Source organism: Peromyscus californicus, unplaced genomic scaffold, assembly GCF_007827085.1.
Source record: "Peromyscus californicus insignis strain IS unplaced genomic scaffold, ASM782708v3 Scaffold_4__1_contigs__length_199733344, whole genome shotgun sequence".
Classification (NCBI taxonomy): domain Eukaryota; kingdom Metazoa; phylum Chordata; class Mammalia; order Rodentia; family Cricetidae; genus Peromyscus; species Peromyscus californicus.
The window spans coordinates 78,074,026-78,215,957 of NW_026294562.1; the positions used below are offsets into that span (position 1 = coordinate 78,074,026).

Sequence of the window (141,932 nt, forward strand, 5' to 3'; positions counted from 1 at the left end):
GATTGAATTCAGGACCTTTGGAAAAGCAGGCAGTACTCTTAACCATGGAGCCAGCTCCCCAGGCCCCTCCACATCTTTTGTTACACCAGTCTATTAGTCAGCGTTCTCTAGAGGAACAGAACTGATAGACTATATATTCACACACACACACACACACACACACACACACACACACACACACACAACACACAACACACACACACACATATATATTCATATATATGGGATTTATTAGAGTGCCTTACGGGCTGTGGTCCAGCTAGTCCAACAAAAAGTCCAAGAATGCAATAGTTGTTCAGTCCAGAAGGCTGGGTGACTCAGCTGGTCTTCAGTATACCTTAGAATCCTGAGGAAGCAGGCTCTAATGACGGTAAGTTGAGAGCAAGAGCAAGCGACAAATAGCAGAAGCTTCCTTCTTCCACGTCCTTCCATGTCCTTCTGCCACCAGAAGGTATGGTCAAGATTAGAGGTGGATCTTCCCACCTTGAAAAAATCTGGATGAAAGGTGTGGGTCTTCCCACTTCAAATAATTTAAGAAAAATCCTTCACAGGTGAATCCAGGTACTTGGGTTTTAGTTAATTCCAGATACAGTCAAGTTGGCAACCTGTGTCATGATATGGCTGTCCTGGAGTTGGAGAGATGCTCAGTGGTCGGGAGCACGTTCAGCTCTTGCAGAGGACCCTTATAGAACGTATTGTATAATTGTTTCTATCTTTATACTCTTGTGCAACTTGCATAATACAGTCCCCATCTCTTCTCCCCTCCCTGCTTCTTCTCCCTCCCCTGTCCTCTCCCCTTCCCCACCTTCTCCTCTCCTCTTCCATCCCCTCTCTCTTCTCCCTGCCCCCCTCAGTTCTCCTCATTTCTTTCTTGGTGGCTGAGTCTTCAGACCTTGGCCTGGGTGTTCTGGGAGCTGGAGCAAATCCATTCTTATTGTTTCAATGTCATTAATAATTACCGCTCTACTTTTCTTCTTTAGCCGAGTTTTAGAATTTGTGTTCTTATCAAGAAGGTATCTCTTTTAACTTTTCAAAAATTTTTGCCACAAAGTTGTTCACCACAAAGTTCATGCTGAGCCAGGTATGGTGGTGCAAGCCTGTATCCCAGCCCCAGGAGGTGGAAGGCAGATGGATCCCAAGCAGCATGATGTGGTTACAGCAAGTCCGGGCCCAGGAAAAGTCTAGCCTTCCTTAGCCAAGTCCTCCATCTGCCTCTCACCTCTCTCGGGGTGTCACTGCATCTGCTGTGTCCCCTTTGCCACTTAGAATATTTTTGTCCCATTTTTTTGATCAACCTTAGAAGAAGTTTATTTCACGGGTCCGTAGCAGAGCACCAGCTTTTGCTTTTTATAACTTCATTTTGTACTCATTTCTGCTTAAAAAAAAATTATTGGGGTTGGGGATTTAGCTCAGTGGTAGAGCACTTGCCTAGCAAGCGCAAGGCCTTGGGTTTGGTCCTCAGCTCTGGAAAAAAAAAATTATTATTATACCCTTCCTTCTGCTTCCTCTGTGTTTATTCAGCTGACATTTTCCTGCTACTTAACTGAGTCACTGACCCCTGTGATACTGCCATTAACAAGAGTTCCCTCCTAATGTCTGTTGGATGCATCAGGGAATGATGGCTTTTGTTCCTAGTCTGTAGGCTGTTTTGCCATGCTAGCTGTGGACACTCACTTCTGAGTGCTTTGCAATTACCAGACTGCTTTTCTCGTTAACCTGCATGTAATTTTCAGTTTCCGAATAGGTTATTTTTCTTTTAAAAAAATGTATAACAAAAATATTTTATCATTCAGAAGGGTCATAAAGACAAATATAACGAACACCTGTAGGTACATTTGCCATGAGCATCACCTAGCTTCGGAAAGAAAACTCAGATGTATACTTACAATTTTCAATTTTATTGTTTTGCAAATAGGTGCTTACAGTAAAAAAGAAAAAAGAAAAAAGTCGCCTGACTTCCTGGCCCCTTCCTCAGAAGCAGCGGCAGTAACTGATTTCAGGCTCAGTTTGCTCACGGGCTTCTGGCCTGGCATGTTGTTGACTTCTAGTCTCACAGCTCTGTGGTTCATTGAGTGTGATCTGAAGATTCTCTGGAAGCTGCCAAAGCTTTGAGGCCCAACACACAGCTTCTGTACCTGTTCCAGGAATAACTGAAAAGAACACATCAAAGCTCTTTCTCTGCACTACAAAGTTAAGCTCATGATTTCTCTGATCCCTTCCATGGCATTCAGGCAAATGACCCACCCGCTCAGTGTGACCCCTGACCTGAAGCTTCTTCTTCAGCTCAGGCCTTAACCACCCCCTCAATGTCCTCTGTCTTGCACGGCACTTTGTGTGAGCAAAACTCTCTGACATTTTAGACTCAACTTTCCTGGGAGCGTCTGAGCAGCAACATTGTCATGGAGCGGATAGTCCAGTGCTTGGTATATCAAAACAGTAAACACAGAGCCAAAAAGAGACTTTGAGTCTTCATTATTGGGGTAACAGGCCTGTTCTCCCTGGTGACCTCAGTTATTCCTCAATACTTGTTCCTACTGAAAGGTCTTGGATGTGGGTTCAAGAGGGACATTAAAACAAAATGTCAGGAGTATGAAGTTTATTAGAAGAGTTATTGATGCCATAGACAGACAGACAGACAACAGCATGGAGGGGGATCTGAAGAGCCTACATAGCAGAAGCAGGAGTAATGCTTTTCTGAGGATGGGGGTGGTCTCACAGCACAAGCCTGTAGTTTCTGATTCCAAGACCAACACTCTCTCTGATGTAAAGTCACTTCCCTAGCTGAGAAATTCCGGCACCGGAAAGGGTGTTAGAGATTCACAGACCATGTCTCAGAAGGTGCCCATCTCTTTGAGAGTGAAGGACTGCTGCAGACATTGTTTGTAGAATATTATTTTAAGGTATGTTACTCTTGTTTGTGCTGCATTTGTTTAACTCTGTGAAGCTGTGTTACTGTGCCTGTCTAAAACACCCGACTGGTCTAATAAAGAACTGAAAGGCCAATAGCAAGGCAGGAGAGAGAGATAGGTGGGGCTGGCAGGCAGAGAGAATATATAGAAGGAGAAATCTGGGAGAAAGGGAAAAAAGAAGTAGCCCAAGAAGGAGGAGGACTCCAGGGGCCAGCCACCCAGCTACACAGCAAGACACAGAGTAAGAATAAAATTTACAGAAGAGACCAGAAAAAGCCCCAGGCAAAAGGTAGACAGGCTAATTTAAAGTTAAGGAAAGATAGTAAGAAACAAGCCAAGCTAAGGCCAGGCATTCATAATTAAGAATAAGTCTGTGCGTGATTTATTTGGGACCTGGGTGGTGGGCCCCCCAAAAGAGTAAAAAACAAACAACATTGTGACTGGATTTCAATACCACATTCTTGGGCCTATGGTACCAGTTCACCTCGCTGAACCCTCAGACTGACTTATCCTTCTCATTCTCATTTGCTGGAACCTTTCTACATCATGGGTTGAATGTGAATATCCAGCATCCTTCTGTTTTCTGCCATCACTGTGGAGCATCACTTCAAAGCAGCCCCCTACAGGGGCTTTACATCCTGGAGTCAGCTGTACAAGCCCAACCAAAGGCCACTTTAAGATGAATCCGTATTAGAGTTTCCTCTGAGGTGGAGCAGGGCTCAGATAACCATCACATCTGCAGTCTGGGTGCCAACCTTAGCCTCTCTTCTGCACTCATCTTGACGTGTGTTCCAAATCTTTTGGCTCCATCCTCTCACCCTCCCCTCCCAAGCACTCCCTCAGCTACTACTAGGCAGAATAGAGAAGACAGAAAGCCAACATTGTGGTGCCAGCTGTATTTAGCCGTTCACCTCCCATGACATATCTCTTATCTGTTTTCTCTTATCCTTTATTCCAGCAGGCTTCTGCGTTTTTAAGGCTTCCCTTTCTTCATTATACTTCCTAAGAGAATGCTCAGCTGCTTGCACTTCTCTGTTTCACTTCTTTTGGAGTCTGTTCTGGATTCCTGGCCGCTCTATGGAGACTTCCATTGTCTAAATTGTAAACCTATGGCCCATCTTTCTGGAACTCCTCAGACTACCCTGACCATCCTGACCACAGCCTACTCCTTCTCAAGAGTCTCTCCAGTCTTGGCCGCCCTGCATATTGCTCCCTTTTGAACCTTTTGTTCTTGCACCCTCCTTCCTTGGTCCTTGGACCCTAAGAATGCTGCGGTTCCAGAGTCTTAGCTTTCCTCCCCGGCTTTTCTGTCTTGCACAAGAGGAAAATGGAGCTTCACGACAAAAGAGGGGAGTCTCTCTCCCCAGCTCCAACTAGACACCGCCAAGGCAAAATGCTGTCCTGTGGTGGCCAGGTGTCTCACTTTCCAGATTGGCTGGATATGCCACAGCCTTCTGTGAGATACCTTGACTTTGACTACATTTGTGTGTGTGTGTGTGTGTGTGTGTGTGTGTGTGTGTGTGTGTGTGTGCTGCATGTGTAGGTCAGAGGACAACTTTTAGAAATCAATTCTTTCTACCGTGTGGGTCTAGTTGATAAATTAATATTTTGGTGTCACACAAAGAAACGACCAAATCAAAAGTTACCCAGCAAGGCAGTCTTTTTTGTCAAAAGGGTGTGCCAGGCTTGATTAGAAGGTCACACATGGCCAAAATGCCCTCTGTCCTATCCTCAGTTCATGGGGATCTTGGCCTTTCCTCATTGGTTGATGTCCAACCTTGCAATCTATCCCTGATTGGCTAAGCTAGAAAACAGCCTGAAAAGGGGCAGAGACCTGAGGGAGAATGTGGGGTATCTTATGCTTTTAAGCATCTCAGGGATTCTAGATAGCAAATTACACCTGGTCCGACAAGCCTATCTGACAAATGACTAACAAAGGGGGCTTTTCAGGAGCCAGGAGCATTAGGGGGAAGCGGGCACACAGCTTTTAAACCTGTTGGGAAGAAATGACTGCTTCTCTCACTTCAGACTTGGTGGCAAGTGCCTTTACCCACCGAGCCATCCCCCTGGCCCACACCTTGACTTTGAATACCGAGAATGGTTTGATTTTCAAGACTGCAGGGGAAACCAATTGTGCAAGCTTTCCACTGGGGGCTGTTTTCTCCTCTCACTGTGATGTCCACAGTTTATATAAGTTCTTTGGTAGTAATGATAGTTCACAGTTACCAGGGTTTTACCCCATTCCCAGTGGTTCACAGTTCATTTGCACAACAATGTCCACAGTCCGATACTATTATTCTTCCTTTACAGGTGGGCAGGCTGAGGCCAGCGGTTGAATGAGTGTGTTGTCCTAGAGCTCAGAGATTTGGGGTTCAAGAACCAGGGTTTGACCCTGGCCTTCCACCTCCAGAGATCAAGCTTTTAGCTACTGCTAGTCTCCCTACTCAGATGAAGACCTCTCCAGAGGTAAGGAGCTGTCCAAGACTCCAGCGTTGACGAGAAGCAGAGTAAGAATGTGTTTTCAGAGATTACACTATGCACTTTGTGCAGTTGGATTATTAGACACTTTTCCTGGGCAAGGGTGCATTTCCAGCTCTGAGAGTCGAACCTGGAATGTATGCAAAGGAAATGCCTTCAGAAGTCACTCCTTTGGGTAATTTCATCACATCTCACAGTTCTTAGGGGAGCGGGGCTAAGGCTTAACCAGCACTACCATGCCACACTTCCCAGCTGCTATCCTCGCCCTTGCTGCACATTAGCTCTTTAAATCCTGTGAACACTTCAGTATTCAGGACTTTTTGTGTGTGTTCGTGTGCGTGATGTGGAGGTCAGAAGTCAGCTTCAGATGTGGTTCCTCAGATGCCCTCCACCTTGCTTTTTGAGACACATTGCCTGCCCAGCAAGCTTTTTACGGACTGAACTATGTAACCATCCCAGAACCGACTTTATTAATTCCATTTAGTAGCTCCACGAATGGCCAACGCTCTACTAGTAACGGCAGAGCCAGGATTCTAGCTCAGGCTACAGGAAAACAAAACCCACATTCTTCCTTTTCCGGTCTAAAGCTCGTATTTTTAACACACAAGACACAACGTGGGCTCTCCTCCACCGAGCGGGCAGCGGGGGCGACGGAAACCGTTCCGGGAAGTACTAAAGCCGCGCGGGAAACTCGGCCCACAGCTGCTGAGGCGCCATAGCAACGGCACGGGCGGGGAACCGGAAGTACCCTCCTGATGAACATGCGTAGCTCACCAATAGGCGCTCCATATTGGAGCTCTCCCCGCCTCGGAGGCGGGCCCCGAGAGCCGCTTCCGGCGTGACCGCTGCTGGTCGGCTTCCGGGCGTGCGGTGCGTATGAAGGCCGCGGGGCGCTGCGGGGACCAAAGTGGGCGTCCGTGGGGCGACGGGAGGAGAGCGGTGGGGTCTGCACAGCGTACGAGAGCGTTGTCCGGCGCTGACGGGGATATTGAGGCCCGCAGAGGGCACGGATTGAGACCTAGCTCCGTAACAAGTTATTGCTAATTTAAATGTTTGTCTTTTTGAGACATAGCCTCACCATGTAGCCCAGGCTGACCCGGAACTTGTGTAGCTCCTGCCTCTCTATCTTATAATAGGCCAGGCGGAGAAAGTGCGCCTGACACTGTCACCGTTAGGTGATAGCCGCTTGTACCACTGTGTCCAAAACGACCACCTCCGCCTTGTGCCTCTCCCCCAGGGCCTCCTTTGTTTTGTTTATGGAGCCCGTGTTTGAAAGCCCGAGACTAAATGTGTTCAGAATCATCCGTTCGTCCGATTTGGGAAAGGTCTAGGATTCCTGTGCTCCGTTTTATGTTGCACTTGGTACTGATAACCCCAGATAACACCGCTAACCCAGGCCAAGTTCTCAAAGGGAAGAGTGGAGAAGTGTAGATAAGGAACCTAGACCGTGGTTTTATTTATTTATGATTATGTGTGTGATCATGTTTTTCGATACACAGTTTCTTTACTGAAATTCCTTGTAGACCAGGATAGCCTCGAACTCAAGAGATCCGCCTGCCTCTGCCTCCTGAGTGCCCGGGTTAAAGAACCGACACTGCTTTTGTAGTACCACCCCCTTCACCGTCATTCACCTGGGTGCCTTTTAGCTTCAGTTCCCTCCTCTGTGAAAGTGCCCCTCAGGAGGTTCTGGTGAGTTCCAAACCAGGCTTGTGTGGTCAGAGAACTAACACTGCCTAGCACAGGCTGCCCATTCAGTGCCCAAGGTTTGCTTCTTGTGCAAACACTTGGCGTTTTAAAGTCCTTTGGGTAAGCAGCAAGTATCTCTGGTTCATCCACTCTCTAGTCTCTTAGATGGTTGTCATAGCCGTAAGCAAGCATCGCTCCTGTGCATCTTTTCCACTCCTACTTCTGACCCCCTCTCCCTACCTCACTTCTCTCTTTGATACTTAAGCTGGCTTTATTTGTGTATTTTTATTACGTTACATGCCTATAAAAGTATATGAAGAACAAAAAGTGAACACCTACATGGGTACCACCACCAAATTAAGTACATTATCCCATCCCCCACACCACCACTGAATCCTCTCTCCTCCTCAGAGTACTCACTGCTCTGAAGCCTGTGTTTCCTTGCTGTTGGTAGGTCTCACTGACTTTGTGTGGTCCTGTGATGAATACCATGTACAGTAAGTTCTTTCAGTGTTTGACCTCCCGTGTGAATGTGTGACTTGCTCTTTGCATATGGTATGATTTTGTGTTCATTTATGTGTGTATGTATTTATCTATCTATCTATTTATTTATCTTTTGAGACAGGGTCTCTCTGTATCCATGGCTGCCTGGAACTGGCAATGTAGCCCAGGCTGGCCTTGAACTCAGAAAGATCCATCTGTCTGCCTCAGAGTGCTGGGATGAAAGGTGTGCGCCACTATGCCCAGCTTGCATGCGGTATGTTTTGAGCAGCATCCATGTTGATGTGAGTAACCCTGCTTCCTTCTTCACTGTCCTAGATTCCAGATGTGATTAGAATTCCTCTCATGACTCTTCCTTGGTTGATGGACATTCATAGTGTTGGCAGAGTTCCATTACAGGAGGCCTCTATGGACATGTTTCCCGGGGCCAGTGTGGACACTTATGTAAGGAATGTATATAATAATGGTGTTTCCGGGGCCATGCAAGCTTGCTGAAATCTGTACTCCACCAGAAGTGGAGGGAAGTCACAGCCCAGGCATTCCTCCACTCTTACTCACTGAAGATCGCTGCTTTTCCCTCCTGCCCCTCCCTCTCTCCCCACTCCTCTCCCTTCCCCTCCTGTTGTCTTCTCTCTTTTCAGATTTATTTTATTACATGTATGTACAAGTGTGTCTGAGTGTGGGTATGTGCATGATGCCCTCAGAGGCCAGAGGCCTTGGGTCCCCTGAGCTGGACTTACAGGTGGTTGTGAGTGGCCTGTTGAGAGTGCTGGGAGCAGAACGCTGGTCCCCAGCAGGAGCAGCATGCTTTGACCCCTGAGCTGTCTCTCTTTTCTTTTTGAAAGACAGAGTCTCTCCCTATAGCCCACACTGGCCTGAAACTCACTGGGTATGGGGTCGAGACTGACCTCGAAGTGGTTCTTCCTCCTGCCAAAGCCTTCTGAGTCCTGGGATTCTGGTGTGTGTCACTGACAGTGTCAGTGTGGCTTTTTATTCACCTGCCTGATCACATTTAGGTTGATCAGCTTTTGAATGTACTCTTGCTTATACATCAGCCTCTTACTGTTCTGTGTTCATTCTCTTTATTTTTCCCTCTGGGTCTGTAGGGGTTCTTCATGCCTTCTGAAGAAAGATGCTTGTGGTTATGTGTATTTTAAACACCTTCCAGCTTGTAGCCTCCTCCCCTTCCTTCCTCTGCTTTGGTATTTTTGGTGAGGTTCTTTAATGAATTCAGTAGTGTATTTTATGCTTTGTCCTTTGTGGCTTTTGTATCTTCTAAGGACATCTTTTTCTACTCTTGGATTTTATACTCTCCTATGGTGTCATTTAAAGTTGTAAAGTCTTTCCTTTTTTAAAACCATGACCCTGTAGGCCTCAGCACCGTGTGTGTGTGTGTGTGTGTGTGTGTGTGTGTGTGTGTGTGTGTGTGTGTGTGTGTGTGTTGGGTGCATACCACTGCATGCAGGTGAAGTCAGAGGCCTACTTTCAGGATTGGTTCTCTCCTGTGTGTGTGTGTGGGGGCGCGGTTGGGGGTGTATCCCACTGCATGCCTTTCTTTCAGGATAGGTTCTGCTTTCACCATGTGGGCCTGGGGATCAAACTCAGGTTGTCAGACTTGAGCTTGGCAGCAAGCATCACTACCACTGACAGTCATCTTGTGAGCCTACCATGGCATCTTTCACAGAAGGTTTGCTTTGGCCTGAGCCCCGTTCTGCAGCATGCCACGTCTCCACACACACTCGTACCTTTTCCTGAGCTCTCCATTCTGTTCCATTGGTCCACTTGTCAATTTCTGTACCGTTGCCACAGTTTGTTCACTAATCCTGTTTTTGATATCTGGTAGGACAAGTCTTCCCACCTTTTGTTCAAAAATATTTGATGCTCTGTCTGTAGTGAGTTTTAGAATCAGCTCGTCAGTCACATTCAGGTAATTCACAAAGCCTGCTTAAATTTCGATTGGCTTTGCATTGATTCCAATTGCATTTTGAAGTGGCTGCTTTCATCTGTGTTTGCTGCAGTTATTTTTATGTGCCATTTCGTAGATAAGAGGCAATTCTTTCAGCACAAGAGCGTAGCTCAGTGGTGGAGAGCCTGTCTAGCATGGGTTCAGCCAGGGTTGGACCCCCAGCATCACACATACTCGTGCATGCACACAATTCCCTCCATTCCATGTTTGTTGGTTTTTTTAGTGTGAGTACATTTTATCAACTTGTTTTCTGTGTGTACTGACTCCATATCTGCTTTTCCCATTTATTCTGTCTCCCACTGCGTTGAGTGAATGATGTCATTACTGGAATGGATTATTTATGTCTTTCCTTTCTTTCCTTCTCTCTTGCCTTCACCCTACCAAGGACTGGGATCCTGGGGCCCCTACATCACCAGAACTGGCTAAAAGGGATTATTTGTAACTACATTCATTGAATTCTGAACAAATGGACTTTTTTTAAAGTCATTTCTTTGGTATTGGCTTCAGACTTCATTGCCTTGTAGTCAGTAGCCTGTAGCCTGGCTCTCTGGCTGCCTCGGCTCATCCTGCTCTGCAGCCAGCATGGTGGGCACAGTCAACCCCCTCAGCTTTTGCTGTCATGCACATCACCTCTCCCTGTGCTCTGCTGTGTCCACCTTGTGAGTCAGAGGACCGAACTCTCCCACTCTAGTGTGGACTAGTGTGTGCTGCCGTGATCCCAGTGAACTGACCTTGAGGTTCGTGAGGCCTCATGATAAAGGCCTAAACATTTTAAGTAGTTGTGTATTCTTGTGTGACCTTTTGCCACTCTGTGATGATCTTTATTTCTGCTAATCCTTTATTTATTTATTTTACCATAAAGTCTATTTTGATTCAGTAAAACCACATTAGCTCTCAGTTTGCAGGATAGATTGGTTTCTAGCATTTAGAAGTAATGTACATACTTTTAAAATCTGGTCTAAGAGTTTTTAATCTTTAAATCGGTTTCCTTCCTTCCCTTCCCTTCTCCTCTCCTTTTTCCCCCTCCTGTATCCCAGGGTTGAACCTAGGGCCTGGTGCATTTTAGGTAAGCTCTCTATTATTGAGCTATTTTTCTTCATTGTTATTATTAATCTAATTGTGTAACCAGAATTCATGTTGCCTGTCACGCAAAGGCAGAAATTGAATCCTTAAGCTATGCTTATTCATTGAGCCGGCAATCTGGGAAGACAGAATTAAATTTAAGAAAGAAAAATCTGAGCCAGGCATGGTAGTGCATGCTTTTTATCTCAGCATGCTCAGGAGACAGGCAGGTAGAGGCAGGAGGATTTCTATGAGCTTGAGGCTAGCATAGTCTACATAGTGCGTTTTAAGACAACCAGGGCTACCTAGTGAGACTCTTTCTCAAAAACAAATAAACACAAGTCCGACTCCTCTCATTTTCAGAAACCTAGTTGACGGGGTGGGAAACAGGCTGTTGGTTACTCCAGAGTGCAGTACTGGCCCTCTGCTCAGGGGGTCAGCATAGCCTCCAAGTCTCGTGGCATTTTCCTGGGTATCCTCTGCAGGGTTTTCCTTTTTCTAGTCTCTCCTTGTGTTTAGAGAGAGGAGGACCAGAGTGGGGTGCTGGTGTGTGTGACTGCCTGGCCTGCATGGACAAGAGTGGATGAAGGAGAGGGGCAGGCCTAGGGCTTGTTGAAGTGTCTATGCTGTTGAGGTGTTCTTCAAGATGACTGGCAGGCAGGCAGAGAAAGTGGCCATTGGGCAGTGTGCCTTTCTAGCTCAGAGGGCCAGCCCATGAAGCTGTGACTACAGTGGCATATTTTTATGTGTCTTTTTTTCTCTGAGTTCTTGGTAAGCCTTTGGTAGTCTTATCTCACTTTTAATACTTTTTTTTGCCTTAAAGATACGTTTTCTTATTGCTTTATAGACAAACAGACTGAACATAATAGCTAAATGTGTGTCCACATTCTGTTGGCCTAACATCTTGGCAATATGCTTGTTGGAACACAGGATCACCTCAGGTGAATGGCAACTGCTTCAGGATGCTGAGCTGTGCCACAAGCAACAGTCAGGCAAAGGGGCTCAGTTGTAGTCCAGTTCAGATGTGTGTGAGGACCAGGCAGGCCTGGTCAGCATGGCTCTCAGTGCCTCCATCCAGCTTCAAACCCATGTGCTTAGTGCTTACAGGGCCCCGCCTGCCTGGTAGGAGCAGGTGTTTTGATCGCCTTGTGGTGTGTGTTTGTCAGCTCTGATCTGTGTGGTTTGTAGAAAGATACGTTTTTATTACCTTTATTTTTGTATGTATGTGTGTCTCTATGTGGGTGTGGACCGACACATGCCATATCGCATTCGTGTGGAGGTCAGAGGACAGCTTGCAGGAGTTGGTTCTCTTCTTCCACCACGTGAATCCCGGGGATTGAACTCAGGATGTGAGCCTTAGTGGCAAATGTCTTTACCTGCTAAGCCATTTTGCTGGACCCAAAAGATACCTTTTTGAGAGAATGCAAAGGACTGTAGAAATAGCCCACAGTCCTCCTGTGACAGATGTTTTATTGGCAGCTGGGGAGAGGGGAAGGAAAGTAGAGTCTACTAAGTGATTCTCAGGTGTGTTCTCAGCAGTGGGCATCGTACTTTATAGGGAGAACTCAAAGCCTTGGCTTAGTTTCTCCAAGGCTGTTGAGCTGGTGAGTGATCCCACGAGGGGCCAGACTCAGAACTGTCCAGTAGTAATTGGCACAGGCTGGGTGCTTGCTGTGGCACTGTTAGCTGGGTTAACTCACCTCAGTTATAGGAGTTCTTAGGAGAACATTTCTGTCCTTGTTCCCACTATGGAGACTTTAGTTGCCCGCTTACCACTTCATAAGTAGTTAGTCCAGGAGGGCTGTGAACCACTTGTGGCTCCAGAAGCTCTCAGTTCACACTGCTCAAAGCCAGTGGAACGAGCTTGAGCCCTGACCCCTGTTCTTTCCACTCTGGAGCCATCAGCACCAGGAGCTGAACTTTGAGAACCACAAGCAGTGTCTGCTTGTCAACATAAACTAGTGCAAACCCACCACCATTGCTCTTGTGTGCATGGACATGACTGTGACACTTCTTTTTCAGCTCCCTCCGACATGCAGGGCAGCACGAGAAGAGCGGGTGCCATGACGGATGTCCATCGGCGCTTCCTCCAGCTGCTGATGACTCATGGTGTGCTGGAGGAGTGGGAGGTTAAGCGCCTGCAGAACCACTGCTACAAGGTCCATGACCGTAAGTGTCGCGTCCCTGTGCCCAGCAGCCCCGGTACTGTACTGATCAGAGACTAGATGTTGGGATAACAATATGAGAAAAGTCATCTGGCAGTCCTGACCTGACCATTCAAGACCCTGATCTCATCTTTCTCCACCTCCCTGAAGTGACTCTGACATTTAGTCTGATAGGCAGATGCTGGACTCTGAAGGTGTGAAATTACAGTTTACACAGCAAGGCTCCAGTGTGTGCTCCAGCTTTGGTGTCTGTCTTAGTTAGGGTTCCAGCTGCTGTGAGAGACACCATGACCACAGCAACTCTTATAAAGGAGAACATTTAATTGAGGTAGCTTACATTTTCAGAGGTTTAGTTCATGATCATCATGGTGTGACATGGTGGTGTGCAGGCAGACATGGTGCTGGAAGAGTATCCAAGTGTCCTACATCTTGACTTGTAGGCAACAGGAAGTGGTCTGTCTTACTAAGTTTGGCTCGAGCATATATGAGACCTCAAAGCCCACCTCCACAGTGACACACTTCCTCCAACAAGACTATACCTACTCTAAAAAGACCACACCTTCTAATAGTGCCACTCCCTTTGGGGGCTATTTTCTTTGAAACTACCACATTCTACTCCCTGGCCCCCAAAGGCTTGTAGCCATATCATAATGCAAAAATAAATTCAGTCCAACTTCAAAAGTCCCCATAGTTTATAATAATCTCAAACTTATGCAAAAGTTCAAAAATCAAAGTCTCTTCTGAGATTCATGCAATCTCTTAACTGTAATTCCCTATAAAATCAAAATAAAAAAAACAGATCATTTACTTCCAACATATAATGGCACAGGAAATACATTACCATTCCAAAACATAGGGAAGGGAGCATAGTGAGGAAATACTGGACAAAAGCAAGACAGAAAACCAGTTGGGCAAACTCCAAACTCTGCATCTGCATGTCTGATGTCAAAGCACTCTTCAGATCTCCAACTCTGTTGACTGTAACACACTTCTTTCTCTTGGGCTGGTTCTACTCCTTGTTAGCAGCTTTCCTCGGCAGGTATCCCACGACCCTGGCATCTCTAACATCTTGGGGTCTCCAAGGCAATCCAGGCTTCAATTTCACAGCTTCACGCAGTGGCCTCTCTTGGCCTCCATTCAGGGTACCCCTGACATGAGCCTGGCCTTGGTGGCTTTCCTTAGTCTCAGAGGCATATTCCATAGCCCTTTTCTTCTATCCTTAACTCCAGAACCATGTGGCCAAAGTTGCCAAGTTCTGCTGTTTATTAGGGCTGGAACATGGCCCCCTTGTTCACCAGCTTTCTGTTTTCCATGGTTTCCTTTACTGCCTAAGCTTGGCTGTCCTGGAACTTGCTCAGTAAACCAGGCTGGCCTCAGATCTTCACTTATTCCAACAAGATCATACCTCCTTGTAGTACCATTCACTCCCTTTGGGGGCTGTTGTCTTTTAAACCACCACAGTGTCCATGTCTTGAAGGTGGGGGGAGTGAGTGTAACTCATGGGATCTTGAGAGTTGAGGAGAGATTCAAGCAGAATGCCTGGCATTGGAGGAGTGCTGAGGTGGATATTGTTAGGAAGAGGGCAGCCCAATGGCTGGGCACAGCCTTAGACCCAGCCATCCTTGAAACATGTGCCAGCTGTGCCCTGTGCTAGCCTTATACATTTGGAACATCTTCTCTGCAGGTCACTGGGAGGTGTAAGATGGTACGTGGGGATGCGGGTTGGCACACACTGAGGAGACCTCCAGTCATTGGGGACAGTAGAAGCAATGAGGTCAGTAATGAAAGATCCCTGGAACCAGAAAACCGACTGTTGAGCGTCTGTATGGGCAGAGTTGGTGACCTTTTGAAAAGGAAGGTTGACACTACGATATTACTGTGTTAGTTCTGGGAGAGTGCAAACTTACTTTCCTTGCTCAGGAAAGTACCAGACTGGACTGGAAGGCTTGCTGTGTGCTCCATAGGTGCTAGCATTTGCATGGGAGGGTGCAGAAGAGGATGGTCAGTGGGAATCAGAGATACTTCATCTTATGCTGTGTTCCTCTATGAAAAAAGAAAACTGGAAGTGAATGTGTTATGGTAGTGCACTCTTGATGGCCTCTTTTAACTCGTGGCAATAAAGGTGTTTGGTTTTGTTCTGCATTTTTGTTGCCCTCCCTGTATTTCTAATTGTCAAGGGAAAAAATGGCTTTAAAAGAGTGAGGGAAGGCAGGAGGAGTGAGGGAAGGAGTGGGGCTGAGGGTTTGCCGGAGAGGATGGAGGAAAGCGTGTGCAGTTGGAGCTCTAGAGAGGGGAGGTAGAGCCCACAGAGAGGAGGGTAAGTGGACTGAGAGGGAGGGAGGCAGAACCCAGAAATGGGGTTCCTTCAAGATGTGCCATGGAAAGAGTGAAGGAAGGCAGCATGGAGCCTGCTGTCCCAAGCAGTGGGTCTTGAAACACTCTGGGAAGTGTGCCAGGGACTGGCTGACTGCACAGGGCAAGCAGAGGCTGGAGGAGGCCTTGAGCAGGGCCGTCCCCTGAAGACACCTCTGCTCTGGAGCTAAGTTTCACTGGCTGGCCTAGACAGGACCGAGTTATTCCCAGATGATGAAGAGCCCTGTGCACAGTGCAGGCACAGTGCAGACCTCTGGGAGGATTTGAAGCAGGGAAGTGTGATTAGTGCCTGCTTGGGAGCTGTCCTCTACGAACTCTGTGAGCTGTAGTTGTCTGAACAGCAGTGGGAGGGAAAATTGGTTGAGAGACTCTTTTATTGAGAGGGAGTCTTCTACCTGTCCTCCCTCCTTCAAGCCCCACAGGACTTCACATCTTCCCCTCAGCATCCTCCAAAGATGGCCTGGCCGTGAGATCGTCTCTTATGCCTCTGTCTCTCTCGTGAGATCATCTGTTATTCCTTTCTCTCTCTCTCTCTCTCTCTCTCTCACACACACACACACACACACACACACACACAAACACACGTACACACACACACACGGGGGGGAGAGAGAGAGAGAGACAGACAGACAGACAGACTATGAATGCAGCTGTGCTTGTGGAAGCCAGAAGACAACTCCTGGTCTTAGTCTTCACCTTCCACCTTGTTTGAGACAGGGTGTCCTGCCCAAGCTTCCAGGGGTTCTTCCGTCTGCCCCATCTCCCCACACAAGCCCTGGGATTACAGATGTGCACTACTGCACCTGGCTTTACACACCTGCTGGGGATTTCAGCCCAGGCCTCATGCTTGCACAGCTAACGTTTTCCCAGCTGAGACACGTCTTCTTAGCACAAGACCATCTCTTAGCTGCAGGGCAGTCTTGCTTCTTCCTTTTGGTTTCTTGTTGACAGGACAGTTTTGTGGTACTGTGCTGGAGCTGTATGGTTTGTTAGTGCTCGATATGAAAGTGTTCTTGCCTTTATTTGACTTCTAAGTTGCTCTGACATAATTTAGGAAAGTCCTGTAGAATGTGTCTAGGAATTGATTTATAGCAGTACCCCTTATATGCTGGGATATGTTCCTAGACCCCTGAGAGCATGCCTTAATGAGGGCTAGTACTAAACCCTGAATGTCCTGTGCTTTTCCTGTCTGTACATGCCTGCAATAAAGACTAATGTATGAAGTCAGCGCAGCAGGAGACTACCACAGTGATGAAAGTCAAGTGAATGTGTGCTCTGTCCTCATGCCACTCTACTGTCCTGACATCTGGTGAGAGAAGCACCAGAGTGGCACCTTGGCTAGGGGAGGCTTCTGCCACTGTCACACTGCGTGCACACCCTTTCTTTTTCTTTCTTTTGAGACAGGGTCTCTCTGTGGTCCTGGAACTCACTCTGTAGGCCAGGCTGGCCTTGAACTCAGAGTTCCACCTGCTAGTGTTGGGATTAAAGGTGTGTGCCACCACGCCTGGCCACGTGCACCAGTTAAACGGTATAGCCAGTCTGTTATCTCCTGTCCACTATTAACGAAATAAAAGGGCCGCTTTCCAAGAATTCATGTTACTAGAGATTTTAAAACAAGTGATGATGGAGATAAATGATGTGAAATAAAAAATGCTTACAAGCTGGGCAGTGGTGGCCCACGCCTTAATCCCGGCACCTGGGAGGCAGAGGCAGGTGGGTCTCTATTAGTTCAAGGTCAGCCTGGTCTACAGAGTGAGTTCCAGGACAGCTAGGACTACACAGAGAAACTGTCTCAAAAAACCAAAAAAAAAACAAAAAATACTTTCAAGCAGTGCCCAGGAAAGTCCCTAGTACAGTGGGGAAAACATCGGAAGAGAAGTGTGGTACAAAGTAGCGATTGACCTGTAGGCCCTGCCACTGCCACTGCCGCATTCATGGACACCCAAAGCCCTGCTTGTCCTGGCCTCCCCTTTTACTGCCCTTAGGGGAATGTTTATTCCTGGTTCTCCGTGCCAGGGCAGCGTGTGGACTTTGTCCTGCAGTCCTGGTGCGGAGCCTTCTGGCTCCTCAGAAAGAATCTGGAGACTTGTCTGTGTTGTTAGAGGACCTTGGATTCTATCCAGGGTTTCTATCCATGTGCATATACGCTGTTCCAGCAATATGGCCTGAGACTGTCAGCTCAGTTCTGTGCTAGGAACTGGTGACCTGAGTCCCATAAGTCACATCATGTCTGTAGACACCCTTTGGTGACCACAGGCATGGGAAGTTTAGAGAGCAGAGGTTAGGACCTAAGTGGAGGATTTCCACATTGGATCTAGGTGGAGTTTTGGGGACATTTCCTGCCCCAAACAGTCCAGAGATGGACAAGATGCCAGTGAGGCCAATGAGCTGAGAGACATACTGTGGGGTCCCCTGCCCCACACTAGACACATGCTGCTTTGTCCATTCTCTAGAGAGTGACTGGTTCACTTAAGTTCACTTAAGTTTGACACTGTCTTTGTGAAATTAGCATCAGATTCCACAAGTTAAAGGGAGACAGTCCCATACACTGTCCCAGTTCCACAGGCAAGTTGCAAGTCTCAGTCACTTGCGCTTCTGAGTGTAAATCAAGGACTTTTATGACCCCAGCCTCCAGTTAGATAATTTGCTAGAATGACTCAGCACTCAGGAAAGTACTCTATGTACATTTGCTGGGTGATTAGGAGTGGAGTCTCTGGCCTTTTGACGTTGTGATATGATGTTATCATCTGTAGCTGTCCTGAGATGCATGTGGCGTGTTGGCAGTGTTAGAATTGCTAGCCACTCCTCCATGACCACACATGTGCTGGCAAGATGCTTAGTCATCCCAGGGCCTTATGTCCTACATAATGTAATCTATGCGCATGCATGGCCTAGCTAAGTAAGCCCATATGCACATGTTGGGGGGGGGGAATCTATAAAAGTGGCTTTCACAGCCAGGTGGTGGTGGCGCATACCTTTAATCCCAGCACTCGGGAGGCAAAAGCCAGGAGGATCTCTGTGAGTTCGAAGCCAGCATGGTCTACAGAGAGAGATCCAGGACAGGCACCAAAACTATACAGAGAAACCCTGTCTCAAACAAACCAGAAAAAAAGTGGGTTTCACATATTCTTTCTCCTCTTCCTACACGATCTTTCCATAGGCCTAAGTACCCCCTTCTATTTCCTCCCCTTAATAAACTCTTAGAGTGGGCTTTGTTGTCCTCCTGGCTTTTCTCACACGGTAAACAGCGCTGCTTAATGAATAACATTGGTGTTGTGACTTGCATTCATGAAGGTGCTGGGAATTGAACCTGGGTCCTCCGGGATATCAGTCAGTGCTCTTAACCACTGAGCCATCTCTCTCCTCTTAGCAGTGGACATGCCTGCTATCAATTGTATATAGGCAGGTAGAGGAAATGTGTAGGGTGGGGTTTGGGAAGTAAGATGGTGTGGTGCTTTTGAGTCTTTTAAATGTACTACCTTCCTGAAACCTGAAGTTCCTGGGGTCCCACTACTGTTCACAGGTTTTATGAGGTTCTTATTACATAGGCCTGATTGATTAGACCATACCTATCTATGACTAACTCAATCTCTAGTCCTTCTTCTCCCTGTAGTTTGGGGGATTTTGATGCTGACATCATTTTTCTGGTGACCAGCCCCTACCTTGAAGCTACCTAGAGTTTCCTCATTAGAACAAAAAGTGCCCCCATAACCTTTGTTACCCTGGAAATTCCAGGGCTTTTAGGAGTTCTGTGCCAGAAACTGGGGGCAGAGGCTGGGTGGCATTTCTTGTATAATAGGCAGCAATGGGGTAATACTGTAGCTGTCCCGACTCTCAGCTGTGTAGGGGTTTCAGCCATGGCAGCCTGCCCAAGCTGAGCTGGCAGTATATCTAGAGCACCTCAGAGATTCTCAGTGTGTCAGGAGAGTCCCTTCTCACCAGAGAAATGACCACTTGAAGGCCAGAGAGTCAGGCGACTTCTGGGAAGACTGGAAGAGTTGCCACTTCTAAGCCCAAGAAAACTCTGCCTCTATTTAAGTAAAAAACAGAGGTTGACAGCTGGTCAGTGAGATGACTTAGTGGGTAAAGGTGCTTTCCACCAAGCCTGACTACCTGAATTCAATCCCCAGGACCTACCTAGTGGAAAGAGAAAACCAACTCTCTGACTCTTGCAAAAATAAACAAATGTAAAGGGAAAAATAAAATTAAAAGTACAGATTAAGCATTTCTAAACCAAATGCTCCACAATCTGGAACCTTTTGAGCACCAGCCTGACCCAAATAGAAGGTTCTACACGGAGTCTTTCATACACAGCCTTCTTTAAGCTGTTATATAGAATTATCTTTAGCTTGTCGTCAGGTATACGGGAATCCTGAGTGAATTTCATGTTTAGACTGGGGTCTTATCCCAAGATGTCTTGTTATGTATGTCAGGTATTCTAAAGTCTGATAAAGGTCCAGAATGCTCTACTGTAATGCCAAGTCTGCCCTAACTCTTAGGGAATTGGGATGGAGAGAAGGTCGTGCTGATTCCCTTACTTGATGAGGCCTGTGTCATTGTGATGTCAAAAGGCATTGAAAGGAAGGAAATCACAGACCGGTTTACCATAGCATTCTAAACCTAATATTGCTGAGTCTAACCCAACAGTGTGTAAAAAGGATGATACAGCATGATCAAACGGGCTTATTCTAAGAGTGTTGGGTTAGTTTAGTATTTGAGAAGTCAACCAGTAAGGTCATGTTGCTCAGTTGGTAGAGTGTTTACCTGGTATGCATGGAGTCGTGGGTTCTAGCCCTGCCCCACATAAACTGGGCATGGTGGTGCATGCTTGTAATCCTAGCACTTAGGAGGTGGATGCTGGAAGACAGAAGTTCATCCTTGGCTACAGAGATAGTTCAAGACAGGCCTGGGGTACATGATGGAAGAAAAGAAAGTCAACCCATGTAATTATGTCAGTCAGCCTATTAACAAACTGGGTTCCCGGCCCAGCACCACACACTCATACACGGTTACTTAAGAAACATTTTACATATTTAAAAATGCTGTAGCTGTGGAGTTCAGTGTGTATTTTACACTTAGAGCATATCTTAATTTGGAGTGGCCACAGCTGAAGTGCTCAGTAGCTACATGAGATAACTGTAGAAAGTCCCTCAGCTTCTGCTGTCTGAAGCCTCCCCGGCTTAGCTCCAGGTTGCCTTCAGGCTGTGTCCTCGCTGCCCTGTCAGATGAGCTGCAGCGTGGAGGAGATACTAGGCCAGACTTCTGCTCACTAATGTGACCAGTATGCGTTATGTGAGGAGATGCTTTAAGAAATACTTTTTACTGTTGTGTGTGTATGTGGGTGTAGGGGTTGCCTACCAAGGTGAGCTTGTGGAGGTCAGAGATCAGCTTCTGTGCAGTCTGTCCTTCCACCTTCACCTGGGGTCTGGGGCTTGAACTCGGGCTCTACTGCCTTCGTAGTGAGCACTTTACCAAATAAACATTTCCGAAGCGCTTTGAATCAAGGTAAATGTCCACTTTGATCCACTGGTTCATCATCCACTAGCGTTTCTTCCTAAATTCTTCCTCCTCCGCTGCTAGTGCCACTGACGCTTTGCTATTTAATTTACTGTTAAGTTTATGTTAATTTTTAGTCAAGTTTATAAAGTACCATTCTGAGGATAAATAAAATATCTAAAATTTTAGATATAAAAAAATTAAAGGTTGGGCTTGGTGACAAATGTCTTTAATCCCAGTACTCGGGAGGCAGAGACAGGTGGATCTCTCAGTTTTAGGCCAGCCTGGTCTACAGAGTGAGTTCCAAGACAGCCAGGCCTATGTAGAGAGATCCTGTCTCAAACAAACAAACAAACAAACAAACAAAAATATTGGTGGCTAATGTAGCATGAATCTTAGAGAGTCTTATTAATAAAATCAAACCCGGGGCCAGTTGTTGGGGTGAAATGCTGGATGGTTAGAGACAGAACAAGCCACAGCTATCTCACCTTGCCAATTCCTCAGCTGGTCCTGTTTCCTCAGACTGGAAGCCTCTGAGTCCTCATCCAGAATGAATCTCAGCTGAACTGTGTTGCTCCAAAGCCTAAAAGCTTAACCAGCCAAATTCTTAACCAGTCAAATGCTGCTAGTTTCTGGTCCTCACGCCTTATAAACCTTTCTCTTTCTACCCCCACTCCCTGGGATTAAAGGCTGCTTTCTGGGATTAAAGGCGTGAGTCACCATGCCTGGCTGTTTCCAATGTAGCCTTGAACTCACAGAGATCCAGAGGGATTTCTGTCTCTGGAATGCTAGGATTAAAGGCGTGTGCTAACATTTTCTAGCCTAAGTATCTTGTGGCTTTTCTGTTCTTTGACCCCAGATAAGTTTATTAAGGTGCACAATATTTTGGGGAACACAATACCACCACAGGCTAAAGAGATGGCTTAGGAGTTAAGAACTCAGGAGTGGCTTTTCTTTCTTTTTCTTCTCTCTCTCTCTCTCTCTCTCTCTCTCTCTCTCTCTCTCTCTCTCTCTCTCTCTCTCTCTTTGGTTTTTTGAGACAGGGTCTCTATGTAGCCTAAGCTGTTTTCGAACTCACTATGTCAGCCAGCCTGGCCTCAAACAGATCCACCTGCTTCTGCCTCCAAAACTGCCAGGCATATGGGGTGGCTACTCTTGCAGCGGACCCAGGCACTCAGTTCCCAGCACCCACATTGTGGCTCACGAACATCTGTAACTCAAGTTCCGTGGAGTCCAATGCCCTTTCCTGGCTTCTAGTATATGTAGTGCATAGACATACATGCAGGCAAAACACCCATAGACACTAAATAGATAAATAAATACCTCTAAAAAAGTTAAGATTTGAAAACTTTGCAGTAAGCCTAACAAACCACAAGCACCTGACATCTGCTGTGTAAACAGCTCAGTGAGTTCAGTATGCACTGAACATGGGAGTCTTTCCAGTGTTTGCAAACCTTTCCCTGCCTCACCCGGTGTGACTGTCGCAGGCCGCTGACATGCCCACATCTCTGTCCTTGTTCTGCTGGTGAGTCACATTAATGCTGACCTTTTAGCTGTGCTCCATTCTGTCATACTATAAACACCTCTTCCCAGAGTGGACTTAGTAGTAATTAGAAGCTGGCTCCAAATAAAACGATCTTGTATTTTTAATGAATTCATTGTACATCTGTCTTCCTTGGCTGTGATGAACATTTAATAAGTGCCCCTGGTCCAGGTGTGCTTCTAGACTGGAAGGAGTGCTAAGATGGGGTGGATCTCCCTGGGTGAGCCATGGAAGGGTCGCTGTTGCTGGAGTTCATCTGGAGAGGGCTTGTGCAGGGAGAGGGGGTGTGGTTAAGAGTAAAGAGATCACCCTGAAGGGGGAACATGGCATCTGGCTCCACTCGGGCAACATATAGAGCAGGGCAGTCCACTGTCAGAGTGCAAGGTGCAGGGTTCAAATGCAGGTGAACGAGTGGCCTGTGCAGGGTGCAAGGTGCAGGGTTAAATGCAGGTGAACGAGTGGCCTGTGCAGGATGCAAGGTGCAGGGTTCAAATGCAGGTGAACGAGTGGCCTGTGCAGGGTGCAAGGTGCAGGGTTCAAATGCAGGTGAACGAGTGGCCTGTGCGGGGTGCAAGGTGCAGGGTTCAAATGCAGGTGAACGAGTGGCCTGTGCGGGGTGCAAGGTGCAGGGTTCAAATGCAGGTGAACGAGTGGCCTGTGCGGGGTGCAAGGTGCAGGGTTCAAATGCAGGTGAACGAGTGGCCTGTGCAGGGTGCAAGGTGCAGGGTTCAAATGCAGGTGAACGAGTGGCCTGTGCAGGGTGCAAGGTGCAGGGTTCAAATGCAGGTGAATGAGTGGCCTGTGCAGGGTTTAAATGTAGGTGAACGGCAGGGTGCAAGCCCGGAGTCATTGTGGCAATGTGTGCCTGCATGCACATCTAGACCCCAGGGATGGTGCTCTGCCTCAGACTATAGGTAAAGTATTGGAGGGCTACACTTGGGCTGCAGAGTGGCTGTCTTTGCCCTGCTTGAGAGGAGGAGTGTGGAGGCCTGGGATGGGCCATTGCAGGCTGCTGGCCTGGGGAAGCTGGAAGCAGGCAGATCCAGGGGATGATACTTGGCCTGAGTTCAAGCAGGGAAGCTTTCAGTTGTTAACATGTCCTGGCCATTATGAGCCTGTTAGCTCTGAGTAGGTGGTTTGTTTCCTGGGCTGGTCATTAGGGCTATGCTGACTTACCACAAGTCTAGCTGGAACTTTAGAAGCTGTCTGAGCTAGCCCTGTATCTGCCAGCTCACAGTTAGGCTTTATGTATGGTTGGTCACTGCCTGTCTTCCAGTTTCTTCCAGCTCACCCCCCTGCCTCAGTCGGAAACTATAGCTTTATCGGATGGCCAGGGAACAGGGAGGATCCTGTAAGTCTCCTGACAGGAGGGTTCCAGCCCACATTGGAGTTTGAAAACTGGTAGAGCGCTGTGATGCACAGTGCCCTATAGCACTCTAAGTCAGTTACCATGCAAAAAAGAACAATCAGGTTTGTGTGTGTGTGTGTGTGTGTGTGTGTGTGTGTGTGTGTGTGTGCGCGCGCGCACACGCGCGCACTTGTTTTTGATAAAAACCTGGCCAAGTGCACAGCTGTCGGAGCCTGCCCTCTTGGTGGGATGCTGCTCTCGCAGTGGTACTTCCTGCTGCCAGCTGCCAGTGTCAGCCAGCATTGCTCTCAAGAAACCTGAGAAGACACTTGCACATCAGGGGTACAGCAAGGTGGGGTGCTCTGGTTTCAGCTGGCCCTCTCCTGTCCCCTGAAGCACCCCCTATCAGACACTCCACCTGGGCACCAGGACGCAGGTGGGAGACCGGTGGCACAAGCTGTCAGTTGCTGCTTCTGTAAAGGGTAGGAGGACTCCCGCTCGCAGCAAGAGTCGTTACAGTGGAATCTATACTAAGAGAGTCACAGGAAAATTCTGCTGAGAGGAGTGTGCATAGTCTGACGATTCATGTTGACATTCAGAACTCAACCACGATGGAAAAACGTGCTTGCATGGATATACTGTGTACATGGGATGCCAGTGCTTGTGGCATTCAGCCCAGAGGCAGGACAGTTAGGTGCTCTGTAGTGAGCATGCCGTCCTGTCTTATTTTGAATAGACTTGCTTGCTAGAATGTCTTCGCTTGTTAAACGGTGGTTGCAGCATGTTTGGAAATGGGCCTCTGAACAAAGCGTCTACAATCCAAACTGGTAAGCTGGGTCTGATGACCCATGCAGAGACTGAGGCAGGAGGACCATGAGTCTATTGAGGCCAGCCAAAGAGAGCCTGTCTGAAAACCAAACAAAAATACCCGCATTCATTTGCTACTGCACTGGTTAGTTTTATGTCAACTTGACGCAAGCTGGAGTCATTTGGGAAGAGGGCCCATCAACTGAGAAAATGCCCAGACCAGACTGCCCCGTGGACAAGTCTGTGATGCTTTTCTACTCCTGATTGATGTGGGGAGGCTCAGCTCGTTGTGGGAGGTGCCACCTTGGGTGCAATAGGAAAGCAGGCCGTGGGAGTCAGGAGGAACAAGCCAGTAGACACTCCTCCACACCCTCTGCTTCAGCTCCTGCTCTCGGGCTCCTGCCTTGCCTTCCTGTGAAACTGTAAGCTGAAATAAACCCTTTCTTCCCCAGGTTGCTTTGGTCATGGTGTTTTATCATAGCAATAGAACCCCAACTAAGACAGGAAAGTCCATCTTCTCATCCCAGCCTAGAGTCAATCTGCCAGGTGCCGGGCAGGCCACGCTTCTCTTTCTTGACTTGACTGCTGAAAATGGAGGAGTCAAGTTAGGCAGTTGTGAGCCCACGGGCTTTTTTTTAAATGTTGTTTCATGGAAGAAGAAGCACAGGAGGTGGCCACCAATGCAGGAGGCCCATCATTCCTGCTGAACCAAAGGATGCCCGTGTGATTTTGATTCTCTGACACAGCACTGCGTATCCGTCCTGGGTGGTGGTTCCTGAGAGTCTGCTCAGAAGAACGAACAGTGCTGTGGTGAGCTGATGTGCTAGTGCTGAGAACTGTCAGATGTAGTCTATGCTTCTTCATGAGAGATGCTTCACCCCTCACCCTGCCCCTCCCAGCACGGCACACGCCGTCCTCTGATGGTTCTCATTTTTGCACCCACATGTCTAAAGGTCAAGATGGTCTTTTCCCAGGACTGATGAGTGATACACGATGAAGGGGGAAAACCCAGAGCCCGCATGCATCCCTTCTGTCCTTGCCAGCTTTTCCTTTGTTCCAGCTCAGTGGTTCTCAGTCTGTGGGTCGAGACCCCCTTGGGGGTCGAATGTCCTTTTTACAGAATTGCATATCAGATATCCTTCTCATGAGATATTTACAGTAGCAAAATTACAGTTACAAAGTAGCAATGAAATAATTTTATGGCTGGGGGAGTCACCACAACATGAGGCACTGTATTAAAGGGTCGCAGCATTAGGAAGGTTGAGAACCACTGTTCCAGCTGAAGAGTCTGAACTCTGGGAGACAGCTCTGCCCAGCACTTGGGTCTGTGGCAGGGCCTGACTTGCTGGTAAAGTTAGCAGGGCTGCCTTCTTGCTCTCAGAGGACAAGTTGGCTCACAATGGTTTGGTCCCCAGGGGCTGATTTTTTACCCTTATTTTCTCTGCCTAAAAATAGCGTTTTCTATCTTTGGTGCCTCATTTAAAACAAAAATACTTGTTGGCTAGAGGTTAGGGCAGCAGACTTCCTGGCCGCTGGCTGTTAGAGTACGGTGTGCAGTGAACTGTCCCCACAGCCTGTAGAAGCAGGGTCTGATTTAGCAGGATGTTCATCAGGAAAGGCAGACTAAACTCAGTTATAAAAAAGGGAGAAAGTACATCTAAGCCAGAGGAAAGTGGTCTCAGTGGATTCAACTCTCGAGTCAGAGAGGCCTGCTTGTTCAATGCGATACCCCCTGTAAAGCTGGGCCCCAGGTGCTGATTGCTTCTCTGTCAGGCATCCCCTGACAGAGGAGCAGCAGAGCTGACTCCTCGTGGGTCTTTGCCTTTCTGCAGCCCATCCTAGGGTGGGACCAGACTAGGACTGTACCAAAGGAGTGGGGCTGGACCCGGCATGCTCGTATCAGCCACTTCGCTTCCAGCACATCATCTCTGACTTAGTAGCCTCTCTGGTGACTTCATCGGGGTACTATGGTTTTTGTGCTCCTTTCTTCTGGCAGAGCCCAATTTTTGTGACTGAAGTGATGTGATGGTGCTGGGTTTTGGTGTGGGAAGGCCCTCAGATTTTCTCTACTGAAGGTGTATGGCTTAGTGCCCAGGGCTGAGGATCTGGAGTCTGGCAGGCCAGCTCCATGTCCAAGTTAGGGAAACTCTGAGCAAGTTGTTTACTTTCTTTAGGCAACCAGTGTATAAAGAGGACATTAATAGTGCACCTGGCAGGGTGGTTGTAATGATGAATGCACCACACCATGCCCATTGCCCAGCAGGCCATAAGGTGCATTACAGTCACATGATCACAGCCTAGAAGAAAAGCAGGTACCTCCATGACAAGTGAGGAGATATATCCTGGTTAGGCCAGAGCCTGCTCTTCTTGGAGCTGGGCACTCCACACCCCCAGCTGCAGGTTGCTGCCCCTGATTAAGCTTGTGTGTTTGAAGTATGTGCTATTTTTTCAGTAGGTTCGAGATTCTGAAGAGAGGTTTGGTGGGAGTAGTAGTAATTAACTCTCCTAAATCCTTCACAGTGGGATTTCATGACTGGAAGTAGGTGCCTTAGAGTCACATGGTACCGTCTGTTTTCTTCCTGTGGCTCAGAATATGGGGCCACATGCTTTATCCTTGTGACTTTGCAGGTTTGCAGACTGTAGCTTCTTGACCAAGACTTCTTGGAGCAATAGAGGCAGAGCAGTGACCACTCACTGTTCAAGACTACAGGGTGGGAAGCACCACCCTGTGTAACCTTGACACCGAGTGGCAGCATCCTCAATTTTGGTAGAACAGGAGATACCTCAGTGCTGGCCAGATTAGAATGGAGTATGCTGTGAGGCTTCTGGGAAGACACGAGGCTGCTTGACATCTGGGGCCAGGCTTGGGGCCAGGCTTGGGACCAGGCGCAAAACACATGCCAGAGGGCTCCTCCCTTTCCTAGTGGCTGCTGGGCTGGCAGCATTGCCAGCTGGCCTTTGTCCTAGTACATCCATGGCTTTCGGATGGGCTAGCCTGGGTTCTGGGTCCCCTTCCAGTTGACTTGAGCTCTTGGCTTCTCAGGGGCTTCCTGTATCTGCTTTTCTGAATAGAAGTCCCTAGAATTGCTCCCACCCAAGCCACTGTGAGAGGGAAAGACAGCTTGAGAAGAGAGGAGGCTGTGGTCTTGACTGGCTGTGAGGTAGCCAGACATTATCAGGTGACTTCCGGATGGGTGGCCAGATGTGGTAAGTGGTGACCATGCTGAGGTACTGCTTGAGAATCATGGAGGGCAGAGCTGGGAACCCCAGCTAGTCTTGTCAGGGATGAGCCTAGCCAGGAGGTTGTGGTGGAGGGTGCTGCTGAGAGCTGTGTAGGCCAGCTGGAGTGGTTGAGGGTCAGAGGTCAAAGGATGTATTGGCCTTCAGAGATGAAAGGGAAGACAAGCTCAGAGAAGCAGGTTTCTCTGTTTTTGGCCCTGTTGCCACCAAATAGCAAAGCCAGTTTGGAGACAATGAGGGTGTGGGGACCTGTGGAACACAAGATCAAGTGGAGGCAACCACATGGATGTGGCCCTTCTGGAGGATTGTGTGAAAAGAGGGCTGGATCTCATCTCGCCCCCAGGGTACTTGGAAAGTACAGTTTGTTAGAGTGCCTTTGATCTGCCCACAGAGTACATTTTTTTCTGAATGACACCTTGAGGTACTTCTTTGGTGGAAAATGTGAATTGTCCCTTTCAGAGGGAGGTGATATTTGTCCCTTATGGCACATTGGATGGACAGGGCTGATCCTGTTTACAAGGGATATTGTACCTACCCAGTGAGAAGTGGTGATGTAGAAGAAATTCAAAGTAATAGAGCTGATGTTATAAAGGACTTACTAACAGATTTGCTTAGGAGACCTTAAGTCACACAAGTGGAATTTAGCTGAAGGAGCTCTGCCTCCAGAATACCCCAAAGGTGAGCGGTCTGCTAACCAGACCTGTTGGAGAGGAGAGCAATTTAGGATGCTAGGGTATAAATGTTATTTCACCAGGATTGACCAACCTTTAGGCTGCATTCCCATAACAAAGGGCACATCACTGACAAACCAACCATTGGGCCCATCCCCAAAGATGGTCTTCTAATAGCAGCTCAAGGGGGCAGTGCAGGGTCACATCCATTAATAGTCCTGGTCGCCATCAAGTCACTGTGCTCTCAGCAGGAAAAGCACTATTCTGCCAGGTGGGCAAGATGGACCTGGGCAACAACTATTGGAAAAGACAACACTGGTGTACTTAAGAGATATTTCTGGCAATATCTTTTATGTGTAAATCTCCCATCTGCCCGGGTGGACAGACTTGCAGTCTCCTCTCTCTCTCTCTCTTTAAATTGTTCAAAGTGTGACTTGGGGCTGGAACCCGAAAGAGACTTAAGGATGACAGGGTATGTAAAGTGCATAAGCCTACTGTGTATATAAGCTAGTGAAACTTTCTCTTCAAGGCCGGCTCTTCCTTGGGCGTCAGCCAGAGCTGGACACGGTCTTCCTTCATCTCTATGTGTGTGGACTTATCCCTCCCTGGGAAGGCGTGCTGTTTCTATTGCAGTGGCTCTTGAGCACCTGACTCCCTCACCAGAGTCAGTGTCAGTCTTCCAAAGCTGGTGCTCGGGGGTCAGAAAGGTCCCCAGCCTGCACTGGACATGGGCTTTGCGGACAGCCATCTCACATGCCCAGGAAGGTGCTTCAAGGAAGGGCCCTTTGCATTGGCTCTTGTGACTAGAGGCAGCAGTGGGAGGTGAGAGTGTCAGTTCTGCATCCTGGCTTCCTTCCGCATCACTGTTTCCACCTATTAGCTACGTCTGGTTTTTCATTTAACTTGTCTTAATTAAAAAGAAAGCCAAGCAAACATGTATGTATGTTACTATGACGGTGGTGATCTGTCATTAGCCCCACAGCCTGTTCCTTTGGTGACCCCAGTGAGCCTGGGTCCTCATATGTCCTTCATGTAGCACGTCCTCTGCTACCAATATGACCTTTTGCTTTCTAAACTGTCTTCATTTCGTTACACAAGGTTGGAAATGCCTACTTTCTGTAGGAGGTCAAATGGCCACAGCTTAGGTCCCTGTGATGACTCCTTTAGATGAGTCTCCTTTCTAGAGCTAGCCTTAGTCGTCTGTGAAGAGCAGGGAAGTAACCTAGCCTTTCCTTGTGTATGATTTTGTTGTTTTTGTTACGGTTTTAAACTTAAATGGTGGCATGTTTTCTGTTTCTGTTTTGTTTTGTTTTGATTTTTTTTCCCACAGAGTGATTTTTTTTTTAATTTTTAAATTTTGTTTTGGTTTGGTTTTTTGAGACAGGATTTCTCTCTGTAGCCCTGGCTGTCCTGAAACTTACTCTGTAGACCAAGCTGGCCTTGAACTCAGATCCACCTGCCTCTGCCTCCCAAGTTGGGATTAAAGGTGTGTGCCACCACTGCCTGGCTTCCCAGAGTGATTTCTCTGGCTGTGGCCTCCTGCTGGTGGTAGCATGAGCTTCTGCGAGAGCCAGGCTCCCACAGCTCACACTAGCCCTGTCTGTGCTCAGAGGGGTGCTAGGGCCTGAGCAGGGTCAGTGGGAGGAGGTTTGGGCAACAGTTGGAAGGAATATGCTCAGAACAGGGTCTCTTATGCCACGGTGCATCTGTGAGTCTCTCCTACCTTGCTGTGGCTTTTAACTTAGGCCTGGGCTGGCCCAGGTCTGCAGGTGTGCCATGATGGCTTCCTTGAAGGAGGGAGCTGTGGAGGGCCACTGGCTGGGGACGAAGACTGGGGACAGAGGAAGGAAGGCCATAGTCTCAGTGGTCTGAGATAGCAATCTCTGGGGCCTTTTTGCCTCTTTACACCCTCTCTGTCTCAGCTTATCTCTGAGCACTCCGGGAAGAAAGAAACCACACAGTACTGGCATTGGCCCAAGAGAGCCCAAACATTTCTGGCTGGGCTGCCAGTGAGGTCAGGTGCCAGAGTGATTGAAACAGGCTGTGTGTGCTTTTCTGATGAACCCATCTCCCCTCCCCCTGCTTATTTCCAGGAAATGCTACTGTAGATAAGCTGGAGGACTTCATCAACAATATCAACAGTGTCTTGGAGTCCTTGTATATTGAGATAAAAAAAGGAATCACGGAAGATGACGGGAGACCCATTTATGCTCTGGTATGTGTGAGAAAGTGCCCTCTAGTGGCATTTTGGGGAACTGGAGCAGAGGGCTCTACAGGTAGCCCATTCCTGACCTCTCCTGAGGTGGACGGAGAAAGGGCCACTGGTGATCAACTTCGAGGTGGAGACACAGCCTGATCCTTATGTGATTTATTTTTAGGTGAATCTTGCTACAACTTCAGTTTCCAAAATGGCCACGGATTTTGCCGAGAACGAATTGGACCTGTTTAGGAAGGCTGTGAGTGCAGTAGCTCTCTTTGCTACCCTGGCTGTACTTGTAATGGGAGGAAATGGAAGCTGCAGTTGTGGAGGAGTGACAGGCTTTAATCCACCTGCCAAACAAATCACCTGCGAGCTTGTTGGAATGCAGGGTCGCAGTCCTACCCAAGAATGCTGAACCCAGATCCGCACTTTAATGAGGAGCTCCCTGAATGTTGATGTGCTAGGGTCCCGTTCTTTGGTTCTGTAGCTTTGGAGCAGTTTGGTCAGTCTGTCTGTCACACACTGGCTAAGACAGTGGTTCTCAGTCTGGAAGCATATAGCAGTTATTGGAAAGGTAAGAAAGGTGCCCCTCTCTGGCCCCACCTGGACTGAGCCCTTCAGGACAGGTGGATTTTCTAGTTTTATGGTTTCATGATGATCCTGGGCTGCAGCAACGGCATGGAGAACGAGGCTGGGACACACCTGTGCATACATAGGACACCTGGCACCTGTCCTGCCATAGATAGAAGTTGTAGGGAATGTGCCTAACCCACCCGAGTCCATGCCGCCCTCTCCTCCTGACCTACACTGGCTCTGCTCCTCCACCTCTGAGTGAGGAGAGGTGCTACCTCATGCGCCCGGTCATTCTTTCTTCTCCTTCAGGGAGATGGAGGCAGGGCAAGAGCCCTACTCTGGGATGGTGTGACAGGAGCGGCCATCTCAGCAGTTGGACTGGACATGTCTACTGATGTCTGTTATAAATTATGCTCCTGAAGGGCTGTCTGTGGGCCAGTGTGTCTACGTGGGGGCCGTTTTAGCCCCTTCCTACCAGGGCGGGCCGGTGGCTTAGGTGCTGAGTTTGCTGTCCCAACAGATGAATGAGGCACCTCTTTCTCTTGCAGTTGGAACTGATCGTTGACTCAGAAACTGGCTTTGCTTCTTCTACAAACATTTTGAACCTGGTCGATCAACTCAAAGGCAAAAAGATGAGGAAGAAGGAAGCGGAGCAGGTGCTGCAGAAGTTCGTGCAGAGCAAGTGGCTGATTGAGGTACCTGATGGTCTTCGGCCTGGTTCACTTGAAAGTGCACAACAGTTTTTCTTTCAAATCCACATTCATATCCAACCAGTGTCAGTTGAGCCAGGCCCAGCTGTGGCGGTTCCTTCTCTGCTTTAAGCTTTCAGTGACCTATGAGGAGTGCCTGTGTTCCCTGACACTCAATGGTCTGTCTTGGGTGCTGCAGCCACAGGTAGAAGAGGCTGGAATCACTAAAGGGTTCACCTGAGCCCTGGTGCAGGCAGAGGCGTTGTGTGATGGTTGGGATGAGAATGGCCTCCACCGGTTCATATGTTTGAGTGCTTGGTCCCCAGTTAGTGGAACCATTTGGAAAAGATTGGGAGGTGTGGTCTTGGTGGAGAAAGTGTGTCACTGGGGGGTGGGCTTTGAGGTTTCAAAGACTCCCATCATCACCAGTGTGCTCTCTGCCTCCTGCTTGTGGATCAGGATGTGAGCTGTCAGCTACTGCTCTAGTACCATGCCTGTCTGCCGTGATGGCGTGGTCTCTAACCCTCAGAACTGTGAGCTCCAAATTCAATGCTTCCTTCTATAAGTTACCTCGGTCCCAGCAGTGAAAAAGTAAGTAAGATAAAGGGCAAGTTGCTGGGATGGGCATGGCCCTACCACCTGCCTAGGTCTGCTTCCTGGTGCAGGTGACTGCTCTTTCATTCCTGTACCTGGGCAGAAAGGAATCCTGGCATGGAAGGGGCAGGAGTGAGGGTGTGAAGTGCCTTGCTAAGCCCCTGCCATAGGCGGCTTTTCCAGTGCCTGTTCTGGTGGCATTGTCGGTTGGCATGATGTTGCTGAGGGCCGGTGCTCTCGGTCCCTCCACTATGACACTGACCCTAGAGGTGCAAAGAGGACATGCAAACAGTGGGTCTGGGAGAGAAGCAGGCTTTGTGATGAAGCCTCCTGGCTGGTGTAAAGCAAATGCCCCAAGTTTTGTCCCATAAAAGGCACTGCTGTTCGCATAAGCCCAGGCCTGGACTCAGGTTGGCCTGTTGATCACAGCTCCGCCCCCACAAGAGCCCCAGCATATATCTGCTGGCAGTGCTGTGTTGTCCTCCACTTCTTAGGGAAGTCAGACCCATAGCCTGAAGCCACCATCTGTGGCCTCAGTTGCCCTTAACTTCCTCTCTAGGAACCTTGCTACAGTTCTAATCCTGGGTATCGGCTGGGAAGAGAGGTACGAGTGGCCATCGGGAGTGAGGACGAGCTTGGGGACATCCTGTGTGATGGTGTGTGTTGAGCACAGCGTGGTGGTTGGCTCATGTTGACACTCTGTAGTTGTGAAGCCCAGGTAGCAGCCTGGTTAGGTGCCTGTAGCACACACCCGTGACTCTCAGTCTCTTGTCCTCTGGGCTGGGTTTGTCCATGTGGAATGTTCTTGGAGTGCTCTCTTTGAGGCAAATTTTTTGAGAGCAGGGCTTCTGACTTCATTGCCCTGACAGACTGTGCCTGACACCTGTAGTGCTCGATAAATGCTTCCTGAATGGGGGACTGGGCTAGCAGATGAAGTTCCAGAGACAGTGTACTTACAACTTACAGATGGTAGTAGAAACGTTTGCTCACTGTGGACAGATCTTTTTGCCCAGCTCTTTGCTGCTGAGAGGAAGGTTCCCACCCCCAGTGTCTTGAGGCCTACCTACCATGGTGTCCATGGCATCCAGGTCCTTCTGGTACCCTCCTTTCAGAATGGAGATGCTGGCTCTGCCTTCTGCAGGGAAAGCTGAGCTGTTACCTGGGCTTGATGCGAGTTCTGAAGAATTCTGTGAGCTATTGTGGAGGGGAGTGCTACAGAAACCAGTGTGCCAGCTGCCTCTGCCTTGGCACCCATCAGCCCCTCAATCTCCTCAGTCCTGCCACTGGGCACCTCTGGAGTTCTTGTTTACCGTGTACCTGGTGAAGGAAGGCATAGGTTCAGGCAGTAGAGGGTGTGGTTGGGAGAGCACTTCCTGGCTCCTCCACTGTCTCTGGCTGTGTTTTCTGGCCTAGACAGCCTGGGCAGGGCGGCTGTGAGTTCTGTGGGGGACCTACTGAAGGACTGATGACTGGGTTGCTGGCTGGTCCCTGACCAGCCTTCCTGGGCAGCCAGTTCCTTGATCAGAGGGACTGAGTTTTACAGTCACCTTTAGCCTCAGAAATGCAGCCTGCATCTGCTAAGAAGGCTTCCCACATGTATCGCTCAAGGGCACTTTTCCGTCCTGGGGCCCTGGCTTGGCTCTGAGGTACTCTCAGCTGGGTGGTCCACTGGGAGGCTCTGGACTGGAGGGTGGTAAGTGCAGGCAGGCATCAGACCCTGGTCCACCAGGGACTAGCCACATCTCCCCACATGCTAGGCTGGCTCCCTCTAGTGGGGTCTGGCCTCAAGAGCAGGGGAAGGTGGGTCATGGAGCTGGCTAAGTAGTGGGTTGCCCCTATGGATCTGAGATCTTTGGGAGGTAACAGGCACTGGACTGAGAGTCAGCCATGCTCCCACCACACCCGAGGAGGCTCCAAGTCTCTGTCTACCTAGCAATATCTACTGCTCAGGACTAGTCTCTGTGTACAAAGGCCTTCCTAGTTTTGAACTCCCTTCCCCTGCCCCCCTTCTCCTAGCCCACCTCCACTCACTTCTTTGGTTACCAGGCCCCTTCATAGATGGATCCCCGAGCTTCTGCCTTGGAAAGGAGCCCAGCATCCACAAGCACCCTCCCCACCATGTGGTGGGGTGGGAGGGAACTGAGGTGTGTAACTGTCCCACACTCAAGTCGGCTCTGGCTGTGAGAGACAGTGAGAGCAGGAGGACCACTGGGGCTGTCTCCTCAGCCTCCCTCTACTTGGGTGCCATTAGCTTCCCTCGGGCCACCTCACATGCCCAGGACCCCCAAGACTCTACGCTGGCTCTTCCAGCTTCTCATCAAAGAAGCAGGGATAGCCGTGAGTGTGGCTGAGTCCACATTGCTGATTGTTGACTGTGATGAAACTCTTCCAGCAGACTTGCCTCTGCCTGATAGGTGGCGGTGTTTGCTACCTGGTTATGTAACTGTACAGTTCCTGGGGAGTGGATTGTACACAGACACAGAGACCAGGAGGCCTGACTTCCTTTGGAGGCTCTGCCACTCACACCAATATGGGGGTTCCTTTCAGCTTCATTTGTAAAGTGACAGGGCTGGCAGTGATGTGGGAGCACCGGTGGGAAGGGGTAGTAGAAGTAGGCATCTGGCTGGGGTTGTCTTGGGTCACCCATTGGGAGAATGCCTCTCTTACTTGGCCTCAGTCTTCCCTTGCTGAAGACACTGACTGTGACTCACTTGTGAGGCAGCTGTGAAGATGGGGTCATCACATCTGTAAAGGTGAAGGGAACGTCTGAGGTCTAAGGGTAACAGGATCCTCACCTCCACTGTCTCTTTGATGTCTACCTTAGTTTCCCTTTCGTGAGGTTTGGCTGAGGGGGCGTTGCTGACATTGGCTGGGATTGGTGACAGCCTGCAGTAACTAGAGCATCCAGACCGTGTCCTCCTGTACTCTGAGCCATAGGATCGGGGGAGTCAGCACTGAGCCAGTGTGTGGGTGTGTTGTGTCCCCGCAGAAGGAAGGGGAGTTCACTTTGCATGGCCGGGCCATCTTGGAGATGGAGCAGTTCATCCGAGAGACCTACCCGGATGCTGTGAAGATATGCAACATCTGCCACAGCCTCCTCATCCAGGTACTGATGATACAGTGGGAGCGGGGTCCTGATGCTCAGCCCACTGGGCCTCTACTGTTGTATCCCCCAGGAGCAGGCACCTTCTGGACAGGCCATGACACACTCACCTGCTGGTGCATCCCTAGTTCTCTCCCTGGGCATTCCATTCTAGCCCAAGGTGCTTGTGGGTGTTGGCTGATAACTTTTCAGGAGAAAGAGTCTCTTAAGTCTTGGTAGCTCTGTGACAAATGTCTCTCCGTACCCACCATTCTGCTTCTCACTGCAGCTTTGCAGGCTTTCCCACCATTCAACCAGGCTGGGTGATTATGTTTGCTTTTTTTAAATCTTGGGCAACCAAGCTTCATGCTGATCTTCTGTGATGGTATCCACAGGTGCCTGTCATCTTTCCATGGTCAGACTCTTGGAGGTGGAGTCTGTGACTTACTGCATGCTTGTGTTGATCTAAAGCATGTGATACATGTTGCCACTCAACCTACTGCAAAGCTCTATGTCTATACCTCCCACCTGGGGATCTCTGAGCAGCGAGCTTGAGTCTGGAGCTACAGGGACTTGGAGAAAGTGAGGTTTTCAGCTTCTCCCACCTGTGTCCACTTGTTCAAAATTCTGTAGTACAGGCCCTACAGTAGGCCTTGGGGTCTGGAAGTTTAAATCCTCTAGCCTGCTAGCTATTTTCTTGCAGCTTTTTGAAGGTTTGTGAAGTTGAGGGATGTCCTGGCTCCATGATTATTGGCCTTTCTTGTTTCAGGGTCAAAGCTGCGAGACGTGTGGTATTAGGATGCATTTGCCTTGTGTGGCCAAGTACTTCCAGTCCACCTCTGAACCACGCTGCCCGCACTGTAATGACTATTGGCCCCATGACATACCAGGTACATGGCCCCCAGAGTGCCCAGGGGACAGGGGGGCCTTGTGATGGCCTCAGTTCTGAGGCTGGGCACCAAGAGCACCTTTGGAAGGAGGGCTGAGGAAGACTCCAAGCATGAAGGTCAGTGTTGGTGGCCTGCTGAAGCACAGGTGAAAGCTGACTTCCTGCCTTCTTCGAAAGGGCTCTAGAATCCACTAGAGACCTCAAGGCTTGTGAGAGTCCCAAACAAGGCTTTCCTCATAGCCCTCCAGGAAGTGGGATGGGAAAGCTACTTCCCAGCTCCCTCAGTGAACTTTGCTGCCTGGCTCACGTGCTGGGGGAGGAGGGTTAGCAGTGAATATTACAGATAGGACAGGTCCTCTCCATGAGAAATAGCTATGGACATCAGCTGTGTTCTGTGTGGTCAGTCCATTCATCATGCTACTCACTGTGTCTCCCTCCTGTTCTGTACACAGAAGTCTTCGACCCTGAGAAGGAGAGGGAGGCTGGCGTCTCCAAGTCGAGCAGAAAGTCCTTGCGGACTCGTCAGCACTAGCTGCGTCCTGCGTGGCTCCGGCTGTTGGTGGGCTGACCCTCATGGCCCAGTTATCACAGGGGCCTGGCCATCCACATGGCACATGAACTGCCTCCATTGTTAACTTTGCTCTTAACACATTTTTAGTAAATGTTTCCTGATGGTTGCTGTGCTCTGCAATCTAGAGCTTGTGTGGGGCTGGGTTCCCCATGGCGAGGAGTGAACAGAACGGCAGCCCTGGGCAGGTGTCTCTGTGTCTGGCTCTGGGAGGTTTTGCTTTTGTTGTGGTTTTGGTCCATAATCTTGGCCTTGGTGTCCACAGCTACAATAGCACCTTACTCTGGTCCCAAATGCAGTAGCCCCTTGCAGGCTGGGCTGGACTTGATTTGTGCTGTTCCCATGGGGCCTTTTGTCTCCCATCTGCCCACCAGTTATTTCAGCAAGTAGCCTGAGAGTCAGTCCAGCCTCCTTGTCCCTGGCATCTACATCAGGGACATGGCATCTACGTGGTCCTCAAATCCTGTCCAGCCCTTGCTGTTTGGTGTCCAAACCAGAGCACACCCCTCAGCTTAGCAGCTGTATGGCGAGAAATCCATGGCTTGGGAGGCAGCCAGGGTCTGAGCCAGCGGGAGTAAGAGGCTAGCTCTCCTGGCGATTTATCTACATGGATAAGGGCCAGGGAGGACCCACCCAACCCATGTTGGGCGCCAGGTATGGTGAGAAATCCATGGAGTCTGTTTAAAGGACGAGGAATTTATTAGGGGATAAGAACTCACTACAGCACGAGAGATTTATTGTAGGATCCTGGAAAGCTGAGCTGTGGTCCATGCTATTCTTCTGCCTGGTCCATCTCAGCATCTAAAACCACGAGTGAGAGAACAGCGCGCGTGCATCTCAGGTCTTAAGCGTCCCAAAAGGCCATGCCCCAGGGCATGTACTTTAAGGTCATAGACAGATAGAGCAGTTACCTGCTACATCTCTAGGGGCAGTGCTTCAAGATCACAGCCAGAATAGCTACCTACTACACAGCTGCTCTGTCTTTGGCTCCATTTCCCTTGACAGTCACATGCCACACCCTGCTGAGGCCCTGTTTTGATTTCGGATGACTGGGTTGAATTAGGACTCACAGTGATGGTTCTCACCCGCTCACCTCAGCCTGCCTTCCTTCCTTCCTCAGCTCCTCCCCTTTGGTCCCTGGGCTCACCACTGCAGTACCCAGTACCCTTCCTTGATCTGCCACACTGTGGTTCCCTGCCTGCTTCTATTCTGCCCCAACATGTCAGAACCCATACTGGCTCAGATGAGGAAGGATCTGGCCATAGGTTCCTTCTAGAGGGGCTAGGCTGGTGGTTCCAGTGATGTCACACAGGTCACCCCATTTTTTGCCTCTGCTGAACTCGGGCAGAAAAGCAGAACCTGTCTAGAAAAGCCAGGGCTTGGAGTTGGGGCCTGTGGGTGGGGAGCGTGAGTCCCCAGTCCCAGGATGCCCTGCACCCTCAGAGCCTTCAAGGTGTAGCTCAGGGGTAGTCCCTGCAGCCCTGCCCTCAGGACTGCACTGGGCAGGGTGGCTCTTCAGTCCCTGCTTTGGGATGACCAGTGCCTGCCTGTCCTGTGTTGCAGTGTTACAGTTCAGGTGACCGAGGAGCTCTGGAGATAGTGCCTGTCCTGCCACCTGTCTCCCTGTCTCCAGCATTTTACCATGGTCTCAACCAGTCAGTGTAAGCATCCCGCATGGACCAACACTCCCCACCCAAGACCCTCACCATCCCAGAGCCTGGTCTGATGTCCATCTAGGCCTTTGCAGTCTGTCCTGCCCCCTCTGCCACTGCCCTCTGGTCCCGGTGCCACTGGGTGGAAATCACTGACTGGACCAGGTTCCTCTTGCTTTCTTCAGCTCCCAGCCTTCCCACTTGCAGGTCTTTGTCTACACTGTGGCATCTCAAACCAGTTGGCCTCACCCGACTCCCAGCCCTGACCCTGTTCCAGCTCCGCTGTTCCTTCCTTTTCCTTTCCCAGGCCTGGTTGTCCCTCTTGGGGCTTGTCCCAGTTTACTTTTATTGATGTGATAAATACCATGACCAAAAGGAACTTGGGGAGGAGAGACTATTTCTCCTTACAGTTCGCAGTCCATCACGAAGGGGCAAAGAGCTCAAGGTACGAGAAAACTGGAGGCAGGAACTGAAGCAGAGGCGTGGAGTGCTGTTTGCTGGCTTGTTCTCCGTGGCTTGCTCAGCCTGCTCTCTCATACCACCCAGGATCACCTGCCCAGGGGTAACACTGCTCCTAGTGGGCTGGGCCCTCACATAGCAATCATAAATCAAGACCATGCCCCACAGACTTGCCTCAGGGCAGTCTGAAGACGTTTTCTCAATTGAGATTCCTCTTTCCAGATGACTAGCTTGTTGTCTACTTGACAACAAAAATCTCAAACAAAACTCAATCTGGACAGGGCTGCTGTCCCTGCTGTTGGGAGTGGGTCCTAAAGCCAGCCGTCTGAGGTCCTGTTCTGTCCCTCATCATTTTCTCTTCCACTGTCAGCCACACAGACATGTCCCACCAGCCCCCCTTGCTGCCCTGTCCTAGCCTCTCACCCTGTCTGCTGCATTAGCTTGGTTCAGGTTTATCGTATTTTGGTCTTGCTGACCCCTACTCCATGGTGTGTTCAACACCAGGACAAGAAGCCCACACAGCTGAGTGCCATGTCTCCAGTCCTGGCCCAGGACCATGGGTGGGGAGCAGATCCCATGTGTGAGTGACAGGCTGATGGGTCTTCACACTTGTTCTTTTCTTCACTTTGAAGGGCCTGTTGGCTCTGTGGTTCCAAGCCAGCTTGAGAGTCCACACTCCCCAGTGAGCACAAGGCAGCCCTAAGGCGGGTTTCAGCAACCTTGGAACCTGCCCATAGGTAGAGCCATTCCGTCCTCCTTGCCTCCCACCTGGTGATGGCCATCTGCTGCTCAGCAGTGACCAGGATAGTACTGAGCCTGCTGGTTGTCATAGGTGGTACTGTAAAGGCCAGGCCGCTGCAGGAAGCTGAAGCCACTTAGCCAACCCACATCTAGCGAAGTGTGCCAGTGCTTGAGCCACTGGGGATGTGTGGCTCTTCATTAGGTTACGTGGGCTGGAATGCTGGCCTTCCTACTGTATACCTTCACTGTTCCAAGCAGCACTGCTGTTGTAGTAACTGTCCAGGTAAGATTACATAAGCAACTGTCAGTGCCAGACAGGATGCCAGCCTCTAAGGTCCCTGTTACCTATTCCCTGGGCTTCTGGCTGCCTCAGCCTGCTGTAATCCCTCCCTGCCAAAGCTAACTGTCTAAAAAGCCATACTGTGGTGGTCTAGATTCCCAAACCCTGTGTGACCAAGCTCAGATTCCTTGGCCTGGTCACCTTGTCATGTGGGGTTGTGTGGGGCTGGGAGCTAGGCTGGTCCTGTCAATCATCAGCCATCCATGAAGCCAAAGGGATTGCCCGAGGCCTAGCCACCAGCATCCTTACTGGTGATCCTTGGTTTGAACTGAAGGGACCAGCATTGATACCGGGGGTCAAGACGTGGGGAGGAGATGAAGTCAGAGCTGCCCTCTTCTGCCTTCCAGAAAAGGGAAAACTGAAACCACATGGAGACCAGAGAGGTGGAGGAGGGGAAGTCGGGAACAGTCCAGACCTGTTCTGAGCCACCCAGGAGTGCTGTAGGAACCCCCAGGTTTACATAAACTAGTTCAGGATGGGTTTTATCACCAACAAGCCCGGCCAGTCCATTCAGAGCTAAATCTAGCCCATCTAAACTACCTTTAGTTACAGCCTGAACTGCCAGCCTCCCAAGGCTCCAGTCACCACCCACTGTGCAGGCCCCTTGGCCTTAACCACTCCTGCCTGGCCACCCTTTCATTGTCCTGACTGCTCTGGTCTCTGCTTCTCTGAGCCAGCCACCTTTGTGGGACACATGTGGCTCCCCCTCCTTCAGTACTTCCCACCAAGAGAGCCCATGGGCGGGGGTGTCTCCCTTCTAGGCCCCATTCTCCCTACTGTTCCTTTCCCAGTGCCTCTTTGGTTGCCTGCCTTGCTACAGGCAGCCGGGGAATTTGGTTGAAGAAATGTTCTTTTAAATTTAGAAAATATTTTTATTTATGTTATTGAAAAATTTTAAGTTACAATGAAAAGAAATGAAGCATCCCTAATCTGGAGGGCCTAGGTACACATAGCAGCCCTGCCACATGTGGCTTACAGAGAGTGGCTGGGGGAGCAGGACTGGGGGAGTCCAGCAGCAGCCAGGGCCTACACCTTCCCACTGGGCTCACTGCCTTTGGGTGAGGTGTCTGCTCTGTGGGTCCTTTCAACGCTGGCCCTGGCTATGACCACCAGAAGCTGACCGAGAAGCTCAGGTCCAGGGAACGCACGTAATGCCAATACTTAGCAGGTATAAAGAGGGTCTCTCCTGGGGACAGGACGCAGGACAGGAATGGGGCCTCAGCGAACTTGGGGAACTTTTCTAGGTTGGGGTTCTCCACATCAACCTGCAGAAAGCAAGAGAAGTCACCTGCTGGTCTCTAGGGACAGCAGGCCCCATGTCACCGATTCCCCGTGTGCCCACCTGGCTGGTGTTATGAAGAAGGTGTGTCTCATGAGGGTACACAGCCTCAGACTCCTGCGGAGAATACAGCCGGATGTACTTCCTTCCTAATACCTGGGAGAGAAGAGGCCCATCAGCCCCAGGACAGCAAGGCTGGCCTGCTGACTACAGGCCTGTGGACCTGTCCTTGCAGGCCTTCTGGTGGTTTGTGGCCTGCTGCCTCATCCCACACATGCTCTGACATCCTGAGAATGCTCACCTTCGGGTACCTTATAGATCAGTGCTCTGCATGCAGCTAAGCTCAGCCAAGCACTGAGTGTGAACCTGGCTTAATCTCAGGGGAGTTTCCTCTTCACTTGTGAGGAAACAGAGGCAAAGTGAATTGCCCAAGTTTACTAAGGCGACAGCTGGTGGCCATGGTGGGCTCCTGGGCCCTGGCTCTTAGCTGTTCCTGAGCTGCCTTGCAGGGCTGGCCCAATGCTCTTTTTAGCAACTTAGCCTGTGACAAGTTCTTACAGCAGTGGATGTGTGCTGCTTCCCTGTGACAGACCTTTGACGAATCTCTGGAAACATCTGTCAGTGGCTGAGAGACCTGTTCCATCAGCCCTTATCCACAGGTGCAAGCTAGCAGTGGGAGAAAGGGTGGCTGGCAGGTGATAGAGCATGGGGCTGCTAGAATGTGCCAGGCCCTCTTCCCAAGAGCTTTCCTAGCTGGCCCAAGAGAAATCCCACTTGGGTGCAGACTTGATCAGGGAGAGCTCTACCCTAGGGCCTCAGGACTATTTTTTTTTCCTGTCTACATCCCTTTCACTCCCCTTTCCTCCTCCAATCCCCTTTGAGACTAGGTCTCACATAGCTCAGACTGCCCTTGAACCTCCCAAGTGCTGGGATTATGGGTATTTACCACAACAAGCTCCTTACTAATTCCTGTCTGGCAACTCCTACCTGGACCAGGAAGTTCTGCTGGGGGTCATGATGCAGTGGGGAGATGGTTCCTTGGGGACCAAACCAGGCATTGATAGTGATCTCTTCCTCTTCCCCATCACCCAGGCAACAGTAATCAGGGATGCTGATGTCCTGCTTCAACTCTGGGATCTGAGGGTAGTGCAGAAAGCAGAAGCCAGGGGTAGGGATGCCAGCCAGGCCCCAGCTGATACCCGACTCCCTGACAGCCAAATACACTCCTTGATTCAGTTTTTGTTTTGTTTTTGAGACAGTCTCTCTCTTTCTCATCCTCTTCCCTCAGCCTCCCAAGTACAGGTGTTAGAGGTATGTGTCATCCTACCCAGCTTAGGATCATATTCTAATGAATAAAACCTTAAGATATAAATAATAGGTAAGAATTATAATCTTACTTCATATTTGTTTCTATATTACGTAGATATTTTTCTTTTTAGAAACCTGGTATTGCTCTATACCCCAAAATGGAAGAAAAACGCATCCTGCTTTTTGTTTTGTTTTGCTTTTGAGACAGGCTCACTTTGTAGCCCTGGCTGGCCTGCACTCACCATGTAGATTAGAATGACCTTGAACTCACAGAACTCCACTTGCCTCTGCTGGCATTAAGGCATGAGTCACCACACCAGTTAGAAAACAACCATAGGTATTGTACTTGTTGGTGCATACCTGTAATTCCAGCATTTGCAATGCTGAGGCAGGAGCATGACAAGTTGGAAGTCAGCCTGGGTGACATAGTGAGACCTTGTTTCAGAAATAAAAAAAACAGTCCCCAGAAGTCAAATGCACTGGATATTTATCAGATCTCTGGAGGGGATGGTTTTCAAAAAGTTACTACCTGTTAAGAAATCACAATTGGTATATTTTAAATAAATTACTCCAAAGAGAGCAAAGTAGGCGCTTACTAAACTCACTCTGGGAAGGGAGGAGTTATTGAACAGTGTTCAGAAGTCAGAAAAGAAAGCTTTAGGGCCAAGTACATACACTTCTCAGTTACCAGGGGGCCAAGGCAGGCACTCGGAAGCAAATTAGTGGTAAGGAAGGGTTTGGGTCTTATTAGCGAGTGAGCAGAACTGACCCAGCAGTCAACATTCTCCACTAATGACATTAGCAAAGGCTGAAGACTTGGCCTGTGCAATGGGGGATATGACAGGCTGCTGGACCTTGATCCAGACAGCAACCAGATAACCAGTGCAAGACTTCAAGAGCCTCGTGGGAACTGGGTTCCTTCAAGGAGGCTGTGGTCTCAGCCACTCTCAGGAGTAGCAGTGAGTAGCCTACCACCAGGTGGCATTGGAAAATGCCTCCAAGATGCCCCTTTACTTCTGCCCCTACTTCCCTCCCTGGCCACCTACACCCTCTGAACAGTTTACATTCTTATCTCCCTGGAACAGTGGCATGGATTTTTCTTGGCCTCTGGCTTTTCACAGGCTTGTGCTACCTAATGAGACATGTTTGAGAGGTACACAATGTGGTGATACATAAGGGGTGGTTTCTGTCAGGGAATAATGCCACTGTCAGGTTCAGTGTGGGGCTCAATGTGCTGGCCTGACCTCTGGGAAGAGCTGTGGCCTTGGCATGAAAAAGCTACTTATTGGAAAGTCCCTACCCACAGTGGGCCCTTTGCAACTTGGACCTGAGCCCAAGGGTGCAGGCTCAGCCCCTAGCACCAGGCAGCCTGATACCTCTGGTCCTGGGGGTACTTTTCAACCTTGAGGTGAATGGAAACAGATGAAACTCAAGAGCCTTTCAGAGAGCAAGTCTTCCTTGCTATTCCTTCGCTGATCTTACTACAACCTCTTGCAAGTCAGAAAACCAAAGACCATTCTCCGCCCCTCTGGGTGGGAAACCAGAATGTTCTAGCAGGGAGGTTGTACCAGCTACTTCTCTGTCTCGAGTGGTCAGTGTAAAAATCGCTGCCTTATAGGCTGGTTGTTGGAGGGCTTAGTGTTGCAGGGTGTCCTTGGATAGTTCCACAATCCACAACATGGCTAGACCCCCAGGCTCCTCACATACCACATTAGTGTTTTGATTGAATGGCACCAGGTCTTGCCACCAGATGCTGAGCATAACTCTGGTTGGTTCCTGATGATGCCATCAGGATCTCTGAAGGGTGATTGGTTGGCTGAATCTCATCAAAATCACTGGTTAAGGATTTAGAGACTCTCAGAGAATACATGCTCTGGAGATGTGACTATTGACAAGCCCAAGGCAGTGGCCAGAGGCTTCCAAGACTTGTCAATAGCTTAAGCTTCCTATAGACACAGAGGTCCTAGAAAACAGCCTGTGCCCTGTCCCCAGGATTCATGGCTGTTCAGACTCCTCTTTGAGGTGATATGAGCAGCAGAGGAAAACTAGGGACCTGAGGGACAGATCTAAGAAGCATGATCTGGCTGAAGCAGCCTTACACAGTTCTAACTCATCTTAAAGTTAATAGCAGCTTTGCCTTCTAGCCCTGGGTTTAGAGTTAGACACCTCTGAGTATATGTATTGAAGGTTTTTCCAGAGAGCTTTAATTAAGGTGGAAGGATTCACCTTGAATGTGGGTAGTGCCATTATATAGGCTGAAGTCCCAGACTGAAAAAAAAAGGATAAAGGCAGCTGGGCACCAGAATTCATCTCCACCTTATGATACAGTGTGACCAGCCTGCTGCCATGCCTTTGTGTCCCCTCAAGTCAGGAGCCTAAGTAAACCTTTAAGTAGCTTTTGCTAATGCACTGGCCGAGCCCCGGGCCAAGCTGAGGCCACCCCAGCCAGTCACTCCTGGACTTCCTGGTTCATCTGCTGTGGTTTGATTCAGAGTGAATAGGCTCCCTCCTCTGCTCCTTTCCTTTGCCCTGCGGGTCTGCCATGCCCAGGTGTCCACAGATCCCACACAGCCTAAGCTGTTCCTCCTCTGGCTCACCTGTTTTCTGGTTCTAGTAGCAGCTGCCTCCTGCCTCCACTTATCTGCCGTCAGCATCAATGCATCTCTGATGGTGGCCCTGGTCACTTAGAGCCCTCCCGAAGGTCCCAGCCCTTCACTGGTGCTTCACCATGCCATCCGAGAGCCTTTCCCAGCTGTGTGCCTAGTGGAAGGCCTCCCTTTGCTTCCTTTGAAGCTCATGGTATCAGAATCCTGAGGCTGAGAAGTGCTCTTTCCTGTCCCCAAATCCCCATTGACTGGCTCAGGGGTGGGAACAGGGAGGGGCTCCCAGAGAGTCCCCCACTGACATGGAGTTCCCACTGTGCACCTTAGTCAAGGCCCCAGAGAAGCAGGAAGGGCTAGGGCAGGAAAGAAGCCGGAGTCTAATTTCCCCAGGATGAGCCCTCTGCTGCTGTTCCAGTATCTTAACCAGATAGCTTGCAAGGATTCCCTATGCAGCTCAGGCTGGCCTTGAACTTAAGATCCTCTTGTTGCAGCCTTCTAAGTGCTGAGATTCCAGAGGTGTGCACCACATCCAGCTACAAGCAGCTCTGAAAATGGAGGGCAGTCTGGCTGCTGGTGCACACAGAATCTGTTTTCCCACAGTGATGGTCATACATGCAGATGATGTGGGGGCTGCAGGCAGGAGAGGGGAAACCCCACTGGCTTCTGGTGTCTGTGTGCTCTGCTGAAGTTAAATTCTGGTTGAAAACTAAGAGGTGACTTAATTATGAAGGCTCTGCCTCATGGACCGACAGATGCTGTTATGGTGTGCAACACAGGAACAGGCTCGCTATAAAAGCAAGCAGGTCCCACCCTGCCTATTCTCTTGTTACATGGTGTCCTTTGTTAGGCCACTGGTGTGCTAGATAGCCCTCATCAGATGCGGTCCTTCGAACATCCCAGACTCCAGAACTAGATAAACTCCCGTTGTTTATAACGTATCCTGCCTGTAGTATTTGTTACCCAGCACTCAGACAAGTGTGTACCCTGATTTTCTTTCTTTACCCCCAACCGGGCAGCTATCTGCCCTCTCTCCTCAGCTCCAGCTCATGACATCACACACCTGCTGTGGCCAGCCACCAGCTAGCCTTGATCCTGCTTTCTAGAGGCTCCTGGGCTGCCAGTGCTGGGTGGCCGTGGGCTACTCCAGGAGGGGCAGGCCTAGTGATCTGCTCTGGAGAGGGAGCAGCAGCACTGACTGCCCCTGCAGAAACACGCATCGTTTCACGGTGCCAGGATCTCCAGGGAGCCTTCGTGCTCATCACGGGCCTCCAAGGACTCCACCATATCCAGATTAAATCTTGGTCTGGCCTTCAAGGCCTCTACCACCTGGCTCTCTGGCTCTTGCGAATAACCCCCTGGCTGGTGGCCTCTGCACTCTCCTGGTGCTTTGGTGTGGGGGCACTTCTCAATTCTCCTACCTGGTCCCACTCCAGCTCAGCCAAGCTCTACCTTCAGTCTTTGGCAGGTCATCCTGGGGCTCCAAACTGGGCCCCCAGACTCAGCACACTCAATTTCTCAAACCTGGCCATTCAACTTGCCCCACTGCTGCCAAGATAATAAGGGAGACCCCTTGCTCCAGAGAACAGAACCAGAAGGTAGCCATGTGTGCTCCCTGGGAGGAAAGGAACAGATGAGGGGTACAGGGCAGGAACATGGTCTCAGACTTACCTGGTCAAATAGCTGGTGCTGAGCAAGATACCCAATGTCCTTTGCCTGAACCAGAGGAAGAAAGTAGAGGTGACCATTGGTTAGTTTGTGTCAGGTAACTCTGGATGGCCCTATTGCTTAGTTGGTTGCTGAGCCCCAGCCCTGGGCCTACCCACCACTGCTCTGTGTGGCCCTTTCCCCAACCTGGAGCCTGATGTGATCAGTGACCTCCCATGCAGACATCTCCTGCAGCTTCTCCCTTAAGTAAACAATGCAGGTGTGGTGCATAGGCTACAGCTTTTCATTAGAAGTTGTTTTAAAAATCGTGGTGAGATGTCCAAGACATAAATTTTGCCTTTAAGTTCAGTCACACTGTCCATCTGTTAAATAGTAACTCCCATATACCTCACTCAGGATGTATTTGTGGATGAACTCATTGATGGTCATGAGGGTCTGGGACCAGTCTTCATCTGTGTACCTTGAACCCACTTCCACCGGGACAGTGCGATAGCCAGCAATCTCCTGGATGTACTGCAGACTGCAAGAGCAGGCATCAGCACCGTCACCACAGTCATCAGCATGCATCACTGCTACTGACATCTAGGAATGGATTTCTTTGGTTCTCATACTCACAAAACCTCATAAGGTGGAGACCACTATTGCCCTCACTCTCTTGACAGAGGTCTTACCATAGAGTGGTGACGCTACTTGCCCAAGACCACACAGCTTATGTGGCTTTGTGTATGAATCTAGATGGTTACCCACACCATGCCCAACCCTCAGGTTCAACCTTAGTCACATCAGTCACATACACAGTACGCTGACTACCTTTGCTGTCCAGGATTCTAACTTCACTTTTCTTACCCTGTCATCGAGCTGAGAAACCTTGGGACAGATGGAAAGCAGTGTGTGTGTGTGTGTGTGTGTGTGTGTGTGTGTGTGTGTGTGTGTGTGTTAAGTGCTGGCTCTGAACTCTTATAGCCTGGGGTGGGGCAGGAACCGTTTAGTGAATTACTTAACCTTCCTGAGTCCCTGCTCCCCATCTGTTAAAGGAGGTGATGCCAGTACCTGCCTCATTTGGAACATGACTGCTATGCTGTGCTCCTACAGAATTCCTCACTGGAGTCTCGGGCCACTTCCTCCACACACTCACAACTGGCCAACTCAACTCAAACCACTCCCTGGAGCTACAGTTGTCTTGCAGAATGCCCAGAGTACTGCTTACATGACCTCTGTGGATGCTGAACTCTCAGGATTCTCCATTCCTTATAGGAAACATCACAGTGTTTGTGAAGGACCTAAGAGCTTCTTCCCCTGTGTCTGAAGTCATCTCAATGACTACTTAGGCTCCCCACTGTAATGCCAATGCCATAGAATACAAGAGAAAACAAGGTTGTGCCCAGGCAGCCCACATGCTCACTCACAGCCCCCACTGTGTTTCTGATTTATAATGGGCTGCATCTGAGGACAAGACCCATGAACAGGGAAGGAGGAGGCAAGTGTACCCCCTCATTCCAAAACCTATTCTCAACTGCAGCCTCACACTTCTCTCAGGCAGCAGCTCTCAGGCATCCAGATACTCTGAATCCCAGGAGGAGCCATCTCCTGGGTGATTCCAGTCATGGCCTCAGGGCCTGGAGAAGGAAGACCTGTGGATTTCTGAGATGTGGCATCATTAACACCTAACATTTTTTTTGTTTGTTTGTTTTTTTGAGACAGGGTTTCTCTGTGTAGCTTTGCGCCTGTCCTGGATCTCGCTCTGTAGACCAGGCTAGCCTCAAACTCACAGAGGTCCACCTGCCTCTGCCTCCCGAGTGCTGGGATTAAAGGCATGCACCACCACCGCCTGGCTAACACCTAACATTTCTGAGCCTGCTGCTCCAGCACTCTTAAGGATTTGCTCAGGGTAAGCACATGTCAGCAAGCAACTTAGACCCCTGCAGAACTCTGGATAACTCACATTTTTAGGTAATTTTGAAAAATTCATTATTCCATGTGGTGGGAAGCATGCATGCCACTGTGTCACGTGTGGAGGTCAGAAGACAACTTTGTGGTTCTCTCCTTCCACCTGTGTGGGTCCCCGGGCTTGAATTCAGGCCACTAGGCTTTTGTAGTCATCTTGCCAGCCCCAGAGTATCCCACTTCATTGATCCTCGGCGATCAATCAAGGGGCTTTTGAAGGGTGGTCTGGGGCGGTGACTTATGAGTGGCCAGAAGAGGTCATCAGAGAGTCCTGGGGACACTCAGGAGGAAGGCCCTCAGTTCCCTACAGTGGCTACTCACCTCCACTTCTTCATGCACGGCCAGTGGTCAGCCACACCCTCCAAGATCACAGGCCTCCCAGGAACGAGAAAGTGCTTCCTGAAGTGCTGCAGGGTTGGGCATCGAAGTCTGGGTACTGCCCGCTCTAATGCCACATCCGGAGCTGAGTTGGAGTCACACCTCGCCTTCTGTTTAGAATCCAAACAAAGCAAGATGGCAGCTGTCTCTGGAGTCTGTACCACTGTCTCTGGAGTCTGTACCACTGTCTCTGGAGTCTGTACCACTGTCTCTGGAGTCTGTACCACTGTCTCTGGAGTCTGTACCACTGTCTCTGGAGTCTGTATCACTGGCAGGATGTCTTAGGTGTCATTACAAACAGCAGACAGCTTTTCTTTTTTTGTGTTGATCTGTGTGTGCTTGTGTGTGCACATGTGTGTGGCAGAGGACAACCTCAGGTGTTACTCTTTCTCATGCACTGTCTACCTTATTGAGATGAGTCTTCTCGCTGGCCTGGGGCTCATTGATTCAGTTAGGCTGGCTGGCTTGCAAGTGCCTGGATCCACGTGTCTCCACTTCCCCAGTTCTGAGATGACAAGTACATGCCACCATGCCAAGATTTTTATGTGGTTCTAGGGATCAAACTCTGGTGCTCCTCTATGTGTGGTAAGTTCCTCACTGAGCTATCTCCCCAGTCCCATGTTTTGTTTTAGACAGGGGCTCAACATGTAGCCCTGGCAGGCTTCAAAACCACAGACATCACCTGCCTCTGCCTCCAAAGTGTGAGGGGTAAAGGAGTTCACCACTACACTGAGCTATGTTTTGTGTTTTTGAGACAGGGTCTCACTAGGAAGCCCAACTTGACCTTGAACCCAGAATCCCCTTGCCTCAGATTCCAGAGTGCCCACCACACCTGGCAGTAGATGGCATTTCTATACTATTTGCTTTCACCAGCTCAAGGTCCCTTTTTCCTCAGCCATCTCATGATCTTAGAGCATTGCTGGCGGCAGTAGTCCTGAGTAGCTCTGCCTTGCATCCAGGCACTATCCTAGGAGTTTCCACACTGCCACCCAGTGGCTGCACCATACTTTCCTTATCCATTTCCCTCAGGTAAGCTGGGCGGGTCACTGACCATTCCTGGGCCTCCGTTTCCTCGTCTGTAAACTGGTGGTGACAACAGCACCCACGTGTGGCACCCAGGACCACTGGCCGGCCTGAACTGACCCTGCTTCCTTTGCACTGTCCCCACACTCAGCATGGGCCCCTTGTACAGCCCCCCATAGAGGCCTCCTCTGCCCTCCTCTAGCAACAGAAGATTCTTCTACAGCCTCACGGGAACATCAGCTCTGGGGTGGAGGTGCTGATATTCTGTGTACATGCTCAGCCAGTTCATCCAGGCCACTGGGGGAGCCCAGTGAGGTTGGTAAGTGGATGCCCTCTTCCAGTAAGGGACTGTGAGGCATAGAGAGGAAGGGACCCTGTCTGATCAGACGGGGTGCAGCATGGGAACTGAGCCCAGGCAGGCTGACTTAAGAGCCTGTGCCCTCTCCTCTTTGGCTATGCATCCTGCACCCCACTCCAAAGAGGACTGCTTTGGGCAGGATTCCACCATTATATCCCCTTGGGACACACTTGGTGGGAAGATGGGGGAGCGCACCCTTAGGTCAAAGGGAGCATTTGTCTCTTGAACTGTAGACTGTCCTGCTCTCTAAAGAGTGAAGCAGCGCACTACCCTATGGCCCCACAGAAGGCACCGGGCACCACATAAACACTGGCTGCTGTTAGTCCCTGAGGCTGGCTGCTTCCCTCTTAATTTGTAACTTCATGTTGTTATTATTTATTCACTTTTTTTTTTTTTCCAGGTGAAATCTCACTGAAGACATGGCTGGCCTCAAGCTCTCCATCCTGTGCCTCTGCCTCCCAGGTGCTCAGATTACAGACGTGTGCCACTATGCCTAGCTTCTCTTCATTTGGTAAACAGAGGCCAGTGGCTTCAGCTTTTCCCTACCGAGCCATTCAACTCCTCGGGTGAAAGGTTCAACCCTGCCTCTCTTCCTGGCTTGTGGATCTCTTTCCACTGTGGTCATATTCATGTGCTAATGACATCCATCACATCTTGCTTATACAGAAATCACACTCAACAGGACATTCTGGACCTGCAGGAAAGTACTGAGAAATACATGAGAAACAGTGCAGAATTCCATGGCTGGTATCCCACACAGCCCTGGCTTTCCTCTCTGGGGCTCAGGACCTATCTGACAATCTAGAGAAGAGGACACTGTAGCTGAAGCCGGCTGAGGTCTGTGTGTAAGCTGTGCTCCAGGTTTAGAATAACTCTGGGACGCTGAAACACCAGGCCAGCCTCCATGAGGCCTGCAGGGGCAGAACACACTGGCCTCCTGACCCTCGGTCTGCTGGCTGAAGGATCTCTCCCAGACTAGGTGGTGAGAAGGCATGTTGGGTTTCCTTCAGAGCTGCCTGGAAGCAATTTGCAGGAGGCTGCAGCAGGCTGGCTCTGCCTAGTTCCTGTGAGCTGCCTCTCTTAGATTAATGAAGCTGCCACCACCCCCTTTAAAGACACTGCCTTTGCAGAGACTTCTGGGTCCAGCTGCCCATTCCCCAAATCAACACAATGCTCTTTTCAGCAGAGAGGCTGCCTGGGTGAGACTGTACTCAGGGAGAGGACTGGATTCTTCTAGGAGATGGGTTGGGATGCTGGACGGTTCAGAATGGACAGAGACCCATACCTTGGTGGCAGGCAGGTCCTGGTGGGGGCCACAGGCAGGCTGCTTTCCTGGGAGAAGGTATGCCTGGAGGACTGAGACGACTTTGAGAAGGATGTCGTCAAGGATTGCTGCCCCCATCAACAGGCCCATGTCACACACCCGCAGTGCTTCGGCCACTGCAGTGGCCTTCTGTGGTGCCTGACACAGGCACAGGGTCTTCAGGAGGCAGCCGAAGGAGTATACGCGGCGCCATTCCTTGTCTACATCTCGCCAGGGCCCAGTGTTGAGCTTCTCCCAGGAGTAGTCCAGGATGGCCTCGTTGGCCTGCAGGCACTCCTGCCAATGTCCTGCATAGAACAGCCCCACAGCCTGCTGTAGCAGCATAGTCATGCTCCTGTCCACCTTCTCACTGAGGTCCAGCTTCAGCTCCCCCTCTGTATCAGGCAGGAGTACCCTGAGGTCCTTCCAGAGGGTGCTGGACCCCACCAGGGGCTCTGTAGGACCCTTAGTGTCCTCTGACATGATCCGCACCTGAGAGGAACAAGACAGGCGTCAGAGACCACACACACCTCCTACAGCTCAGACCAGCACTTTTAACAAGGTCTTCGCTGCCGGCTGCCCCACGAGTGCAGGGCCATCTTCGGGGTTCTCGGCTCTATTTTCAGGACCTTGCACAATGCCTGGCACTCTGCACACTGGACAGATGTCCATTCAGGGATGTGTGCTGTCCTCATCTGGAATGACTCCACCATGCCGCCTCTGCCTGATGGACTCCTGCCCAGTCTTTCAGGCCCATCCTAAATGATCGATGTGAAGTCTGAGGTTCCACAGGAGGGCTCTTTTTACAACACTTGTCACAAACTACATCCACAGGCATGTTCGTGTGGTTTGCCTCTCAAGGCTGGGCTGTGGCACATCCCATTTGGGTTTCCCCAGAGCCTAAAGCTAAGTCTCAATATAGGTGCAGAAGGAAGTGCTCTGTTTAAGTGTCCCCAAAGCCTGTGTGTGGAAGACTTGGTCCCCAGCCTGTCGCATTACTGGGAGTGGTGTAGCCTTTTAAGAGCCGGAACCTAGGGTGAGAAACTAAGATCATGGAGATGTGCCTGTAAAGTTGGACGCATTAAGACCCCAGCCTTGTTTCTTGGTCACCATAAAGCGAAGAGGCATCCGCTACCTCATACTCCCACAGTGATGGATTGAGTTGCCACAGGTCCAAAGCAACAGGGCCATGCAGCCCTGGACTGAAACCTCTAAAACCACAAGCCAACACAAACTTTTCTTCTTTTTAATTTATCCTAGGTATTTGTTACAGAGACAGAAAGCTAACAACACAAAAACCTAAGCAGAAAGAAAATGCTCAGCACTGGCAGTTTGGTGGCTTAGCCTGGGTGTTGTGTGTGCATGACAGTTGCTATTCTAACACTAAGAGGACCTGCAGCTCACGGACAACACGGCTCTCTATCTGTCCCCTCTATGTTCTCAGCACTATCCTAACAGCTGTGTCATCTGCTATGGGTCAGATGTGACTTATCCCTAAACTTTCATGGGCTTGGAGTTTGGTCCTCAGAAGGGGGACATTTAAGAGATGGGGCCCAGAAGGAGCTAATTAGGTCATTGAGGGCACCATTGCGGGAGGGGATCAATACCCGAATTACAAGAGTGGGCTAGTTCCTACAAGGGGGTTGTTGTAAAGTGATGTCACCCTCATTTGGCCTCCTTACACATGTATGTGCCCCCTTTCACTTCTCTGCCTGACGTGGTGATACAGCTTGGTGGCCGGTGGCCCTCATCAAATGTCTGTACCAAGCTGTTGGGACTCTGCAGCCATCAGAATTGTGAGCCAAGGAAACCTCTTCTCTTTATGCATCCCCCAACGTGTGTCAGGCAGTCTGTTACAGCATCCCTAGATAGAGCAGGACATCCTCTGCCTCCGATGATGTTGAGTGATGGGGACCATCATGATTTTGGCAGAGATTGTAAATGGTCAAATATGAAACATTAGGCTTTTTTGTCCACACAGCCAGAGTTGCCACTACTCTACCATTCATGAACCAGAATAAACAATTAAGGGTGGCTATGTTCCAATAAAACTTTATTTATAAAAAAACAGAGGGTGCCAAATGCAGTCTGCCAACCCCTGCTCTTTGTGTATTGGAGTTTTACCCCTGGGTTTCATCCCTGGCATGGGGTAAAAGAAAAGAATGAAAAGGAAAAGATTCTCCCCTCCCCCTTTTTGCAACAGGGTCTGTCTGTGTAGTCCTGGCTGTTGTGGAACTCACTATGTAGACCAGGCTGGTCAGATCTCTGAATTCAGAGATCTACTTGCCCCTGCCTCAGGAGTGCTGGGATTAAAGGCCTGTGCCCCCCCCCCCCCCCCCCGACAGACAGAAAAGATACCCTTTAACTTCTTCTTGGCTTAGTCAGACAAGCTTCCCATGTAATTTACTGTGACAGAAGCAAGTGTTACAGGAATACATGCAGTGACTGATGTCTGGCCACAGACACCTCCCACAGGTACCCTAGAAGGTGGAAGTGGAGTGCTCTAGGGCTCCAGGGAATAAAAGTCTCAGGTAGCAGGAAGCTGCCACATGGAAAAGGGATTGTGGGAAGGCCCGTAAACCTGGACAATCCACACAGGAATGGCCTGAGCAAAAGATAAGCACACTTGGCTGGTTAGCAGACTACTGCTGGTAATTCTAACGAGTGAGTCTGCACTGATGGACAGATAACAGCCCCTACAGACGTTCATATCCTACCTTTAAATGGTGATTATGTCACCTAATAGGGCAAAAAGGACTCTGCAGGTGTGACTGAGAATGGGACCTGAGATGGAAGATCATCCTGGATTATCTGGATGGGCTCCTGTATTACATTAAAAGGACTGCTTTGGGCTAGAGTCAGAGTTGCAAGGACATGTGACTTCAGAAGAATGGTCAAGGAAAGGTGAAGTGGCTGGCTTTGGTGACTAGTTAATGGGCCACAAGCTGAGAGGAATTCAGAGCAACTTCCAGTAGCTGAGAAAAATCAAAGAAATTGATTCTTCCCTGGGGCTTTTGGAAAGAAAGTCAGTCCTGCTGAGCTGTTGATTTCAGCCCAGCAAGACTGGTCAGATCCCAGCCCACAAGCCTGCTGTTTACAGCCAGTGCTTGTGGTAGCATACTTCAGCAGCCAGATAAAAAGAAACCCGTGGTACTGGAAAGTGACAGACACACGAGCCTGGAGCTAGCATCCTTAGCGACTCTCTACTGACCAGTCAGCTAGTATGTGTTGGCTCATGCCAACATGTTGGAAAGGCCACAGGCAAAGAGATGAAGAGAGCCTATAGCTAACAGAGAGCAGGGAGCAAGAGGCCCCATGTCCAGTAGCTGCCCAGCCCATGTGGAACTCTGACAGCAGAACCTGGGGAGCATTGGTCCCTGTCCAGCTGAGTCATTGCATGAGAGCTCAGCCCAGAACAGAGCCTTGTAAGGGATTCTGACACAGAGGACCTGGCCAAGCCATGCACCCACACCCAGCTCAGAAAAACAGTCCTAAGTGTGCATTGTTTGAGCCACTGAATTTACAGTCCACCATGCAGTGTCACATCTAACTCACACTCCATCTTAACTTCAGGGGCACCCAGGGTCCTATTATTCCCAACAAGGGGATCTCTGTTGCTCAAGCTGAGTTCCACAGGCTGAGTAATTTGGAAAGAATAAAGTTTAACTAGCTCATGGTTCTGGAGGCTGAGAAACTGATTTCACACATATGCTTCCAGTTCTAACTTATACTTCAGGGGTGGGTGGAGGCTTTTCCTACCTCCAACAAAAGAGCCTCAACCATCACCTAGCTCCATCTCTGAAATCATTCCCTTCTTTGGCCTCTCAACTTCCATTCAGTTGGACAATGGTCCAGAAATCACTTGAGTTATCACCCAATGCCGAGTTTTTTGCTGTTATGAATCGTATATAAATATCTGATATATAGGATATCTGATGTGACCCCCAAAGGAGTGAGGACCCATAGGATGGGGACCCCTAGTCTAACTTCACCCTTAGGGAAACTGACCAAACTCTCCATAGAACTAAAATCAAGGCTAGGAAAAGCTTCTTCCTCTAGACCTTTTGAGAACCTGCTCTCTCCCCCCAATCTCACACACCTCAGCCCCTTCGAGGTCCCGTATGGTAGACCTATTCTCCCCGCCCCTGGGCATTTATTCTTCAGACACTTCTTTGCTCCCACAGGTAGCATCTTGGTCAATGGCTATGGCAATGAACTCGCCTCCTCTCCCCAGCCCCTGTCCCCACTGAGGAGAGACACAGCCCTCCAGATGCTAGAGGACTTACCTGTTTTACCTGGCAGAGGCATACCACCCCATCCTGGGCTCCAAATGGACAGGACCCCACAAAATTATTCTCCTGACCCCGACAGCCACTGAACTAGAAAACTTCCCATCTTGGACACACCCCTCCTGTCTTAAAAGACCTGCCTACTCATACAGAATGGTCCCAACTGGACCCATGACACTAAAACTTGCTAGGCTCCCTTCTGCCCCAGAATGGCCAGCTGGAACTGACCCTAACACTTACTCTCTTCCAATCTGTACTAGTTGGGTTTTTCAGGAGGAAAAGAACAGGTAGAATGAATATATATGGGATTTATTAGAGTGACTTACAGGCTGTCCAGCTAGTCCAACAATGGCTGTCTTTTTTAGAAGTGGGGGGAGGAGAAAGGGGATTTATTAGAATGACTTACAGGCTGTGGTCCAGATAGTTCAACATTGGCCGGCTATGGACAGAAAATCCAAGAATCCAGTAGTTGTTCAATCTACAAGGCTAGATGACTCAACTGGTCTTTTGTATATACAAGAACCCCAAAGAAGTAGGCTCTAATGCCAGTGAAAAAATGGACTTGCTAGTAAGGCAAGGCAAAGCAGACAAGGGCAAAAGCTTCCTTCTTCCATGTCTTATATAGGCTTCCAACAGAACGTGTGGCAAAGATCAGATCTGGATTAAGGTGAGTCTTCCTACCTCAAAGATTCAGATTACAAGTAGATATTCCATCTTCAAATTAAGCAGAAACCCTTCACAGGTGTGCCCTCCATTTTGCGGTTTTAGTTAATTCCAGATATAGTCAGGCTGACAACCAGAAGCGCCATCACACTGGAAAAACAAAATTTTGGCCACAGATGGTGTCTTAGTTACGGTTTCTATAGCTGTGACCATAGCAATTCTTACAAAAAACAAATAAACAAACAAAAAACATTTAATTGGGGATGGCTTACTGTTTCAGAGGTTTAGTCCATTGTCATCATGGTGGGAAGTATGGTGATGAGAAGGCACATATGGCGCTGGAGAGATACTGACCAACTGTGGTGGTCTGAATAAGATTGGCCCCCATAGACTCATATATTTGAATGCTTAAGAAGTAGCAGTAGGAGGTGTGGCCTTGTGGGGATCAGCAGGAAGCACTGGGCCTGGCTGGGGCATTTGAAACCTCAAAGCCCACCCCTAGTGACACACTTCCTCTAACAAAGCCACACCTACTCCAACAAGGCCACACCTCCTAATGCCACTCCCTAAGTGTTCAAATACATGAGCCTATGAGGGCCAATCTTATTCAAACCATCACAGATGGCTAGCTAATGGCAAAGAATCCTCTCCAAAGGCCACCCTCCACCTGGAGGTGAAGGCTATGGACATCTTTGTCCCCATCCACACCTTAGATCCATGGGGAGTCATGCTCTCTTTCCCCTCAGAAAAACCAAGCCAGTCAAACCCCAACCAACACCTTGGATCCCAAGGTTCCCTTCCTTAAAATGCTTGCCATCATAAACTGTAGCCATGAAAATGCTCTCTAAAATTCATCTTGGAAAAGACTGTTGGATCTGCCTGAGGGCAAGGCAAGTTACATAGTTGGACATAGGCTTAACCAAAATCCCTTTAACCAATGACTTCATGTTCAAGCCCTGTCTTTGGGCCTCGCTGGTACAAACTGTGGGTACAGCTGACTGTGTGGATCCCCATCTCAACTGCACTAGGCTAATCTGCAACTCAAAAGCCCCTGATGACACCTATCTCACAGGCCCCAAGGCCTCTTCTCTAGCTACCCCTCAACCACCCCATGTGCTAAACTGTATACTTAGTTTCTGATCTTATAGTCATCCCTGGGAATAAAATTAATTACCAGCCCACCCCTATCTAAACGAAAAGGGATGGCATATTACTTTCATTCCTATCGGGAGTAACTATGGCAAGGGCTATGTGTAGCTAGAGTTTTCCTGCCTGGCCCATAGTCAGGACAAATCTCTCTCACCCGCCAGTCCCACAGCCACTCAGACCCAACCAAGTAAACACAGAGACTTATATTGGTTACAAACTGTATAGCTGTACCAGGCTTCTTGCTAACTGTTCTTATATCTTAAATTAATCCATTTCTATAAATCTATACCTTGCCACGTGGCTCGTGGCTTACCGGCATCTTCATAGGCTGCTTGTCATGGCGGCGGCTGGCAGTATCTTCCTCCGCCTTCCTGTTCTCTCAATTCTCCTCTCTGTTAGTCCCGCCTATACTTCCTGCCTGGCCACTGGCCAATCAGTGTTTTATTTATTGACCAACCAGAGCAATTTAACATACAGACTATCCCACAGCAGCTATGGGCCTGTGAGGAATGACCATTGGACTCCAACAAGTACAACACAGCTAACTTGCTCAACAAATCATGGCTGATCTGACACTGGTACAAGACAGCATTGAAAAACTCCAGACTCAGCTGGACCCAGCAGCCATGGTACCACAAAATAGACTGGGGTCTGATCTCATTATGGCAGAGAAAGGGGGAATCAGTGCTACGGTGCTATGTTAGGTGAGGAATGTTGCTTCTACATGAATTTATCAGGTATCTAAGGGAGAATGCCAGACAGCTAAAAGAAAGAATAGACTCATGAGCCAGATGCCCACATCAAGCTGGACAGGCTTCTGGGGCACTTGGGAAACATGAAAAACCCTGTGTATTGGGCCCCTCATCATGACAGTTCTAGCTCTAATCTTCTGTCCTTTTGTTGTAAAATCCCTCTCTAATCTGTTGCAGCAAAGAGTAGAAGACCTTATCCCCTCAGCCATCACTCAATTCTTCCTGCCCAAAGACTGTCTCAGAGTCCTGTGACCAGATGAGCCCAAAGAGTCAATATATGGGCTCGAGAAACAGAGAAACATCTCAAGTCAAAAGACCCTGAAAACCCCCGCTTTTTCTCCCTCCCCCTTACAATGACCCTCTCCTCAGCACGAAGCAGTTAAGAGAGGATGTCCCTGTACCCCACTTCAGGGTTTAGAACAATGGAATGCCTTGGTTGTAAAACAGGATTTCTACAGGATTAAACCCTGCTTAGCTGTTATGTCAGCCCATGCATTAGTCAGGGTCTCTAGGGCAGTGGTTCTCAACCTTCCTAATGCTGAAACCCCTTAATACAGTTCCTCATGTTGTGGTGACTCCCCAACCATGAAATTATTTTGTTGCTACTTCATAACTGTAATTTTGCTACTGTTATGAACTGTAATGTTACTATCTGATATGCAGGATAGACCCCTGAGAAAGGGTTGTTTGACCCCCAAAGCAGTCGTAACCCACAGGTTGAGAACTGCTGCTCTAGAGGAACGGAACTGATAAAATGTGTGTGTGTGTGTGTGTGTGTGTGTGTGTGTGTGTGTGTGTGTGTGTGTGTGTGTTTTATTGATTTATTAGAGTGGTTTACAGGCTGCGATCCAACTAGTCCAACAATGGCTATCTACCAGTGGAAGGTCTGAGAATCCAGTAATTGTTCAGTCCACAAGGCTGGATGTCTCAGCAGGTCTTCAGTATACAGTGAAATCCTGAAGAAGCCAGCTCTAATGCCAGTGAAGGAATAGACTTGCCATCAAAAGTGAGGGCAAGCAGGTAAAGAGCAAAAGCTTCCTTCTTCCATGCCCTTTATAGGGACCGACACCAGAAAATGTGGCCCAGATTAAGGACGGGTATTTCCACTTCAAATGCTTTAATTAAGAAAAATCCCTCAGAAGTGTACCCAGTCACTTGGGGTTGAATTAATTCCAGATGTAGTCTAGCTGATAACCAAGAACAGTCATCACAGCCCAGACAGGAATGTAGCCTGTCTCCCAAGATAATCTATCTTGCTTGAAACAGAGAATTCCAGGAAATAGGAACTGCAGACCCACATGTAGTCCTTACAGCTGCAACAATTTCCTCATTCCTAAGCCCAGCACCCCGCCCCTTTAAAGGGTTCCAACCAGCTTTTTCTCTTACGGACATCCCTTTTCCCACGGAAGAGTTTGTCCTTCACTGTTTGAAATAAATACTCCCATCTGTTGATGTCAGATGCTGGGCTCTCTCTGCCTTGTATCTCTTTATGCTGCCTCAGAAACATAACACTTATATACTGCTCCTTCCAATGGCCTGGAAGATAAGGGCCTCAAGTTGCAGACTATATGAAAAAGCATTCTGGGAGAGGGCCTCACACTGGCTGTAGTAAATCATCCTCTCTCAGACACATGAGCTAGCCTTAGTAGTTAAAAACAATTTAAATGACACCTACCGATTTGTGTGTATGTGTATACACGTGCTATGGTGAGCTTGTACCATGTGTATGTGTGGAGATCAGAGGATAACTTCAGGACTGGTTTTTCTCCTTTCGCCATGTGAGTCTCGGGAACTGAGCTCAATCTGTCATGCCTGGCAGCAAGTGTGTCCCCTCACTGAGCCCCACCTTAGAACTGTTGTTTATTCTAATGCAGAGTTCATCAGTGAATGTCTAATACAGCTGATGTTAAAAGACAGTCTTCCAGGGCCGGGCGGTGGTGGCGCACGCCTTTAATCCCAGCACTCGGGAGGCAGAGCCAGGTGGATCTCTGTGAGTTCGAGGCCAGCCTGGACTACAGAGTGAGATCCAGGAAAGGCGCAAAGCTACACAGAGAAACCCTGTCTCGAAAAACCAAAAAAAAAAAAAAAAGACAGTCTTCCAGAGGTGGGAGTTTCAGCCCCATAATGGCTGTCAGACTGCCTTGGTGGCTACTTGAAGTGGCTTCTGACAGGTCTACTGATTGACATTAAACACAAGTTTCCCACAGGGCCCTTCTGTTGTCAGTGTGAAGAAACCTCACAGTGAGTGGCATGCTGACCTCAGTAGTCTCATGGCTACCTCCCCAGCCTTTCCAGAACCTGCTTGGCCCTTTAAATAGCCACTATCTTTATATTACTCAACAGACATCCATCCAAAATGACTCAGTGAATCATTTTAAAAATAAATCATTATAGATTTCTGAGGTCCAAGTTTTGATGATACAATATTATGTTTTTGGTTGTGAGCCTAGCCTTTAACGGCTGAGCCATCTCTCCAGCCTGATGGTACAATATTATGAAAATATCTCTTGTAGTCTAAATAACTGGAACTTTTCTGGACCTCACAGCTAAAGTTAATAACACACCTTGAGTCAAGCCTCAAGACGGCCATGCTATTGTGCACTGTTGGTTAACCTGCCTTTAAGAGAACACTGTGCCAATCAGCGTTACTTGTGTTGGGTTTCCCATGAAATCAACTTTAATAACCTAAGCTAATGCATAGCTATAATCTTAAGTAATGCACTCTTTCATGCTGCTGAACTGTAGAGAGCCGTGCACAGCCGCGCCTCAAAGATGGCGCCGGCGTCCAGCTTCCACCTTCCCGATGGCAGGTGTTCTCTGGGATAAACAATTCCTTATTTGGCTTGGGCGTGGAATCTGGCTTGCTTGCATATGTCTGACCCTATCGGCATTGTCCACGTGGCACTACGGGGTTGGTTGCCCAGTGGCTATAAAGGGCGTGGGCTGGCTTTCCCGGGAGTGAGAAGATGGCTTTCCCCGGGGTCAGAAGATTGTTCAAGGTTCCTGAATAAACTGCTTGGAGAAGAGCCTGGTGTTGCGTCTTCCTTGCTGGTCGAGGTGGATGCGACAAGTGGTGTCCCATACGGGGAACCTTTAAGGCTCAGAACTCTTCGCAGTCAGGGCAGTGCACTGGTAAGTCCCCAGGTAAGGTGGGGATCCGCGACAAAAGTGGGAAAATTAAGTAGAGCCGCAACAAAAGCGGACGGGAAAATTAAAACGTAGAGCCATGACAAAAGCGGACAGGAAAATTAAGGAGTAGAGCCGCGACAAAAGCGGACGGGAAAATTAAAGAAAGTGAAAGCAGGTGAAGGCAAAAGTGCTGCTAGTATCATGGGCGCAACTTCTTCACACCCAATTTTTCTGGCTCTTAATGAGCTGCTCCTTTCAAAGAAATTAGAGATTAAGAAGAGTACTTTAGAAAGATTTCTAGAGGAATGTGATGTCGTGGCACCCTGGTTTGCAGTTTCCGGAAGCCTCACGGTAGCTTCCTGGGAAAAGTTGGGCCGTGATCTAGACTTTGCTGCAGAACAAGGGATGCTTAAACATGGGGTTAGACCAGTTTGGAAATTAGTGAGAGGGTGTCTCGAAGACCAGTGCTGCAGCGATGCGGTAGAGAATGGACAGGCAGCCTTAGAAATGTTGCAGGAGGAAAGATCAGAAAAGGCCATGTCGGCTAAAGCAGCATCTACCAGAAGTAAAACAAAAAAGGGGGAAGAAAAAACAAGGTTATATCTTGACCTTTCGGACCTAGAGCGTTCCGAGTCCCCTATCTCTTCCCCTGATTCTGATGATGTAGAGTCATTATGTGAAACCTTGCAGAGCGTGAGAGTAAGAAAGAAAAGGGGCAGAAATAAAGGAGAAAGAGAAAGAATTAAAGGATGTGAGTCTGAGTGTGGAGCCTCTCCCTCAGCTCCTCCACCATATCTGGAATCTGCCTCCATGTCTAGAGTTGTCTCTATGGGGAATTCTTTTAACCCGGAGGTTTGGAGACAGGTTAGAACTGAAATGCAGCTAGCTTGCCCAGTGTTTCTCAATGCCCAGACTCAACAGAGATACCACGAACCTTTGGATTTTAAGGTCATCAAGTCTCTAGCAGAATCTGTCCGGACTTATGGCATCACAGCCTCATATACTGTTGCTCAAGTGGAGGCTCTGCACAGAGTTTGCATGACTCCATCCGATTGGATGAATCTTGCTCAAGCATGTCTCAGCGCAGGGCAGTATTTAGACTGGAAGGCATTTTTGATAGAATTTGTCAGTGAACAAGCTGCGATTAACAGGGCTGCAGGTGGAGGTCAAGCAGCTTGGGATGTAGACATGCTGCTGGGACAAGGCCGATTTGCCAATCAACAAAACGGATATCCACAGCAGGTTTATGACCAGATAAATCAACTAGCAACAAGGGCATGGAAGTCCCTACCTAATAAAGGGGAAGTGAGTGGCAACCTTACTAAGATCCTTCAGGGACCTATGGAACCTTTTTCAGATTTTGTGGCCCGCATGGTCGAGGCTGCAGGCAGAATCTTTGGGGACCCAGATGCCGCAATGCTGCTTATAAAGCAGCTAGTTTATGAACAATGTACCAAAGAATGCAAGGCTGTGATCACCCCTTATAAGAACAAAGGTCTAGAAGTATGGATGAAAGTGTGCAGAGAATTAGGGGGACCTCTAACGCAGGCCTTGCGGCTGCAGTTATGCAACTTAGTAACAAGAAAGGAGGGAACACTGGGGCATGTTTTCGGTGTGGAAAAATGGGCCATCTCAAACGTAGCTGCCCTCAAGGAGAAGGTAACCAAGGATGCTTTGAAATATCTTGAATGTGCAGGACTGATTAAACCCTCTAGTTCTGTGAGCTCCTTATTTCAGCAACGATTGGTGCGACGGGCCCCTCAGACAGGGAGACGTGATGACACCCCGGAAGCTGATGTGCCTGATCCTGATAGCCCTGATTCTGACAAGCGTGCCAGCGGGAGCAGCTGAGGATCAACTTACGAGCAGAACCTGGTCGGTGGAGTTTGATAACCTGACCCAGATCCTGTGCAATGAGATCGTTGCGGTCAACTCCACCCGTGTGCACCTGGCCTCTGCTGTGGAAATGATGTCTTGGCTGCAAAATTCTATCACCCTTTTAAAGGAGTGGGCGGGATTAGGTGCCCTGGCAGGCCTACTGGTACTTGTCTCCCTGATGTGCCTGTGGTGCATTGTTCGTTTAAGGGTTTCTCAGCAGCGCAATGCAGCCATGATTATCCAAGCCTTTACAGCCATAGAGGCTGGACAGTCTCCCCAGGCCTGGCTGGCCGCATTAAAAGCTTGATCGTGCAGGATGCGAGGCTAGTGCACTGCACTTGGGTCTAGCTGTATTGCAAAACCCAAGAAGAGCAAGTCTAATTCCATGTGGGTTGATACCCTAATTCCCACCTCTGCAAAAAAGGGTATCGGACGGGTCAAGTGTTCTCTGGGTGGATGACACCTGGACTAACACCAGTACAATGTCCAAGTTGTTTTTTGGCAGAGATTAGACCTCTGCTCTTGCCTGCTGCTTAAAACAATAAAGGGGGAACTGTAGAGAGCCGTGCACGGCCGCGCCTCAAAGATGGCGCAGGTGTCCGGCTTCCGCCTTCCCGATGGCAGGTGTTCTCTGGGATAAACAACTCCTTATTTGGCTTGGGCGTGGAATCTGGCTTGCTTGCATATGTCTGACCCTATCGGCATTGTCCACGTGGCACTACGGGGTTGGTTGCCCAGTGGCTATAAAGGGCGTGGGCTGGCTTTCCCGGGAGTGAGAAGATGGCTTTCCCCGGGGTCAGAAGATTGTTCAAGGTTCCTGAATAAACTGCTTGGAGAAGAGCCTGGTGTTGCGTCTTCCTTGCTGGTCGAGGCGGACGCGACACTGAACCAGACACTGCAATTGAATTATTTGCTAAAGGCAGCAATTACAGAAGTTGAAAGCAACTTTCTAAAATCTACCTTAAAAGTTGTGAAAACAGCACTTATGGATATTGGTTGATAAACATTGATGGTCATTGTTTGGGTCAGTTGAGCTAGTTAGTGACTTAGCCCTTTGTAAAACCCTGTTAAAGATGTCTGTAAAGTATCCCATTCATTTCCCATGTGATGTTTTCTGTGCTGCTCAATGTTACAGGAATTTTGGCTATGTTGTGGTCTGACGTCCAATGGAATAGAGCATTTGGTTAGAGAAGCGGGGTTCACATTCAGCTGGCTGGAATGGATCATGGAGTTCCCTGGTGGATTCGCACTTGAGGAAAGAAAGGAAGGCCCTTGGAAGAGGATGAAGCCTAGGGGTGGTGTGGCCTTTTCAAGCCGGGAAGTGAACCGTGGCTGTGTGTTGTGGTCATTTGCGATTATCTCAAGCTTTTATCTTTAATATTTGCCCCCGAGTTTTATTTTATAATAAAAGAAATCACATTAGTTCAATACAGAGTAAAGCCCTTTGTGAGGGACAGACAGTCACACAACACAGACACAGACAAATTACACACAAGATAGACACACTCAGAACAGACACAGGGTCAAACAGATTCACAGACAGCCTGCAGGCAGGCACAGATTCAGACTCATGCAACAGACAGACAGATGACAGAATACACAGGGAGCACGAAGGAAGTAGAAAATGCAAATCTGGACTCGATCTTGGCTAAATGGCGCTAAGGGGAAGTGCTTTTCTTTCTTTAACATGCCATTGATGCATTATTGGTAATCCTATAGTCGCTAATAGGTATAATCCATGCACCAGGTGAAGCCACGTTTTGCCTTGGTTTTATGACCAATTTTCCAAAGTTTCTTTATAAGAGTTCCAGGATTCAGCAATTATCCATAGTGTGGGCTCCTAAGCTCTATGAATGTTTTCAGAGGAGCTGGCCTGGTGTGGGCCGGAAGCAACAGCCTTCTCGTGACCAGCAGCTTGAACAGGCCTTCCAGTGTATGCACCCTGGATTGTCTTTCTCTATGGCCTCAAGCCCAGGCTTCAAGTCAACACTCCAGCACTTGCCCAAACCCTGATCTAATATAGATAGGACCAGCCTGAGTAGCCCTGTGATCTGGTTGTAAGTATGGACTAGCTTCCTATAACCTCTCACTGAACTGCCTCTTGGAAAAGGCTGTATTAACCAAACGGCCCTCCACAGGAGGGAGTCAACTATATGGTGTATAAACCAGTCTTTCACACTGTACCTAAATTTTAAGCCTTTAAATTGGCTTCCCAGAGTACCATATAAAAGAGTTTACTGTTAGTTGGGTAAATAGCCTTCCAATAGTTAGGTATAGATGGGCTAACGATGGAATTTGCCATCTAAACTAGGATGCTATACATTTAGGTGCCTAGACAAAATCTGGGATTATTCCTGGTAAAATGACACCTTAATTATCGAAACACAGGCTACATGTACTAGTCTTAATAGCCTCATATGCTCACATTACAAGTTTCTCTTCCCCAAATGCAACAGGTATCGGCCTTAAAGATGTCTTGCTGGACACAGAAGGCTTTTTGCTTTTGTTTTGGAAGGTAGTAGGGGCTCTCAATGTGTAGTCTGACGAACATGTGTCCTTGCTTGCAAAGCGGCCCTCAGGTGCTCCATGCCCACCTATCAGGACAAGGCACTGCTTTCGGATAAAGGACAGCTACAGGCTTCACAAAACAACTTTTCTCTGTAGCCCTAATTCTAAAAGGTCTTTAAATAAAGGCTTGTTTGTTGGTGTACAAAACTACCCTTTTTGGGAAAGGATGTCCGTCAAAGGATGCAGGACCTAACTTGAGTGGTTCTGTCTGGCTTTTGTAAGTGAACCAACCTAGCAGGAGCTAAGGCCTCCTGCAGCTCACATCAGAAACAAAAGAGGCAAGTATAGGCTGGATGCACTTTTTTAGGACGCATTACTGAAACCGGTCTTGGTTGCTGTGAGAACACAGGCCAAGCGGGTTGCGGGAGGCCTCAGCGTTAACAAACTTCCAGGAAAGCACGTGCAAACCTTCACTCAAACTACCGGCAAACCCAGCTGCCCACGCCCCTCTCTGCTTAGTCTGAAGGACTGGCTAAGTGTGTCTAGGCAGAAGACGCCCTGACTCCCAGGAAGTCTCTGGTCGGCTGCGCGGGCTTCTGTCCACTTTCGGGGGACAAGAGGGTTTGGGCGGGTTCCAGGGTGGAGGTTGGAGACAGGCCCTTTTCCAGCGGTGGCCAAAGGCACACTTTCCTGACAGACAGCACAGCAATGTCGGGTGGGTCCATCCGGCCACTTGGCCTGTCTCCACAGTTGAAACATTAACCGAAGCCATGCAGGGAAGAGAAAGGTGTGTGCGGAGGGAAACACGACAACCGCTGCAGACGCACGGCAGTCCGGTCGCCAAAGCAGTTTCACGCATGCGCTATTTGCCACCCCTAGAAACTTACGTCATGCGCGGGCACTTTCCCCAATCTACAAAGGAAGCAGCTTCTAGAGCGGCTCCCAGGCCTCCCAAGGCGCCTGCGCGAAGCCGTCCCTTCGCTCGCCCGCTCTGCGGCTTTAGCGTGGCGCCTGCGCAATTTGTCCCTCACGGCCCGCGCTGCGTGTGTGAGCAGCCCGAGGTGCCTGCGCGCTGCGGATCCTCAACTAACCTCTCTGACGCCTGGACGGGGCTGTGTTTCTCATCGCTGGCGTCGACTGGTTCCGCCGAGGCGAAGATTCCACGGCTGGCCTTCTCGTCCTCACGACCTACACCGGGGAGCATCGATTGCTCCCGACTCGGCTAATCGCGACGAGAGCCTAGAGGAGCGCCGAGCGATCGATGCCCAGCCCCGCCCTCTTCGGGTCAAAGGCTGTGGCGGCTTGAGCTTTTTTTTTTTTCCCCCCGCAGGGTCGTATCTTGCAAAACAGTTTCTCACCCACGGTTTTACCTAATCCTTCCAACTCAGATGATTAGCTCTCCCTATTATACAGAGTAGGAAACCGAGGTGGAAGAAAACTGACCACAAAGTTTTGGAGATCACATGTATAATTTAAACCCACAAGTACGGCATCCAGGGCTGGTCGGGTGAGGCGGCCTTGATGCCTGTGCAGAGACAGGCAGGTGCAGAGCGGTGTGGGTGTCACCGCGAGTTTTGTGTTTTGAGCATTCTCTCCCGGTGGATTCCAGAGGTGCTGGATGCCTTGTAAAGATCTGCTAGCCTTGGGTTTGGGGTGTGACTGGAAATCCATTTACTGCTCAGCAGGGATGAGTCGGTGCGGCACTCCTCGGTTTCCATCCTCTGAACAATCCTGCTAAGTAGAGATGAGGAAGGGAGTGGGAGTTTTTGCTCAAGGCCAGTGCAACAGATCATCGTAAGTCAAAAGGTCTTAATCTGGTTCCTTTTCTGTGCCAGTTAAAGAGTTAAAAGGCAGAAGAAAAAAATCTCGAGCTCAACAGGTAGCAGCAGGCACACAGAGAAAAAGACCCTCTGCAAAGCAGATGGGGTGGGAAGCCGAAACTTCCAGTCTCTCCTCGAGGGCTGGGTTTTTTAAGTCTTTTCCTTCCCTAACTTAGGGTTGGTGAGTTTAAAGGAAGGATGTTTGATTGTTCTGCAATTGTTGTGTGATAAGTCCTGATCTGGCCTTAAACTTGAGCCAGTGGATCAGCAGAGTCCTGCCAGTGGGAGACAAAGCCTACAAGGCCTTTGTTTTAATCTGCCAGCTTTTGTCTCAAGTCAGAAGGGTGAGGAAGAAGTCGGCCATCTTGGAAATGCCACACCTTAGTAAGTAGCCATGGCTCCTCTCTATATCTGTGTCTCTACCAGGAAGTCTAACTCCTCTCAGTAGGGCCTTTGAAAACTTTAAAAGCATAGCTAGCTGTTGCTGTTATCACTGCCCTCAGCTATGAAAGGAAGAAATAAAGAACAAAAAGCTGTCATAACCACTAGGCTCACACGCTGGTACCTGAACCTGCTTACCTTCACCATGTAGTGAGTGCTGAATTTTACCAAGCACAGTAACCTTGGAAAACAGTGAAGAAACGAATCTTATCATCCCTATGTATTGCAGCAAACAACTTACTGGAGAAAAACATCCTTCCCATAGCACTCCAGGATGCTCCTTCATTCCCTGCAATGGGCCAGACAACCCCTTCAAAGTTCCATGCTGCGTTTACTAAGAGATTAGCCAAACCTCTTGTCTCCACTTATTCACAAAATGCTGGAGACACAAATTAGGCCCCTGGATGTTAGTTCCCATATAGATGCACACAGGGTGACTCCAGGGTGCAGTAACTCTGACCTGCTATGCTGGCATGCCACCCTCTTTATTTCACTCTCTGAATTTTCTAGTTTTGGATTTCTTCTCTGTGAAAGAAAAATTCAAACTGGGAAGATGATCAGTCAGTACTCTGCAAGTATGAGGTCCTGAGTGTAAATCCTCAGTACCCAAGTGCAGGAGCAAGTACCTTACAATTCCAGAATTGGGGAGGCAAAAACAGGAGGATCCCCCAGCTTGCTGTCCTGTCAGTCCAGCAGAATCAGTGAGGTCCAGGATCAGTGAGAGAGGCTATCTCAAAAATAAGGTGGAGATCAATTTGGGAAGATACCCAACATTGACCTGAATTCTATGTTCTCCCCCGACTCCTTTCTCTCTGCTCTTTTTGTCTAACCTTCAGGGCACTTGCAGACCTTCTGGCCACAGCTCTCTTACTGCAATAGTTGAATGAAAAAAAGAAATTAAAAAGGAAAGAAAAGGAGATGACTGCTCCTAGGTATGGTGGAGGAGAAAGTTTAATATAGGTAAAAGGGAGACATAGCCAGAGGCAGAGACATCTGGGAGAGTCCCTGAGCCCTGTGAGGAGAGGGGGGAAGGGAAGGAAGAGGGGAGAGAGGGGAACTAGGTGCAGCAGCTAGGAGGCCAAAGCTACAAAAGGGTGGGTAACTGTTGTGTGATATTTTTATTGTGTTTTGACAAACAACGCTTGCTTGGAGTCAGAGGGTGGAGCTAGCCAGTAGCTAACCATAGAGGTTTGGAGGACTGTAGAGAAAGGGTCAGGAAGTGCTAAGGTGGGGCTGAGACAGAATCTCGGCCCTTTTGGTGGGAGGAACAAAAGAGGTAGGAAGTCACTGGTGGCTGCTCCCCTGCTTCTCTGTTCTTTCAGGTTTTTACCCCAATATCTGACTCCTGGTTTTTATTGATAAGACTAATTAGATTTATGTATCATCTGGCACCCCATGTTGGGCACCATATGTAAACAGAGGCGTAGTTTTTCTGTCCTGACTGCCCTGTCCGAAATAAACACACAAAAGCTTATATTAATTACAAAATGCTTGGCCAATAGCTCAGGCTTGTTATTAGCTAACTCTTACATTTAAATTAGCCCATATTTCTATTTATGCTTTGCCATATGTTGGTACCTTTATTAGCATGGCACATTCATCTCTTGCTCCTTCTGCAACTGGCTGGCGATTCCTCAGACTGCCCTTCCTCATCCCATCATTCTCAGTGTGGCTTTCCCACCTCACTTTATCCTGTTCAGCTGTTGGCCAGTCATCTTGTTTACTAAACCAACCATAGTGACATATATTCACACAGTGTACAGAAGGATTCTTCCACAACAGGTAACCAAAATGACTGGACAATATAGAGAAGAGCCTCTGGAAGGAGGGCAGCCCGGCCCCTGGTCCAGAGAGTTCAGGGTAAGAGGGTGGGTTTGCCAGCCATACCCTGAAACAGGTAGGGACTAAGGGGTACTGGGAGAACCTGGAGGCCAGGACTGCTTTGATATGTTAAATAGACACCTCAACTGTTTGTCCTGGGTTTGAAACTTAACAACAGTAAGCCGTGGTCTCTTTCTTCCTTTTGAATATCTTTAAAATAAAAAACAGAACCTCTCTTTACTAGGTCTGAATTTGGTCTTTATCTGACAGTGGTTAGTGGGTGAGAGGCTGCTACAGAGATACTGTGGTTGAGTGGACGTTAGATTCTGAGTTGTCCAGACAGATCCCACAGCAATCACCAAAGGAGACTTGAACCCAGAACCTGCAGTTCCCAAAGCCCACTCGTACAGTGTTCCAGAACAGGATTCTGGCAGCAGTATGTGGCATGGAGTGCAGCCAGCCAGAGAGACAAACACTCCTTTGTCAGCTTGATTATGGTTTTTGTTTAGTGCTGGAGATAAAACTCAGGGTCTCACATGTACTCACACACGCTCCCACTGAACTACACCGCCAGCCTCATTTGTGTATTCAAAACTGACTTGTGATGAATTATAGGCATAAAGGAAATGTTTTCTTAAAAGAAAAAATTTCATCACTGTAGGGGTTTTTACTTCCTGTCATCTCTTTATCACAGCACCCCCCCCCCTCCATTCCCAGCAGCTTTGGAATTGGCCATTAAGCTGGCAGACCCATTTGAGAGCCATGAAAGGCACCAAACAAACAAAAGGAATCATTAATGCCCATATTTGTGATTTTTCTCCATTAGATCAGAAGCCTGTAATTTAAATATGTCCAAGTGCTCTGGGAACATTTGTGGCTTAATTATGAAATTTATTTAAAATATACAAATAACACTCTAAACTCAAAAACAACATTTAGTGTGGCTGCGGGAGAGACATTTAATGCACTCCAGTTCCTCAAAGAAGAGTGCAGACCTCCCAATTCCTGGCTCTTCCTTTTTTTTGCGTGATGGAGGGCTGGCTCCTTCTTATGCTATTCCCTTATTCCAGTTCCGTCATTGCCTGAGCAAGGAGCTGGTGAGCAAGCCTCCAGTAACTTCAGCAAGGATCTAGGGAGTTCACAGTAACCTTAGGATTGCCAAACAAAAATGGCCTTGGAAGCTGGAACAACAATAAAAGCCCAGACACAGAGTAGGGCCTTACTGCCATCTTCCTCCTCCATGGAATGGGCATAATAATCTATCTCCAAGAACAGACTGCTGGGCATCCCAAGCCATATCTCTTATTTAGCCCATCTCAAACCCTGTGTGTTCCAGCTCCCCCAAGTAATGGTGGGTCATCTTCTCTGCTCTATGCCCGAGGACCCAGAGGTGCAGGGTAGCAGTTTCCTCTGAATTGAGATATTCCATCTGAAGAGAAGCTCCTTAGGACTCAAGAAATTCTAAAGAGAGGCCCCTTAAGACTCAGGAAGTCCCTGAGACTTACCAGATGCACATGGTCCCTCCCTCCCTAAGATTACATAAGCAATAAGGACTGCTGAGGGGTGGAGCCTTGCCAACCTTTCCAGCTGTTTACAGGTGGTGCAGAGCAGTGTTCCAGGGTCCATCTTCCCAATGCCACCAGGGATCATTACTACTCATGAGGTTTGGATCCTTCGTGTCCTCCAACAGTTCATTTGTGAACAGCTCGGTCCCCACCTGATGGTGCTTTTCAGACAGTGGTTCTCAACCTTCTTAATGTTGCAGCCCTTTAATACAATTCCTTGTGTTGTGGTGACCCCCAACCATAAAATTACTCTTATTGCTACTTCATAACTGTAATTTTTCTACTGTTATGATTTGTAATATAAATATACAATATGCAGGATCTCTAATATGCGGCCCCTGTGAAAGGGGTCATGATCCACAGGTTGAGAACCACTGTGTGAGGAACTAATGAAAATTTTAGGTGGTGGGTACTTCTTTTTGGAGAAAGCAGATTTTTAGGAGTGTATCTTTGAAGGTCATATTGGGACCCTAGTTGCTCATCCTTTGTCTTTGCTTCCCAGCTGTCAGGAGGTGAACAGCTTTGCTCCACTATAGGCTCCTGCCATGACATTCTGCCTTAGCACAGACCCAGAGTGACAGGGCCAAATGACCATGATCTGAAACATCTAAAGCTACCAGGAAATGCATACCTCATACTCATATACCCTTTCTCCTTTAAAGTTGATTTTTCTCAGGTATTTTGTCACAGAGAGATATAGCTGCCTAATGCACTCCTTTGAGCCTTTGGAAGATAAAAAGGTCTTGTCCGGTCTTTCTTTCCCATGTGCATTAGTTACTCTTCTCATAGCCGTGAAACAATATCTGACGAAAGCAACCTAAGGAAGGAAGGGTTGGCTTTGACTTCCAGTTTGAGGGTACAGTCCATCAGAAAGGGTGAGATACGCTGGCCGGAACACGAAGCAGCTGGTCACATCGCCTGCATTATCAGGAAGCGGAGAGAGGTGGGTGCCGATACTCAGATTTTCCCTTTTTGTTCAGTCCTAGAGCCCAGTCGGTGGAAGAGTGCTGCCCACAGTTGGGTGGGTCTCTCCACCTCAGTTAACTCAGTCTAGAAACTCCCTCATAGTCATGCCCAGAGATTTGTCTCCTAGGCGATTCTAAATCCTGTCAAGTAGACATTGAGAGCTAACTACCATGGCGTGGGGAGATACTCAGCCAGTAAAGGGCTGGCTTTGCAACCGTGAGGGCCTGAGCTTGGATCCCTAGTAAAGTTTATTGGCATGGTGTGAACTTTTAACTCCAGTGCTGGTGAGATGGAGGGCAGAGACATGCAGATCTGAGGAGCTCACTGGCCAGCTGGCCTAGTCTGCTTGGCAAAGTTCCAAGCCAATGAAAGACCATGTCTTAAACAAAAGAAGAAAATGCCTGGGGAGCAACATCGAACCAAGCTTGCCTTTTGACCTCCATATCTGCACGCATATCTGAACACACACACACACACACACACACACACACACACACACACACACACACGTAAATGTTGATGTCATAGCCCCTGCCCTGTTAGGAAGATGGAGAAGTACATTGCATTTTGGGGCCTTGGGGAGCTTACCATTGGCAGGGAGAAGAAAAATGAAGATATAAACCCTACTATTGTAAGCGAGTGTTGCAACTCTGGGGGAAAGGTGTTCTGACTGTTTGGGGAGTCAGATGACACCTGGAGCTGCTAGGACAGCTCTGGCAGGTGGAGCTGCAATGGGGCAGCTCAGTTCTAGAGGGCAAGGTATCCTGACTGCTAGGAGTCAGGCTATATCTGGAGTTGGGGTGTGGTGGGCGATGGTCTCCCCGCAGGATGTAGCAATCCTGCTCCTCTTCTGGAGAGTCACTACAGCTGAGCTTTGCTCAATGCCCCCCCCCCAAGGGGGCCTTCCAAGCAGAGCTCTGCTTCTTCTCCGGCCCAAGATGTTGCTTCTTTTACTTCACTCTGCTAAAGGGAAAGATGTAGCACGAATCTTAAAAGGTCTTATTAATAAAAACAAACCTGGAGCCAGGTATTGGGGTGAAAGCAGAGAAGCAGAACAAGCCACAGCTTCCTCACCTCTCCAATTCTTCAGCTGATCCTGTTTCCTCAGACTAGAAGTCTCTGAGTTCTCATCCAAATGGATCTCAGCTGAACTGCTGCTAAAAGCCGAAAAGCTTAACTAGGCAAGTTCCTCATCCTCATGCCTTAAATACCTTTCTGCTTCCTGCCATCATTTCCTGGGATTAAAGGCTCTTGTTACCATGCCTGGCTGTTTCCAGTGTTGCTTTGAACTCATGGATTCATTTCAGATGGATCTCGGCCTCTGGAATGCTAGGATTAAAGGCTTGTGTGCCACCATTTCCTGGCCTCTATATGTAGTAGCTGTTCTGTTCTCTGACTCCAGATAAGTTTATTAGGGTGCACAATATTTTGGGGAACACAATATCACCACAGGAACCCCTGCAGAAATGTAGCAATCTCCTTACTTTTTCTACTCGGCCTTGCTCAGTCCCCTAAGGGATGTCTCAGCAAGATTTTTTTTTTTTTCTCAGTCCACTAAGGGATGTCTTGACAAGGTTCTTTTTCTCTGTATTGGTACATGAAGATCTTCACACCCAAGACTCTTTTGAGAAAGAGATTTATTTGGGAAGGAGGAGTCCAGAAGAATGGCTGTCTCTGCCAGGGTGGGAAAGAACAGCCCACAACTGAACAGGCAGGGTGGTTTATATAGGATTTCTTAGGGGAGGAGTTTCTCCAGGGAGAAGATTTTCTGTCCAGGGATTGGTTTATGGTTCCCCCCCCCAGGGATTGGTTAGTTTCATGGGTTAGGGGCAGAGATGGCCCTGAATTCAGAGCCAAACTGTGTTTCTTTCACTGGCCTTTCTTAGCTTTTTGGCTCTAATTCTAAGGCCAGGGCATATTTTTTTCACTGGCTCTGATTCTAGAGGCAAAGTGTGTTTCTTTAGCACTCATTTCAGAGTCAGGGCATGTTTCTTTGGTTCTGGGTTCAGGGATAAAGTGTTTCTTTCTCTGGCTCAGGTCCCAGATCTAGGCTGTGTTTCTTTCACTGGTCTGGGCTCCAGAGTCAGGGTGGGTTTCTTTAGCTGGCCCCTTTTGCCTACAACTATGTGTATAGTCATGAGATTATGTTATGAAATGCAGAAATACAATTCAGATTTCAGATCATGCTAAGTAGGCCTGGGGACAGAGCTCGTGAGAGAATGCTCTGTTGTGTGCACAAGGCCCTGCGTTCCATCCCCAGCACTGCAAACAACAACAGCAACAACAAAAGCAAACACCGAAAGTCAGGAAGTGGACGTTTATTATTGAACCATGACAGAAAAGCCCAGCGGTTGTTTTGGCTTCTCACAAGTCTGAAGCTATGTGTTCAAATGGTGTTGACATATCTCAGCTACTGTAACATCTACTTGCCTTTGAACTGACATGATTTCTAGGTAGATTCTTCTATGGTGGCCCTGACACCTCTGTGTTTGCTTAGCATCTCAAATGAAAACAGAGGACCTGTTTCCCAAGAGTTCTATCAAAACCCCATTGCCTTGCCATAAGCAGCAGACATACCACAGTGGTTCTGATGCTGTGACTGACTGAGACTGCACATGTGGATATGCTTAACTGACAGCAAAGGCTGGATAGATCCACGTGAAAGAATTGTGGAACTTCTGCTGAGAGCAAAGGGCAGGTGTTAAGAAGGCTAAATCTACTGTTAAATTATATCACAATAATAAAATCCCTGAGAAAATTGACTTAAAAGCAGAAAGGTCAGAAATGTCAGGTTGACGAGATGGCTGGGTGGGTAAGGGTGCTGCTTCCATCAAGCCTGATGTCCTAAGTTTGAGCCTCAGGATTCACATGGGAAGGAGAGTCTATCCCTGAAAGTTCTCAGATCTCCACATGAATGCTGTGGTGTGAGCACACTTATGTGCATGTGTGTGCTCGTGCACATGAGCATGAACACACACACACACACACACACACACACACATAAATAAATGTAATCATTTCTTTAAGAGGAAAGCTCTATTTTGCCTCATGTTCTTGAGGGCTCCAGTCAATGGTTGGTTGGTCTACTCTTTGGGCCTGCAATGTGGGGGAGTAAAATCCACTCAACTCAGGGCTAGGAAGAACAAGATCGGGAGGGATCTTTCAATCTCTACATTACCACCACCAGCGCCTAGCAGAGGGCACAGCCCAACAAACCCCTTTCTCACACTAGGATGAGGACCAAGCCTCCAGCACTTGGACCTTTGTGGGCGCGTTTCCACATCCAAACTAGAGCACCCACACTATAAAACTAGCCGCATGGACACAAGAATGTACCATGTGTCTTCTTCAATACCTTCCTTTAAGTTCCATCTCTGCCACTTGGCCAACTCTGGGCGGTCTCATCATTTCTCCTCATCACTAAAATGGCCCCAATGAGAGCGTCTCTGAGTTCATTGGCCAGATCACTGAATGCAGAACAGATTAACATAAGGGCCACTGCAAATATTGACGAATCCCTTTTGCCCTAACCCAGCACAGGCAGTATATCCTTAGCTCAAATTCCTAATTCCTAAACCCCACGTCTCCCAAACTTGGAAACTCTAGGCATTGTAAAAAGAAAAAAAAAAGTGTAAAATTACCTACAGATCGGGTAGATAAGGTCATTGACTTTCGATTGTGTCCTGTTTAGTCTGGGTCTAGCCTCAACATTTCTCATTATGCATACACAAATATTTCAAAATCCCAAAATACACCCGATAGGAAACCCCAGTGGCCTCAAGCTTCTTGGGTGAGAGGTACCTGGCCAGAGCTGTCAGCATCTTGCCCTTGCTGTCCTGCTCCTCCGGGGCTGGGGCCTTTGTGCTCTTCCAGGACAGGAACCACACCCTGGGAATATCGGCTGCCCAGCACCCAGCAGTCAATGCACATGTGTAGCACTGGGATTATAAGTGTATACTGCCACACTTGGCTCTGTGTGTGTGTGTGTGTGGTCTGTGAAGTGGGAGCACACATACTGTAGTACATATGATGAGGTCAGAGGACAACTTACAAGTAGTCAGTTCTGGGGATCCAACTCAGGGCTTCTCAAGTCTTTCTGTGCATGGCGTGTTCCTTACTGAGAAGTAAGTGAGAAGTGACGGAATGAGAGGCCATCAGAACACAGCCACCAAGAGGCAGGCAATGGATAGCCCAGTGCACCAAAGCCAGGCATGTACCCGTTAGCCAGTGTCTTAGGGTTTCTGTTGCTGGGATAAAACACTATGACCAAAAGCAACTTGCGGGGTGGGTGGGTGGGGCTTATTCATCTTACACTTCCACATCATAGTCCATCATGGAAGGAAGTCAGGGCAGGAACTCAAGCAGGGAAGGATCCTGGAAGCAGGAGCTGATGCAGAGGCCGTGAAAGGATGCTGCTTACTGGCTTTCTCCTCAAGGCTTGCTCAGCTTTCTCATAGAACCCAGGGCCACCAGCCCAGGGACAGCACCACCTTCAATGGGCTGGGCTCTCCCCCATCAATCACAAAATAAGAAAATGCCCTACAGGCTTGACTGCAGCCTGATCTTATGGAGGCATTTTCTTAATTGATGTTCCCTCCTCTCAAATGACTTTAGCTTGTGTCAAGTTGACATCAAACTATTCAGCACAAGATGTAACCGGGTCTTGGCACAGTGGTCTGCACGTCGGAAAGTGATAAAATATTCATGGTCCTGATTACATCCTTTCAAATTAGGTGTCATAAATGAGGATTTGGGTGGCCATATGTTTTACTTTGATGCAATGAGTTTAACCTTTACACAGTGTTCGTGGATGTGTGTGCCTGTGTGTGCACGTGCGCGTGCACATGCGTGTGTATTTGAAGTTCTCTGCCTTTTCTCAGTCCTCTCCTCTCTGCTGCTCCCCTCCTTATCCTTCTCTTGAGCGAGATGATCCACCCCTCTAAGCCCCAGTTTCCTCATCTGCAAACCAAGGGTACTGTACCCAGTGGAAAAGGAGTCTCATGAGCAGGAAGCACATAGCATTATGCTGGGTACACAGCAAGTGCTCAGTGAGTAGACGTTATCAGCCTTTGCTTTACAGCAGGGTGCTTGGCCTTTCCTAACTCCAATCTCCCCATCTGAAAGCAGGCCTGGGGCTGGAGATGTGACTCAGTGGATAAGAGCACCTGCTGCTCTTCCAGGGAACTCTGGTTTGATTCCCATCACCTACGTGACAGATTACAAGCTGCCTCCAGTCCCGGGGATCTGCTGTCATCCCCTGGCCTCCATGGGCACTATATACCCATATACATAAAATACATTTTGAAAAGAAAGAAAAATAGGCTTATTACTATTCTTACCATCCGATTGCTGAGGTATCTAAAGATCATTAGACATTATTTTATTACGTGCTCAGTGAGTAAGTGATGAATTCTGGAACTCACAACATTCTAGAGTCCTTTCAGTTACAAATTCTCTCTGGGTTTCAGTGGTTCATCTACTAACTTTCCCTTCCCATCACATTCTGTTGTTGATGGACAGGAGGGTTCAGGGACCCACACTTCCTCATAGGATGCCCCACCTCCTGTAGAGAACTCAGTGTTCTACTAGAAGATGGGGACAGAGCCCTGCAGGCCTCCTGGGAAGTGTTATAGACCAGACCTGGTGATTGTCACCTCTGTCTCCATTCTCTCAGTCTCTCAGTGAATTGCTAAGCACAAGAGGGCTAAGAGATGTGTCTAGCTGTCTGCCCAAGACAGCAAGGAGGAGCTGCATCGTGTTTCCTGGAATCTTGGTCCCTAGAAACCATTGTGCCAACAAAATCTTAACTGCTTCTGAGAATCTGACCAGATGCCATAAACGGGGATCCTGGGGGTGTTAGGGAAGAGAGAGGGGAGAGTGCCTAGGATAGGTGCTTCTCTTCTACTCTGGGTTGGGATGTTGCAGCTACCGGGCATGGCCACCCCCTCCTTCCCCTCCTCTTCCTTGTTCACTTGCCCTCTGGAATCCATTCTCAAGCTCTGCCATTGTTTGCCTGATTTCATTAAAATGCCACTGAGACACAGCTCCGCCATCGCCACTTCAGTCCTAAGTGGGGCATTTCTGCTGGATGGATCAATTTTTTAAATGACAGCATCTGTTTGCTTGTACACATTTATTTATAATTCTTCCCTTGGTGATTAGAACGGGGGAGTTGGCAAGCAGGAAGCAGCTGTTTGCATTAGCGGGAAGGAAGGGGGTGATTTGATTGGTGGAGTTTCAAAGCCCTGGCCAGAAGCAATAAAAAGGGAACAGATGCCCCCAAACACACAGTCCCCGAGAGGGACCCATAACTTACATGCTGCCAGCCCCAGGGAGAGCCTGGGAAGCTGGGAAGTGGGGGAGCCCTGAGAGCCCACCCAGGCTTGTTTAGCCTCCCTGGCATCCAGGGAAGTGTGTGGTGGAAACATTTATGGAGTGCCTGCTGTATGCTCTCTTCCTCCCAACTCCTTCGCTGGGCCGTCACTCTCAAATCTGTGTTCAGAGGCTATTGCTTAGAATGTCCTGTTTAGCCTTGAGACCACAGCCCTGCTCTCTCATTCCAGACCTCTCAGCTCCCTCTCCTCCTCCCTGCCTTTTAATTTCCCCCCTCTGATACTTGTAGTCTTTCCAATGTAACATACACCCGCTTTTGCTCATGGATTGTCTGTCAGTTACATAGAATTTAATGGGCCCCCCCGGGCCTGGTGTGTCTCTTTTACCACTGACACACGCGTGGCATGGAGCAGATGCTCTATGTGTACAAAAGCAGTGCACAGACCTTTCGTGTTGGTGAACATGCTGTCACTTTTTTCTCCCCCCCCCCCTTGAAATTTTTGGGCCACCGAAAGCCTAGGTCACTGGGGATGGCTCTTTGGGGATGCCAATTCTTGTTAAAAGCTTTGTGCACCAGGTCCTGGAGCACAGTAGGTGTTTAGTAAATACTTTCTAACAAGGAGATGGCCAAAGGACCCAGGCTGACACTCAAAGAGTGTTTAAGGCAAAAACCAGAGGTCGTGCTGCACTCTTCTTTTCCACGCCCCCCACCACCGGGTGCAGACAACAGCGCCGCCCAGGCGGGCCTTCCCTGCATGCAAGCCATGCCCCCAGCTCCTCTTTGGAAGCCACCCTCACCTTCCTTCAGCTCCTATGAGGGTTTGGGTGTCCCTCTTGGACTCCGGCACTTTGATCTCTACACAGACTGATCTCATAAAACTGTCAGTCAGATCAAGTCCACCCTGCCAATGACTCTCCATTGAATCCCTAGTCCTCACGGTCTGGTCTGGTTCATCTGCAGTCTTTCTGCTCTCACTGGGCTTGGTTGGCCACGCTGATCTTCTTGCTCCCTCTGACCATGTTCCAGGCCTCTGGTACTTGCTGCTCCCACTTCCAGGACAGTCTTCTCCCTGGCTGGTTTCATGAATGACTTTTGCCCTTCAGGTATCAGCTTCAACGTGACTTCCTCAGGGAGGCCTTCCCTGAGCACTCCATTGACCACTAAACCATGGACCTAAGAGGTAAGGGCTGGGAGGCAATGGACAGGGACCCATTCAGATGGGACCATATCTCTCCACTGCCTCCCATCTGCCTTTGTGCGCAAAGCTGTGTGTTTTGACATATTCCTTTGTATCTTTTGTTTGCCCCCCTTCCCCCCACCCACTCGCTGTTTTATTCTGATCGCAGCAGGCAGCTATTACCTTGGAGGAAAGGCTAAAGGAGAGGGAAGGGAAGGAAGAGCCCCTGTATTTTCTGATTCTTCTCTTTCAGAGGAGGAGGCAGGTCAGGGAAGGTGCTACCAGGGGCTTCAAGAAACAAACGTGGGGCAATCAGGACTTCTTCTGCAGACTGCAAAGAGTCCCTCTTGTTTGGGGAAGGAGGGGAAGGAGCAGTGGACCTGGGCAGTGAGCCAGATGGGTTCTCCTCCGTGTGCCTCCCTGGGGCAGTTGCAAGGACCTGCAGAAGCAGCTTTGGGAGGGGAAGCCTGAGTGCCGGGGTCATGCTCGCTTTGGCCCACGTAGAATTTGAATTTAAAAAATAAAATTGTGAAGCGGAGGAGATGACTCAGCTGTTAAAGGTGATTGCCATCAAATATAATGATCTGAGTTCTATATCCAGGACCACATGGTGGAAAGGGAGAACCAGTTCTCCTAAGCTGTCCTCTGAATAAATAAATGTAAATTTAAAAAAACGTGTAGCTGACATTTACAAGATTGGATATTTTGAATTTCTCTTTGAAATTCAGCCCCAAATGTGTCCTTTGCTTAGAAAAAGAGACCAAGCGGCTGGCAATGGGCTGTCTTGAGGGTCCACTGGGAGCCTGGCAGGAACTCAATGTTTATAGTTCCCACCTCTGCCTACCAGGTCATTTGCTGCCTCCTCAGCCTGGCTCTAGGGTGTGTGATGGTGTGAGCGTGTGTGTGTGTGTGTGTGTGTGTGTGTGTGTATATGTGTGTGTGTGTGTGTGTATTGGGATACTTGAGGTTTCAGAGGTCACGTGGTGAGGAATGATGGGGATCCTAATAGTCACCATATTCACAGAGCGCATACACTGTGGCCAAGCCCACTGAAACAGAAGCATTGTGCATGACCCCCAGTTCCAAGACCCAGCCTCATAAAGAAGTGGAAAGGTCAGAGAAGACTCCATTAGGCTGGCAGGGTAGAATGGAGGGTGAGAGTTTGAGAACTAGTGGGCCACCAGCATGTAAGTTGCTCTATTATTTATTATGTTGGCAGCTGGAACCCAGGACCTCGTACATGATAGTTAAGTGTTTTACCTAACGGGGCTGCACCCTCAGGGCACAGGAGATGCTTAGGAAGAGACCCATTTCCTTAGCAGGTTTGTTGATGAGCTGGAAGACTGCCACACACACCACTCATTCTTCTGGGTCCAGCTTGTCCCTGAAAAGAATTCATTTGCTGTAGGGGGCGTGGCTTATCCCCCAGAGAGCCCTATGCATGCCTTCTATAGTTAGTGCCAGCCTTCAGCCTTCACACAGACGGCTGCACCAGCCCCAGGGGTATGACTCAGCTGGTGTGGACTGGCCCCTAAGTTTTCTTACAGTTTGGAGGGCAGGCACCAAGTATGCTGGTCTAGGGATCACAGCTTGAGAAAGACTCCTTTGGAGGATCATTGCAATGACTTATCATGTAGAGAAAGGCAAGAAAAAGGAGGAGGAGAAGGCTAAAGAGAAGAAGAAAGAAGAGGTGGAAGAAGAAAAAGAATGACGAGGAGAAGAAAGAATGGCAGGGATGGGTGGAGGAGGAGGAAAATGTTTGCCCAGGGTTCCATCGCACTGGTGCTGAGGAGACTCATTTCCTCCAGACCTCTTGGTTGCTAAGCAGTTTCCCAGGGTGACCCTGCTTCCTGGAAGGTGGATCTTGTTCAGGGGGCTTGCACAGGCCCATCATAGAGCTATAGTAGAGGTGGCAGTGAGCAGAGACTGGCCCTGGGGCTTGAAGATGGGCTTTTTGTTAGGGTCTTGGAGAAGTCCCACAAAAGACCACCATCCACGCATGCAATCATCAACAACGTTTATTATCTTGAGAAAGTTTCCAGTATGCTGGGGCCCGCCATCCCACACAAAGGCAAAATGGTGAGATCCCTGAGAGGAGCTCATAGGATCCTTTTAAGCCCAGCAGAAAGGAAGTTCCTAGGGCAGTTAGGTCATTTTAGAGATGATTGGGTCAAGCATGTGGCAATCATATTAGTGTGTTCTAATTGGCCAGGGCTAGTCAGGGGCTGGTCAAGTCTACGGTTTTCCATTTTTGGGCAGGCCTTGGTAAGTCCCAGGCTTTGTCCTTGAGCTGCTGTGGAGGCTGGCTGGTCTAGTATGTACAGACTGTTGGGGCTGGCTCTGTGGCCCAGGCTTGGTGTGTCCCTGTTGTCAGGGACACCAGTGATTAATTGCCCTTTTTTGTGGCTTCCTCAGAAACTGTCTGTCCAATATCAAGAGACAGGGGTTAAGGCCTAGTTTTTAACTGAGTTATTAGGGCAGGCTGTCATGATATTTGCCTGGCCCTCTCACTTTCAGACCCTTGATTAGTTACAGAGTTCTAATCCCCCAGGGAAAGACCGTAGACTGGATTCAAATTATAATTATATGAATTTATCAATTACTGCTAGCAGACCAACAGCCTTAAAGCCAGCTTAAAGGTGTATCATGAAGATGAGACTGGAGGAAGGGGTTTTTAAGGGTGTACATTGCAATTATCTCATTGTGTGGAGTGTGTAGCTGAGTAAGAATCTGCTTTTACTCCCCTCAACTGTGAGGGGCTGTCTCTCTCCCCCTGTATACAGTGATAAAGGACTGTCTCACTCCCTGGTACACAGAGGTACATGGGTTCACAAAAGCCAGAGCAATTGGTTAGTTATCTCACAGCAGTTTTACAATTTTGGGGAGAAGGGCAAGGAGTCAGAGTTTCTGGGAGCTCATCTTTTAGGAATTTAGAGTGGGAGCATAGGACAAATGGAGTCTTCCTTAGCTATCATGCTACCACTCTCAATTGTGTGGTCCTGGGCAAAGTGGCTTCTCTCTGAGCCTTGGTTATTCTAGCACCAAGATGATGATTCATCTTGCCAGGTTGTGTGTGGGTAAGTGACCACTACAGCCTACCCTGAGCCTTCAACACCATGGGGGAGATAATTCAATGTCTGGGATCCCATTTGGGCAGTGGGTGTGTTGCAGAGGCCGGTCACATCATAGTGGGCCAGGAAGCAGAAAGAGGGAGGGAGGCAGGACTGGGGACAGGGGTGTAATATTCAAAGTCACCCCCTCCCTGCTGCCACCTACTTCTACCACGTAGACCTCACCTCCTAAAGGTTCCACAGCCTCCTCAAACAGTGCTATCAGCCAGGGAGTAAGTGTTCAATACACTAGCATTCCTCCACCCAGGACATCGTCATGTGCAGCTAGGCTATGACTGCTCTCTGAGGGCAGAGGGTGGCTGTCAATGGAAATGCACTGTTAGCAGTTTCATCCTTAACCAGGGATGGGATCCAGCCTTTCTAGTGTGCAGGAGGATGGAGCTAAGGTTGACCTTGGCCTCCTTCCTGAGTCACCTCCAGCAGGTTCTGTGTCAATGGTCAGGAGCTAAATGAGGTAGGAGAGAGCACAATAAGGCACAGAGGCGCTCCACCCAGAGCCAGTGCACAGATGGCTGCGGCAGGAAGGCCTGGTGCACACACTCAAACCTCAAGGCAAAGCCCACAGAGGAAAGGCCACCCCCGTGTCCGCCTGCTGGGCCCTGGACGTTTCTCTCTCCCATCTGCTCTACTGAGAGTGACAGGTGCCAAAGCTTACAAACCAGCCCTGACATGTAGGTTCATGTAGAACACAGACGCGCCTTAACTTCTGGGCTGTTACCGGGTGGAACAACTTTCAATCAGTTAAAGTGACATGCAGCAGCTGACATCTGGACAGCTCTCTTTGCAGGAGTGTCAAGAGTCAGTCATGCCACTTCAGGGCAGTTTCTTCCAGGGAGGGAAGAAAAGCCACAGGCTTGTGACCTTGGTTGTTCACATCCTATTTCCCAAGAGGCTGGTACCTGCAGCCACAGGGTTCAGGGGAGCCATCCATCCATATATTTGACATTTATGGATGCCAGGCACAGTTCTAGGTGGCCTATGGATTTTAATCCAATTAAGTTTGTACCCCAACCCACTGATCTTGGTACTGTTCTCATTGTTATTTTACGGAAAAGCACAGAAAAATAGAAATCTCTCAAGATTCCGTAACTGATTAGTGATAGAGCAGGGGTTTGAGTGGGGGTGGTTTGACTTCTGGGTCATTGCCCTGCACCAAGGGTGATCACCTGTCTACTGTTTCTACTCACACCCAAGGCAAGAATGTGAGGCTCACAGATCCTGTGTGTGATGCTAAGTTTCCTAGGTGTAACTCAAGCCAACACTATCATTCAGTGACACCTTCTGCTTTCTGCCCTGGGAGCTACCTCTTCCTAGGCACCCAGAAGCCCAGGATTGCCCCAGGCTATGGACTCCTTAGGGTTCTGTGCTGGAGCCTGGTGGCTGGGGGAGCCAGGCAGTGATCTCTAATGGGTGGCTCGCTTGCCTAGATGGACTAACTTACACTGGACAAAGAAAAAGAAGAAATAAAAATAACTTCTAGGTTTGGGGCTTAGTCTGGACTCAAGGTTTTTTTGTGAAGCCTTATTCATATGCTCCTCTGCTCCAAGGCTGAGGTCCTGACCGATTTATTTCACCCCCACCCCAAGATGCTGTGTGTGCTGTCTTTTTTTTTTTTTTTTTGAGACAAGGTTTCTCTGTGTAGCTTTGCCCCTTTCCTGGAGCTCACTCTGTAGCCCAGGCTGGCCTCGAACTCACAGAGATCCACTTGCCTCTGCCTCCCGAGTGCTGGGATTAAAGGCATGAGCCACCACCTCCCGGCTGTGTGTGTTAACTTTAAGGACATGACATCCTTCCTGTCCCCTGGAGAGCAGGAGGCTCTAGTGCTCCTTGGGAGGTAGCATGGCTGAGTGAGCCCCTGGCTGCTGCCTGTGTCCATGATGTTTCCTTTGGGCACAGCTGTCATTCATGTCGTCGAGTCGTTTGTGCCACAATGTCAGAGTCAAATGTGACAGAGACCACATGACACCAACTGAAATGACCTTTCATGACAAACTGCTCTGGAAGATGGCAGAGCCACATCTGGGCAGAGCCACATCTGGGCAGAGCCAGGCTGCCTTGATGCCAGAAATCCCCACACCGGGGCATCTGCGAGCAAGAAATATGTGCCTTTTTGGGTACAATCCCAGTCTTCCCAAGGCCGGTTTGTCACAGCACTTGTATTACTTGTCCTAACACACAGTGCCTGGCCTGCAGTAAGCACAGAGCCCTGTTCTGTTTCAGTGGCTGTAGTAAGACACCACGACGCAAAGCAGCTTGGGGAGAAAGGGTTCTTCGGACTACGGTCCCAGGTTACAGTCCATCAGCACGCTTTCTCCATTCATCGTTTGGGGCCCAGGCAATCAAATGGTACTGCCCACATTCAGGGTGGCCCTTTACAAGGGTTTCAGAGGAACGTTGAGTGTTTCCCGGGTGTCCAGCCTGAACTGAACACGGACTGCCATCTTGGGGGGTTGGGACTTCACAGGCATTATGTGTGAGTGATGTCATGTGGTTATTATGGCATGGTAGGTGGTTTTTGGAGCTTAATGAACTGTCTCTTGGCTTAAAGCTGAAGATGAGAAAAATCTGCTTTCTGTTGCCAAGATTGTGGGGGGTCCCTTAGAAGGCTGCTGTCTCTTGGGGATTGGATGGGATTCTGATGAAAACATCTGTTCCCAACTGGACCTCAGAAAAGAAAGAGAGGAGCCAGAGTCAGAGCCTGGCCACAGATGGCAGGTCAGCAGGTGGTGGATCTCACCCGTTTCAAGAGCCTGGTGGGTGGGATGGACATGTGTGATCAGGCTCTGCACACCACCTCCCACATCTCTACCCCTTACTGTGATCTCATCTGCTCTGCGCCTTCCTGTGTGACGTGAGAAGCGTATTTGACTTTTTGTGCCTCGGTTTCTCCACCTGTAAAATAGAGACAATAATACCATCGACTTCTCGTGTCCTGAGGGCAGCGACATGAGCTCTGCCACATCACCTGACCCAGAGCGACAGCTTGATGGCCAGGTCTCTCTTAGTAACTGCGACATTATCAAAACAGACATGAATGCTACTCATGACAATTAGGCTCTAAGATGAGGATGCAGTGAGTTATTAATCTAATAATTGCGGTTCCCACTTCCTGTGGCTCTCACAGCCGGGCAGCGGCTTTCCTGGAAGGGCTTGACAGGTTCATTCATTCCCTTACTTCGCTCTGCTCCTTCCTTGCTGTGTGACTTTGGGTCAGCCCCTTAACCTCTCTATGCCTCAGAAGTTGTGAAGTGGGAATATTCACACGACCATGTACTCAGCACAAGGTTAGGGTGAAGGAAGTGTTTCCTGTTCTAGTATCATTCCGTCAGGCAGCTGGACAAATAGACTGGTCAGTCCAGCAAATTCTAAGAGGATTCAGACATGTTGGGATCTGACAGGAAACCTGGTGAGGAAGCAGGACCGGGAATAGGAAGAGGGGAGGGAGACTTCCGGGAAACAGCCCTTAAGGAGGACCTCTGGCTCATCAGTGACCCTGCATTTGTACCGACCGACCTGAGAGTGAGTGCCTCCTTAAACTCACATGCTGGGCGGAGACTGAGTGCTTCTTAGGTCCTGGAAATAAGCCACAGTCGCAGCGATTTGACCTGAGTGCAGACCCCATGGCAGCCACCAGGAGCAGCAGAGAGTGTGTGGAGTGGAGTGTGCGCAGAGAGAATGCAACACTGCCAGGCACTGTTTTAGTTTTTGTACAGCATGTGAGTGTGCTGAGCCCATTCCCTCCAGGCCACCTACCCTCCCATCCTCCCCCCCAACCCCCAGTCCTCTCTGTCCCCTGGGGAAGTTTCACTGCTACTGTCAAGTCATATGTATCTATATAAAATCTAGCAATCACAAGTGAGAGATAATATGATGTCTGTCTTTCTGAGCCTGGCTTAATTTGCTTCATATGGTGGGTCCAGTTGTGTCTCGTTTCCTGCAAACACTGTAACTTTGTTCCTTCATGGCTAAAAGAACTCTCTTGTGACTTCTGACACCCAGGGACAGTCTCCTTCCGTGGACCTTCCCTCCCAGTCCACTGAGCAGCTGACCTTGCAGCGGGTAGAACTGGGCTCCCAGTCTGTGGATTGACAGGTCTCTGGCAGGTGTCCTGGGGTCTGGCCTGAGCGGCAGCTGCGGCCTTTGCTGTAATACTCTTTCAGTCTAATCTGAGAGCTGTCCCTTGGACCCTGGCTCACACAGGTGACAAGCCAGAGTGCATCGTGGAGGTTAGAAGCAGTCATTAGCCTCAGTCCTTTTGTTTGGAGACAGTCTTGCTATGTAGTTCAGACCCCTCTCAAATTCCCAATCCTCCTGCCTCAGCTTCCTGAGTACTAGGATTACAGGTCTGTGTCACCACACCCACCTCCCTAAGGGCTAAGGCTGGTACACTGTGGTACACTGAAACTTCAACAAGCAGCACCCCCTCCCTCTGCTTTGGCCATCCGTCAAGGCACATGTACTTTTTCAGTTCTTGAAACAGACTGCACATGTCTGGGAACAGCAGCAAGAAAAAGCTGTGTGGTAAGCTCTACATAGGACATCACCATGGCCAGATCTGATGTGTGTGCAGTGAGGGAGGAGAGTTGGGTCTTGTAATGGCCCTGCTGGGTCTCTTCCCTTGGGCAGTTTCCAAGGAGTGAGTATTCACTGTGAACCAAGGGTCCCAAACAAACAAACAAACAAACAACAACAACAACAACAAAAAGACAAAACAAACCCTGCCATTGGAGCCAAGGAATTCACCAAGTTCGGTGAAGCTTGCTCAGTGGGAGCTTAGAGCAGGTTGGAAGGGCTGTAAGAGAAGAGCGGTGAGCCCTGATCCTGGGGAGGAAGGGCTGGAGCACTGAAAGATTCTCAGACTGGGAGGCATTGTGCAGCCCTGTCAAAAACAAAACAAAACAAAACAAAACAAAACTTTTTTACCCAACCCTGGGCCACACCGTGCTCAAGTGTTTCTGATATGAGGCACTGTAACAACACACACACATACACACACACACACACACACACACACACACACACACACACACACACACACCCCACACACAGAGCAGGGGAAACAGGGTTAACTGTGAGTCCTAACCCATAAGCAGATGGCCTTTTTGGAATTTAGGCAAGGTTTTCATTTCCGGAGCCAGCATTACTCCAGATTCCATTTCCGTTGGTGGGGCGGGGGTGTGGTGGGGGTGTGGTGGGATGTAAAGTAGAATCTGCATGATTTCTAACTTTGAGCATACGGCGAGTCTTTATTTACATTTTTTAAATGCCTGATTTCTGTGCCCCATGATGCAAATTTGTGTAATGTGGGATGGTTGGTTTGGGGGTTCCCTGACAAGACTGGGTGAGTCGGAAGGCTTTTGAGGGGTAAGAAGTTTCTGCTTGAGTACTGGTCCTCCACGTTTGTGATGGGGGCTGCCATCAGAGGGGAGGGGAGGAGCTTCAGAAAGGCTCATCAGGTACACCTTACACTTTCTGTGTAAGCTTGAAGATCGGAGTTTGAATCCCTAGAACCCATGTGAAAAACGGCATGGCTGTGTATGCTCATGTCTGTGGGCTCAGCATTGTGGGGCAGGGATGGGAAGATCCTGGGAGCCGGAAAGTTAGCCGGCCTGGCCCAGTGAGCTTATGGTTTAGTAACAATAATAGTAATATTCTTATTAAAATAATAAGGCAGAGGGGCTGGAGAGATGGCTCAGTGGTTAAGAGCACTGGCTGCTCTTCCAGAGGTCCTGAGTTCAATTCCCAGCAACCACATGGTGGCTCACAGCCATGTATAGTGGGTTCTATGTCCTCTTCTGGCATGCAGGCATGCCTGCAGATAGAGTACTCATACACATAAAATAAAAAAAAAATTAAAAATAATAATAAGGTAGAGAGCAATTGAAGAAGACACAAAATGTTTCTCTGGTGTCTACATCCATGTGCATTTAGCATACACAAATACATGGACATGAAAACCCAGGTGGTCCAGGACTCTGCATTCTTAGCAGTGACTTCATGAGACCTTGATGTGGGCAGTAAGAATGCTGGGTGTGTGAGTTCCATGGAGGGTGTAGTTACTTGTTGCTGGAACAAGATATGTGACAGAATCAACTTGCTAAAGGAAGGGCCTCCTTTGGCTCACTGTTTCAGAGGGTCTGGTCCATGGGCACTCAGCTCCTGCTTGGCCAGAACATCACAGTGGTGGAGCCCCTGGTGGAGGCTGTTCTTCACGTCACTACAGCCAGGAACCATAAGGGCAGAACGGCCTGTGCTCACCCAGGGACCTACCTCCTCCAGCTGGATTTCACCTCCTGAAATATGTGGCATCTCCCAAGATAGTGCCACCAGTCGGGGACCAAACATGAGCCTGAGGCTTAAGGATATTCATATCAGTGCAGCACAGAGGGGGATTTATCTGGTCAAGACAGAGACATAGATGTTTCCTCCTGAGTGGCAGCAGGAACAGACTCCTGGTCCTCGAGGCTTGGGATGTAGTGCATGGAACCTGAAACAGGCCCACAACCATTCAGAGGACCCTTAGGACTACCTGTCACCTCCGAAAGGTAGGAGCCAATGAGCATTGTACCTCATGGCGACCTTGTTGGCAACACTGACCAGGAACCTGCTGGGCACCAGGTCTGGCTCTCCCTGGCTTAAATATACCAACTCATAGGTCCCATTATTACCCTTGTTTTACAGATACGGACATTGAAGCACAGAGAAATTTAGCAACTTCCTCAAGGTCACACAGCCAGTGAGTGGCAGAAAGAGAGCTGAATTTGGGCAAGAAGCTACAAAGCCTTATAGCTTCAAACAAGAAATAGGAGAACGGAAGGAAGCCCCATGGACTGCTGCCAAATCCTGGGATGTCTGCGAGACCACAGAGAAGAGGGACTCTGGGAGCCACCATCACTGATGGGGGTGTGACTTCATTTAGAAATGTGAATAAATCATCAGGTAGAGACACATTCTAAGGAGACACCTGTGCTGTCTGTGGAGACAATGTATCCATGATAGCATTTCCCTGGGGATCTCACAATCCGGAAAGAAAAAGGCTGAAGCCAAGGAGGCCAGAGGAGCTTATCTATCAGAGAGAGTCCACAGAGTTCTGACAACTTGTCAGACCACCTTGCAGCAGAGACTGGATGCCAGAAGACGATGGTCAGTGTTGGGCGGCCCCACCCTGACAAGGGCTGCTTAGCCACGCATACCTCCTGCCCTCCCTTTGACCCGGAAGGTGAACTTAGGAGGTCACTGGACCTCTTCGATTCTTTGTCTCTCTCCCCAGTGTGGCCACTTTCTCTCCTGTTTGCTGTTACCTGCTGCTTCATTGGTCTGTTGAGGAAAGGTGGCTGGGCCTAGCTTGTTAGGGCGGCCAGGTTGCTTCCTGTCTCTCCGCTCATTCTGAGATCATGGGCCTGTCACATTAAGACCTGATCTACAGCCTACAGAAAGCAGTCTCCCCCCGTATGCCCCCTGGCCCTGCCATTGTCTTGTTTGGGCTGCTGGAGGCACTGCCACAGGCCCCATGGCAGCATCGTTCTCCCCGCTTCAGATGTTGGCCAGTTCCTGGTCAAGGTGCCTACAGACCCTGGCCTGGGGAATTAGACCCTGGTCTTTGGCCTCAGTCTCTCTGTGCCCACTGATGCCACTGAGCAGCATCTTCCTCCCATCTGTCCTGTGCTTCAGCTGGAGGTGGGACCCATTTAACATGGAGTTTCCTCCAGCCAGAATTGAGGAGAAGGATGCACCTGTCACATGTTGCTTTAGTTCCTATGTCAGGTGCAGAAAGATAGCCCCCAGGGACACCAGAGGAAAAAGAAGGCCTGCATGGAAGCGGACCTGGTGGGTGCCAGGAGACCTCAAGTTGTTGCCACCCACCAATCTTGGAGCCAGGACTTCCACGAGTGACATTCAGGAGAAAGAGGGAGTGGGTGCACGGGGCATTGGAGATGGGTATGTTTATGTGAGGTGAAGGGACCAGTTGTGTGTTCCTGGTATTGGGACCCACTATTTTAATGAGAGGAAGGGGCAAAGGACAGCCATGGGAGCCCCCTGGTGGCAAGCCTGGGTAGTGTTGCCCAGGTTGGAGAGTAATGAGAAACGAGTGAATAATTAGAAGTTGCAGTCAGGCTAAAGATTTGCATACAGGAGACCACACAAATGCATACTGTACACACACACATGTAGACATGTATGCTCACACATGTGCATGCATGAAGGCACAGCCCCAGCCTGCTATAAGTGACCCGTTGTCTAGCGAAGGCTCCATAGAGGTGGAGGAATAAATTCCAGGAATAAATTCTGTCTATTAGCTGTGGCTTCTCCCTGGTCCCCTTCCTGGGAATCCCCTGACCACATTCCTTCCCATGAAGCCACATCCCTTCCAGAGATGGGAGAACAATCTTGAGGTGACCTCAACTTTTGGTGTTTGGAAAGACATCGGTGAAGAACTCAGCCCAACCACCTGGGAGTTTCTGTGAAGGGGACTTTAGAAGTTGGGGCTCCGTTGGTTTCAAAATTGGATTTTCCAGTACTGGGGCCACATCTTCACTTAGGGGAGAAGCAGAGGCAGGGCACAGTCCTAAGAGTGTCTATGAGCTGATCCTCTCGGATTCTAGGAGCTCACTTCTGCCAGTTAGCATCTTCTTCCCTCCCTCCCTCCCTCCCTCCCTCCCTCCCTCCCTCCCTCCCTCCCTTCCTCCTTCCCTCCCTCCCTCCTTCCCTTCCTTCCTGCCTGTCTGCCTTCTTTCCTTCCTTCTTTTCATTTTTTAAGTTGAAATTTAAAATTTTAAAAATTACACTAATTAATTTAGTGTGTGTGTGTGTGTGTGTGTGTGTGTGTGTGTGTGTGTGTGTGTGTGTGTCCGCTTATTCCATGATACACACATGGCAGCCAGAAGACAACTTGTGGGAACTGGTTCTTTCCTCCCACCAGGTGGACCTTGGGAATTGAACTCAGGTTTTCAGGCTTGGTGGCAAGCTTTGACCTGCTGAGCCATATTGCCATCCTGTAGTTGACATTGTTGAGTGCTTGCTTGCTGCCTGCCCATTGCTGGCCCTGCTTCACCCCTTTTCACACTCCTTACATGCACTCTCTGGTGCATTTTAAACATTCCGAAAGTTCTACATGAATAATTGAATTAGCCTTTGAATTGGATTTTATTACAGTAGTCCCTCCGCATGTTTAGAGACTATGTCCCAAGTCCTCAGTGGGTGTCTCAAGCCTTTACACACTGTTTTCCGTGTGCCATGTGGTGTTGCCATAGCACACAAGATGGGATCCATTCTTCTGTCTTTCATGTCCAGGTGCCTCCTTTGAACACCTGCTCTTGCTTTCTGGAGCTGTTGGTAGGTAAACTAAGGGTTATTGAACACAAGCCCCGAGATCCCCAGCAGTCAACCTAGTAAGGGAGATGGCTAGGTGAGCAATAGATGAATGGCACATACAATGTAGATATGCAGGGCAGAACGGCGAGCCATGCTCTGGGCAAGATGCTGCTGTCAGAAAATGCCGTGAGCAAGGCAACTGATAGAAAAAGGTTCCAGAGGGACACGAATCCACTGTGGTGGCACAAGTGTGGCAGCAGGTGGCAGGCATGGCAGCAGGTAGCAGGGAGTCAGAGCTCACATCTCAACTGCAAGCCGAAAGTAGCGCACGGACTTAAATTCTCAAAGCCCCATCTCAGTAAGCTGCTTCCTCTAGCAGGGCCACACCTCCTAATCTGTCCAGACAGCTGCTTGAGTGTAGGGTGGGGGTGGTGGGGTGTTAGTGGGAGTGGTGGGGTATTAGTGGGGTGTTAGTGGGATGTGGTGGGGTGTTAGTGGGGGGTGTTGGGAGTGTCTCATTCAAACCACCGAAGATGATTTTATCACACTGCTCAGAATAATGCATGGTTTAATAAGATTTTTTTTTTTTTTGTTTTTCGAGACAGGGTTTCTCTGTGTAGCTTTGCGCCTTTCCTGGATCTTGCGCTGTAGACCAGGCTGGCCTCGAACTCACAGAGATCCGCCTGCCTCTGCCTCCCGAGTGCTGGGATTAAAGGCGTGCGCCACCACCGCCCGGCGGTTTAATAAGATTTTTAAAAAGAACTTATTCAGTTTTATTTTATATGTGCTTGTTTGCCTGCATTCATGTGTGTGCACTATGTGTGTGCCTGGTGCTTGAGGAGGACACCAGATTCACTGGGAAAGGAGTTACAGATGGCTGTAAACTGCTGTGGGTGCTGAGAATAGAACCCAGGTCCTCTGTAGGAGCTCTTAACCAGGAAACCACCTCTTCAGCCTCTAGTTCACGACTTAGATCTCACGTGGTCTTTGTGTGATTTTCCCTGTAATCTTTTCAGAGCACAGTTGACTGTACATAACTAAAATCATGGAATGTGAAACCCTGAATAGGATACCCCCCCATTCCCCCGTTACTCTCTGCTATCACTACCTTTTTCTGTTGACCCCGATCCAGGCACATCGGCCTCCTTGGTGTATCTGGGTCTCTTTAGCACCACTCCTGCCTCAGGACCTTTGCATGCCCCCTTCGCTAGACTCACTCCAGACATCTCCATGACTGGCGTCCTCTGCTCCTCCAGGTCTTTCCTCCAAGTTCCTTCTCTCCTGCACTTTCTCCTGGATCTAGAGCCACAGCATTCCTCCCCCCACCTTTGTTTCCCTAAAATTACCAACTATCTTTTCCCACTCTGTGTGCGTTACTTCCTGATCGTGTTCATTGTTTATCCCACGCACAGGGACATGCGGTCCTGCTGCTTCCTTCCATCTCTCTGTGTGTCTTCCAAGCCGGGGCTCTGTAAACCTGTGCTGAATGTGGGAAAGAATGAACGGCATCCCTTTTTACAGAGGAGAAGACTGAGGCCCAGATAACCAAGTTGATCATTTGTCCAGCAGACAGGGGGATTCAAGCTCCTACTAACTCAAAAGTGAGGAGGGTGGGGCTGCCTGACTGAAGGGCTGGGGTCTTTCAAGGTGGGTCACTCAGTGAATTGCTCTTAGGTCTCGGGTTTCTGTAATTGAATTTGCAGTCTATAGGAGCAGGTGCGGAGGGGCACCTGCCATCCCGCCTTCCTGCCAGGGGAGTTGCAGGTAGTCACAGACATTGGAAGGTTTTATGGGACAGAGGCCTGCCTGGCCATCACCTTCTTTATTTTGTTTTAATGGATGGGAACTCCCCTCCCCCCACCCGAGACAGGGTTTCACCATGTAGCTCAGGCTTGCATTTAACTCATTTGTAATCCTCCTCCTGCCTCCCAGTCCTGGGATTATAGGCACAAAGATGTCTGCATACAGGAGTCTCAAAACAAAACCCCTTTCCATGAGGACCCTGAGGCTGCTATTACAGAACTTGGGAGTGAGCTTGAAGTTTGGTCTAGACCAGGGCAGTTCCGTGGTTAATTGCACCAGTGTGTCCATTAGCTGACATAATCAGCAAGTGAATTAACTTCTGCTTCTCGAGCTGTATTTTAAAGGCATTTTTTAAATGCAGTTTTTTTTTGAGTCTCTGCACTCTTCAGAAATTAAATTTAGACTGTGATTTTATTACCCTTTTTATTTAATTTATCCTAACGGTTGCATTCAAGCTGTGAACCAGCTGTTGACTTTGAAAAAACATTGTTCAATTTGAAGGGAACATTTTAAAACTTAATGTAATGGCTGTTAGTAATCACCACAGCGATTATACTCCGTAGCATCATGCAGCACACATGGCTCAGTGGGGACTAGGAACAGGATCTGAGTGGGCAAGAGGCAGGGGGTTGGGCCCTGGGCTGGAGGGGGCAGCTGCCCACAGTAGTCTATTTTGGGGGCAAGGTTGTGGGGAAGGTGTCCACCCAGACCTGGCTAACTCCTGCCTTCTGTCATTCTCTTTCTGGTTAGACTCTCCCCTGCAGCTCTGCCCTTCTCTCTGCCCTTTGTCCCTGATAGAAGAGTAGGAGAAGTTCTGAGGAAAGGTGGAATTCAGTGGCTCAACTTGGACACTCCCTATCAGCTGCTCCCTCCTGCCTTTGTGCCCATCTACCTACCCATTGGCTGCATCCCCAATCATGGTGGAAGGTGGCATCTTGCAGATCTGCAGACCTTCGTGGTCTCTGGGTCCCAGGCACAAATCCTTTTTCTATTGGGGTGTCTGTCTTTGCAGTGCATCTCCCATGAGGGAATGAAGGCCGGCTGGCACTCATTTTATGTTTCATCCTGGTTACATGATGATCTTGGGCTGTGGAGCAGATGTGATGGCTGCAGAGGCTGGAAAAGCAGCCACTGTGCACAAAGATTGGTTTTCTCTTGAGGCCTGCAGACTAGAGTGAAGGGCCTAGGCTAGCCTGCAGGATGATGAGCCCGACAATGGAATACAGCAGAACTGGCCTGGCTGATGTCCCCTGGAAGTGGCCTGTTCACCTGTGTGGTAAGCCACCTCCATGAGCCAGTCCAGTAAACTTATCAAATCATGAGCTAGAAAAAGGGGCTGTGGCTTTATGACACTGTGTTTTGAGTGGCTCTCTTTGTACTAACAGTGAATTGAAATTGTTGGTAGCTATTAAATTGTGCCTCATTGATGCCAGACATTGCACTTGGCCTCGGGGATATACTGCTCAGGGAGGGCATGACTTTGGGCCTGGGCCACTGGTGCACCACAGCATGGTGATCACACCTGCTTGTTGACTGGCCTGGCCCTGTGTGGTTCAGCCATCCTTGCCTTCCCACGCTGCTCTGCAGACCTGAATGGGCTCTGGGTCCCGAGCTCCAGGTCACTTGACGTTCCCACAGATGGGTAGTGAGCCTTGCCAAAAGAAGTAGGAAAGATCAGTGTTTGGCCAACAAGGGGTTCAAACCCTTACGTTTATTCTGTCACTTGTCCCTCTGTTTTCTGCTGTCGCAGGACTAAAGCAATGGGACAGCTGATCCCGAACGGATGCAGTTCTCAGTCTGTGGGTCGAGATGACGATTTACAACAGTAGCAAAATACGGTTATGAAGTAGCAATGAAAATAATTTTATGGTTGGGGGGTCACCACAACATGAGAAACTGTATTAAGGGGTCGCAACATTAGGAAGGTTGAGAACCACTGCTCTAAACTGTAAGCCCAAACTAATCTTTCTTTCTTTCTTTCTTTCTTTCTTTCTTTCTTTCTTTCTTTCTTTCTTTCTTTCTTTCTTTCTTTCTTTCTTTCTTTCTTTCTTTCTTTCTTCTCTCTCTCTCTCTCTCTGTCTCTCTCTCTCTCTGTCTCTCTCTCTCTCTCTTTCTCTCTCTCTCTCTCTCTCTCTCTCTCTCTCTCTCTCTCTCTCTCTTTGAGAGAGAGGGTTTCTCTATTTAGTCCTTGCTATCCTGCAGCCCTATAACTGTTTGTGCAGACAAGGCTGGCCTCGAACTCATAGATATCCTCCTGTGTCTGCCTCCCGAGTGCTGGTTTAAAGGCAGGTGCCACTAGGCCTGGACTAATCTTTTCTCTTTATAAGTTGATTATCTCGTATTTGGGTAACAGAAAGTTGACTAACGCACTTGGAAGTGACAACTACCCTTGCTTTTTCGGGCAGGACAGGGGTTGAACCTTGGGCCCCATGTGTGCCAGGGAAGGGCCAGCACTGAACCCCGGCCCGGCCCTGCCCACCACCACTGCTGGTTTGCTGTTTGCACTATCACTGACTGATCGAGGTGAATTACTGGGACAGTTTCTGGGCCAAGGTTGGCTTTCCAATTCCTGGTAATGGGCACTCTGGGGTCGTCAAGTTGCCTGTCCCTATCCTGCCTGTGTATAATAGTCAGAGGTCTCGAAAGAAACACAACAGACAGAATGAATATGGGAGAGGAGGAGCCATGATCCCCAAATCTGCTCCTCCAGTGACCTCATTTCCTCCCACTAGGTCCTACTTCCTAAAGATGCCACCGCCTCCCAGAGGCAGAAAAGCTGGTGACCAAGCCTTGGAGTCATTTCAGATTCTAAGCATAAAAGGAGGTAATGACTAGTGCTGTTTGCGGGGCACCCTGGCTCTCTCGTTTTGGGAAAGTAGGTAGGGTCATGTGACTCTGTCTGACCAATGAGTTGTGAGCAGAAATGGGACCCTCCAGAGATCGCCCTTCTTCTCATGTGATGGCCAATCAAAATGCTTCAGACAGTGCTGTGCTGTTAACTTGGTCCAGCATGAAAAGACTGCCTGGGGGGAAGTGTCCTAGGCAGGTTCACCTGAACCTGTGCTCACAGGGAGCAGAAGATGCAGGGCCAGGCAGATAGGGGGCAGGCCTCCTAGAGAGCTCTGGAGCTGGATGATCCTTTGGTGATGCCCTAAGCTTGGCCAGTAGGCTGGGTTTCTGTAGCCCCACAGCAGTGTGTGCTCCATCTGTGACCAAACCTGGGAAGATGATATAATGTTGGGATGTGGGATTGTCCCCCTGGAGACAGTCCCAGGACAGTGGTGACTGCTGAAGGCTATGGCAGTGTGACCAGCAGCTGGGGCAGGGGACTTGACCTGGGTGCTGCCAGCCTGCAGGAGCTGGTTATTACAGTTCAGGAATTCTGTGAGCCAGCTATGGAATACAGCCACCAAGAAAAGCTAACCCATTGCAAACTCACAGTTAAACGCATCCCTTTAAAGACAAAGGGAGCAAATACCCCAAGCATAACGCTTCTTTTTAGCTACTTTTTCTAACACAGATGCCTCACGGAAGGAGAGGTCTCTTTTGGTTCACAGTTTTCAGAGGGTTTAGCTACTCTGGTGGGGAGGGCAGGACAGAATGTCCATCTGTGGTGACAGGAGCAGGAGGTAGAGGCTTCCTCACATGGTGGCCAACAGAAAACACAAGGGAGCACAGACTGGAGCCAGAAGTGACTATAACCTTCGAAGGCTGTCCTCTAGTGACCCACTCCGCTAACCTCGCCTTCCCTCCCACATGGTCCATGTCTTTCAAAGTAGTGCCACCAGCTGGAGACCCAGTGCTCAGTGTGTGAGCCCAGAGGGGACATTTAAGTCCTATCTTCCCAACTGCTGTGCGCTGTGCGTTTTGCTCTTTCCAGAGTCTCTGAGTGACTCACAGTTGTGCAGTGGAAGCTCTGCTTCATGGTGCTGTGTCATCTCACAGCTCTTCCCAGCCCCGAATGCAGGATCCCCTGTAGTCGAAGAAAATGTCCATGGAAGCCAACGCATGCTACAAGTCACAACTTTGTTATTTGTCTGGATGTCTGGACTTGGGAAAGTTACAGGAAAAAATGCTGCTGAGCCGTATTGGAATTGTAAGCGCTTTCTAGGAGCCTCATCTGACCACGTGGTACTTAGAGCTTCATATTTTGTCACCTTCAACTGTGTATCATGCATCCTCTATGTCAGTCAACAATAAGCACATATCCATAAAAGCACACACTCACACTGCTTTCCCCCAGGATCATCACGAAGCACTTGCAGCCGGGGAAATTGTTCTTTGGTTATTTTTTTTAACTTAAAAAATTATGTTGTATTTGTATTTATGTGTATGTGTGCATGTATATGCCCGTGTGAGTGCACTTGCCTTCAGAGACCAGAAGAGGTCATCAGATTCCCTGGAGTTGGAGTCACAGGCAGTTGTGAGCTGCTGAATGTGGTGCTGAGACTGAACTCTGGTCCTCTGCAAGGACAGTATCTTAGGGTGTCTATTGCTGCGAAGAGACACCATGACCACAGCAACTCTTATAAAGGAAAAACATTTAATTGTGGTGGCTTATGTTTTCGGAGGTTTAGTCCATTATGATCATGGTGCAATATGGTGGCATTCAGGCAGACATGGTATGCTAGAGAAGTAGCCGAGTGTCCTACATCTTGACATGCAGACAACAGGAAGTAGTGTGAGGCACTGGGAGTGGCTTGAGCATATATAAGACCTCAAAGCCCGCCTCCACAGTGACACACTTCCTCCAACAAGACCACACCTACTCCAACAAGGCCGTACTTCCTAATAGTACCACTCCCTTTGGAGACCATTTCCTTTTGAACCACCCCAGGCAGCAAGCACTCTTAATTGAAAGGGAGCTAATCTTTTGCCATTATTGTTGTATGTCATTGAACCTGATAGGGCTGTTTGTTACCACAGTATAACCTCACCTATACTGACTGACACACTTAGGCACTTAATTCTCTAGGTTGTAGTTTCCTTACCATGATACTGCTTGCAAGGTTCCATAGAGAAGCAGAGATGGTCTATGTTTTCCTAATACTCAGTAGGCGTTCAACAGCAGCAGTTACTCTTATTGATAGAAAACTCTTACAATTCACCATTTATTTGATGGAAAATTCTTTTGACCTAATAAATACAAGACCTCTTTGTATAGTTGGTGGTGTGGTGTGGAGGCAATATGTTCCTCAAAGGTTTATGCACCGGATACTTGGTCCCCAGTATGGCAGTGTCGAGGTATTGGCGCCTCTAGTAAGTGGGGCCTGATGGAGGTGATTAGGTAATTGGCTATGCCCTCAAAATGGGAATGGATTGTGTTTCCTGTGACTGGATTAGTTCTTAAAAGATGAAGTCAGAGTCCTACCTTGTGGCTTCCTTTTGCTTCTTTGCCATGTGTGAGACAGCCAAGAGGCTCTTGGAGTGATGCTAGTCCGTAGTTGTGGGCCCTTCCTCCATTAGAATTGTGAGCCAAATAAACCTTTTTATTTTTAAGTTACTCAGCTTCCAATTCTTTGTTATAGCAACAAAGACGGAGACAGTTAGAGGAAGGAGGTGTAGAGGGCACGGTGTTCTCTTTGTCTCTCAGTTTTTGAGGCAAGGTCTCGCTATATCCTAGACTAGCCTAGAACTCATTATATAATCCAGGTGACCTCAAACTTGCAGGTCTCTGCCTTAGCCTCTCAGGTGCTGGGATCGCAGGGATGAGCCGCTGTGCTTGGCCCCGCCTCCCTTTCCTTTCTCTGCTCTGCAGGTGTCCATCTCATTCTCTCTACCTATCTTTTTCTGCACTCATGTCTGGTTCAGTCCAGCTCGGAAAGGAAGCCCCCGTGTAGCCTTGGAGTGCCAGCTGCCTGGCTGCCCCTGCTGAAGCGGCTGTCTCTCGGGTGGACTCCAATGCAGCTCCAAAGAACAGTGGTCCAAGAGGGCCTGCCAGGTTAACTTCCCACGAAATTGCCTGGAAGTAGTGTCACAGGCAGGCATAGCAACTTTAATACAAAATAAAAACAGATAGATGGGTTGCTGTAAACCCTGGGTGGACCTTTCATAGACTCCGGGAGCTTAGATAGCAGTGGAGGCCGGAGAGGAGGTAGAGAGCCTGCTGCTGGGCCCCTGGGCTCGGAGCAACAGCCTGGCTCTCCCAACTCTGTAGAGCAGGCAGGATGGAGGCCTCTCCACTCTTATCACTGCTCTAGCGAAAGAGGAGTAGAGTGAGTCCCAGAGGCTGTGACGATCAGCCATGATGTTCAATAACTCATGAAGGGTACCCATTCAATAAATTATGGCTTTTCCATAACTGGTAAAAATTATGAGACAGATTTACACATGCCACTGTAGTACAGTCTCCAATAAATAATGAGGGGAAAAGCAAGCCTGTGTGTGGTCTGTCTCCTCTAAGGAGGACGATGGGGAGACACGTCCACTTATTCTTACACAGGTACTCCTTGGCTTAGGTGGGTCATGTCCCCATAAACTCACTGTAAAGTGAAATGTCCTAGCTTAAAAGATGTATTTAATACGCTAAACTCACTGAGGACTGCTGTGGGATGGTCTGTATGTCAAGTGTGTTGCTGATTGGTCAATAAATAAATCACTGATTGGCCAGTGGCCAGGCAGGAAGTGTAGGCGGGACAAGGAGGAGAATAAAGCTGGGAAGTGGAAGGCTGAGTCAGAGAGACACTGCCAGCTGCCATGATGACAAGCAGCATGTGAAGATGCCGGTAAGCCACGAGCCATGTGGCAAGGTATAGATTAATAGAAATGGATTAATTTAAACTGTAAGAACAGTTAGCACGGCCATACAGTTTGAAACCAATATAAGTCTCTGTGTTTACTTGGTTGGGTCTGAGCGACTGTGGGACTGGCAGGTGAGAGAGATTTGTCCTGATCGTGGGCCGGCAGAAAAGCTCCAGCTACAGAGGACCGTGGCATACCTTAAACTTGTCAGAGTGTTTACATGCCGCAATTGGGCAAAATTACCAGGCACAAAGTCCATTTTGTAATACTGGAATGAAATTTGTCATGTAGTCTATTGAATACTGTATCGAAAATGAGAGACAGGAGGACTGTATGTATGTGCTTCACACCATCATAAAGTAAAAAAGATCATGAGTCCAATCACTGGTTAGTCAGGGACTCTCTCTCTCTCTCTCTCTCTCTCTCTCTCTCTCTCTCTCTCTCTCTCTCTCTCTGTGTGTGTGTGTGTGTTTGTGCTTGTGCATGTGTCTGCACAGTGTTGTGGGTTGAATGAGAAATGTTCAAACACTTGGTAAGGTGTCTGTTTGATAAGGTTGTGGAACCCTTAGGAGGTGGAGCCTCACTGGAGGAATGAGTCGCTGGGGGTGGGGCTTGAGGTTTTAAGGCCTGTTTGCTCTCTGCTTCTTTATGCTCCTTAGATTCAATGCGACCAGCTACCTTCTACTGCCCTGTCTTCTATGCCTTGATGGACTGCATTCCATTAAACTGTGTGTCAGAATAAATCTTTCCTTTTTAAAGTTGCTTTTGTTGGGCGAATGTAACCAATACAGAAAATTGATATCAAGAAATAGACCGGCTTCTGTGATGAGCCTGGGCATGTGGTCCTTAGGCCTTTGGCACTGTTTTGAGGGAGGAATGTGGAAGAGTTTGGGACTTTGAGCTAGAAAAGCCCTAGAATGCTGCAAGCCAGCCGTGCCAGTGAGAGTTTAGACGATTAGGAGGCTAAGGGAAATGTGGACTGGCTCACGAGGTTTCAGAGGAGAACGAGGTCTCTGGACTGGAGGCCACTCAGGTTAGGTTCTGGTAAAGAAGCTAGCTTCTTTCTCTTTCTGCCCGGAGAACTTGAGTGAGGCTAAATTCAGGAATGGACAAATGGGTTTGGTGGCAGGTTGGCATTCAGACTGTAGCGGCATGGTGATTGCACACCTCTCTGCTTGTGTCCAAGTCTACAGTAGGAAGGAATGACATGAGGGACAGAAAGACAGAAAAATGTGCAGTTGGCTGAGGAGAAGAACCTGTGCAAGTTTAAAACTCCAACAAGCCAGAAGCCAAGAATGGCTGTGATTGCTAAAGAGGAAGCTTCCAGTCTCCTAGGACCAGGAAAGGTGTCTGAGGGCAAGACTCCACCCAGCAAAGGCTCGTGAAAATGCTGGTCCCTCGGGTCAGGCTTGGAGGGTTTGTAGCCCATCTCCACTTTCTGTTCACTCTGTTTCCTGACTCCAAATGCAATGCCACCAGGTGCCTCTCACTCCGACTGCTGTGCCTTCTCAGCCATGACGGACTGCATCCCTTCAAAATAGCAGCAGAAGTGGACTGTCCTTACATGGCTATGGTCTGGCATTTTTGTAACAGCAAGATAAAAGTGAAAAGTGACTATAGAGACCCTCTCCAGGGATGCTTCCCTTATACTTGTTAGAGTGGGGGTTAGAAATGGGAACAAAACGAATTAGGCAAAGCGTCAGCTGATGTGACTCAGCTCTTAAATGTCCACTGAGCTCATGTGCTGGAGGATTGGTTTCTAGTGGATGCCTCTGTTGCAAGGTGGTGAGAACTTCAGGAGGCAGAGGCAAGTTAGAGGAAGTAGGTAATTGGAGGTTTTTCACTGAAGGGTACATTGAGACCCTTCTCTCTTTCTCTTTTCCTTCTCCAGCTGCTCTAACTCGAACAGGCCCCCTCCGCCATGGATTTCTGCCAAGATGCTCACCGAAGTGACAGGGCTGAGTCACCACAGCAGCAATCCTGGAAACCAGGAGACAGAATGAACTTTCTCATGCAGTCTGATCCTGCCAGCTGATTTTAGTCATAGCTGTGGAAAGCTTTTAACCACATGACCCACGATGCTGTTCCAATGTAGCGTCATCTACATTTCTTGTTTATATGTGTTTATATGTTTTTATTAATAGTGGAAAACCTGCTGCTGAGTCATCTGGGCACTCCAGGTGTTGGCTGGGGCAGTAGCTTCAGAACTGAGTGGTAAGAGCTGTAGTTGCTATTTATGATACAGGGGCCGAGTTCCTGTGACATGACTCCTAAGCCTTCTGTGCAGGAATAACCTAGGGGATAGGGAACTGGCCGAGCATCAGCGGCATCGAAGGAGCCTGGTCATGATGCTCAGGTCCTCAGGCTCATTGCCTGTGGAGATGTTGGGGAGTGGTGGTGCAGACACAAACATTCTCAATGCTTTCCCACTGTTCTCCTGCCTCATTTCTTCCAATGATCATAACCAGGAGGTCTCCCTGCACGTGTTGAAACTCCCATCTGCATACTCCTGCAGCTGTGTGGAAGAGTCCCCAGGCAGGTGCCTTGTTGTCTGAGGCTCTTGGTACACATGGCCCTCTGTGCTCTCAGGTCCCACATCTGAGGATTCAGTCTCCTGCAGGTTGAAAGGGGGCAGGAAGAGAAGATGTGTCTGCACCAGAGGTAGTGTAGTGGGTCTGCAGCTTGGTGAGTGCAGAGCAAAAGAAACCAAGGAAAGGGGGCATTTTATTCAGTGAGCTTGTTCACATTCTCACAGGAAAGCATGTTGGGGGCAGACACATTTCTGAGCACGCTCAGTATAAGATTATAGTTGGATTGACTCAAGGCTTTGGAGAGTACATTTGAAAGGTTAAAATGGCCACAGGAATGCTGTAAGACACACACGGCCTGATATATATAGATATATATATATCTATATATATATATCTATATATATCTATATATATAGATATATATATATATGGGAGAGAGTGGTTCTAGGTATTCTCAGTTTCCTACAGAAAAGGTTTAGCTGCAATAAAAGGTATCTTAGCACAGGAAGGTCCCAGGTGCCTGCCTGGCTTAGGGCTCACAGGCCTGGGCTGTGGTGGGCTGTGGTGCTACAGTTGAGGAACAAAGGCTGGACTGTGTTCTCAGGGTTCAAACGCTGGATTTAGGTTTCTTAGTCCATTTTCTGTTGCTAACAGCAATACCTTAGGCTGGACAAGTTTCAAAGACAGTTCACTTAGCTCACAGTTTGGGGGACTCAAAGGCTGTACGTGTTGCTGGCCTCCTCCTCCTTTTCCCTTTCCTCTTCCCCTTTTTCTTCTTCTCCTTCTCCTCCTCCTTCTTCTTTTGAGACAGGGCCTCACTATGTATATACCTCTGGCTATCCTGGAACTCATTATGTAGACCCATAGAGATCCACCTGCCTCTGCCTCCCAAGTGCTGGGATTAAAGGTGTGCGCCAGCATGCCCCACAGTTGCTAGCCTTCTTATTTCCAGAGTTGTCAGGCTCAGGGTAGCACATAGCTAGAGGATAGTACCATTTTCTCTTCCCTGCCTTCCCCACTCTGACAGGTTCTTATGTAGCCCAGGCTGGTCCCAAACTCCTCCTTCTCTTGCCTCACCTCCCAAGTTCTTGGGGGTGCAGGCATGTTGCACTGTTTTAGCTTTTTAAAGTATCTGGAGCAGGAGACAAGTTGAGGAACACCCCCAGTCGCCTCCTCCAGCAGCAGGGAAGTCACACCTTTGTCTTGCCCAGCAGGAACTAGCTCATTTGCATGCATCAGAATCAATTTTTGTGAATTTAATTAATCACAGTTTACATGCTAATAACCCTTGAAATATTTTATGGGTAAATAATGGATACTCCCTGCTGTGGGGGGATTGCTGGATTCAGATTTTTCTTTTAATTTATTTCCTATTGAGTAATTAGGGGGTTACCTACAGTTTTGAAAGGAAGGAAGATCTGATATTCTCTGCTTGGATGGGATCCTGCAACAGTAGCCTTCTCCTCAGTAGGAACCTCCTATCAGGTGGGGCAGGAGGAGGGCCAGTCCTGTGTGGTCACTTCCATTTTGAGGCTTCCAAGGTAAAAATATTGTGAGGATAATTCTAATATCATTTTCACCACCACGACTGCCGCCGCTGCCGCCACATTTATCAGTACTCAAGCCAGTGTGTACCACACTACCACTGCGGCCAGTGTGACTACCTCTATCCACTACCATCAACACATCTGCCACACCATCATCACCACCACCACCACCACCATAGTGACGACTATCACTATCACCACCATTACTACTACCTCCTCCACCATCATGATGACCACCATCACCACTATCATCATCACCATCACCATAATGACTAGTATCGCTATTACCACCATCACTACTACCACCTCCACCACCATGATGACCACAATCATCACCACTACCATTGCCACTATTTTTTATCAAGCAGGTTTATTACTACTACTGTATCACCATGCCTCTGCCGTGACCACATCTGGTATATCTGTCACCACCACCATGCCCATCACCGTCAGCATCATCGCCATCATCATTATCATCACCACCATCATGACATCACCACCACCATTACAATCACCACCTGTCCTTGCCACTATATCACATCCCCTGCTCTCATTACCACCATCTTCCTCACCCCTCCCCTATCTCGTATCACTAACAGGCCTTGCCTTCATCTTTTCCATCTTCCTTGGGTTAGATTCTTACAGTCCTCACTCAATTTGCTGCAAAATGGCTCTCTGTATTTCGGTCAATGCTGGAGTGTCTTCTTATAGGGACACTTGACTATGTCCCCTCTGTGAGGAAGACTTCTTTGCCTCAGGAACATCAATGGCACCCAAAATTGAGGTGTATAATAGCTGAGGAATGTTTCCCGGGACACACTCTCTGCACTGACTGAAACATGGCTAATTTTAGTGTTCGGTAGATATTTACCAACAAAATGAGGAATGGCTTATGCAACGCATGATGCCTGATCTACAGAGGCTGGCAGCGAGACATTACATGAGCAAAAGAGCTGCAGGTGATGGCTAGAGGCTGCAGATGTTAGATGCATACCACTTCCAGAGCCAGAGCATGAGAAAAATTATGGTTTAGAATCAAAGACAAGAGAAGTTCATAAAGAACTATCAGACTGAAACAAATTAGAAACGAAGTAAATAAAAGTGCTAAAATTCAAATTAGCTTTATTTATTTAATGTGATAGATGATGTTGTCCTGCTGGAGGCATACTGCCACTTAGCCGGGATGAATTATTGCCCCAGCACAGCTGGCCTGGCTCAACGGTGTATTCCGCCTTGGCTGAGCTGGGGACTCCATTCGGTCTTTTTCTTCCAGCAACCCATGAGCCAGGGAGCCTTCATCGGTCCTAACTACATCCCTCTAGCCTTCCCCTTGCCTCAGGACAATCATAGCATTGCAAGACCCCCAGAGTGACTGCAGGCACCAACATTTCGAGACCTCCATGCTGGTTTCCAGAGCAATGGCCTGGAATAGGGTAAGGTGTGGTGAACAACTGAACTCAATAGATTCTGAGCTAACAGCTCAGAAATTTCTCCACAAAAGTCGAAGATTCCCAGGGTTTTTAATGACAGCTTTATGGTCCTCAAGATCAAATCTAATCCCCATGTCAGACAGGTTGCCTTACCTCTGACGCTTCCTTTAACGAGCACCTTGGAAATGCCTGGCTGTTCCTTCCAGCCCTGGTCCACGCAGGAAGCTGCTCCTGGGGCTTGGGCCCTCCACAGCTCCATAAGCATTTCTGGTGTTTCAGGGAGTCTGGCTTTGCCTTGTGAGGGCAGGCTTGTGCCCCCTGGCACAGCCTCTCACCTACAGTGTCACAGTCATCTTGCAGCACTCCACAGAGAGCACAGGTGAGGAACTGGCATGTTTAATAAAGATTTTCCAGTTCCCTGTCATGTGTAGCTCACATGTCGCCTTCTGTCTGACTCCCCTTCTTTCTGGCTTCCTCTGCCCTTTCCCCCTCCTCTTTCTGCCCCAATTCATCCTCTTCCCTTTCTCTCTTAGTCCTGGTCTTGTTCTTTTCCTTCTTCCCTCCCCTCCTCCTTCCTTTCATCCTCTGAATTGCTCAGTATCGGGTATTATCTACCATTTTGGTTTTTGGTGCAGAATGTCTCACTGACCTGGAACTCACCAAATAGGCAATGTTGGTCAACAAGCCCCAGGGATTCACCTATTTCCTCCTCAGCACTGAGATTCCAAGCATGCACCACCACATCCAGCATGTCATGGGGGTTCTGGGGATTGAACCCTGGTTCTTATGCTTGCACAACTTTGCCAACTGATCCTTCTCCCTAGAACTGCCATTATACTTTCAGACTAGACATCTCCTGGATGGACCCAGGTGTCTAGAGCCCTGTGAGATCCCTGGAGCCCGTCTCCTGGGAAGATAAGGTGGGCCCACGGATATCTTGGGAGGGTTGAGGCAAGGGAGAGACTCTTGCAGCCTGCTGAGCAGGGAGCTCCCTTCTGCTGTGGAGCGTAAGTATTTCTCTGTGTGCTGGCTCCCTCCAGAGAATCCAGCTGGAGCTGTGACCCAGGGAAAGGCACTTCACTTTTTGTGTGTTTCCATTTATGTCATTAAAATGAAGCCCTGGTGGTGGTGGCGCACGCCTTTAATTCCAGTGCTTGGGAGGCTGAGACAGGCGGATCTCTGTGAGTTTGAGGCCAGCCTGGTCTACAAAGTAAGTTCCAGGACAGCCAGGACTGTTACACAGAGAAACCCTGTCTCAGAAAAAAAAATGGAGCGAGAACATTAGGTCTTATCAGGGCTGGAGGGAGGACAGTGGGGGAGGATTAACGAATCCCCTTTGTTTAGGTGCCGAACATCGTACTGGGATATAATATGTGCTCAACAAACATGAGTTTACCCACCATTTCCTCTTATCTTTAAGACTAAAAAGGCTTTGAGCATGGAAGCACTAGGCGGAGAACAGGATGTCTGAGTTCTGGCCCTTGTTTCACTGTGACATGACTTTGGGCAAGTGTTTGTCCATTTTCTATCCCTACAACAAAATAACTGAGGCTGGATGCTTTACAAAGAAAAGAGGTTTATTTAGGCCATGGTTTTGGAGGCTGAAAGTCCAAACAAATGGCCTGATCTATCTGGACTCTGGTGAGGGTCTCCTGACTACTTCACAGCATGGCCGAGAGGTGGCCTCACTTTATTGTGACCCACCCTCAGAAGAACTAACAGGGGCCACTTGTCATAATAACTCTTATCCCCAGACCAGTAAAAGAGGGTTCTTATTTAGAGGAAGATGTTAATTAGAAAGGCTAGCAAGCCAACAGATGTCGTCTGTTAGTTGCCCTTTGGCACTAAGACAGCATACCAGAGGAAAAGAACTTCAAGAAGGAAGGTTTGCTCTGGTTCATGGTTTCAGAGGTCAGAGTCCTTGGCCAGCAGGCTCCACCGCTTTGAGGTCGATGGCGAGGCAGAAGCATTGTGGTGAAGGGTGTGATGGAAGAGAGATGCTCACCTCATAGCTGCCAGGAAGCAGAGAGAAGAAAAGACTGAAGACGAGGTCTACCTGTCTGGGACACGCCCCAGCCCACCTATTTCCTCCAACCAGGCTCCATGTCTGTTTGGACTCTGATGAGGGTCCTGACTACACCACAGCCGGGCAGAGAAACCGGAAGGGAAATAGTCATGTGCATAAGAGACCAAACCTGTGAGGTGGCTTCACTTTAAAGAACTAACGGGGTCATTTACCAGCTCTCATAATGCCCTCACATCGTGAGCCCATCAGGGGCTGTCACCATTGATGAGCTTAAAACCAACTGCTTCTGACAACGCCACCTCCAGAGAGTGCATTGGCTTTCGGGACCTGTCCTATCCAAGGTAGACTAACCTCTAATCACTTGTCTTCCTTCTGCCCGTCTCAGGGCAGGGCTGCCGCTCCATCCAGGATGGGAGCTCCGCTCGAGTCTCCACAGCCAGGCAGGGCGCCAGCGCCAGGCAGACATGGGTTTTTCAGAGCATTGGGGGAAACAGCCTGTTCCCAGTTTCTATTTTTGCTTTCCTTCCTGTCTGCCGCGTTTCTACTTTTATTTAGGGCTGTGTTCAATGCCGTAATTACTTTCTGAATTGGTAACATCCCTGTCTGGGGTGTATAGTTTCCCGCCGTGGCTGAGTCTGGCACTGTAAACAACTGTGGTGATTTGGGTGGGATGCTCCCTTTCTGAAATAAACAAAAGGCAAATTAGACACTGGAAAGTCACTTGTTTGTTTGTTTGTTTTTCAAAACAGAGTTTCCCTGTGTAATCCTGGCTGTCCTGTAACTCACTCTGTAGATCAGGCTGACCTCGAACTCATAGAGATCTGCCTGCCTCTGCCTCCCAAGTGCTGGGATCAAAGGAGTGCGCCACCAAGCCTGGCAGAAAATAACTTTCAATTACCTTTGAACTTGTGGGGAATTTCATCTTTGATCTGTGTCAGGGACAAACGAGTTTGCTGAGCACAGTACTTTTGGAGTGAGTGCCCAGGGAAGTTGGCAGTGTTGCGAGTAGCTGGGCAGAGAGGGAAGGTAAGATTCATGGGGGGGGCGGTGAAGTAGGGGGGCAAAGAGAACTTCATAGGGGGTGAAAATGAAGTGGGAAGGGAGAAAGGTAAGTCCTGGGAGACCTTGGGTGGATCTGTTGGGTCTAGAGACGTGGTTCCTTCAGAGGAAAGTCACTAGGTCAGTTACCAGGTTCATTCTGGGGTGAGGAGTCCTGACTGGGTCCTTTCCCTTCTGGGAACAGGGCTCCTGGAGGATAGGGAGGTTGTACAGTTACCAGCTCTAGTGACAGGGACCTAGATACAGGTGTTGATGCTGTCATTTCCAGCAGGTGGACAGGTGATGCCAGGGCACTTCCGCTCCTGAGGCAGGCTCTTCCAAAGGCAGGCTCCTGGGGCAGGCTCCTGGGGCAGGCTCCTCCTGGGGCAGCCTCCTGGGGCAGGCTCCTCCTGAGGCAGGCTCCTGGGGCAGGGAGGATTGTTTCCCAACTGAGCAGGCAGAGAGGAGGGAGAGAGCGGTACTCGTTACCCATTGAGATTTGGTGACGAAGCATTCTATAAAAACAAGTTAAGAGTCAGGTGTATTGTGGGTCTATCCCGGTGGGGAAGTCCTGATGGCAGGAGCGTGAGGCAGCTGGTTGTATTGTATCTGATGTTAGGATGGGGAGAGAGAGAGAGAGAGAGAGAGAGAGAGAGAGGAATGCTGACATACTCAGGGTTCATCTCCTTGTCTCTGTTAACTTAATCTAGATAACCACTGGCGGACATGTCCGAAGACATGTTTCCATGGTGATTTTAAATCCTGTCAAGTTGATAAGATTAACCATCACAAGGGGCCAGTCAGTTGTGGCTGCCCACCCTCAGCTTGCTTCCACAGGGACATGGACTTGGCTTGGGAAAACTACAAGGTCTGGGGCTAAAGTGAGTGAGTTCCCTGTCTGATTAATACCCCGATCTAGATGTTGTTTATTGGACTGAGACACAAAAACTTACTGAGCTCCAGTTTCTAGATGCTGGCTGTATCGTCCAACAACACAGGTGACATTACTAGCCACAGGAGCCCGAGAGAAGACACAGTGAAGTTCCTCTGACATCTGAGCCATCTCCTTCCATATGGAGATTGCACCTGCCAGCCTGAGCCTCCCTGGCTTATAACTGTGAGAGCTGAGTCCCCAAGGCCACAGGTGGGCAAGCACAGAGACAGGGCTTCTGTGGTGGTTTCAAAGAAAATGGTCCCCATAGGCTCCTAGGGAGTAGCACTAATAGGAGGTGTGGCCTTGTTGGAGGAAGTGTATCATGGGAGCGGGCTTTGAGGTCTCATGCTCAAACTTAGGCCCAATGTAGCAGTCTCTCCCTGCTGCCTGTGGACCCAGATGTAGAACTCTCAGCTCCTTCTCCAGCACCATGTCTGCTTGCATGCTGCCATGATGATAACGGACTAAACCTCCGAACTGTAAGCCAGCCCCAATTTAACGCTTTCCTTTATAAGAGTTGCTGTGGTCATGGTGTCTCGTCACAGCAATAGAAACCTGACTAAGACATCTTCCAAACGTGCTGATGCTCCTTCCCTGGCATAAGCTAGCTGCCTGCTGTAGCCCTCTCACTGGGGCTCACTCTCCATTCCTTAAGCTTTGGAAGACCCCCAAGAGGGTGGTGCAGAGGTCAGAGAGGCAGACTCTAAGGTGGCAGCTATTTTGGAGATGTAGAGGTAAGAACTGCCTTTTCCACTTGCTGGGCTGCCCGATGGAGGCCTTGGGGTAAACCTGCTCTCTCTCCATTTCTATGTAGTTCTCAAGAATAACTGTCGCCATGGGCTGTGGGGTTCAATTTCTGAGAGAATGAAGGATTGGCTGGGACAGCTGGGCTCTGTTCCTGCACTTCTAGAGCAGGGTAATCTGTAGTGCTTTAGCCTAGAGAGTCCTGAGACACCCGATGTGCAAAACCCAGGGTCCTTCAGCTGTGTGAATGTGAATGCGTGGACGAGACTCCTCCTGCCTGGGCAGACCTCCTGAGACCATGAATCCTAGGCTTGTGTGGTCTGCTGCTTTCTGTTCATATGACACCTGCTTTATGTGACTCGTGTGCAGCCACGGAAGTCAGCTCAAGGTGCAGTGCCCGCCCTGGCCCTGGGATGGGCTTGGTGTAGTGTGCCTTTCTGTACTACCCTTGTTGTAGACTCCTGGGACCCAAGGACACAGCATCCTCTCTGTCAACTGAACACAGGCGTCTGCATGACAAGCGCTGAGAGTTCCTGTTCCTTCTCTCTGCTCCATTGTGGACCAGATGAGCCCATATCTGCCTGGGAACCGTGAACGCTGTGGGGTATGTGAGAGCAGAATTATGGCAGCATCCCATTCTTCTTAGTTTGTGGGTCTAGGATCTCAGACCTCCACATTCACTCCGGTCCTATCTTTGTGCTTTTGCTGTTTCTCAGTGCCACCTGCCCACTGTTTGCATCAGCCAGGACAGGCTAGGCTATGCTGTTATGACAAATGTTACCCAGACCTCTGCGCCTCACAAGAGAAAGGTCAGGTTCTCACCTGTATTTTGTGGTTGTTGTGTGTTGACTGTGGTTCTATTTAGTCTATTTATTCATTTCACCCCAGAACCCAGGCTCTCTCTGAGCATCTCTGGAGGGAAGGAGACAGACTCTGGGAACAATGTGCCTACCCTTAAAACTTGGCTGAGACAGGCCACAGAGCTGAGCTCGATGCCAATCAGGCAGGAGTGTGTACCCACCCAGTTTCAGGAGAGAGCAGCAAACGGTTTTCAGTCATCATGGTGTCTGCCATCTTTCTTAATGAAAAAAGAGCATTTTGTTTTTATTTAATAAATTTGAGGAACAGTTTCACTCGCCACAAGCAGAAAAGATAAGCATGAAAATTAATGAATAACATTATAGAACTAACAGCTCACAGATGACTGAACAGTGGTAACATGCTGGGAAACTGGCCAAGATCGTCAGAGCTAGAAGGGGACCGTGGTCAAAGGCATAGGCATTTCGAAGACAGTAAGCATGGGAGAGCGCCCAGGTCTCTCCCGGCCTGACTGTGTGAAGTATAGCAGGGCTGTTCCCTCACTTACCCCAGAGCAATTGGAGAACTAGCTCCTGGGTGCTTGTCATACTGGTGTGCTTCTTAAAGGAGCAGATGTGTACACGGCCCTAACACGAAGCAGGGTGACTGATTCCATTATTAACATGCATTTGCGAAGCCTGATGCCAGCCACTGTACCAACTACCTCACAAATGTTGAACCAGGGCTAAGGAGATGACTCAGCTGATAGAAGTGTTTGCAACGCAGGCCTAGGGACCTGAGCTTGAATCCACAGTGCTTGTAATCAGAGCCAGGTACCAGGATGTGAACCTGTGACTTTGGTGCTGGGGAAGTGGAGAAAGGTGATCTCTGGGGCTTGCTGGCTGGCCAGTGTAGTCAAACCATCAAGCTCCAGGTTCAGGGAGAGACCTTGTCTCAAAATCACACCTGGTGTTGATCTAATTCTGGTGAGGTGTGCAGGGGAGTGGAAGGAGGAAAGGAGGGAGGGGGAGGGGGCAGAGAAAAATGGCGGGAGAGGCTCAGATTAAGGGCACAGGAGCCTGCACAGCCTCAGTGGGACCCTAGGTAGCAGTCTCCACCCTAGTCACGCCTCCTGCCCAGCCTGCAGGGCTGGTGAGGAGATTGTGTGACAGGAGAAACAATGATCCTCACTTCATAATAAGAGTCCCGAGACTCAAAAGCGGTGACAGCAAAACCATTTATTTTACACCTTTACAAGGTCGTCTGTTGGACTGGGAGTTTGAGACTAGCCTGGGCTACACAGTGAGACTCTCAAAACAGGCAGATCAGACAGCTGACCACTAGTCAAGTAAAAAAGACAGAAGCCAACGAGATTACCTACAGCAAACAAACAACTGGAAACAAAACTTAGGGGAAGAACTCCTTGGTACAAAGACCTCTCAGACGTGACATTAAAATGCAGAGAAGAAGATAAAGTCAAGTACGTGAAACCACGCTCAGCCAGCAAGCTTCTTCCCAGCGCACGGTCAGCAGAGCAGGAAGGCAGGGCATGAAAAGGGAAAAAATACTGAAAAGTCAGATGTCCGATAAGGGGTTGATACAAAAAACTCACAGCTCAGTAGCAAAAGACAAGCAAGCAAACAGCAAACAAAAAGCCAAACACAAACAAACCTTATTGAGAAGAAGTAAAGGGGGTGGGTGAGATGGCTCAGTGGGGAATGGGGCTTGCCCACAAGCTTGCCCACAAGCGTTTGATCCCTGGCACCCACGTGTTGGATGGAGAGAACCAACTTCTGCAAGTTGTCCTCTGACCTCTACATGCATGCGGTGGCACATGCGTGCACACACCCCAGCATATGAACAACTAAAAGTAATACATTTAAGGAAAGAGACAAAGGACCCCAGTGAGCATTAAAGTGCATAAATGCAAAAGTCCTCAACATCATTGATTATCAGAGAAGTGCCAATCAAAGCTGCCAGGAGCTGTCACCTCACACCTGGTACGATGGCTCTTCTCAAACAAGAGGTGACAGGCAGTGGGGAAGAGTGTAGAGAACACGATTGCCCACTCCTGGCTGCATGGGAGCCAGTACTGACACCATGCCAAACAGTGCACAGGGTCCTCAGTCAGTTAAGAACACAGCCACCAAGTGGGATTTACTTTTGCTTTCTCTTTTTGAGAGAGACTCTCACTGGAGCCCAGGCTGGCCTTAAACCTGTGATCCTCCCAGCCCAGCCTCCCTTATCCAGTGCCATGATACAGAAACAGCATTTCTGAGTACACTGATGGATAAAGAAAATGGGATACTCACGATCGACACTTACGTACACACAGTCCACACACACATAGACCCCCACACCCTGACAAACAGTTCTTGCAGGTTCTAGGGAACCCAAGGCCTGATGCATGCTGGGTAAGTGTGCTGCCACTGACTGAGCCATACTGAGCTCTCCATTTTTCTGAGCTAGGGTTTTAGTACATTGTTCAAGTTGGCCTTGAACTCCTAGGCACAAATGATTCTCTTGTGTCAGCCTCCTGAATAGCTGGGATGATAGAAGACTCACTGACCCTTGTTCACAGTGAATATTATTCTGACATCAAAAGAAGGAAGTTCTGCCAGGTGGTGGTGGCATACGCCTTTAATCACAGCACTCGGGAAGCAGAGCCAGGTGGATCTCTGTGAGTTCGAGGCCAGACTGATCTACAAAGTGAGATCCAGGACAGGCACCAAAGCTACACAGAGAAACCCTGTCTTGGAAAAAAAAAAAAAAAAAGGAAGTTCTGCTGTCTGTGATAACATGGTTACAGCTGGAAGACACTCTGCTGAGAGAAACAAGCCAGAGACAGGAAGACCAGCTTCAGACGATATTAATTTTTAAGATGTGTTTTATTTATTTATTTATTTATTTGTTTGTTTTTGTTGTTGTTGTTGTTGTTGTTGTTGTTGTTGTTGTTGTGTGTGTGTGTGTGTGTGTGTGTGTGTGATAACAACATGTAGGAGTCAGTTGTCTCCCAGGGATTGAACCCAGGCCATCCAGCTTGATGGCAAGTGCCTTTACCCACTGAGACATCTTGCCTGCCCTGTGACCTCACTTTTGTGTGGGGTCTAAATATAGACTAGGTAGAAGAAGCTGGTGAGGGGTTGGGTGACATGGGGGGATGTTGGTCCAAGAGGGGGACCTCCCTTTCTAAGAAGAGTGGCTATGAAGATCTGAGGGACAGCATGGTTGTGTTGGGAGCATTTGGCTGACTGGTTATCATTATACACTGGGTGTGTGTATTGAGTCATCACAGTGTGTACTTGGACCCACAGTCTTTCTGTCAGTTGAATATTTACGACAAGCAGTGGGGCCTGACTTGGAGCATCTTTGCTAGGCTTTAATTGTTCACACTCTGTCTTCAGCCCGTTTTGTCAAATTTATGCACCATCTCTGCCACTGTTAATGTTCTTCTCAAAATAGGAGATGCAATGTAAATGAATGAATGAATGAACACATGAGAAAATAAATACATGCATGCACTTAAAAGGAAGCCTGGTGTGATAGCACATGTGTTTAATCCCAGCGCTCCGGAGGCAGAGGCAGGCAGATTTCTGTGGGTTTGAGGCCAGCCTGGTCTGCATACTGAGTTCTGACCCAGCCCAGGCTAAGATCCTGTCTCACCTGTGCCAAAAACAAATCATCATCATCAACAACAACAGAAACCCTCAACAATAACAACAACAACATTTGACTCTGCCATCCTACAGAGGAAACTGTCATTTGCTGTAAGTAGGAGGAAATCAAGAAAGTCACTGTAGGCTGAGGAGATGGCACTGTAAAAGACTTGCCTTGCAAGCATGAGGGCAAGTTTGTTCCCCAGAATCCACACAAAAAGCCAGAACTGATGGCACACACTTGCAATCCCAGCTCCGGGGAAGCAGAGACGGGCAGATATCTGAGGCGCCCAGCCAGGCTCATAGGGGAATGCTAGACCAGGGAGAGTCCCTGTCTGAAAGGAGGTGGATGGGGCTGGAGAGATGGCTCAGTGGTTAAGAGCACTGGCTGCTCTTCCAGAGAACTCTGATTCAATTCCCGGCACCCACACGGCAGCTTACAACTGTCTATAATGCCAGTTCCTGGGACTCTGGTAACCTCACATTGACATACATGCAGGCAAAATACCAACACACATAAAAATAAATAAAATATATGTTTTTAAAAAAAGGAGGTAGATGGTATTCTTGAGGTTGATATCCAAGGCTGTCACCTCCACACACATGTGTATCCACACAGACCACATATATGTGTAACCACAAAGACACATTAAAAAAGAAGAGGAAAATCCAGGTAAGATGCCCTCTCTCTTGAAAGCTGGAGTCTGAGGCCGGCTTTCATGTCATATCATGTCATGGATACTGATTAGTGACTTCAGCGTGAGGGAGATGCTAAGGCATGTGATCACCAAGCAGAGACTTGCTCATCCTTACAAAGCCTTTGAGATAAGTGGTCTGTGAGTAATTTGCTCATTTTGCAACTAATGTTTTTCACTGACTTATTCACTTTCAATGCAAAATATCTGCAATACCATCTAAAATCATCGTGTGTTCTATTATGAGCCCACCGGTGAGGGAGGAAAACATCAGCGCTCTCCAGCTGCTGGTGTACCTGATCCTCTTGTGTGAAGGTCACATAGTCCAGATAGCAGGCCCCAGGGGCATCTTCCTAACTCTGCTGTGAATGAGGAGAAAGCTCGCTGTGTCGAGGTGCTGAGGTGCGTTTGTTGCAGCAGCAGAACTTACGGGATTCTGACTGTGGCGTGTGGGCCACTGCGGGAAACAGAGGGTCTCTAACTTGGGATGGTCAGGCTTACAGTCCTTTGATTTCATTATGGTGCCAAAGTGATACTTTTTATTTATTTTGTATCTGGACCATAGTTTCCCCTCCCTCTTCTCTTCCCAGGCCCTCCCCCACTCCCCTCTGAAGCCCCACCTCCATCCCCGCCCCATCAACTCCTCCTCTGTTTCTATTTAGAAAAGGGCAGGTCTTCCATGGATATCAACAAAACATGACGTATCAAGTAGCAGTAAGACTAAGCTCCTCCCCTTGTATTAAGGCTGGACAAGGTGGCCCAGTATGAGGAATAGGGTCCCAAAAGCTGGCAAAAGACTCAGAAACAGCCCCTGCTCCCACTATTAGGAGTCCCACAAGAGGACCAAGCTACACAACTGTCACATATATGCAGAGGGCCTAGGTCAGTCCCACGTAGGCTCCCTGATTGTCCGGTCCAGTCTCTGTGAGACCCTATGAGCCCAAGTTAGTTGATTCTGTGGGGTTTTTTTTTCAGTGTCCGTGACCCCTCTGGCTCTTACAATCCTCTCTCCCCATCTTCGGCAGGATTCCCTGAGCTCCGCCTAATGTTTGACTGTGAGTCTCTACATCTGTTTCCATCAGTTGCTGGATGAAGCCTCTTCGATGACAATTGGCCTAGGCACCAATCATGTTTGTCTTTCTGGGTCTGGGTTACCTCACTCAGGATGATTTTTTTTCTAGTTTCATCTAGCCAAAGTGGTATTTGATCAATAGAAATCATAACATCTGGTTTGGAATTGTGATCTTTCCCCAGGTTAGAGAGGTGTGGTGGGTCGGTCTTACATGCCAGGCATCTACGGTGACCCACCCAGGCTGTTGGCTGAGCTTAGGATACTCTGTGGTACTCTCTGCTACCAGCACTCTTTGGACATTGAACCTTGGGTTCTCACTAGATACTCTAAAGTCTACAAAATGCCCAACTGTGTGTGTGCATGACACGAAGCAGCACCCTTTTCTAGGATAGCCTTTGTGTTTGATGATTTTGCCCTACTGGAGGCTAACCTAAGCTTTGGGCACATTTTGGGGAGTTGAGACTGGAGTTTGGCAGGTGAGGGACACCGGGGCAGTTTTGACTTAGAAATTTTCAACCTAGGATGGTTTATTGGGGCATGAGTCCATCGTAAACCAAGGAGCACTGGGACCATCTTTGAAGAAGCGACCTCCAGAATCACATTCCCTTCCCAGCAGGGGCCTTATCGTCTCCCTGCTCCCTAACTCCCCCCTCTTCTCTCTCTTCCTCCTCCTGTCTCTTGCTCCCCCTCTTCTCTCCCTTCCCCTTCTCTTCTGTTTTCTTCCTCCCCTTCCTCTTCCTCCCTCTCTCTTCACCCTCCCCTGACTTCCTCTCTTCTTCCCTCCTGTGCATATTCAGCTAAGTAAGTCCCAGACTGATTAAATCACTCACATGGGGGCTTGATTGCCAGCGCAAAGTCTATTAAGCCTAAAACGGGCCACTGTTTTATCTAATAGAGCCATCTCCCCGGATAGGAGTCACTTCTTCACACCCTGACACCCTCCTGTTGGAACGGGGACTTCACTTACTCCCAAGGTGGTCCCTTCCCTCACTGGGTGGCTCCAGATAGGAAGGGATTTTATTATTATTATTTTTTCTTTTGGAGGGATGCTGGGATTAAACCTAGGACTCTGTGTGTCAGGCAGGTGCTCTATCATCAAGTCAATCCCAGGAGCTTCCTCTGTGATTCGTCTGATCTCATTTTCACTTCTGGCCACTTCTATCCTTTCCTTTGCAGCATCCTGTGGAATTGTTCACCTGGTCCAGTAGTACCTGGCAGAGGCGCAACACTTCTTGAGACTTCTCTCCAGTGGTTTATCCGTGTTGCCAGTATGCCCTAGGAAGGGAGGCATACTGTGGAGGTGCAAACTTCAGAAGGCTGTGGGTGCAACTGCAGAGGTGGCTTCCAACAAGAGCATGGACGTCAGTGTCCCAAGCCCTGGCCGTCTTTGAGTGCAGGTAGTTATAGCTCAGCAGTGTTTGCCGCTGTCCCCTGGCTCTCTAGCACAGTGCCTGGCACCGAGGAGACGTTCTGTGAATTCTCTGCTGAAGGGATTACATTGCATGCTGTGCCTCATGATGTGGCACACAGAGGTAGACAGTGCAGATGGGAGGGGCTGTGATGTCATCATCCTCGCTCACAGCCAAGGTCATCCTGGGGTACTGACTGGAAGGGACTGAAGCTGAGGCCACTTTGGAGAGAGGGCCTCCAGACACTTCCTACATGCTTTGGCTGCGGTGTAGAACTGACATTTCCAGTTCCACAAGGGCCGAGTAGCTTAGCATCCAGTGCAGCCACTGGTTGGCTGGGTGCCCTTATCTCCTGGAGGTCTCCGGTTCCTCTTTGTGACATTGAGATACATAGTACCAACTTCAGAGCTTCTTGTGATGAAAGGAGCTGGCCTGTTCAAACAGGCTGGGAGAGGACGTGCTCAATGGGTACTGCTGTGTCCTGAGATCTGGCTGCCCTTAAACTTGTGGCTGTCCTCCTGATTTTGCTTTCTGAATGCTGGGATTGCAAGCGAGAATGAGTACTATCACTCTCAGCAGCCCTTCAAAAGGTCTGACCCGGACCTAGGGATTCTCTGGCACCACCAGGCCTGGGGTTCCTGGCTGCCTGAGACTTCTTTCCAGCAGCATCTACATTGGACTAGCCTGACTCCATCTGGCCGCTGGGCTGCAGCAAAGAGCTTCCCTTGACGCTTTCAACAGGACTTAAAAAAAAAAAATAGTAGAAAACCTTTTTTGGATTGCTGCCTGCGGCAGACACAGTTTAAATTAACTTAAACCATTTTCTCCAAACCGCTCCCCCCCTTTACTGATCCTTTTTCACGGAGGAGGGAATAGAAAGCCTTTTCAGGAAAAAGCTTCAGGAAGAGCCTATCTTTCCGCTCTCCAGAGGATGCCAGGCCAGGAGATGCTAAAGTTTGCAGCGAGCGAAGCAGGGAAGTGGCTTTTAAGGAGGAATGGGAAAGAACTCGGGTGTAGCGCGTGGGGCCCTGGGGGAGAGCGCGAGGTCCCGCCGCACCGCCGCGTGTGGTCGCTAGGGGGCACCCGGGTCCCGTGCCTGCCAGAGCCAGAGCAGCAACGGTGAGGAGGCTGGTGCCGAAGCCTGCAAAGCCTGCCAAGCCTGCCACCCGACCCCGCGCTCGGCAGTCGCTTCCTATGACCCCAGCAAGCCCAGCGCGGCGGCTCGCGCTCCTCCCTCCCATCGTACCTGTTCCATTTCTTTGTCAGACCTATGCGTAGCTCCCCTCCCTCTCTCCTTCCCTTCCTCCCTCCCTCCTTCCCTTTCTCCCCATTTCTTTCCTCCATTCCTGCCGCTCATTCTTTTACAGTGTCTTCCACCTACCCATGCTCCCCTCCTCCCAAGCACTCTTCCTTCCCCCTTTTGCTCTCTCGCTTCTGGATTCTGGATTTGGCCTGAATAACTTCAGATTTTCTGCCAGCTGACTCGACCAGAGAGGTCAGCTTGTCTGCACCCCAGACCAGTCTCCGCGGCTGTGTGAGAATGTGAGATGGAGGCCTTCCGTGTATAGGGGAGGCTCCGTCCCTCCCTGGATCCGCATTCCAGCTGTGTCTGAGATCTCCAGGAAGCTTTAAAACAACGCGGAGCGCCAGGGTGGGTAGTTAGGTGGTAGAGCACTTGCCTAGCAAGCAGGAGATCCTGGCGTCTGCGCCCAGCACCACAAACAAAATTTTGAATTTTGGGAGTGTCGTGACACCCCCCCCCCCCCAGAGGCTGGAAATGTTTTTGATTGTTGCCAAGGAGTGTGAGGGAAAAGAGGCATTTGCATGGGATTCAGACTTCGCGCTGCCCTCTGTCCTGTCCCAGGAGTGCTCAGCGAGGCTCCTCAGGCTCAGCTCTGGTCTCAGGGTCTCCACCTCCAGGCCAGCAGCAACCACTCCGCCTGTGCTCTGGGATGCCCTGTCCTGGGCACACCCCCGAGGGAACAACATCTCCTTCCAAGCTCTAAGCCTGTCTATTTGGGGATCCTCTCTGGTGTTGGGACTGTGGGGGCAGAGCTTGGGTCAGCCTCTAGAGGCTTGGCCTGGATTTTTATTTTATTTTATTTTCCCTGCTAGTTTTGCTGTGAGGACTTCTTTGGCTCAAAGCCTCCCACATGGTCGCTAGTGGATCTGACCCTTCAGTCTACAGAGACTTCCAGGGCCAGGCCCTGTAGCTGTCTGGAGGCCTTTCCAGTCAAGACTGATTCCCGAGAAGACTGCTCCTCTCTTGGGAGGGAAGTAGGAGGTTTTTGGGTCCGGGGTCATTTAGTGAGCACCAGGAAAAAAATACATGGAGACCATTTGACCCAAGAGGCGATGGGGGTGGACCAAGGGGGCGTTGCAGGGTCAATTCCAGGTGGGAAGGAACAAGTGTGCATCCCAGCCAGTGTTTTTAAGCTGTGGCTCTGTGACACACACACATTTCAAAGTGGTCCCCAGCATCCCAAGCATAGTGGAACAGGTCCAGTGCAGCCATCTTTTCTACCAGGACCAACCAAGGCTTGGGGAGGCTTAATGAGTTCCATGAGGTCACTGAGCTAGATGACACCATTGGCATATTTTGTTCTTTTCTCCTTCCCGAGTACATTTTCTCATTTTCCAGCCATTTTCAGTTAAGGAAGTCCATGTACTTCATTCTGGCAAAGGAAATGTGGGTGGGAGTGGTACACCATTTCAGCTCAAAACAAGAAACGTCCTCTGTGGTCCTAGGCTCTCTCTCCTCCCATTATTGGTGGAAACAGTGATTTGAACCTGGAGGACAGCTCTCTGTCCTATTGCCCGACCTGCAGGAGATGTGCATGCAGACAGACATCTCTATCCTGTTGAGCCACTGAGCTCTGGGGACTGTTTGTTATTGTAGCAGCTCCCAGCCCACTCTGACTGCTATATCACATAACTAGGGAGAGGTGTGGCTGGAACTGGGGTTTAACCCTTTCTGACCTTGGATTATTTTCTTTTGCCTCAGATGTAGACTCAGGGAAGGTGTGGAGGGCAGTTGATTTAATGGCAATTGATTCAATTTTTCTCTACACATTGCCACACTTTGAAGTTAGTTTTCACATTACAATCAATGGCATCTCATAGTCTTTGCTGGTACTGCTGGGAGTGTGACACAATTCTCCTTATCTGACTTTTAAAAGTGTCAATGCCAGAGGCTGGGAACATGGCTCAATTAGTAAAGAGCTTGCCTCACAAGCTAAAGCAACTAATTTGAGTCTCTGACCCATGTTAAAAAAGCCAGACATGGTGGTTTGTGCTTGTAATCCCAGCACTGGGGAAGTGGAGAGAGGTGGATCCCTGGGAGCTCATTGGCTGCATAGTTTTAGCTTAATAGCAAGCCCCAGATCCCAAGGTGGAGGGACTGCAGGGCTGTCTCAGTGCTGAGCACCAGCTGCTCTTCCAGAGGACCTGGGTTTGGTTCTCAGCACACACTGTGACTTACAACCTTCTGTAACTCCAGTTCCAGGGGATGGAGCACTCTCTCTTCTGTCCTTCTTGGACAATGTTCTAGGCACTGCATGCATATGGTGTGCAGACATGCATGCAGGCAAAACCCTTATAAACATAAAGAAGCAAACAAAACCAAACAAAACCCCATGGTGGCCAGCTCCTGGGGGAACAACAGCTAAGGATGTGCCTGTGGTAGAACTTGATGAGAGCCAATGCTGGAAAACTCTCACGGGATGCTCTTATCACCTCTTGATTCCCTAGATGAGAATAACCAGTGAACACACAAAAATATCAGTGACTCCAAGCTGAAGGCGAGTCGCAAAGTCAGTCTAAAGATGTCTGAGGACATTCTGGTTAAACAGTTTTGTGGGTATTTTCCACTTTCTGTATGTACAATACATGACCAAAAATCCATGTCTAACTAAGTTTAAGAAAGTTCTTTTGATACAAACAAAATAAAAGTCCTAAGTGTTAACAAAGCATGGTGCTGTGGTCTAATTGACAACAGTTTTTCTTTCTTAGTTGAGCATAAAGATGACCTTTCAATCGATGACGATGACGTATTGGAGATTTGCTGAGATATGGTCCCTGTGGACTTAGGAGGTAGGGCTGACATGTTTTGCCCCCTGGGGCATCTGAAGCCCCTAGAGCCTGCTGGGGGAGGAGTAGGTCTCTTCCTGGAGGCTCCATTCTCACTGTCATCCCCCCACCCCACCCCAGCCCCTGCTTTGATGTTCTCTATAAACTCTCTTTCCAACAGCTCCTGGTTTGTGGCTGCTCAGAGGAGCCGAGAGATCTGAGGATAAATGCAGGATCCACAGAGGGAAAGGAGAAGCCTCGGAATGTGGTAAAGAGGAAGCTCGCATGGCCCCTTCCAGGAAAATCAAGTGAAATTTCTGGAATAAAGGTTAAAGTGGCTGCTGTAGTTGATTGTCATTCTCCTTTGGTGACAGCAGTCTGGATGGATGTGGCGGCTTTGTCAGCAGGGCTAAGATTTGGCAAAATGGTAAAGGAAGGAAATATTATTAGTCCTTCCCCATCCTGACCAAGTACACTCACTGTCCCCTACCCTGCCATTTTGGAAACAGAAACCAAGGCTACCAGTGAGCCCCATCTCAGCTCTCCCCCGAACCCTGACTGTATCTGCCAGGGCAGCGTGTTACGCTGCAGTCACACACAAGCCCCATCTCACTCCCAGTGGTGTATCCATGTTCCTTAGAAGTCTGACGGGTTTCTGCTCCGCTCTTTCTCACTCAGGGGTCCTGGGGGACACAGCCGATGCCAGCATGCTGCCCGTGACAGAAGTGACATATGCCATTTCTTTTGACACATTACTGCTCAAGCACATCATGTGGCCACATCTAATGTAAAAGAGAAGGAAAACTCACTGCATACTGCGAAGAATAGAATATTTCTGAATGATCCTCATGACTTGACCACCTTCTCACTCCTCCCCACACCCCATTTCTAGACTCACTACCAATTGTAATCACTCCCACGCCACACTCCTCCCACAGAGTGTCCCATTCATATCCCTTGTCCTGGTGTTTGCTCGGAAGGTGTAGGCACCATCTGTTTTCCTCTGGCCTGGAGCATGGGTTGTGATACTGTGTGCCTCCCCGGGGACTTCCCTGTTGGGCGGGGCTGTAGCTGTGGTCGGGAATATCCTCAAAGGGACTTGTGCTGGAGGTTTGGTCCCTGGCACATGGCACTGCTGGGAGGTGGTAGAACCATCAAGAGGTAGAATGTGGTAAAAGGAAGTTAGGTCATTTCAGGATGTGACTTCGAAGGGATCCTGGCTCCTTCCTGTTCTCTCTTTGGATTCCCAGGCACGAAGTGAGTGGCTTTTCTCCACCATGTGCTCTGCCATTGTGCTCATCACAGGCACAGAAAAACGAACCAAACCGAACCAAACCAAACCAAACCAAACCAAACCAAACCCAAACAGGCAGCTACTTAATCACTGATGACATCTCTAAATCCAGGAGCCCAAAGAAGCCTTCCCTCTTAGGAAATTCATCATCTCTGGTATTTTGTTACAGAGACCCGAAGCTGCGGAATATTAATTAACTGTTGGAAGTGAGGACATACTCAGAGGGACTGAACGACTTGTCCAAGGACACAGAGCTGTTCAGTGGCAGAAACAGATCCTGTTGTTTCCCGTCTTTGTGGCCCGCATCTTGTTTTATACACGGATATAATGTATTTTGGCCATATTCATCCCTCAATACCATCTCTTACGTACGTCCACTCCCACTGGACCTCCTTTTTCCAACAATGCCTTCCTATTTTCCTAGGTTGTTGTTTTTGTGATCCACTGAGTTGTTTAATGAGGGCTGATTGTATGACTACCAGTGGAGGGTTGTTCACAGCTCACCGGTGACTATGCCCCTGAAGGCAATGAGCCATTTTCCCACAGCAGCCATTAACTACCCATAACTCCTTAGTTAGGGGTGGGGCTTCCTGAGCCCCTCCCCCACCTGTGATGGAATGCTGACAGCCTGATCTTGTGCAGCGACTGCGTTCTTAGTTACTGTGTTCTTGCATCTGGTCACGGGTGTTCAAAGGGACACTCGTTCTGACTGCCACATTCCTGGCGTTGGGCCTGGAGATGCTAATTACCAACAGCCGTGCACCCTTCTGTGGGAACCTTCCTTCTCTAACACTTTTGACTCCTTATACCACTATCATCTGTGGCAGGGGCTCCACCCCTTCTCTTCATAACCAGAATGACTGGAGCAGCAGTGATCACATGATGTGAAGACAGCTGACTTACAGGCTGTCCTACCATCTATCTATTGCTTGTGTGGTCTGGCTTGCAATGATGGGCTCAGCCAACCAGCTTCTCATGGGATTTGAACTAAGATCCAGAGGAAACTCTCATCCCGAGGTCAAGTCCATTGACAGCTGAGTAGCCAGTGCCTGGTCCACAGAGCATGCTCTCTCCCCACAGTTGACACTGGTTTTTCGGGTGTTTGACTGGAGGATTTCTGTATGTGTCCAGAATCTGCCACCATGAACATTTTTTCCAGGATATCCTTAGCTGTAGGTAAAAGGGTGTCCTCATTTCAAGTTCTTCTCACTGACCACTTCTAGAGACAATGGGGGAGTTTCTACGTATGCCCACTGACCAGGATGGTTCCAGTCACGTGGTGTTTGCCCACCTGATAGGCCAAAGTCTTTCCCCTGCTTTGTTTCTGCTCCACGATCCTTTCATGGCTTAGTTGGCCCTTAGAACTGGTTGCTTGATGACATGCTCTATTTTGCTATTACTATTTCTTGTTTTGATTTTTCTTGTTGATTGACATTAATTTTTTGACAGTTACATGTGTTAAAAACATTTTCTCTGCCAAGTGGAATTTTAGTTGAAAAGTTTTATCTCAGGGGTTGGGGAGACAGCTTGGTCAGTAAAGCACTCTTTGGGTAAGCATGAGTTCCTATCATAGGCATTCATGTAAAAAGCTGGGCCCAGCGGTGAGTGTATGTAATCCCAGGGCTGGGGAGAGGGAGACAGCGTCCCTGGGGCCTGCTGGCCAGCCAGCATAGCAGAATCAGCAAGCTTAGTGGGAGACCTTGTCTCAAAAAACAAGGTGGGGAGAGAGAGGAGACATTGGTGATGACCTCTGGCCTCTGCACTTACATGCAGACAGGCATGTGCACCAGCGCACACAAGTGTACACACACAAATAAAAACTCTTAAAAAAACAAACCAACGGCTCTTACCTAGTTTAGTTCCATGCAACCATTTCCCCTGGGAGTATTTCCTGGACCAGAGATGTCTGTGTGAAGAACAAACAGGCCTCTACCACCCAGGGAGGGGCAGCCAGCTGTGAGCATGCCTTCCAGAGGCTGTGAGCCCACGTGCTCGTCCTCTCTCCCTTACTGCCAATCTTACCACTTCTGTGTGCCCAGTACAGGCAACAAGTCGGGTGAGCTAGCTTTACGTCTCTGTCTCCGTGAGCAAGTCACCTGAGCAAAGCACCCGGAGGGAGGCAGGATTTGCTTTAGACGTGGTCACTTGCTGTGATCCTGGGCCTGGGGTAAGGCAGAGCGCTTCCTGGGAGAGGGAGCACGTGAGAGAGGCTGGTCAGCTGAGGGTGGACAGGAAGAATAGTGAGGAAGGAGGAGCTGGAGGTGTGGGATGACTTTCAAATACGTCAACCCGTCTCCTAAAGCTTCCACGGCCTCCCAAACAGCACCACCAACTGGGAACCGGGGCTCAACACATAAACCTGTGGTGGACATTTAAGACTCGAACGTTATTCTTACTGATGTCATTATTGTGTTAGCTATGGTCCCCCCCACTTCTTCCCACGTTACTCACATTGAAATCTACTGAAATCTAATCTGCATTATTGGGTATTGAGAGGTAGGAACTTCAAGAGGTGGTTAGGCCTCTGCCCTCATGTTCACATTGATGAATGGGTTAATGCATTATCTTGAGAGTGGGTCTGCTACAAAAACCAGTTTGACTGGGTCTTCTCATATTCCTTATCCCTAGCCATCAGCAAATGTAGCCCTTTGACTTGGACCAGAACCCTGAGCCCAGATAAACCTCTGTTTCTTAACTGGTCTGTGGTGGTGTGTTACAGACTGAGGTGACTACTCCCATCATCATGATAATTCATTTCTGAAGCTCTGTTCACGATCCAGGCATGGATCTTGAACAATAATCTTGCAAGCAGACCTGTGCCTTTGTGGACATTGCTTTGTTTGGTTCTCATGAACGTTCTGGGAGTTACTGTTGTTTTCCATCCTTTGATCTTAGCTCATAGGTCACCTCAGAGACGCCTTTCTGATACTCTTTGTAAAGGGGGCCCTAGTTCTTGCCACCCTGCTCTGCTGTGCATGTGACTTGGTCATGTTTTCTCATCATCTGTTTGTTCCGGCTGGAAGGGATGTGTGGGCAGTGGGCTCTCTGTTGTCTCCATCATGGCACCTGACACACAGTACGTGCCAACAGATACTTGTAGGATGAGTTCCCATTTCACAGAGGGAAATCAAGGCTCAAAGAGGTGACTGATTTTCCCTAGAGTCCAGGCTAGGAAAGGCAGCGCCGGGATGCAGGTGTGGGTCCTTTTGGCTCAGGTGCTGGTTTCTTTATGAACTGACTTCCTGGCATGGGGGCCACCATGAGTTCTGCACACCAGAGTTCTGGCTGAAGGTGAGGGCAACTCAGGAGTGATGCTTCTTACTGGCTTCACAAAAGCCAACCACGTAACCATGCCTGGCCCCCCAGGCAGATGGTTTAGAAGTGGCTTTGAGGTTCTTGCCCAGTGAGACTCCACTTGCCTCCGTAACTGAGAGACAATGAGCACCCCTCAGGGCCAGAGAGAATGTCAGAAGACAAAGTCTGAGGCTTTGGTCAGTGAAAACTTCAGCAATTGCCAGGGCTTGACCTCTGGGCAGGAGCCACGGTGCCCTGGGGCTGCAGAGGGACAGGAAGACTGGAACTCAGAGCTGGTGGGCTTGCTGTCTTCCCGTCTTCCCTGGGGCTTGTTCTTTTAGCTCAGCAGCTTTGCATAGATTCTGTCTCCACCGCTCTGGACACTTTATTTCATTCCTACTTTATCTCACTTGGAAAAATCCATAGTCAAGTTTTGGGTCTTAGTTTCCACATTGTTTTCATGGAGAAGCATTCTCAGCCTGGGGACACAGATGAGTTCTGGTGTCCAGCACTTTGGGTCAGTGAACTTAACTCCAAGGTTAGGAAGCATGCCTCCAGCAATAGCACCTTGTTCCTGCTGGCATAGGGCTAAATGAGCATTATCTGTGTGGGCCTTGGGACATGACAGCCAAGTCCACTGGGGGCCAGCCCTGATGCCACACAAGCAGAGGGAGCCAAGATCCCTTTGCTTCTTTGCCTGCTGCAGCTTGGGGCATCTTTGAATCCTTAGTCTTCAAATATCCTGTATCCATTCTGCATTTCTATGTTGAAGTCTTAACTGTCAACATGCCTGGAGATGGAGCTAACTCAAGTTAAATCAGTTCACGAGGCTGGGTAGGATGGGCATCATCCTGAGAAGCTGTGGAATCCCAGGGAGCACTCAGGATCTTAGGGAGCATCCTCTCTTCCTACTGGTACACAGATGAAAGGCCCCAGAGGCCATCTGCAAGCCAGGAAAAGTCTTCACAAGACACAGAATCTGTGGCACTTTGATCTTGAACTCCCAGCCCCAGAAGTGTGAGAAAAGAAACCGTTGAAGCCAACTGACTAACCTACAGCATTTTGTGTGTCAACGTAACGGAGACTAAGACTGATCGTTCCACTTGGGCAGCTCCTGGGCTCCTGGCTTTAGCAGTGGCATCTTGGTTTCTTAGGGATGTGGTCAAGGGGGGCAAGTCACCAGCAAGGCTCACCCAGATCCCAGAAAGGCACTTTCTGTGACTCTCATTAAGGACAAACTACCATTCAGACGCTTAACTCAATGTTTAATTTTGGGCCGTTGGCAACGTTTTCAAAGGAGTCAGGTCGAATAACAAGGGAGTGTGTCCAGCTATTAGGAAGAAATTAGAATGTGTTAGCGTGTAGACACCACAAAGGTACTGCCAAGTCTATGAACAACGCATATCTACCCAAATCCCTTCCTTCCCTTAGGTGGGGACCTTGTTTTGCTTTCCTGGAGGAAATTATGCTTTAATTATGTTCAGCTTTACAGCATGATGAAATATCAATGGGAGGCCCCAAATACATTAACTGCTCTAAATTCTCTTTCTTATGCTATTCACTGCTTTGCCATTTGCAAGTTTTCTTTGGAGGAGCCATGTGGGGGCCATTGGTACTAGCTCTGGACTCTTCTCTGTAGTAGGCATAAGCCCTACAACACTGGCTAGCCTAGACTCTGGGGGACAATGCCTATATGACCCTTGGCTAACTCTAGCACACCTCATGTTAACGCTTATGTGCATCCTAGACTCACATTGAAACTTAATTGCCAATATAACTACCGTAAGAAATGGGACCTTTAGGAGGTGAGCCATGAGTGGGGAGCCCTCTTGAACAGAATCAAGTGCCCTCCCAAGAGACTTCCTGAAGACAGTTCATCTTTGCCTTTCAGCCTTGTGAGGGTAGCGCTGATTCTTCCCCAACAGAGAACTCAGCTTCAGATGCTGCCTTAGAAGAACACAGCAACCATCTTCAGGTAGCTGCCCAAGCTGGAGCCTGGATTGTGGCTATCCCAGACCCTAGAACTGTGAGAAAGTTAAGTTTGGTCCTTTATAAGTTACTCAATTTCAGGGATTTTTGTTATGGTAGCACAAAATGGGCTAAGACTCACTACCAGGACTCACACACTCGAGTCCACTTCAAGGCCAAGTCCCTTTGTGTGACAAACTCTTTTCTCCATGCCAACAGCATCCCAGCTTCAGCACAGCTGTAGTGAACTCTCCTCTGTCGCTGTCAGCAAGCACTCCACATCCGTAGCTGTATCCTGTAATGTGAGGGCCACCAGCAGACACAACGGCACATGCCGAAGTTCATCTAAATGACATAAAATTCAAAATTAAGCTCCCGTTGGCACTGGCCGTATTCTAAGTATGGAACAGCCACATATGGCTGGTGGCAATTGCACTGGACAGCACGGTCTCTATGGAAAGTTCTAGTAGACAGCGATGGCAGACAGCGATGGCGCATAGCACGCAAGGTCATTCAGCTGTAGACACACGAGGCTCAGACACGCTACGGAGATGGAGGCTCACTGCAGTGAGAGGCGATGGGCCCCTGTAGCCACTGGGGTGGGGAGGGTGGTCATCAGTGGAAAAAATCCCTGGACTCCCTGTCCCCCAGTGGGCAATTCTGTTCCTTTCCTTGACTTTTTTTTTTTATTTATCATAGATAGATAGTCTTCTGCAGGATTACCTCAGATGCTCAAGGGAATTGCTCCTTGGCATACCTTCATTAATCCCCATTCTTCCCTGACTCTCTTTCCTTGTACCTCACCCATGTTTCTTGACACCGCCTCCTAAACAGGCCACATGTACATCCTGGTCTTTGTAGTTTGTTTTTAGGGGAACTGACTGAGATACACCACCATTAGCAAACTCCTCCCCATCTTTGTTCCTTCTGCCTTGGGATGTCCCTGTTGGCTTTTATTTGGGAGACAATGACAGTTTCCAAATGAGTGTCCTGCACCTCCTTCCTTTTTTTTTTTTTTTTTGGTTTTTCGAGACAGGGTTTCTCTGTGTAGCTTTGCGCCTTTCCTGGATCTCGCTCTGTAGACCAGGCTGGCCTCGAACTCACAGAGATCCGCCTGCCTCTGCCTCCTGAGTGCTGGGATTAAAGGCGTGCACCACCACCGCCCGGCTGCACCTCCTTCCTTATGTCAGGTTCATACTGAAGTCAAAGGACAGATCTGAACCCCCTGATCAATCTCATGCTTGAGTCCTTCAGGAATTCTCTGCTACAAGTTGAATTGTGGCTCTTCATTCTTATGTTGAAGTCCTAGCCTTGAGAATCTCTGAGTGTGGCTGTGTCTGAGGACACAGAGGTAATTAAGGACAACTGGGGTCATCAGGGTGTGCCTCATTCCTGTAAATATGATATCCTTAGAAAAAGAGCAGATTCCGCTGGGTGATGGTGGTGCACGCCTTTAATCCCAGCACTCGGGAGGCAGAGGTAGGCAGATCTTTGTGAGTTTGAGGCCAGCCTGGTCTACAGAGTGAGATCCAGGACAGGCACCAAAACTACACAGAGAAACCCTGTCTCAAACAACAACAACAACAGAGCAGATTCCAACAAAGACACTTTGTATGACTTGGAACTTCAGTGTCTCCCCAAAGGCTCATGAGTTGAGGGCTTGGTCCCCAGCTGGTGGAGGCAATTGTTGAGAGGTGATTGGATCATGAGGGTTCTGACCTGGTCAACAGGTTAATTCATTGATGAATTCATGATTAAATGGACAGCTGGATGGAAGTATGGAAGTGGGAAGTAGCTCTCGGGTTGTCTTTGGAAGGTATGTCTTGTGTCTGTGTCTTTGTTTCCTGACTGCTGTAAGGGGAGCAGCTTCCTTCATCATATAACCTCACAGCCATGATGCTAAGTCACAGCACAGGCTCAGAGACAGGGAGCATTGACTACGGACTGAGCACTCTGAAACTGTGAGCCAAAATGAATCATCCTCCCCTTAAAATAGATTTTTTCAGGTATTTGTCATCAATAAAAAAATGTGCAACCCAGTCTCACACAGCGAGAGAACAGTGGAAGGTGCCATCTACAAGCCAAGGACAGCACAGTAAGAAAGCTCCACCTACAAGGCAAGGAGAGAGGCCTCAGAAGAAAGCAGCCTGCAGACATCCTCCAGCAACCCTGCACTTCCAGCCTCTGGAATGGTGAGAAGTCTGTGTTCATGTTTAATTCACCCAAATATGGTACTTTATTGTGAAGCCTAGCAGATGAATTCTTCCCATTAATCCAGGGAACTTGTCTAGAATCTTTTAAGGGAATCTGAAGCCATGTCCAGGCTCACATTCCCTCCAAGTCACCCAAACCTAAAGTATCAGAAACAATTTTTCCAAGTCAGTCATCCACCTAATACGCCCAAGTATTGATTTTTTGGCGGGGGTGCGGGGGGGCGGGGGAGAGGGAGAAGCTACTATACTTTAAATTTCAGTGTCCCTGTGTTTATTACTAGTATATTGAAGTACAGCATATATTTTTTGAGACAGGATCTTATTATGTATCTCAGACTGGCCTTGGACTTGTGATCATCTTGCCCATTTTTAAAAATTATGAATGAATGTTGGATCTTGCCAAATGTGTTTTCTTTATCAATTAATTTTCAAATGTCAAATCACCCTGAAATTCTTGGTATGTATGTATGTGTGTGTGTGTGTGTGTGTGTGTGTGTGTGTGTGTATAACCTCAGTATTATTTACATATTATTGAACTTCATTATTTTTAAAAGGATTTTTACATTTTGTGCTTACAAGAGTATTGATGTGTTTTTTTCTTTCTGTTTATAGTCCTTGCCTAATATTAGTGTTAGCAATATATTGCAATATATTAGGTTAGAAAGTGAATTATGAGGTAACACTGGCTCTGTTTTCTGGAAGAGAATTATGAAGACATGTAGACTTTTCTATATTTGTCTAATGAAATTCTACAGTGAACCCCTTGGGGTCTGGATACTTCTGGGGAGAATTTTAGATTGCAAACTCACATTTTCTAATAGTTACATGGCTATTCAAATGATCTATTTCCCATCAGATGGGTTATGGTGGTTTGTGTTTTTTTATGGAATTATTCTTTAACTTGTTAAATTTGTGTGTGAAGCAAGCTCATCATATCCCTGTCTGTAGTGTCTGTACTGATGTCTCTGTTTCGTTCCAGACATTGGCAGTTTGTCTCTTTGCTTGTAGTTTTTGTCAGTCTTCTTAGATAATTATATTAAGTTAGCTGAGAATGAATACAGACAATTAATTGTATTGCGTTAGCTAAGAATCAACTTTTCATCTAGTTGATCTCTATTATTTATGTATTTCTAATTTTATTGACTTTTTAACCTTTCTTCTACTTTCTTTAGATTTATTTTGATCTTTTTTTTCCATGTTGCTGAGATGGTAGCTTAGTTTATTATTTTAGAATTTTCCTCTTTTCTCATATAAGCATTTAGAGCTATAAATGTCTTTTCAACATTGCTTTAGCTATGTCTACAAATTTTGGCATTTTTATTTTTGTTCAGTTCACTGTGTCTTGAAATTTCCCTGAGGTTTTCTTTTTGACCCATAGGATTGTTTTAACACTGCATTATTAGCTTCTAAAAATTTTACTCTTTTCTTTTTGTTATTGATTTCTAGTTTTAGCCTATTGCAGCCTTTGAACATACTTGGTATGATTTCAATTCTTTTAAATTTCTTGAGGCTTGTTATGACTTTGTGGTGTAGAATATTATTTTAAGGTGTATTACTTTCATTTATGTTGCATTTGTTTAACTCTGTGAAGCTGTGTTACTTTGCCTGTCTAAAACACCTGATGGGCAAATAAAGAACTGAATGGCCAATAGCAAGGCAGGAGAAAGGATGGCAGAGCTGGTAGGCAGACAGACTATATAGAAGGAGAAATTTGGGACGAAAAAAGAGAAGTAGCCAGAGAAGGAGGAGGACTCCGGGGGCTGTGCAGTTTTCCTGAGGGATTTGGGGTCACAGCTCTTTCCTTGGTGCAGTGGCTGCTGCTTCCTCCCCTGTGGAGCAGAAACTGAACCCAGGGTCCTTCATGTTGCTTCTCGGCTTACTTTCAAAGTATCACTTGTCCTGATGCTTGCAAGGTGATTTTTTTTCCTTTTTCTTTATGTATCTGAAGTTGACTGTGGTGCATCCTGGGGTAAATTTGATTGGTTTTGTTTTATTCATATATTTATTTATTTAATTCAGGAGAAAGATTTGCCGTTTGGGTGATTTTTCACCCCTACCTTCCCCCACTTTGGAGTTTCCACGGTTTGATCTTTTGATGTAAGAAGCAAGAGCCCTTGACACTTTGCTCAACTCCTTCAGGCTTGTTTTCTCTGTTGTTCAGATGAGGTGATTAAAAACAACAACAACAACAACAACAACAACAACAAAACCAAACCAATCCCTTTCTATCCTTGTCTGCTGGTCCTTCCTCTGGTCTCGCCTTTCTGCTAATGAATTTGATCAATGTGCTCTCGGTTTCCTTTCGTGTGTTTTTTTAGCTCTACAGTGTCCACTATTTCTTTGGCGTCTTCTGGGTTTTTGCTCAGTCCTTTGTTTCTTCATGGAAACCTTCTGTTGCTACCAGGTGTGTCTGTAAGTGTGCTTGGAAGCGTTTTATGAAGCCTGCTCTAAAATCCTTCCTGGGTAATTCTCTTGTTTCTTTGTTTTACTTTTTGAGACAATCCTCCACTGTATCACAGACTGGCCGTATACTTGTGATCCTCCCGCTTCCTCCTCTCAGGTGTAGGGACTACTGGTGTGCACCACCAAGCAAAGCAATTCTGATTGCCATTGTACCAATGATGGCATCTGCTGGTTATCTTCTCCATCCAAGTTGAAAGCTCTTGCGGTTTGGTTATACAATGTCCCCCCCCTCCTCCCCCCAGGCTCCTGTGTGGGAGGCTAGGTCCCAGCTGATAGGTCTGGTCTTTGAGAGGTGCATGTATCAGGAAGGCTCTGACTCAGTCAATGGATAATCTGTTGATGGATTCAAAACGTGGGAGGCAGTGGAAACTGGGACGTGGGTCCTAGATGGAGTACTGGAGGCAGACCCACACGGGGGATATTATCTCTACCTGTTTATGGTCTTGGCTGGCTTTCCTGGTCCACCATGGTGTGAGCAGCTGCCCTCTGCCACAGGTCCCCATTGTTCTGAGATTCCACTGAACTGCACAGGGCCATTATCTGCAGTTGTCCTTGGCTGGCTAGAATCCAGGCTCTCCACCGAGGCCCCTCAACACTGTAGGTAGGTATGAAAAGCTCCCAGCCTCACTTCCTTGATGCTGCCCTGTCACTTTGCGACAGTGCCTTGGCTCCACTCATCCCTAGCTGGGTTCAGGGTGGGCACAGTGTTTCTCTGTGATGGTGGCTGGAGTATAGTCATTATCTAAGACATGTTCTTCCTGTGTTTGCCCCTTTCTGTTCTCTTGGATGGAAAGAGCCAGCCTTCATCTGGGCTTTGGTCTGGCTCTGAAGATGCTTCTGGGTCTGTGACTTCATTAGTTTTAAGTCTAAGGCAAAAAGAAAACTTAAGAAACTCCCCACCCTGATGCTCCTTGCCTCACGATGTTCATGGCATTGGCTCCATCCTCCAGAACCCAGGATTATCTTGTATATAACAGCCGGGTGTTTTAGTTGTATTTAGTGAGTGGAATGGGGAAAAGCATGCCTACTTCATTTCCCAGAAGTCTAAGTTGATTAATATTTTAATGTAATGCATGTGTGCATGCACGTACAAATGTGTGTGTGTGGGGGGGGGTGTGTGTGCGCATGTAGGCATTCTCTTGCAGGGCCTGTGTGTGGAGGTTGAGGATAACTTTGTGGAGTTGATTTTTTTCTTCCACCTTTATGTGGGTTCTGGGGATGGAACTAGGCTTCCCGGCTTGCTTGGCAAACACTGCACTCTCTGAGCCATCTTACAGGCCATCTCCACTATTTTTTGAGACAGGATCTCACACTGAACCTAGAGTTCACCAGTTGGCTAAGCTTGCTGGCCAGCGAAGCCCCAGAATTCCTGTTTCTCTCTAACCAGCACTGGGGTTTTGGACACTCATGCCACCGCTTCTGACTTTTATGTGGGTTTGGGGATCCAGAGTCAGGTCCTCATGCCTGTGCAGCATCATTGACCAACCGGGCCATCTCTCCAGCCTTTAATGCAGTACTTTTTAAAAATCAAGATTAATACAATACAGGAGTGAACAAAATACAAAGAATTTAAATAAAGACAGGATCGGAAGGTTTGATTTTCCCTCCACTCTGTGCTCTGGCCTGGCTTGTCCCAGTGTGACTACTGACCCTGCCTCTACTTAAAATGTTTTTTTTTTCCTTTTTAATTCATCATGGAGTCTTTGAATTGATTTTGACTTAGAAAAATACCCCACTGAAATATTTGCCATGACTCTTGAGCTTTTGGCAACCCTGACCTGTTTTTTTAATTGATGTTAATACTGTATTTACCCCCCCCCCCCCCGCCCCAAATCCTGATCCTGGCTCATGTAGCATCTGAAAGCACCCACCCTGGCATGATGGCAGTCCTCTGGATGGGTGCATAAGTGTGTGTGATGAATCCTTGGCTAGCAGGTAGGTCAGACGACCACGCAGCCTCTGTAGCCTTATGTGTGAGGCCCTGGGGGCCACTCCCAGGGCAGAAGACAAGCTTGTGAGGCTCTGTGGGGGCTTCACCTCCCTCTGGCTGCACTGAGACCCAAGCTTTAAAACTCTCAGGTGGCCAGGGAAAGCCCCTGAGAGAGTGATGATCCAGTGGAAATCTGGAGGAGAACAGGGTGAAAGGCATTCTGGGATGAAGGAGTAACAAGGTCCTGGGGCAGGATGTGCTTGGTGAATTTAGGGAGGTGACTGGGGAGAAGAATCGATGCTGCACAAGGGCTTGTTGCACAGGGAAGGCAATTCTGTGGTGGCATTGGGTTTTGGTAAAATGAAGATCTATTGAAGGCTGAGGGACAGGGGAGCCAGGAGGCAGGTTCCATCATCTGGAGGCAGGCTCCATCAATCATCTGGAGGCAGGCTCCATCATCTGAAGGCAAGGGAGATGAAGCTGCCTGGGCTGAGGGGAACAGACAGCTCAGTGCTTGTAGCAAGGCTGGTGGGCAGAACCACTGTCCAGGTGAAACCTGTAGGTTCTTTGTAACCATGGAATTCACATCTGCTGCCACAGCTTCCTTACCTGGGACTGGCATTGCTACTGTCCCAGACCCCAATGCTAGAAAAACACAGGCGGGCATTGCTCCTGATTCAGCTTCCGCCGTCACCTTCTCTTTACCTAGGTCATTAGTCATTCCTGCTGGCTGTGCTCATATCCTTTGGGTTCTCTACCTTCACTCACAGGTCCAGAAAGTTTCTCTCTCTCTCTCTCTCTCTCTCTCTCTCTCTCTCTCTCTCTCTCTCTCTCTCTCTCTCTCTCTTTCTTTCTTTCTTTCTTTCTCTTTCTCTCTCTCGGTTTTTTGAGACAGGGTTTCTCTGTATAGTTTTGATGCCTGTCCTGGATCTCGCTCTATAGACCAGGCTGGCCTCGAACTCACAGAGATCCACCTGGCTCTGCCTCCAGAGTGCTGGGATTAAAGGCGTGTGCCACTGCTGCCCAGCTAGAAAGTTTCTTAAGAGCAATTAAGATTTATTTCTTGCTGTTTTCCCATCTCTCCTCATGTGCATACATAGACATATACACACAGAGACACACACAGATACAGACACATACACACACAGAGACAAATACATAGATACACACACAGACACACAGACAGACAGACACACACAAGCACACACCTCCTCAAACACAATCACCTATCTACCACCTACTTCTCGGTTTATGCATCAGAGGCTTACCTCCAATTTCAACATGTGACTGTGCGGTTGGTAGGGTTGGATAATCGTATAGTTGATTCTGTGTATCTTATGGAAATTCACTTGTTTTTCCCTGAGGAAAGGGCCCAAATCTTACACTCTCAATTTACTGCTTCATATAACCACTAAGAATAAGAAACAGAACCTTCCTCAGGCACCGAGGCCTCCCTGAGCCTTTCCCAGTTCACATGCTCCGGATACACGTTATACTGTGGTTTCCACCATCACAGATGAATTTTGTGTAAAGAGAGTCAGATGGTTTACACCATTTTCAGACAGCCTCTCTTGATAAGTGTGATATAGAAGAGGCTCTGATGTGTGTGTGTGTGTGTGTGTGTGTGTGTGTGTGTGTGTGTGTGTATGTGTGTGTGTGTGTGTGTGTGTGTGTGTGTGTATGTGTGTGTGTGTGTATGATATAATATTCCATTGTATGAATGTACCACAAGTTCTTTACCTGTTGTAGTGCTGAGGGATCTTTGGCTGTTTTCAGTTTGTGGCTGCTATGAATATTTCCATATATTCTTTCTGATGGATATAAACACTAATTTCTCTTGGGCATATAATCAGGGGTGGAATTGCCAGGTTGTTGTGGGATATTTGTACACTGTGTGAAGATGTATTGCTGTGATTGGTGTAATAAAAAGCTGAATGGGCAATAGCTAGGCAGGGGAGTATAGGTGGGATTTCCAGGCAGAGAGAGAACATTGGAAGAAGAAAAGCAGAGTCGCCAACCAGATACAGAGGAAGCAGGATGGGCAGCCTTATGGGTGAACATAGATTAAGAAATATGGGTTAATTTAAGTTGTAAGAACTAGTTAGGAACAAGCCTAAGCTAAGGCTGAGCTTTTATAATTAATAGCAAGCCTCCATGTCATTATTTGAGGGCTGGAAGTCCCGAAGAAAAAGTGTAACTATACCAGGTCAGAGGGTAGGGCTGTATGTGACTCTGGAAGATGCTACTGAGTAGTTCTGTGCAGTGGATACACTGTTTCACACCCACAGTAGATGACATTCTGGGAGGGCCACCATTTGGCCATTGTGGTGAGGGGATTGCTGGAGTTACATTGTGGTTTTAAATTATACTTCCCCCATAATCAGAAATATGTACACATCTATTTTTTTTTTGAGATAGGGTCTCACTGTGTATCCCAGTTTGGCCTCAGATTCACGAGCCTCTTGCTTTAGCTTCCCTCCTGCTGGGATCAGAGGTGTGAACAGTCAGGCCCAGCGTAGCTGTCCTGTTTTGTGATGCTGGGGGTTGGATCTAAGGACCTGTGAATGCAGGGCAAGGCTATCACTGAGCTGCATCCCCAGTCCCAGCAATGCATTTTAAAAATAAAATTTATTACATATATTTGTTGATTTAGTGTGCGTGCTTGTCGTGTGTGTGTGCATGGAGGTCAGAGGACAACTTGCAGAAGGTGCTTCTCTCCTTCTACCACATGTCCCTGGAATCAGATTCAGGTTATAAAGCTTGCCTTTATCTGCTGAGCCATCTCACTGGCCTAGTAATACAATTAAAAAATATTCTATGTGTATGAGTGTTTTGCTTGTATGTATGTATGTGTACCACTTGTATGTTTTGGTACTAGGTTCTAGGAGACCAGAAGAGGGCTTTGAATACCCTGGAATTGATGTTACAGTTTCTGAGTTGCCATGTAGGTCTTGGGAAGTGATCCCAGGTTCTCTGCAAGAGCAGCAAGTGCTCTTAATTGCTGAGCCATCTTTCCAGGCCCCTTGCAGTGCATTTTTAGTGGCACAGTTCCTAAACATGACCTGTCCTTGCAAAGCTAAGGGTCGTGACCCGTGCAAGGCCCTTCCTTAGGAACCCATTTGCTCTGCTAATTTCCACATAGGTGGTTGGTGTCTCTTGGGTCTGGAGAGAGGTCAAAGGCTTGGTAGTGACTCATAGAGAGCTGGATACTGACCAGGGAGGTTTGCTTTTGCTACACTCCTTGGAGAAGGAGCTGCTGCTGCTGCTGCTGCTGCTTGCTGCGCCTATGGCCCCCGTCTCCTGTGCAGCAGCTGCGTGTTACAGGCTAAAGGCAGCACATGTCATCTTAGTTTCCTAGTGAGGCCAGGCTGGTGCCCTGAGGCTATGATAGGGACAAGGCTGTCTCAAGTCACCTGTTGACGGGAGACCTTAGTCTCCATCATGGTGGCTCATGAGGGACCTTGTTGTAAGAAGCTCACATCAATGCAGGCAGCATCTGTCTAGCAGGAGGGCAGGAGGGGCCAGAGAATGCCAGCCAGCCAGACAGACACCAGTCTTTCTTAGCCTCATCTTGGAAGTGGCAGCCGGCACTTGGCCACTGTCTGTTGCTTTGAGTCAGTCACCCGGCCTTGCCCGTGTCTTAGAAGGCTGGGGACTGTGCTAGTGAGTTTCGACTGCCAACTGAACACAACCCAGAATGATCTGGGAAGAGAGTTTCAGTTGTCCAGATTAGCTTGGCCTGTGGGCATGTCTGTGGGGGGGATTGACTGTCTTCATTGTTGACGTAGGGGGACTGAACCTATTGTGGACGGCACTGTTCCTGGGTTTGAGGTCCTGGACTACATAAGAATAGAGAAGGCTGGCAGAGTACAAAGCAAGCAGGATGCATGGGTACATTCTTTTCTCTGCTCTCCACTATGGATGTGATGTGAGCAAGGGCCTGAGTTCCTGCCTTGACGTCCCCCTGTGATCGGCTGGAATCTGGAACTATAAGCCCAACAAACTCTCTCCTTCCCCGTGTTGCCCTTTGTCAATGTATTCGTCACAGCAACAGGACTGGATCTAGAACAGGGACTGTGGGAGGACAGGGGCACCAGGGGGTGTGAGCACCGTAGGCTGCCTTGTAGGCTTCCTCCTTGACTCCCTAGATGTTCTCCCTAGATGGGGGGAGTGGCCATGTCCGCACTCACAGCCTGCCCAGCATGTTTTATCAACTCAGAGTGTCTCTGACGGTGGGCAGGGCCAGTCAGACTTTGGACTGATGCAAACTCATGCTTCCAAGTACTTCCATTAGGACACAGGGTCCTGGTATCCCTGAGGTGTCTGCCTCTCCACAGAGAAGTGGCAAGGCCGTTCACAGAGAGGGGCATGAGACAGACTCTGGAAGACACAGGGCCATAGGATGCCGAAGTTCTAGAGAGAGTGGAGACACTGTAGGAAGCAGCCCTGGCCCGTTGCTGCCTGGGTATCACCTAGGTCTAACAGCTCTGCTCTGTCCCCACGGGGAGGGCCCCTTCGTCTCCACCTTCTCCCATCTTGTATCAGTTAATATGAGTGGATTTTTTTCCTCTGCAGCTGAAGGGCCATGGGAAATGGTCCTATTCATTCCCTTTCTCCCCTGCTCGTTCTTTAGCAGCTGTTCTCGAAAAGGCCAGTTGCTGTTTGTCAGTCCCTCACTATGTCCCAGGTTCCCTGTGGGTTTATCTCAGGCATGCAACATAATGGCCCAATGAAGAAGGGGCTTGGCGCCACCCTGTTCCTCAGAGATGGCAAAGTGAGTCTCAGAGAGGTTAAAGAGCAGGCCAGAGGCAGCTCAGCTTGTCCGTGCTTGTAGGCTGGTTGGGTTCAGAAGCCTAGGTCTTTGGTTCTGTTGGGTTCTGGAACTTCCACCACGCCCTCTGTCTATTCTGAGGCTCACAGACACCTGCCACTGCTTCAGGGATTGTTGCCCCTCCCTACACGTGTCACTCACAAGTCCTGGAAAGACACGTGTCACTCACAAGTCCTGGAAAGATATGGGTCGTGTCACAGGGAAGGAAAGCAGCCTCATCCTGGCCACAACAGAGCCCCCTACATTCCACTGCCCCATCTCTGGCTACGTCCCATCTGTCTCTCTTTCCAACAATGCCTTGCTCTTTGGGAGTACTCAAATGTATTTCCAGAATGTTATGCTTGGTATCACGGCAGGAGACTAGCAACTAGAGAAAGCGACATCAAGGTGAACATACAAAAGAAGCCACATGATAGAGAAAGACTGGAAGCCCTTCCCGACCTGGGCTTCATTCAGCACACAGAGCATGTGCGAGAACAGCCTGCGCTGTGCAAACGCCACAGGGAGGTGAGTGCTGTGTCAACACACGGTAGAGCATCACAGACTGTGGCCCTGGGCTCCTTGGGCTTTTCCCTCAGTTCCAGATCTTTCCATTCTTGGGAGTATATTCCCTTTCTTA

The 141,932-nt window shown here is 48.8% G+C and overlaps 2 protein-coding genes and 1 long non-coding RNA gene across 7 annotated transcripts; 2 read left to right on the top strand and 1 right to left on the bottom strand.

The window, feature by feature from the left end:
• The first annotated feature begins 6,156 nt into the window (after positions 1-6,156).
• On the top strand, positions 6,157-36,949 carry Nsmce1 (NSE1 homolog, SMC5-SMC6 complex component). 2 transcript variants are annotated; one of them, XM_052760920.1, is made up of 8 exons: positions 6,157-6,257; positions 12,625-12,771; positions 30,339-30,460; positions 30,624-30,701; positions 31,567-31,713; positions 35,291-35,407; positions 36,153-36,273; positions 36,725-36,949. In XM_052760920.1, the coding sequence occupies exons 2-8, from the start codon at positions 12,636-12,638 to the stop codon at positions 36,802-36,804; spliced, it is 801 nt and encodes a 266-aa protein (XP_052616880.1). In that variant the 5' UTR covers positions 6,157-6,257; positions 12,625-12,635; the 3' UTR covers positions 36,805-36,949. The 2 variants fall into 2 exon arrangements, with proteins under 2 accessions (XP_052616880.1, XP_052616879.1); XM_052760919.1 differs by lacking the exon at positions 6,157-6,257 and adding an exon at positions 6,302-6,420.
• Kdm8 (lysine demethylase 8) lies at positions 31,720-70,511 on the bottom strand. Of its 4 annotated transcripts, none has more exons than XM_052760918.1 (9): positions 67,353-70,508; positions 56,864-56,995; positions 51,876-52,385; positions 49,153-49,319; positions 47,275-47,407; positions 46,891-46,935; positions 42,299-42,448; positions 41,375-41,467; positions 31,720-33,618 (listed from the first exon to the last, which is right to left on the bottom strand). In XM_052760918.1, exons 3-9 carry the CDS (start codon positions 52,374-52,376, stop codon positions 33,556-33,558), a joined length of 1,152 nt encoding a protein of 383 aa, XP_052616878.1. In that variant the 5' UTR covers positions 52,377-52,385; positions 56,864-56,995; positions 67,353-70,508; the 3' UTR covers positions 31,720-33,555. The 4 variants fall into 4 exon arrangements, with proteins under 4 accessions (XP_052616878.1, XP_052616877.1, XP_052616874.1 ...); XM_052760917.1 differs by lacking the exon at positions 31,720-33,618 and adding an exon at positions 37,070-37,641 and having other exon boundaries at positions 67,353-70,511; XM_052760914.1 differs by lacking the exon at positions 31,720-33,618 and adding an exon at positions 37,648-41,297 and having other exon boundaries at positions 67,353-70,497.
• Positions 70,512-119,573: 49,062 nt separating this feature from the next.
• LOC128125473 (uncharacterized) lies at positions 119,574-123,666 on the top strand. Its single transcript, XR_008223169.1, has 3 exons — positions 119,574-120,903; positions 123,264-123,344; positions 123,502-123,666. It is a non-coding gene; the product is annotated as an uncharacterized LOC128125473 (long non-coding RNA).
• Positions 123,667-141,932: the final 18,266 nt, after the last annotated feature.

Bases quoted from the DNA above. Each gene is read 5' to 3' on its own strand.
- Nsmce1 (XM_052760920.1), top strand. From the start codon at position 12,636: ATGCAGGGCAGCACGAGAAGAGCGGGTGCCATGACGGATGTCCATCGG. The intron at 12,772-30,338 runs GTAAGTGTCGCG...GCTTATTTCCAG, and splicing joins CTGCTACAAGGTCCATGACC to GAAATGCTACTGTAGATAAG. The intron at 36,274-36,724 runs GTACATGGCCCC...TTCTGTACACAG, and splicing joins TTGGCCCCATGACATACCAG to AAGTCTTCGACCCTGAGAAG.
- Kdm8 (XM_052760914.1), bottom strand. From the start codon at position 52,376: ATGTCAGAGGACACTAAGGGTCCTACAGAGCCCCTGGTGGGGTCCAGC. The intron at 49,320-51,875 runs GTATGGGTCTCT...GATTCTAAACAG, and splicing joins AGGACCTGCCTGCCACCAAG to AAGGCGAGGTGTGACTCCAA. The intron at 42,449-46,890 runs GTAAGTCTGAGA...CACTACCCTCAG, and splicing joins AGCACCAGCTATTTGACCAG to ATCCCAGAGTTGAAGCAGGA.